Here is a 142,872-nt window from a genome sequence, read left to right as displayed (position 1 = left end):
ATACTGCAGCCAGTCAGTAGGGGGAGCTCTGAATATTTTGGTCTTCTTTTACAACTGTCTATGTTTTAAAGTTCTCTCTTAAACAAGTGCATTTGTTTTATTCTCAAGGTGTAATATTTGATTATTTTACTCATATCTACAACAGACCTTTAGGCAAGAATGTTAGTGCAGTGAAATTAGTCATCAAGAAATCAAAACATTACAACTCAGACATCTCTGGAAACATATTTAACTCTGGAGGTAATTTGTCATAAAGCAAATTTCCAAAGTTTAATTAATTATGTTAGTTGTGTGAGCCCCACTCAAGAAAGTGAGTCTGTATCCTGTATTTAAAGAGCTGACATGGAAGGAAACTGATGTCAGTGGTAACTAGAAGTCATTTTATGCCAGTGTCCTGACTGACGCTATGGTCAAAGATTTAACAGCTTCACCTCAGTGTGTAAATGTTTTTACAAGTTTACTCCCATTGTCTACGAGTTTGCATTCTCACATATGAAAAGGTGTCTGTCCCACTGCCTCTCCCCCACGTCTGTCTCACCCTCACAGCATGAGCCGTCATGTATGACCTCAAATAAACAACCTCTTCAAAGTTGTGCTCTTTTAAAGTATGAATAAATTGCTGTAGGCCTGTAAACTTTAACAGCTGTTTGGTTGCTCATTTGCTCTTTCCTGTGTGGCTCGTGTTTGGAGTGGAAAATGTCCCTGACAGCTCGCCTGTTATGAATCTGCTTGTTCCTGTAAAACATTTTCTCTGTTTCTGAGGTTGTTTTTTTTTTTCCAGTACTGAGAGGTGCAGCTCAGTCTCGACATTATTTTTCATTGAGGGAAACTTGTTAAGACAAACTCCAGTAAAGTGGTTCATTAAAATGTAGTTTATGACTTCTAATTGTTGAAGAAGCTTTGATTTTAAAACACAGATCATTAGAGTTCATTGAAGGATACATGGGGTGAATCTCCCATTCAAAAAATCTGCCGTGTATGCTAACTGGAGAATACAAGAGGACCCAAAGCCATAAACTGATTGTTTTCTTTAATTAACAGTTGTACAAGACTTTTTTTGCAGAGTCTGTTTTTTGTGACCTGTTAACTCTGATTCATACATTTTAAAGCATGGTACCTCCATAATGTTGCCGGTAAACCCCTGAGTAAGCAGGGCTAAGTAAGGTTTTTTCACCTGAGCAAACAGCTGCTGAATATACAGGTTGGTGTTGGATAGTGGCCTTTCATTCCCCAAGTTTAAGAGTAAAAAATAAACAACCCACGGCGGGATTTTAGTGGCACCTGAAATAGTCCAGAGCAGACACCTTTCAACCCTGAATCTGTTCACTGCTAAAAGAAATTTGGCAGATATCAAGATCTAAATTAACTTAAAGCACCAGGTGTGCAAACAAGTCTCAACACCCTCAACATAGACTGTGCCTCATTAAGGATCTTAAATATGGTGTCCTGTCAAACTGTGACACTTTGTTTATCAGATATGTTGACACCAGTGTGTGGTGTGTATACCGCTGAAATAATGCAGTCCCTGTTGGCAGCAGCAGACCATCATTTTCAGTGCAGTAATAAGCGAGTTTACCGTCTGTGAGGCTGCAGCAGATGTGTCCCCTCCGCCCCTTGAGGAGCAGACCAGACGACATACTGTGGGAAAGTTGGAAACTCATTTGACAAACAAAACATGCTGAGTAAAAATAAAGTGAACACAAAGATTCACTATACGTCAAACATGCCAATTTACCTGTACTTTTTACATGAAGAAAACCTCATTTAAGGCTTCAGGGTGGTGCAACGGTTAGCGCTGCAGCCTCACAGCAAGAAGGTCACCAGTTCCATTCCCAGCTTGGCCGGTGAGCCTTTCAGTGTGGAGTTTGCATGTTCTCCCCGTGCACGTGTGGGCTCTCTCCGGGTACTCCGGCTTCCTCCCACAGTCCAAAAACATGCTCATCAGGTTAATTGGTCACTCTAAATTGTCCATTGGTGTGAGTGTGTGAGTGAAAGGTTGTATGTCTATGTGTCAGCCCTGTGATTGACTGGCGACCAGTCCAGGGTGTACCCCGCCTCTCACCCAATGACAGCTGGGATAGGCTCCAGCCACCCGGGTCTCTGAACAGGATAAGCGGTTCAGAAAATTAATGAAAATCTCATTTAAATATTTATCTTTTAATGAAACTGCTTTTATAAGTTTACGTAAAAAAAATGTCTCACAATATAACAAAAGTATTGTACTTACACAGACACACACACACACACTTCTTAAAGTGTGGATAAAACATGCAAATGTTCTACATAAAGTACAGTCATACTTACCTTTGCCTCCAAGGGATGTGTAATGTTTACAGTACATGGCCATCGCTGTGTTTAAAAACACCAGGTTATGGAACAGTAACGCCTCAAATACACCAGATACGTCTGCAGTCTGACTTCATTCCTTTGTGTGTTGACCGCGTGTGTCAAATAATAGCGACTGCGTAGTTAGTCCGGAAAGCTGCATGACTGACAGACAGCTGGAGTCACAAGACACTCCGCGCTTTCCATCCCATGGACAAGTCTCATAATTACGGGCATTTTTGGGTTGCAAACATCTTTACTCAGGGACTGGAAGGTAAAAGTCCAGTTTTATATGGGTAAAATGTTAACACTTGTTTCCTCATGCAGCTCATCCTGAAATAACTTCATTTGGGCAGGCTAATTTTTCTACTTCCTGTTGGTTGAGCTAACTTCCTACTGGCTCAGACTTGATTAAATCAAAAGATTGTTGTATACAGTAAGAATATGTGTAGTTTAAAGTTTTTTAAAGCAGGATTATTTTTCTCTTTACTGAGAGAGTGATGAGAAGACTTACCATCCTTTGATAAACAGAGTGTGAGGAGTTTAGCTAAACTTAGCACAACGCCTGGAAACAGTTAAAGTGAATCTCAGCACAGCTAAAAATACACCATTGTATTTTTGTGTTTGTCTTTGTGCTGCTTCTTAATGAACAAAAAACTCCCTCAGTTCTTGTCTATAGCCCATGATGACAACAGTACTTCAAACTTAGTACAGCTTTCCCATGACTCAGGTTTTCATGCTAACAAATCTAAGCTAACATTTCTGCTGCCTTGCTAACACTTCACAGAGACACAGGAGTGTAACAATTTTTTTTTCCAAGTTTCAGTTAACAAAAATGTGAAACTCTTCACATCACAGTGATTTCATATTCTGTGGATATCAGAATTTCTTGAGTGATACACCAGAGCTCTGACAGGTTTTGGTGCCTTCATTGTGGTTGTGTAGTTTACACCTCTCCTGTCACACTGTGGTCAGAGTGTGTGGTTTGTGTTTATTTATGTATGAGAGAGGAGTGTGTGGGGTGAATTAGAGAATCAGACCCACTCTGAGTCCAGCAGCAGAACCAAGCGGTCCACAGAGAGCAGATTTATTTTTAGCCCACATTCTTCAACTTAACAAAGAAGTCATTCAAGTTAAGAGGGGAACAACAAATCTACCAGAGGTACAGAAGCAGTTATAGCATTCATTTATTTTTATGCTTCTGTCTTGTGTTTGATGGTGTGCTTTGAAAACATTAAAGGTAGTAAATCATCTCTCAAATATTTAGCTGGGATTAGCAGGCGAAGATTTTGCTGAGTACAGCCTCTTCATAAAGTATCAGCTGGAAGAAAAAACAATGATCCTGCTCATTGGGTTTGACCGCTCCACTTCTTCAACAACATTCGAACATTCTTCAGTGGCATTAGAAAATATTTGGAGAGGGAGGGAGAAGGAAAGAAACCCAAGACATTAACACGTGGAGCTAAGAGAGCTAACAGGCACAGGAGGACGACCTGCCAACAGGAGCTGGCTCCCAGGAATGTGCACAAACACACAGCGCCTCTCTGTTACCCTCAGAGCCGGGTATCATCTCTCTGTTTGTCACACATACAATCTGTAGATGGACGTTAGTGGGGTTAGGGCAGACAAGTTTCATCGCAAGCTTTTAGTGCAAATTTAAATTTTTTGCTTGTGTGTAAATAGGAATGGATTCAAATATTATATCAAATGTGACCATGGATTCTGGTGGCCTTTGAGGACAAAAAGCTTCAGTAATGCAAGTATAGTTCTGAATCTGTCAACTTTTAATGATCAGTGATGTAAATAAAGTCTTTTGTGTAAAACATCAACCATAAACACTGTCCTCCTCCTCTTCCTATTGGTGCATTTTGAGCTGCCAATCACTAAATGATCTTTCTATGCATGTGATAACAAACATAATTTTCAACTTAAAAAATTTTACTATTAAAAACTGGGACTGACTGAATGACAGGCATCACTCTGTAGCTGTAAGCAAAGAGGCTCAACTCCACCTGATCCTGTTTTTGTTCCACAGCCAACCGTGCCCTATCTTGAAAGGCAGCGGGTAAGCCGGATGCCAATAGCCGCTTCAGATACATGATAGCGTGATGTCAAAGCTATGGGGGACCAAAACTGCCAAAATCAAAAATAAATAAAAATTAAAAGAAAAAAGAAAAAAATATACATAAGTAAATAAATAAAAGTAAAAAAAAAAAAAAAAAAGATATAAATACAAAATAAATGTGAAAATGGAATTAAATATCAATAAATGAGGAAATAAAAGCGCTCTGCTCTCATATTTATTTATTTTTATATTTAAATGTTCATTGTTTGGCAGACACTGCCATCATGAAATACAGAAGGGAATGTCATTCATATAAGGGGGCAATCCTATGTGTGTCTTGGGTTGAACTGTTTCCCTATTGGTTGATCCACAAGTGAGTGCAGAAATGGACTTGACGGGACTTTCAACAGCCTCAGGAAGAGGAATTCACCTCACAGCTCTCAAAAGCTGCGTCTCCAATACAACTTATCCCCAAATCAAAGTAATATTTCTGAAGTTTTGATAAAGTACAATTGTGCCTTGCTGGTGTTTCCATTATGACGAGAATTGTGCACAACTTGTGTAAAATAAAACATTGTGCAGTGACGGATCTTATGTTTAATTTTTCTTACTTATGTATTTTTTTTTAATTTTTGTTTTTATTTTCACTTTTATTTATTTTTAATTTTGGCATTTTTGGCCCTCCATTATAGCAGCATGACACAGTGTGCCCTGCTAATAAATCTAAACAAGAAGAAAAATGTGACAAAATAAACAAAGAGCAACAATGGGGGACATACAGCAATTTGCCTTCTTTGTGATTTCCACATGGCTCTTTGTTACAAAGTACAATCAGGCTTTGTTTCAGAGAAGGCTGTGTGCTGCCAGGAGAAACACAACAGTGGCTGTAGCGTGGCAAGTGACGATTCTTTTGACCAATTAATGGACTGCAGTGTTGTTGCTCCACCTTCTTGGTCGGTATGTCTGAAACCCATAAGGAAGGGTCCCAAAAAGTAGGATAGCTAGTCTCGGTTATTTGAGGATCTGTCCTGGTATTAGTCAGTGGAAACGCCACAGAATGTGTGCCATACCGAGATGAACAGGACTGAACTGCTTGGTGGTAACAGGGCTTCAGATATTCAGCATTTTCTAAATCCTGTTCTTGTGCAGGGCTCAGCTAATAAATTCATGTTTGTAACCCTCCAACTAAGCATATTAAAGTGTTTGGATTTTAATTCAAACACTTAGCAGGAAAGTCACACCTCTATACCTCGCTGGTCCCTCTCTCCAGGTCATTACCATATTGGGGCCTGGTAGCTGTAACGGCAGTCTGTTGTTGTTCCTGCTCTGTTCACTTCACCTTGACGCCTCAGCAGCTGCTCACTCAGCAGAGGGTCGACAGCACAGACAGCAGATTAGTTTACACAACCCCCACTTCCAATTTTTACCTCCATCAGGTCTGTGTAACTTATTTCATGCATGTCACTCTCATTAGTATAATTTCTTCATCACACGCCACTCAAGTAGAGTTTAAGCCACAGACGATCACAGTTAAAGACTTTTGTGGAGTGATTCTTCACAGCACAGAGTTTGTCTGACACTGCTGCCTCACACCACATGGTATTTCCTGTTGTCCTTGCAGCATGTGTCAGCCTGACCTTTTAAGACTCATGCGTCTCCTGCAACAATGTCATCCAGGTAGATTCTTATGCAGCGTTTATTACATTACTGCAGGGTGTTTAGAGGTGCAAGTCAGAACACTGTGCCACCTTCTGTTGCTGTTATTAAAGCCTGCAAACACTGCTGAGCTCTTGATTCATTGCACAAAACAAAACAGTCAATGGAGTGATTTATGTCGAGGTGTTTTATTGACGATGTTGCTCCAGGAAGTGAAATGGTATTTGAAAATTACAGTTTTAATGGAGCTTTGGCATGTGTAGATTTACAATCACAGCAGTTCAATTGTTGCAAGACCAAATAAAAATCTGAGGTTACACAACAAATGCCTCTGTTGTCAATCAAGCAGGTGAATACGCTGCTCCTTCATGTTGTTGATAATTTTTTTCTTTCTGAGTGATATAGACTCTAATTGTTTCTGGCAAGGTGTCATTCATGATAATGAGTTTGAGTGAGCGGCAGATAAAGACTCTTTTCTTTGCACTCTGCAGCTCTGCAGCAGAGTTTCAAGGCAGAGCTGTGCCCCTGCCTGAACGAAAAAAAAAGAGCATGGAAAGAATTTCCTGAAGTGAAACTCAATCACATTTGCTGCTTAACAGCAGAATATGCACGGGGGGACTCATCAGCAAAGCCTTGTGTTTGAGACACTTGCTAAAGCGGCTTTTAAAATACAGAATAGCAAGTTCAAAAGAATCATGTGAATGTATCACAGTTTTATATTTTATCTAAAAAAAAGTAGTTTTTTCAGTGGCATCATCGATGGCATTTCAAACCTTGAAATATTTGACTTTGTCGGACGAGATTTTTTTATTCTGAATAAAAGTCCAGGTGGAGTGTCAGGACAGAGGTGGCGTTACTGAGGATGGTGTGGCAGAGGAGGTTAAATCCATGGCTTTCCTGTGCCGACTGGTCCCACAGAGTCCAGCTGGTGTTGGGTTTCCATCCAAGCAGCTGGGTTAGGATGTTCTGTGGTCCTCTTCAATCGTCTTTGAAAGCGGATAGTCAAGACGAGTCCCTCCATGAGGCCCTGAGGACCCTGACGCTGCTGCTACATAGAGAAGAAGAGGAGAGACGTCCGTGAGGCTATGGCGTCCAAAAGGATAAGAGGATGGCTGAGAACAGCTGGAAGACTCTTGGCAACAGGTGAACACAGCACCAGTGTGAAGGAGAATATCTGGCAACAGACTCGGAAGGTCTTAAACCGATGTGGGAAGTCAGGATGGCTGAAATGTGTCAGACTCAGACAGTGAGGAAGAATAAAAGTCAGTGGTTTAAAAAGCAAATGTTTTCAGTTCAGGAGGTTTCTCAGACAGGGTGGGGCGGGATGAGAGCGAAGCAGCTCTCCTGCTGGGAGAGGCACAAGGCTGCGTGAAGCTTTTCACGTACCCCCACAGAGGCAGTGGACAACTTTAGGAAAGGCCTTGACAGTGTGTTGACTGGGCCTTTTCGTCAATCTGTCTGATCTAGTGTTTCTTGATCTGGGGAGGCCTCAGAGGTTGAAATGGTTCCCTTGTATTTTGCCTGGCCACACAGATGGTGGAAAATAGCTCTGTAGTTGGTTTTGCTTGGCGAGGCAGCTCTGTTTTATTTGGAGCCCTGCGCCTGAGGATGAGTCGCCCAGTTTGACTGGAGCACGCCCAAAGGCCTTTGGAGATCGCACAGGCACTAAAATCCATATGTGAGAGATATAAACAGCAGCCAGTGTTTATTTACAGCATTTGATTCCTCAGCATGTAAGCCGTACTAGCTAATTGCACTCTGAAAACAAGAAGATGCATCTAAGGAGCACAACTTAGATAAGAACAAGCACATACACTAAACACAAAGTGACAGATTTTACAAGCTGTCTTTCAATTCAACTTTGGTAATATCTTTAGAAAAGTAGCTTTTACAACATCCTCTTATTTTAGAGTTTAACTTACGTTTGCCAGAGACTTCAACAAGACCTGTGTCAGCTTCCAATGTCTGATATTTTTATATTGAGGAAATAGTTTAGACTTTTATCTGAGGACTTTAAAGTGAGGAGTTAAACCACTCTTACATCTGCTCACAGAAAAAACAGCACTTTATCAGCCGTCCATGAAAAAAAAATCAGCAGCACCTAGATTTAAATGTTGCTCATGGTGTGTCACGGCATGTGTTTGGAGTCCAGTGGAATGTGGTCAACACTAGACTGGAGTGCTGGTTTCTTCACTGGTATATGAGTGGTGTGTGATGACTCAAAGGTTATTGTGTTGTCTTATTACAAATGTAGTCTGAGAGCTTGTATCTAAGCTTGATTAAGCTAATATGGTTAATGTTAGCCCAGCAGTTTCACCAAAGAGAGCAATCCCACAATTCATTACAGGAAGTCCAACATGCATGCACGTTAATGCTGATTTAAAAAGCATAGATAAAAAAAAGAGTAATACAAAGTTGATAGCAACAGATTACCTGTTTGGAGTATTTACTTGAGGCGGAAGTTTCTAGCTGAAATTTGAGATTGCTTCCATCTCTTACCGATTGCTCTGACCTGCTATACTGTACCAGCTATACGTTGGGAACACTGAAGTTCACTGCAGCCTGGCTATCTCAAAAATAAGGAAATCCAGACAAACCCAAACTGAAATCGAAAAGTGTGGTTCAAATTCTGAGTCACTGGATTTGAAAAAAAGCATCATAACTTGGTGATAGGGCTGAGCAATTAACTGTATTTGCAATAATGTAGCGATATGACAAAACAGGATTTTTCTCACTGCAAAAACTAGTCAAGTGATCTGATCACATGATTTGCCAGCAAGTGGTGCAAAGAAGGCACGGAAAAAGGCCAATGCCCCGCTTAACCAGTTGCACAATTAGGGTGGGCTGCTACGAATAGATTTAAAAATGCTTCAATCCATCAACATCGTTACTGTTTTTGCCTAACCATTCCCTTGTCAATTCTTTGCATTGCACCGGACCTTACTGGACCTAGTCACCCTAGCTATCTTAGCTCAGCAGACACATAACAGTTTCCCAAGAAACTCTCTCTCACAAGAGATTCCTATTCGATACATTCAACATGTTGTACCTGTCCTAATGTTTAAAAAATGATGTTGAAATAATTGCGCAAGCTTGATGCTGACATATATGGGAATTTGCAGTGGTATGCTAACAGTTAGTATACATAGAAAGAGCTTCTGTTTTGAACCAGAATGTCAGCTTTAAGCACAAACACATCACAACTGTTCTTTGTAAATAATACTGAAAACTCCAAATGTCAAAATAAAGGTAAATGTTTTTCTAACAGGGAGATTAGAGAAAAGCTTTGTGCAGGCTCATAGCCAACTTCATAACTACAGCAAGATTCCAAACAACTCAAAGAAATGCTATTACCACTTCAAGGCACTAGATGGCCTACTTCAGCCAATAGCATACCACAAAACAATACATCTACATGTGACATGCGATTTTTACTTATTTTTATTTATTTACATCCAAAAATTTCAGGATCAAATTACCAATTTCACATTTATTCACTTATAAACTTATTACTAACGTTTGTACTTGTGTTTACACTACACTTGTTTGACAGAATTTTGTTAAGTTGTTTTGGTGAAAGCTTGCAAGAATGCAGGTCAAAGTATTTAGTAGGTTTACAACTATAACTGAAGTAGATAATTAAAATGTCTTTTATACTTATTTCATGCTACATTTGCCTCTTACTTAACATAAGCCTAGCCCATAAGAGAGAAGGATTTATGTAAAATAAAATTGATTTTATCATAATATGGAATAATTTATTGCTTACGTTTGTTGAAAAGAACATGAGGAGAGGACCTTGCAAAACTAAATGCACATTAAATTGCAACCACAATATTGAGGAAAAAATTACAGTGAGAGTATTTTCCCGAATCATTCAGCCCAACTTGGTAATTTGTAAGATTTTGAGTAGCCATCTTTTGGGTGAACATCAAGCTGTCTCAGGACCCTTCATTGGGCTGAGCTAAACACACTACCAGTTTAGCATGGTGGCAATTTGAGCAGCAAGTGTCCACCTGTTACTTTTTCTGGCAAATACCTGGTGAGAATTGGTAACTCTACATTAACTAAACAAACATAGAGGGGTTTGAGATTAGTATTTCAGGGTTAGATTGGTTAGGAGCATTCAATTGTTCATATATTTAAACTACAACTACTCTGACCTCTCTGAGGAAATAATGCCCAAGTCCATCCAACCAAATAGTTGTAATGACAGTTCTTCTGAAAACCAAATCAGACACCAAGACATTTCAGATACTCCATTGCCATGAAGCACCTGGGATCTGAATTAGTTAGATTGTTCAAACATGCATTATTTGGCACTGCTCACGGCTAGAAAGATTAGATTATGGTCTCTTTGCCTTTGAACATCCAGTGTTTAAAGACTCCCTCTTTGCATTCTCAGCCAGTGGTTTTGATGTATAAACATTGGCACATGAAAAGAAGAAGTCAGCAGAATTCTCATCCTCATTGTGACCAGACACCAGAGTGAAAAAATGTACTTTGAAAACAGGAAATATCTACAACACGTCTCTCATTTTTGTCTCTAATTTCCCTGGAAAAAAACAGATCCTTTTCCTTGTATCTGAGAGCAGTGATTATGGTTGTGCACTGTGGATGGCTGAGGTGGTCGAAATAGGAGCCTGGGGGATTTTATGACTGCTGTGAATCCAGGAAAGGCATGTGTGCTTCTGCTTCTCCTCTGCTTGTCAACCAAAGTGTGATAATCAGAGAGGAGAGCGTCAGCCGCAAACCGCACAATGGTTTGCACAAACCTGACCACAGATGTCAGGCTAAAGCATGTATTTGCTCAGAATTATGATGAACTCAAGGCTTAAACAGAGCTTTATGAACCTGAACATCTGCTAATACAGCTCCTTAAAAACTTCCAAAAATAAATAAATTTTGGTTTAAGACTACTGGTAAGTGAACTATTTAATTTGCAGAAGTGTAAAACAGTCCATCATACAGCTTTTATGACTTAAACAAAGGAACTGCTCTTAATGAGTTCAGATTTATCTGATAGGATGCAATGGGGGGCTGCATGGTGGTGCGACCATTAGCGCTGCAGCCTCACAGCAAGAAGGTCACCGGTTCAGATCCCCACCTTGGCTGGTGGGCCTTTCTGTGTGGAGTTTGCATGTTCTCCCTGTGCATGTGTGGGTTCTCTCCAGGTACTCCTACAGTCCAAAAACATGCTCACCAGGTTAATTGGACTCTTGAAATTGTCCATAGGTGTGAGTGAATGGTTGTCTGTCTTTATGTCAGCCCTGCAATTGACTGGTGACCAGTCTAGGGTGTACCCCGCCTCTCGCCCAATGACAGCTGGGATAGGCTCCAGCCAGCCGCGACCCTGAATAGGATAAGCGGTATAGAAAATGGATGGATGGATGGATGGAGGATGCAATGGGATCAGGTTTATCATGTCCTTTTCAGTCATATGAAGGCACTTAGGTGTATATCAAGGACCAGTGTTTGGTCCTTAACTGTTTCAATGATAAGAGATAGAATTTGAAAAATATTAAAATGGCACTGTTACATTCATAAAAACTTACCTCTAAACTAGCTGCAGCTAGAAAAAAGGCTGCATAATGCCATCATTTTTTCAATCTCTTTCCATTTTTGGTTACCTTCCCTACTTACTGTGCAACTGTATTCACCAAGTCTCTCATTTTCAACCCCTCTGGCACAACAACAGCTGGTGATGGCTGGCCACAGTCACAAAATGTCTTACACCTGTAGAAAATTTGAAAAAAAAAAAGAGAAAAAAAAAAGAAAGAAAAAAAAAGAAAGAAAAAAAGAAAAAACAATTTTGACATGCTCCTGTGGTATTTTTTTAATGTGTCCTTTGCTCATAGTTGGTGAAACATTGAGGATATTAGAGCCTGGTTGCTTATTTGAATTAAACAAGGCATGTATTGTATATCAGTCACTCATTCGATAAGGACAGCATCCATTGTTATACCTTGTTTTGAACCACTATAGCGGAGACCGTTTTAGAAAAGCAGACATTTTCTTGCAGAGGCTGGCTGTGCTGACACCCTGAGCTACCGCCACTTCAAAGTCTGGTGTAAGTGGGTCCATTAACCGTTAGCAATTTAAGTGTCACTTTAAACAGCATACAGCTCACTGCTCTCCTTGGACTGTTAAAAAAATGTAAAACTGGAAAAAAATGTTGCATTGAAAGCCTGGTTTCCTGCAGTCCACCCTCATTACCAGAGTAAAGGTCGAAACATGTTGGCAGTGGCCACGCAGTGATTCCAGAGCAGAGCTTTCCATGTGGGCTCTATGTAACATATTGGCTACAATTTCCTCTCTTTTTTTCACCTGTGTTTTGTCAGCTCGTAAATTTGTCATGAATTAATTGACAGGTACAAAACTGTGTCAGTGAAGCTGATTGCTGTTGAAATAACCTTTTCTTGAAGTGCTCGTTTCACGTTTTCTGGCCCCTTCATTTAGAAATGTCCTTCATATAAAAGCCAGATGCTTCTGGCGTTCACAGTGCTGATGCTGTGTGAGGACCTTAGAGGAGGACAAATACTTTCCATACCAGGGACAATCAAAATGAAAAAAGTATCCGGGTCTTGGACAGAGAGAAGATTCAGATCATTGTCAGAGGCTGAACAGCAGGATGAGGGGTACTGTCCTAACGCTCAAAAGTCACGCTCTATCAATGCTCTGTCTAGGTATTAAAAAGATACTTAAGTGATATTGAATGAGCTAAACCTGAGTCTGTATGTATTCACACTGACACATTCAACACATTGCTCTAAAATAACGTTTCAATATGTTAATGCCATCGTACTGTCAGTGCCTTACTTTGAAGTTTTCACATAAATGACACATTCAGTTCAACAGGCAAGCGATTATGACTTTCCTTGGACAGGCAAATAAAAAAATGGTCTTGGAAAATTAAATTAGGTTTTCAGAGTTTTAGAGCCATTTTCTTCTGCCAAACTCAACATAATAACTGTAAAACTATTACAACCTGAGAAGTGTTGGTATTGGCTGCCTGTCAGAGCAGGGGCAGTAAAACAGTGCCAGAGCCTGGCTGCCATGTGCTTACATTTAACTTTCATTTCAATGAAAACGACAAGGACCTTTACTATCTGCTCACAATGCAGCAATTATACCACTGAGGCTTGTTCTAATATACTACATGTTAGATTTCTCAAAGTCATTGATGTGTGACTGATGCCCAGAAGTCGCAACAAAAGCCTGACAGTTTGGTCTTATTGCTTTTCCAGCAGCCGGGCCATCGTCTGTATGGCACCACTTGGAACATTTCTGAGTGCCTGGCAGAGTTTGAAAGTACATATTTCCTTGCTTTCTTTTAAGAAAAAATAATATGAATCTACAGACACACTGGGCTGTAAATCACAGACACATTTACGAGGCTGTGGATTGTTAAAGGTAATCCCACTGTGGACACCTCAGCTGGGAGAGAAGCTTTTGCCAGTTTGGATGACAGACATTTCTCAGCTGGATCTCTTCCAGCTCTGGATCACCTGCAGGCAAAGGCCAAAAAAACAACAACTGTAAGCCCCTTTGAGTCTCCGGATGAGGTCGAGGTCAGTCCATCTTGTTTTATTTGCTAGATTTCGCTCATTGAGCTCCTTTACTACCTGTTATGATATATAGAGATCTCTAGCAGCGTGTAAGTAAAACAAATCACACAGAAGGTAGTGGTCTCTGTTGGGGAATTACTTTTCACCTTACTGTTACTGGGGCAAGGATAACTTACCTTCCCCTCAACTGGTGCCTTTCTGAGGGCAGCTGGGAAGTGTGCCAGAGACACTAAAAATACAGAAATGAGAAGAATTTAATCCCTATCACAAACATGCCAAAGCCAGTGAGAGATTAAAGGCTGCTTCCAAAAAATAACATTTCTGAACGGTGGACAATAATTCCATTTATTCCACAAGATATTTTCTTTTTAAATATGAGCCTCTTTCTCAGGTCGGGGATAAAAAAATTGATGCTTTTGTTTTTGCTTTGTATCATTTTACACAGTAGCTGTGTCACTAAGGAATTCCTCTTGCCAGGAATAATTTAAGGTGATATGGGTCAGCATAAAAAGGCTACTGTTTCCCCAGTATTCATACCTCAGAGCAGGAAAAACAGAGTCAGAAGAGTTGATATCTTTTACTATCAGATAAAGTTTAATTACATAGCTGAAAACGGTATGGACAGGAACACTAAGGCAAGATTTGTTTTAATATAGATAAAAATATAACATTAAGACAATGACGCTTAGATTTCATCCAGTGTCTTACTATTAGTGCATGGAAAATTAGTGATGTCCTGAACTATTCAAAAGATAGTGGGAGACAAAAACACTTCACAATTACCTAAAAATGTAATTAAACGCTATACTCTTGCTGGAAATGGCAAATATGTTACAAAGTGGATATTAGATTTACTGGATTATTTTAAGAAAAAAAAATAAAATAAACAAACATCAAGCATCTGTCCCAAATGTTTTTTTCACCAAGGGTGCCACGTCTACATTTGACAAACACTTTATTCCGTGCGCTTTTTCGTTTTATTTCAGTTTACAGACCATTCATAGGTTTTTTGTTTTTATTTATTTATTTATTTATTTTAACAACTAGGGGAGTGTACAGAATTAACCAACATGATAAATTTTCAGGAGCTAGTACACTCCAAAATTCATGACTAGGCACGTGCTAATGTCTTATTTCTCAAAATAAATATCTTACAAGACTCGATATGAACCACTTGTTCCTGACAGATAAAGATTCTGTCAAGGGGACAAAAAAGACGTACTTTTCCCAATTTAAAAAAAAGAAAACAATAGAATAAAATATTCTTTATTGATCCTCCAGGGTTTTTTTTTTTTGTGTGTGTGTGTGTGTGTGTGTGTGTGTGTGTGTGTGTGTGTGTGTGTGTGTGTGTGTGTGTGTGTGTGTGTGTGTGTGTGTGTGTGTGTGTGTGTGTGTGTTACAGCAGCAGCAGTACAACAAAGTGCAAAATAAAATAAGAAAATAGAAATGAGAAGAACCCAAAATGAGAATCTCGTTAAAATTTCTAGATGTACATTTGAACAAATTAGTATAAGAATAAAAAATAAGCAGTGAATTATTTCTCTTTGGGAAATCCTTTTTCACCCTTAACATGCAGTTTAGCTATTTTGGAAAAAAAAAAGTCTTGAAGATATTTGTCTGGACTTAACAAATGAATGTGACAGATATCTTGTCCACTAAGACTTTATTTTTTCCATACTAAAAATAAAACATAAGCACTTAGATATAAGTTTTGCAGTGTATTCAATTATTAAAATTATTATTATTTTATTTATTTAAGTTTTAAAATTTTTATCACTGTTATTCAAAGCTCTGTTAAGACTTTCGAAATAACTTCTGAAAACATGATACATATCTTTATTTGGGGGATTTTAGCCAAAAGTTCTGGAAAAAAGAAAATTATACAACTTTGCCCATAATGTGAGACATGTTTCTATTTGTCTGCAAAGGGTCTAATGGTTGCTTATTACAGGCTCCTAGAACCTTCACTTTTGTAAATCATTGGATGGATTTGAATCTTAAATAGGTTGATTTCATAGACTGTATAAAACGGTTGATTTTCAATAAGAGGATATTAACAACTGCAAAAAAATTAAATCTATCATGCTGAAGTGCAGCAATAGTGCTTGAAACACAATGAAAGTATGGTGGGATTTGAGGTTAGGATCAAAGTTTGCTGGTCCAGTATATTCTCTGAATGACAACATCTCCCTCTGCTGTCCACCAGCTGTAGGCCTTTTTCCCAAACCTCTCCTCTGTATTTACTAATTCACTTCACCCTGACAGCTTGACTCATGATGGACATTAAAACTGATGCCCAACTTTAGTGTGGTAAGCGCCTAAAAGTTATTAAATATCTCTGTTGTTGCGGTAATGCTCTTTTCCGGTGCTATCACTAGATGGCGTGAATGCATCACTGCAGAACAGGTGACAGACTCTGTTGCTATGGTGATGACGCTGGTGACAAAAACCGAAGCGCGTCTCTGTCAACCGTTACTTCAACATTTTATCATATTCCAGGGGGGAAAAAAACACACATGTGACGTATGTTAAATTTTCAAATAAGTTTGTCATTCAGACCGCCATTGTAAACTGAAATTAGGAGATAAAAGTGATCAAATGCCTTTAGGGTGGATATGATTTCCTCTGCCTTCCCACAATGCATCGCTTTATTTTGTCTAGTAGCTCAGGGAGATGATCGGAAACTGACACAGCCACCCTCCCCTCTCACCCGACCAAGGCGAGCCCCCTGACAGCATCACCGACATGCCCCGCAAGGCTGAACGCACTTAGCCGGTGAGGCTGGTTTACCCAACGACGAAATACAACCTTTCACAAGATATTCGACGGACGTTTATTATTACCCAGAAGGTAAGCCCTCTGTCAGATAATGTGCTGCTGCTGCTAGCCTCGTTAGCTCTACAGCTAGGTTAGCACAATCAGAGCCTCATGCGTATTTTCACTGTATGGAGAGACGGTTAGGCTGAATGACATGTAACCTTTTAATTACATTTGTTTCTGAATATAGCGTATCTTTCACTCTTAATGCTGCGTTCATTCAAGCACACTGACTTAATTGTCATTCATTAAATAGTGACTTTCAGTCGGCCGTTGTATTGTCAGATATATACATAACTGCTATTTAAAGGGAAGGAGGCAGATTATATGTCCATTTTCTTTACTTAACCTAGGATTTAATTAAAACAAAGACTAATCGAGAGATTTAGCACAAGCCGTATTTACCAGAACACCTCTCCAGTGCCAGAAACAATGCTTTTGTTTACAGTTGGTATATTTCTGTAGGTGTGAAGCAGGCTTTTATTTCTGTGTGGGATTGTGTATGGGGTTTGGTTTGACGTATTCTCCATTCAACAGAAAATAGCACGTAGCTAGCATGTTTGCGGTTTCTGAAACTGGACAGCTCCTCCCTGGAGTACATAACATTAGCTGCAAGGACAGCCTTTGTGATGACCGGACGTAATACAGTGATGGCATCCAACAGCACATCAGGTCGTAAAACAGGCGAAGAGAGAAGTACAACTCGCCAGTCCCGGGTTGGCGACAGCTAATGTTGTGATTGATAATGATAGCCAGGTCTGGTGCTAGATGATAACGTTGTTTGAAGCTTGACTTTAGCGTTTTTGTCAGGTGATGATCCTCTGGCAGTCAGGAGCAGCGGCGGTTTAATGTTAACTGGGGGTTTGGGGTGCTGTCCGCAATGCAGGTGCTGAAATAGAAAGAATCGTGGATAAGTACTAAGCGTTCATTCACAAACGTAGTGTTTGTCTTAATCAAACAGTACATGGGATTCGTAAAGGTTGCACGAGTTTACCTATGATAAATTAAAAAAAAAAAACACAAAAAAAAGATATATGAATATATGATAATCTCTTTGCTGAATTCCATTATAACTATTGTTGCAGAGGAAGCTGTTTAAGTTTTATCAAACATAAACATATGTGGAGACAAAATACTTTGTCTGGTTTCTTTATGCCACAATACTAGTATACCGCTTAAAGGATGAAGAAAACAAAAGGTCACTTTTTAAAACTGAACATGAATAATGGGGATGTGTATTCAAAGGAACAGCTTCCTCACAGCCAAGGCTTGTGGCTAAGGATGGAAGCTACTAGCTAATGTTTCATGCTGCTGCAGTTCATTGATTATTTATGTTCTCTGTATGAGGAAATGCTGGTTTGTTTATCTGGAGAAGAAAGTCCACATATGAGTCTCTTACAAAAAAAAAAAAAAGTCAGTTTTTTTTTAAACAGACGCAGTTATTTGCATTTACCCCCTACTGTGTCACTGAACAAAGAAAGGTAAACTTTGCTTCTCTAGGATACAATGAAGGCCTTCACGCCTTTGTACCACTGTCGCCTTCATGCCATGGCATGAGCCATGTATTGAAGTTGGCTGAGGTCATGTCTTTGTAAATGGAAAGCTATTCCAGGTTGGGATGAGAGATATGCTTGGAGTGCAGGGTTTCCCGGAAGGACTCCACATTACTCATCAATAATAGATTACCTCCTCAGCCTTTATGACACACTGCTAGCTCCACTTGTGATATCAAGTCTTTGTTTTGGTTTCCTTCTCCTGTCTTTTCCTGAGCTAGCGATGACAAAAACTCTTATAGACAACTACTGAGGCGGTGGAGTGTGTCCTGCGAGGTGTCACAGGATGTATTATTAATGTAAGTGAGCTGATGATGTAAGAGCGAGAGGCTGAGGGATGTTTTATTGAAGCACACTTATGTATGCAGGGAGAGGCTTTCTCTGCACTCAGGAGGGCTGTTGCAGGGATCAATGTGCTCTCAACTCTCAGCACAGCACAGTTGTCTGGCAGAGGGTGGAGATGTTGGAGCTGAGTGATTGTTTCTCTGCCTCTGGCTCTGAAGACAAGGACATCAGGGAGGGGGGAGGAAGGGAGGAGGAGGTGGGGCAAGGCACAAGTGAACCAAGGAAGAGCCATGCATGGCCTCCATGCCACACCCAGTGTTGCTGCGAGAGTACAAATATTTGATTTTTATTTATTTATTTATTTTTTTTTATGCTTAATTTCTTTTTGAAATCAGACATGGTGCATTCAAACCACCTGACTAACCAAATTAAGCTCACCATTCAGCTATAGGTGTTTTTGTCATTGAGAGTCTCTTTTTTCAGTTGTTCTTTGACATTCTGGAAAAAAAACAATAATAAAAACACAACACAAAAATTGTATTAATTGTAGGTAGGATAAAGTTTCAATTAAGATGTTGAGCTTTGATTTTGACGATAGTATGAACACTGGAAAGATATTCTCAGATGAGGGAGAGGTGTCTTTTTTTAAAATTCTGTACCAAGTGAAGAGCTGATGAGCTGCAGTGTCTCAGACAAACTACATATTTTAAGATTTACTTCCCTCTCAGTATCGCGTGTTTTATTTTATTTCCTCTGTCCTGAAGGAGTGGTAGGAGAGTATTTCCATTGTTTTTCTTTATAAAATTACATCCTCCAGTCTAGATGAGATTAGTGTGTATTAGGTTAGTGTTACCTTCATCTGATGTCTGACTTTTTAAGGCGTACACTCCTCAATCTCAGGCTCTCAATCGATCGCTTCATTTCAGAGATTGGTCGCTTATTACAGCAAGCAAAGTGGAGTGTGCCTATTTATGGAGCGCCTTGCCTTTCCCTGCTACAGTCACATCACAGCATTGACCTGGCCTTATTAATGATGATCGCCTGCCCACCGACTGTGTGAATTCATAGCTGTGGATCCTCTTTGTCCTCTGTCAACATATACTAGAGATGTCACAAAAAATATTGATACAGCAAGTTATCACAAGACTTAAACCTCCAAAACAATAGCAATATTCTTCAATATTTTTGAAAAAAAAAAAAAAAAATAGTTCCATCAGAAGTAAAATATATTTTCCACACCTCCACTGTGATAGATGGTGCCAAAGAGCTACTCCGCTCTATGTTGTCCTTAGATTGTGTAATGAATATCATCTCAAAGCACATTTAAAAATATTTAATTTCTGAACTTTATAACATGGATTTTTGTTGTACTGAGCAAGTCAGTATGCTGTAGAAATCAATGTTTTCTCTCTATTTTGGGTCATTTGATTTGAAATCATTTCCAGTTTCATTTTTCTCAGCACAGTAGCCTGATAAAATCATATTCATAGAAACTTTTTATGCAATCTAAGATTTTTCATGAGAAACACTGGTTACACCAATCTACATTTATCAGTTATACCAACCAGACCTCATCTTCAATCCAATAATTTCTTTGAAACATTAAATGTCACACGTCTGATTTCACTTTATACAATTGCACTTTATGTTTTCAAGTTAAGTGTTTGTGAGTAACGCTGCATTTGACTTTCAGTATTTCAAAAACATCTAAATAGTTAACTGTGTAGAATATTGCAATATATCTAAATATTGTGTTATCGTGATATATTGTGATACTGTGGTATCATAATACATTCCATATTGTGATATGTATCGTGAGGCTCTTTCCAATAGTGGTGCAAGTTTCACAAGTTTTTTGGTACGTCTCTATTTCAAACATTTTTTTTGGTATAACTATTTCATGCATCATGATTCTGCACTATCTAATGAGTTGGATTGTCTCAGCTATAGTTGGCAGACAAAGCAAAACCTGATGTTTTCTTTGTTCTTTTCTCCTTCCCTCTTTTTCCCCTCATCTTTTCTGTGTCTGAAGGTTGCAAAGGCTGGTGCGGGTCTGTGAACATAATCAGCCATGGCATCTGCAAATGTTACACTGGAAAACCAGCTGCACAGCGCACAAAAAAATCTGCTCTTCCTCCAGCAAGACCATGCCAACACGCTGAAGGGGCTCCACGCAGAGATCCGCAGGTTACAACAGCAATGCACAGGTGAGCATGAGCAGCCCTTTCTCTTCTCTTAAACAGCAAGAAACAGCACGTCGAGGAAACAAATGTCCAATGAGAACACGCAGCCTTCTTGTTAGGGCTGGGCGATTATGGTAAAAATAAGAATCCAGATTATTTTAAGTGATATTGAAATCACAATTAATATACACAATTATTCATTTATTCAAAAGCTTCATTACTGATTTAAGTACAACTTAAAAGAACCAGCAAGTGGCACATACAGTATTATTGATACACATAAGTCACACACACTCGCTGTGGCTGCACATGGAACACAGAAGAGCTTTGAAGCACAGGAACTTGCATACATCTACACTGTGTGGCATATTAATTGTTTTTCTTCGATTATATTGTTTTTATGATTGTCAAATGGCAAAATTGAAATCACAATTAAAATCTGATCTATTGTCCAGCCCTACTTCTTGTAAACAACATAAAACACAAAATGCTTGAATCACCAATAATGATCCCATCACTACTTTTGAAGTCATACCAAGGTTTAAATTGTTCCTCGGGCTTTAAATGAAAAACGTTGCTGTGGTGCCAACGTTTAACGATTTAGAGGGTCAAGATAAGTTCTTGAAAATTCACCAAAGCATCACTAGATACACCCACGTCAATAGCTGCGTGGGGCAGTACTCATATGTATGCTTTGATATGGTGACCCAGCAAAACAGGACAGCAACACTTGAGCCCTGATTTCACATAGCCTTGACTAACCTATCACTGAAGCTGACGTGGAACTCTCTCTAATCCTGTTAAATGTATGCGCTGCCATATGGTAAGCACTGACATTCACCTCTGCTGGTTGGTCCATGCGAGGATCATGCTGTTTAACAGCTGCACTGTTGCAACATCATGTGATGAGGACATGTAATAAACCCTCTTCTTCTTCTTTTTTTTTCTTTTTACAGACCTGACTTATGAGCTCACTGTGAGAAGCTCTGATCCCTCAGGTGAGCCGCCTTGGTACTGTGCAGCACACACACAAACATGTCTGTTTTGACACTGATGTCTAACGTATGGAGTCATATGATAGCATCAGCAATGATAATGAAAAAATTTGTCTCATCATTTTCTGTGGTGGTTTTGTTAGAGAAAGAGAGATGTCTGCAGTTTCATGGAGAAGCAGTGATCTACAACCTGAGTTAAAGTAAAACATCAACTGTTAGATTGATTGAGGATGTATGTAGAGAGTTTTATATCTCCCACCTGCTTTGATGGTGATATACATTGTGGTAAAACCTCAGTTAAAGTGCACAGAGCAGCAGAAAAGTCAAACTTTCCCAAAGTTAAGGCTGTAAATCTGTGGACAGCTCTGAGAGCGGAGGGCTCTTTCTGTCTCCTGGTAACACACATTCCCACCCTGGAAGAATTGCATTGTGGGACTCCCTGCTGTTCATTAGAGATCCCACGGCTCATGGTCAGTTCCCCCTCCCCCAACGTTACCATGGCCGTGATATGGAGCCACAACAGTGGTCTGATTCAGACCCACCTCTGCTGTCTTTGTACTGGCTTCACGTACAGCTCAGTACAGTCAGAGAGGCCTCTGGCAGCCTGCTTACAGTCTAATGGACTTACAGGCTGTGGATGTTCACACGAATGTGTGTTAGTGAAAGGGTTGCAGCTCACCAGGATCGCGTTATGCTAGGCTTTGTGTGGCCCAGATCTGACCAGTGCTGTTAGGACCTCCAGTTAGAAGCTCTATCATGTTAGTGTGGGACATCTCAGAGATTGGAGTGCAGGAAATCAGATTATCTGTGACAGCGCTAATGCACAGCCTGCATCCTGCTTAGGGCAGCCGGGCTCAGCTGCTCCAACTGGGTTGAAAATTCACCAGATGAAATGAAAACAACTGTCATCTGTCTAAGCAGCCCCTCCCCAACGTACTGACAGACACTTAGTCAGGGAAATGTTTAATAGCTAACATAAATGTTTACACCTTTTTTGCAAAACTGTGAAATACTATATATTGTTAGTACAGTAGACCAGTGTTGTATAAATCTGTGTTGTTTTTGCAACATACATAAACAGGGCGGTGTACGCTGTAACAGGGCGTGGCTGGGCAGGTGGTGTCAGTAGTGATGAAGGTCAGAGCAGGGCTGTGCTCTCTGTCTAACTGAGCTGTAATGTGAAACTGGAGCTCTCCGTCTCCTGTAGATGAGTCTCCATAGGATCAAACTGTCTCTGTCAGCTGGCAGACTCTCCATATTCAGTGTCTGCACTTAATGTACTAATGACTGGTCTGGTCTGAGGTTGTGTGTGTGTCCCAGAGCGTGTATTTCTTGTGTTCACTTGAGTTTTAACAAGTTGTATGTTGTGCATGCAGACAGCGGCGAGGTCCGATGCAAAGAGCTGCAAAGGAGGTGTGAGGAGCTGGAGGCCCAGCTGAAGAAGAAGGAGGAGGAGAACACAGAGCTGCTTAGAGACCTCGAGCAGAAGAACGCCATGATCTCTGTTCTGGAGAACACCATCAAGGAGAGGGAGAAGAAGTATTTGGAGGAGCTCAAGATGAAAAGCCACAAACTGGCCGTGTTGTCTGGGGAGCTGGAGCAGCGAGCGAGCACCATTGCGTACCTGACCTCCCAGCTGCACGCCACTAAGAAAAAGCTGTTGGCTGGCAGCTCCTCCGAGGCCAGCCCTAATGTCAGTCCAGTGACATCATACAAGCCCACTCCTCCCCCTGCAAAGGACAGGCAGCCTGAAACCCCTCGACGTCGCATGAAGAAGAGTCTCTCTCAGCCTCTTCACCCAGAGTTAACAGAGGTGTACCGGCTCGGCCCAGATGGTCGGCGGCTTGTTCTGCGGGAGACAGTGGAAGCCATGCCTGACCCCACACCTTTCCTGCAGGCTGGGAGAGACTCTCCTGAACCACAAGTCGTGCGAGAACGCCCCGCTGTTATCCCCCCTATTGCCTCTGAGCGCCCTCCTGTAGCTTCTCTGGGTGCTGCGGCCAGCCCCCGTCACAGCCCTGCTCGGGACCGCCAGTACAGGGCTCATGTGGGCGTGGCACACCGTATCTCACACGGCACCCCTCCTCTGGCTCCACCGCAGGCCGAGCTGGAGACGCTGGCAGTGGACCAGGTCAGTGAGGAGAAGGTGGTGCGGAAGCGCTCAGGGGCTGACAGGACAGTTTAGCGCTGCAATGCTAACATGCACATAAACGCACACACATCTACTGTAAACACACAACACTGCAAGAGCAGGACGGAGCCTGATCCACTGTGTAGCCTGCTTTGTACGCAACACTGCAATATGAAAAAAACTAAAGTATCATCTGTTTATGGTATCCCATTAAGACTTGTTTTTCTTAACATACTTAAAAGGGACAAGTACAAAGCATGCCAAATGTTTCTTATCCACCACCTAATGAGATCTTGTATTATACACATCTCGACTCTTTGCTTAGTCCCTCACATCACTCTGTCTCATGTGGTGCAAATTACAAACCCTCAGCCAAATATCTGCATCAGTGCCTGCTCCACCCGTTCAAACACAAGCTGTGTAGTGTAGTCATGGCTGATAGTTACCATTTATTACTCTCTCTCCCCTCCATCTTCAACAATAATCTGGACATATCAACAAACTATATAACAAGATATCTGCAGCTGTGTAAGGTAGAACTGATATTGTTAAACTCATACTCTCCATGTCTCATATCATATTGTCATATCAGTATAATAACCGTAGGCTACCGTTACTGTCGGTCTGAGCTGCAAAATGTGCAATTAAATTTGCTGGTGAAAGGTGAAAGAGTTGTAACTTCACCTTTTTATGACTGGCTAATGCAGCAGTGGTGCACATGTATAAATGCAGTATAAACGATGGTGAGCAAGATGAAAGCTTGTATGTGAGTGTGTGTGTGTCTGTGAGAGTGAGTACAGGGTGTGTGTGTTGAAGAGCGAGACACTGAAGGCCTATGAGATCATTTCGTTTTGGCTTAAAAGGATGTGTTGATGTTATTTGTGATACAAGGGCATTTTTAAAAAAGACTGCTGTCATAGGATTTTGTGATATCACTAACTGTACTTTATAAAGGCTGCACATTTGTAAGGAATTCTTTTTTAATTTATTGTTTAACAGAGTACACAACAGCACCTCAGATATTGACAGTAGCCACCAACAACATGACTGTAGTTATAATCACTTAATAACCTGCTTTTCACAGTTATACCACTTGTCCTTGAAGTATGTGTAAATCAATTCAATAAAGCAATGCTTTTTGGTTTGGGTGCTTGTTTTATTTTTGTTTGGACCTATGGGTTATAAAATGGATTATAATCAGCTAATGGGACATAATCCTGTGGAGCTACTGTACACATTTATATTTCACTCGACAAACTGTAGCATTGCAGTTGGTTTGATAGCTGGGATTGTTTTAGATCCAATCATGTGATTCCCATCATGTTCAGCTTTAATGAAAACCCAAGTGTCTACTTGAGTCCTATAACTGATGGTGTAATTAGCTTTTTATATGAGGGCATAACAAGGTCAGTGACATTATACATGAAAGTGTAATCCTGTGAGCACTGAGAGGGCCACTGGATGAGCTCAGGGTCAAGTGTTCTCTGAAAGTGTATTTCACAGCTCAGTATGAAGGAGAGAGGAGGTGGACTGCATGCACCAGTAACCATTCAGTGCGATGATAACTAAATATAGGTGTCTCACTGTGACATCTTCATATCAAACTGGCTCAATTGAGGCTGCTCCGACAAACAGTAAACAGCTGGCCACTAGATGTCCTCACTGAGTCACAGTAAAACCTGATTAATGGAAGTTAAAGGGGAAACAGGACATACCACCGGTATCCATGCCAACAGAACAATAAAGCGCTTTACTGAAGAGTCACATTTAAACACTTCTCCTGCGAGCCCACTAGAACCTGGAACAGGTTTAATAAACTGGTTGTATCCAAGCTCAGATTAAGGCAACATAAAAACATACATTGACTACAATGAAACAACTTTGGGGAAATATGTGTTAAATACCCTATGCAGATCTTGCAGTAAGAGTTGTTTCTCGATCCCTGTGGCAGATTTGGCAAATTCAAACACATCAATTCTTCTTTACATCAGAAAGCACAGTTTGAATAGAATACATAGCTATTGGACATGTAATTCATTTGAAGATACTTTGCCTCAACCTCTGTATTTCTCCTGCATATATCTCACTTAAAGTTTACAGTCTATCCTCTATGCTGTATCTGCTTTATGTATTCATATTTTTCACATAATTCCCCTTGCAACACTATTTACTTGTAGAGTGCATCAGTTAAAGTTTTGGTTCAACTCACAGTGACCCCTGGTGGAAACACCTGAATAAAACATGTAACAGAACAGCTTTAGTAGTGAAGTTATTTTGGAGAAAAAAAAATCCCTTCTATACATATGGTAGAAATACTTAAACAGTTCATCCTGAACAGAAAGGCTACAAAACATTAGCTTCTATCAACCACTGGTTACTTACACATCAGGAAATGTCTGGATTTTAGCTTTGTAAGTACCAGAAATTCATTATTCTTTGAGCATTAAGAGACATTCACCGGGTTTAGGTGGCATGTCAGGATTCAAAGCAATGTTTGAGGTACGTTGATATTTCTGGAATAACCAAGGAATAAAATACAAAGTTGGTTTAAGATAAAAAGTTGGAAACAGACTCTTAAGAAAGACAAAAAACTGGAGATATGACACATACAAACCACTAAAGATGATTGTTTGATTAAAATAAATTTTATTTTGAGAAACACATTTGGTTAAACCCACTTAAAATAGACTTTTACGTCTTCACACATACAGTATGTTGCTCTAAACTAAATATGTAGTTCTGCTAAGATCTTTGATCAATTCATTTATTCATTTGGCATAATTATCTTAAACTTTTGTTTTTATAATTCAAAAGGCCACACTATACAGGACATTAAACAACATGAACACTGAAACCACAAATACACTTTTCTCCCCCGCTGTCAATACCACAAACAAACACACATAAGATCCTGGTTTACCATCGAGCATGTTCTTAAATCGTCAGATCTTCTAAATATAGTCCCATCAGCTCTTTATGGCAACGAGATCTGAAGGTTTTCAAACTGATTAACAAATAAAAAATCCCAGAGGATTCATAGGCAGGCCTCCACAGTAAAGATATATGTTTTTTTTCATATTATGAAGGAAAGTGCTTCTTGTTTATCCTGACACTGATACCAAAATAATATCGCAGTCTTAGGTTTCTGTTTAGTGCTTTATTATTAGTTTCTGTGAGATCTGACTCACAGAAACTTATTCGGAGAGTTTGATATGTTGATACAGGGCTTGAAACTTGCCGTTCTTTGCTTGTGCTTTCACTGTGCCGGCTCGAGTCTCCTGGCAGGTGATGCAATTTTTCTGGGTTCAAAGCCTAGAAAGAGAGGTGACTGTGTTACTCTGTAATAGTCATATAACAGTTTGATAGAGACAAAGGAAAACCTGAGAGTGCAAACCTGAATCAGAAAGTGTTAACCGATTCAACTCATCTTCCAGCTGCTTATCAATGATATCCAGGGGTGTGAAAGGAACAGCAGGCAGAGAGCTCAGCAGGTCTTTACCTGTGAGCCCTGCCTCCCCTGAGGGCAGCTTCTTTGTTGGAACTTCAGGAAAATCACAGATGGAATCTGTCTTTGACTCATCCAACAAAGATTTCAGTTCATCCTCCAACTCATCCATGTCTTCATCTACCAAAGACAGAACAGATTAAGATCTAATCAGCATTTGCGTGCGTGACATATTTAAAAGTGGCACTAATAGTTTGTACATACCTGCACCGCTCACGTTTGAAATGGTTTGATTCACCTCATCTTGAGTGTCACACAACTGGTGAAATTAAAGAGAAGGTGAATTAAGATGCCAAAGATTAGGAACCAGTTAAAACACCATCATAGAAAAGTTCAAATAAGTGAGTACTAAGCTGATACCTCTTGTATTTGATCTACAAGGTTTTCAGCACGTTCCACTGTCACATCCTTGAGAGAGAGTCTCAGTGCGGCCACTCCAGTCTGATACGCCTGCATAACCTGCAATACATCATCAGTACATACATTTAAAATACACTAAATAACTGTGTTAAAGGAAGTGGCTTGGATGGGGTGTTTGTGTTTATACCATTTTATCAGTCTGTGATTGAGCTATTCTGTCCAGGATTCCTCTGATGGACTCCAGCTGGGCGAACAACTTGTCAGCTCTCTTTTCTACCCTCTTACGGCCTCTAAGACACCTCAGAGCCTGCCGTACAAACAGTGAATATTACCATCAAACACAGTGCTAAACCTCTCAAGGAATGTGTTTTTGTGGTAAAACATTCAAAGTACCTGGGATTTCTTTCCTTCGCGAAGCAGGAGACGTGCTTCCTCTTTACACCTGCACTTAGAAAACACAAAAGCTTCACCACTGATGGTAAATGGACTTCACTCATTAAGCTACTTTCTAGACTTACAACCACTCAGAGTACTGTACACAAATTCATCCAATGACAAACACAAATTCATACATTAAAGCTGAGAGTAGCATGCAAGACACAATCCGCATTTATCCAAATCTAACTCAATTAACCAGAGGCACACACAGACTGGAGACTATTTATACATCACAAAACTACAGTAGTTATTTTCTATCTATGTTTTGAGGTTATAATTGAATTTCTGTACTTGTCAGCCTCGAGGCCCATCTTCTCCACCCGCTCCCCCAGCAGCTTCTCACTGCGCTGCAGCTGGTAGATGCCGATATCAACATCACTGACCGGGGAAACACGATCCTGACTGGTCTGGCAGAACTTCACAATCTGAAATGAAGTTACAAAAACATAAAACATCAAGTGGGTCTTCCTTATCTGTTACTTCAGCAATACACCTACAGCGACAATTAATGACCATAGTGTGAGGTGGTCTTAGCCACTATACCTTCTCGCCTTCGTGCAATGAAACTGTTACTTGTTTGTCCCTCTGGAGCTGCAGGAGAGCCATGCACAGGGTGCTTTCATCAGCACACACTTTAGAGGACAGAGTGCAGAGCTCTTGAAAGGACACGATGGGGCTGCTTGCAAATTCACTGCTCCTGTACGCCCTGAGTAACTCTGCAGCTTTCTCCTAGTAAATGAGAAACAGCACATTTAAAGCTCCTGTGAGAGACTTTCTTTTGCACAGCTTTTAGCGCATCATGAGGTCAATGTGGTGCCTCTAGTGCAGTGGTTTTCAAAGTGTGAGCTGCACCTGGCCTGAGGGTGCCAAAAAGCTCCAGAGGAGGCGCATGAAGAGGCATGAACAGTGATGCTAACTTAGCGACTTTGTTGTTATATTTTGTGACTTTTCAGGAACCTCTAGCAACCAAAGTAACGAGCAGTTGGTGCTGCCGTGGGCCCCTCCCCTATCCAAATCACACACAGTCTTCCTCACTTCCCTTTGCATCAGTCTCTCCCAGCTGCAGTCAGAGCAGGTGAATGCATGCAAATAAATAGCACATGTGTGTGTCTCTTTTGGGTCACTTTTGCCGGTCCAAAGCCTGAATAAAAGAGAAAGGTTGACATTTGGACAAAAAAGACAAAAATAATAATAATAATAATAATGAAAAACAGAAGAAAGGTTATTTGTAGTTATAAACACATTTATGGTGATTTCACATGCTTTCTGTCTTTGTTTTCCCACGTACTGAGTTGAAGGAGGCTAGTATGACATGTTGGTGCTGTAGTGAGAGCTAAGAAGAGACAACATCAGCCTGTCCTATTCATCGTTTTGGGGAATGTAATGGAGCTAAGAAGGATTTCACCTGCTGTTGATGGACAAGAATAAGAAGAGAGGACTGAACAGACCATTAAAGAAGGCCAGCTCTGTCCTAGTTAATTTCAGGTTTGTATGTGTTCTGAGTTTAGGATTTACATGTTTTTTTTTAAGGAAAAACAGCCCTCTGATGTTTAAATAGGGCATCAGTCTATTTTTTTTTATCTCAGCCGATTTAAACCGTCACTGGTTTGTATCGTTTTTTTAACTGTCTTTTGATGCATTGTTACATCCCTGATATGTGTATCTGTTCATATATATTTATTTGTTAAGCATAACTTAAAGGTAAAAAGTAGGGATGTAGCCCTCCATGTAAATCTTAGACTCAGAACACATGCAAACTTGAGATTATTTATTTGAAGAGATTTGGTTTATTTGTATTATACATGTTGTTATTTTCATGCGAGATTTGTTTTGAAAGTCCTTATTTTAATTTATTTTTGTTGTTTAAGATAAGATATTATTTCACTTGCACTTTAAAGAAAAGGACAGACTTTGTTTTGTACAGTTTAACCTACCTCAGAGAATTAGAAAGGGGATTCTCTTTATGTTTTAAAAAATATGAGTAGTATGTATATGTAAATGTAGTTTTTATACATTTAAATATATTAACATGTTTGTGTGTGTGTGTGTGTGTGTGTGTGTGTGCGTGCGTGTGTGTGTGTGTGTGTGTATGTGTGTGTGTGTGTGTGCGCGTTTTAAATTTTGCATTTACTGCATGGTTTGTGTTTTGCAGCTGCAGAAATAATTAAAAGGATCTTTTTCAGTCATATTTTGTCTGCAAGCTCATTCTGTTGAAAAAAATTGTGACATGTTCTTACTGTATTTTTTTTACTTTATACTTTCATATTTGGTGCTGTTACAAGGTTCATTTCCCTGTTGTGGGACGAATAAAGGTGTCTACTGTACCTTACCTTATTCCTCTCTCCTACGGCATCCATGACAATTACATGCAAATGTTTTATTATGCCATTGTTTTCTTTGCTGGTTCAAGTGCTGTCATCTCATCTTATTTTTACATTTGAAATATGTGTAGTCATTATAATAAATGCGCAAATAGGAACTGAACTTAATTCATCTAATTTCAACTAAAATGTTGGAAACCATGAGAGAACTGAGTGTTCAAAATAAATGGTCAAAGGAGAGGAGGTTTCTGTGACTTCACATTCTCTAAAGGGAGGTTTACTGTCCTACACTTTGAAAACCACTGCTCTAGTGTCTTAAATGATCTTTTTTTTGTACGTGCTATGGGTGCGTGATGTGATGAAACATCTGATCCTTTATTAGTTAATCACACACACACACACACACACACACACACACACACACACACACACACACACACACACACACACACACACACACACACAAACACAGTAAATATTTGCTGTGGACCTTGTTATCAAAGGCTGTTTGTGTTCCCCAATCACAATAGTGGTTACTAGGTTTAAAGACTACTTTTGTCAGCCTTGTTTGCTTTTGTAAGTCATTAAGTGGCATTAATCAATTTCAGTCTAATAAAACTACAATAATCTCATTACAGGAGCTTTACTATCTTACAACCTAAACTTTAACATGTTAGGTATCTGGTTTCAATTTCAAAGAGAGTGAAAGTAAAACTAAGCTTAGCCTTTCTATTCAGGTTCACATCTTTTTAATATATCAGTTACCATGCACCACAGTGTTGTACATCTCTTGTAATGAAAACTAAGGGGTAAAAATCTTTGTATTTAAAAAAAGAAACATTTACATGTTTAGAATTGTAAAGCAGAGAGTTAAAATTGCCATGTCTACATTTCATTGCAGTCTCTTTGACCGAAATGGTGATACTTTGGATTTTACAAACCTTTACTAATTCAATGATGACATATGATTCATCCAAAGGCACCCGGCTGCCTCCCAGAAACGCTGAGAAGGTCCATTTCAAAGGCTTCACCAGCAGCAGGCCGACACCCCAGGACAGCCAGCCACAGTCCACGTTAGCAGCAAACTCTGACTCCCTCTGGATCTTCCCACATCTGGCACAAGATGAAAACAGAAGATGTAACCACACTGACAACAGCAGACAGCAGAGACAGATGAACAACAGCTCTTACCCTGCCATAGACTGGATGACTGTCCTCAAGCCCAGCGGGGACTTCTCTTTCCTCCTGAAGATCTTGTTCAGCTCCTGAAGGCTGACACACACGGAGCCTCGGTCCCTGCAGCACTTTATGATCAGAGCAGTCCAGAAGCCCATCTTACTGTCCCAGTCTGTGGTGTTGACTTCTCGGTTCTCCTTGAAGTCGGAGAACATGAAATTCATCCGCTCGTCGTCGTCCCATTCAGGTGTGAGAGACATTTCCGTGGAGTTGGTAACAACTACTCAAAAGTTCAAACGAAAGCTTCACCAGCTTTACCAACTCCTGTCTGTTAGGTTGGTTCTCCTCTAGGTTCAAACAAGCTAACGTTAGCTCGGTTAGAGCAAAGTTATCGTTAGCTCAGCCACCTATAACTGTCCCCTGCCTCACTTTAACCCAAAACAAAATCAACCCTTCCCGTAAAGTAGCATTTAAGCTGAGTTATCACCTGCCAACGGAGAAATCAGAGGAGTGGCCCACATATCTGCCAGCCGCTAAAGCGAAACCTCACTTTACCATGATTCTGCTAACACGAGCTATCGTCTCAGATATCAACAACAACACGTAGTCGCGCGATTTGTATCCCAGAACACTCCGAAAAGGCGGCGATAGCTTTCTGAAGCAGCAACTGCCTCCACCCCGACTGCGCGCTCAGGCTGGAAACACAAAGCAAGCGTACCCGGAACAATACCCTGTTGTCTGCTCAAGAACATCAAGAAAGCGTCGATTTTTTGCATTAATGCGCAAGAAAATGCACAATTCCTTTACAGGACTCACACATGAAGAAGCCTAGTATGAGTTCTTGCTTATGAGACTACATATATCCACCGAAAAAATAAAAAGATAAACCATGTGGTAGCTTCCTGACAGTGGAGCCAAAATCTTCAGAGTTCGCTGTACATGAGAACAAACTGTAAGTATGAGATACTTTGTTGAATTAATTATATATGTCCATTGGGCACAGATTGTCATTGCTTTTTCTACATCTCAAACATCACTGAACACCAAAAAATCCTCTCCTGTTGTAAATATTAAGAAGAAAATGTGTTATTTCAGAACAGATACAATGCAGTCACATTTTTATTTATGCATTTCAGTTAGTTTTAGAGGTTAAAGTGGTTCAGTGACAAATAATTTGCATCACAGAAATACAAAAAAAAAAAAAAAAAAAAACCCAGGACTTTTTAGGGGGCATATATTCAATTTAATCATCTCCCCTTCCCATCAGACTTTCCTTGTGCAAATATATACAGTAATAAGCAGATACATTTTGTGACCTCATTTAATTAGGAACACAAGACAGGATTAGAACTTACTGTAACCTTACATTCTCCAATCTTGAACAAGGCAAAAAATAATCCTCTCATTTAAGTAATGCCTCCAAAATAGGGTAACAGAAACAATTCTCAAATTATGCTGCAGCCAACAAATCTCTCATTTACCTCATGTCCTTTAGTTTTAAAGTTAATTGTCTGTCTATTTTTGTTAGGTAAACAAAAAGGTAAATGCACATGTACATTATTTTTGCATCAGTAAAGTACATTTTATAATATAAAACTTTAATAATTGACGAATATAAACTCCAAAGTCGTGTAGTTAGGTAAAATTTAAGTATTACAAAATCAGATTCTGGGTCTTGAATAAATTAACTAAAAAACAAACAAACAACTTCCTTAATTTTCTCTGGTCTCACATCAGCTTCTATCCCATGATTTTACTGTAGATTACAGATTTATCAATGAAACCCAATACAGAATTAAATATATTAAGGTTATAAAGATTAGCATAGCCAAGAATTTAAAGTATTGCAGTGATAAATATTGTAATATTGCTTGGTTCACACAGTTCTATCATATTTAGCATGACATGCAATATTCTACTCAAATAGATTAAAATGTGCAAATTACAAACCTCCGTATTATTAGTCAGTTAGGTCCAATATCCTGTCCCATCCAGTGAATAATTCAGTAGACATGCACATCATTTTTTTTCATTAATAGAGCTCAATATACAATATAATGCTTTCAAAAATATTGGCCTAGATACATGTTCTGCAGAACAGAAGCAGTGATGCGGCAGTGACAAGACACTTGTGTTGGCATTTTGCTTAAGTTGTGTATCATCACATCATTTCATTCAAATGTTACAGGATAGTGCATAAAAATAGATTAATCAGTTAATTAGTTGCCTTTCTTCAAACAGTGGTGACACAGCAGCTCCCTGTTACATGGCTTTACATTTGACAGTCTTCATTTATTTGGCACATGTTGAAATAAACTCAGAAACACCTTCTTCTCTGGATGTAACATGTCTACTTGGCACTGAGATCCACCACCAGGTGCTGGTAGGCCAGGGTGTTTCCTTTGAAGCTGGCAGCCAGCAGGATGTCCTTGTTGTCGACAGATACCAGGCTGAACGCCCGTGGGGCTCTCATGTTGAGCTCCTGGAAGGGCTGAAAGCGCTGAGTGAGGTCATCCCACAGGTAAACTCTGGAGAAGGAGAAATCACTGCCTAGGATGAGGTACTGCCGCAGTCCCACTGTGAAAGGATGCACCGCCATTGATCCTCGAGAGGGAAGAGTCTGGATCTCCACAAAACGCTGCCCCTCCCAGCGGAGGATCTTTGAGTCCCCGATGAAGCGGGTGAGGCAAAGGTAGAGAACTTTCCTCACCCAGAAATGCTTCACCATCTGCACGTCTGCCAGCTCTGTAATCTGGGAAAAGAAAGCAAACTGCCTCTGGTTTCGGTTCCACTGGTAAACCACAGGTGGCTGAGAGGCACTGGAGAGGATCAGATGAGGCTTTCCCCCAACATCCAGAAACTCCACATGGGTGTCACGGTGCCAGGGATGGAGGGACTGGTGGGAGTAGAAGCCATTGCTGTTCCAGCGATAAATGCTGGTGGAGCCTGCCTTGGAGCTGTCGGCTACCACAAAGTACCACTCTCCATCTATCTGAAAGGTGTCCACGAAGTTAGGCTTCCTCACACGGGTGGTGTCGATGTCTTGGATCTTTACGAAGCGCTGTGGGTCCTCCTCCCACCTGTGATAACACAAAGGGAGTTGTAGTTTTCCAATAAGCTATTTCACATTTAAAGGAAGGGTCATCATTCTGGAGAACATGCCTGTTTCATTTCTTAGAAAATAACTGTTACTAGACGTGCTTATGGCAGCAATGAGTTGATTGACGCAAAGGAAGGGTTTCTGCAGGATTTTATTTAAAATTCAAATTTAAAATTTTGCAAGAATAATCTTGCTAAGTTGTCTCCTACAGGCCTCTATACATGTGTGTTAGTATCTGTGTCTGCCTCAGCCCCCTCCTCTGCCTGGAGGTTGACGTTTTGGTTGTGTCAGGGCATTTCTGGGCAGAGAGTAGGTGTGGTTACTTTAGCCAATCACAGCCCGCCCTGTGTGCAAGTGACTTTGTGTGTTGATAATAGCGAGTGAAAGAAGCTATCCTGAACAGTTACGACAGTGGACGTAGCATGGAGAAAAAAAAACAACCAAAGTGAAACAAAACGCCAAACAAATAAACCTTTTTGTTTAAGGAGAGTGAAGCTTGGCTCGACTTTCACTCGCTTTCGGGCTCTTGGAAAGCAACCCGAGACAAAGAGCGACACTGGTTGTTATGATTCCAATAACCCAGCGATTAGCTTGTGCTAACACACCAAGACCGGTGCACGGCTCTCGAGTCTCTACCATGCAAAATGCGATGTAGGTGGTGCTGTGCTAGTGAGTGTGTTCACTTTGTCACAGTCGGGGCTGCGGGTGTGTGCTGCTGCTGGCCCTGAACCAAAGAGGAGGAGCCCAGTTTGGATGTTGTGTTTACTAAGAATTAATGAAAATTCTCACAGACACTACCTTTAATGTAGTATGTCGCTATAAGGAAGGAGAAAGCTTGAGCGAGGTATTTTTTGGTGGGGAGAAGATAGATTCTGGAAAATTACCGGAAACCAAAAATAATCTGACTAAACAAATTCAAATAAATTCCTGTATGTCGCATGCTTTAGAAATAAGAAGTTAAGTTGGGTAGATGTTGCTCTTGTAGCAAAGTAAAGCTACTTCCTCTCTCATGTTTTCAGTCTGTATGATGAGCGGTGCTCATGATCTGCAGAATCTAGAAACATGAAAAAAGTCAAGATATCTCATAATGTGAGAGAGAAAATTGATAGTCATAAATTGAAACCCTTACTTGTAAATATGGGATCCACCAAACAGCTGAGCTACAACCATGTAAAGACTGTTAGCTATCACCACTGGTTTGCAGTACACAGCAGAGCGAGCTGCAAACAGGGAAGAAGCCGTCAAAATAAATTTTAAAACATATGGGAGAACTATATTGATGAAGTTATCGACAGCAGCTCACAGGTTATGTTATGAAACTTCCTGAAGACCATCTCGACATGATCCCACACATAGAGGGTGCAGAACCCTGAATCAGGCTGAGCGAAGGCCACAAACTGATCCCCACTGAACTCGTAGGACTCCACAGACACAGAGTGGAAAGGGAAGGTCTCATAGACAGCAAAATCTGTGGATGGAAAAAGTTCAAATGCTTACTGTTCACAGAGTTCTGCAGTGATAACACTAAAAGCTAAATGTTCCAGAAGAGAAAAGGTAAAACCTGCACTGATGCAGTTGAAGTCCCGCGGTGCGAGGTCGTGGATTCTGCGTCCCTGGAATTCAAATGGGCTGGCACAGTAGATTGCAGGAACAGAAGTGTTGGTCTTCTCCATCCAGTCCACTAACCATTTGATTTTACAGTCACAGCGGAAAGAGTTTCCCCGCAGGTCCCTGAGGAAGACAGAACATAAATCCATGTCTTGGTAACTGTAAAATAAATCCTCCAAACCTTCTGAGTAGAAAACCACTGACAAATGTGACAGCAGAGCAGGACAGTTTTGTGGAGGAGTATGACACTTTATTGAACCCTTGGGGAACTTAAAGCAGAGTGCTGTTGTGACAGATCGTGGGGTCATAAACCCTGGGATATCAAGATACAACTTGGGCGTTAGCAAATAAACACTTACAAATCTGTGAGGATGTCGAGGTGTTTGAAGAGATCTCTGGGCAGATGCTGCAGGTTGTTGTTTGAAAGAGACCTAAAAAAACAAGAAAAGTCGTTCACTTATTTTCTGCAAACATCTTTTGTGCACAGTAAGTTCTAGTACACACAGCTTCCCCATCTTTTCAGTTGAGCAGAGCACTTACAGGTGAGTCAGGGATTTGAGTCCTCTGAAGGTGTACTTTGACAGAGCCTGGATGTCATTATTCTCCACAAACCTGCAAAAAGAGAACAAACCACTCAGATGTCACACAGTAATGACAACCATGAAATACAACCTGGATTATATAATGTCCCCCTTGTTTTATCAGGGAGGATGTGCTGTCAGTGCTGGATAGGAACATGACTACAAGCAGGAGTTATTTCAGTACCTGCTCAGTGTGCACCTGGCAGGTTACCAAGGAAAAGGTAAGGAAACAAAAGAAGGAAAAGAAGGGACAACGCATGTTGTGAATTACTTAACGTGTGCAACCAATCCTTCAGGGAAACACGTGCCAAGTAAAGTGGCTTAATGGTAAAATCTAATTTCCTGTCTTTGATAATACTGTGCTGAAAATAAGACACTGAGTGCAGCAAGTTTTACACATGTCAGCGTCATTTGATCCTGTCCTGTCTGCATATTCCTCGACTGATAACCGAGGGCATCCATCACGTGCAGACAGTGGAGGTGTCTGAATATGAAAACATGACTCTATTAGCATGCACAGCGGGTAGCGATGGTAGTGGCAGTGATGCAGTGAGGCCCGATGGCTGGGCTGCAGCCAAGAGCCACACAGCGAGCATCACCGAGAGCTGCACACCCCAAGTCATCAGCTAATACTTTCTAAAGGCCATCAATTCACAGAGAGACACATTTAGCTTTATCACACTACAGAGGCAGTATGCTCGCTGTCAGACCAGGATTTATTCTCAGTTTTTCCTCCTGGTGCTCTTTGCCATACTGCAGGGTCCAATCCTTTAATTTTACAGCATCGCCTCCAGTCAGATTTTTCTATCACGTAACATAAAAAAACCTGCTCAGATTTACCTCTTAGGCCTTCTTATCACTAATCACTCACTAAAGCAAACAGAGGCAGGAAATAGAAAGTGCAGAGTAGAAAATCTGCTATAAATTTAGCTTAAAGCCCCTGTGAGGAGCATTTAGCTGGTTATGACACAGTCTGGAATTAATACTGAAGGGTTTATACAAGCTAAAACCATCAGCGTAAAGATTAGCTGTATCCTTGTACTCATCTGTAATGTTTGCCTCTGCTTTCAGAGGCAGGTGTCAGACAAAATCTTAAGCAGCACTTTCCAGAAACGCTCAAGTGTGCAGCACCTTCCGGTCTTGTCTTTAAATGATTGATCAGCTTGGAGAAAGCAGAGTCAGGATTTTATGTTGGTTTTAAAAAACACTTCTTACATGTGTATGGTTTAAAATCAGCAAAAAGGTTTAAAAGGTACCAGTTTGTTTGCCAAAATCTGTCGACCCAGAAGTTCTTCACAGCTTTATGTTGGATACTGCTTCAGATAAACCATAGAAACAGAATGGTTAATGTTACATCCCTTTCTGTAGACTATAAAGTTTAAAAGTGATCAAAGAGACCTGCTAAATTAAAGCTTGTGTGAAGAACTCTGGATCAATTTGGTGTTAAAATGTTAAAAAAAAAAAGTTTTTCTCTCATCTGTTACTTATTCCCTTGCAAACAAGCTCTTAAAGTTTTAAAGTAAAGGTGCAGTACGTAGTATTTAGTGACAGAACAGAACCGTTTGGCTTTTGTTGACTTCGAAGGAGCTTTTCACATCTGCACAGAAGTAAGATCGGATGTATATTTGGTTGCATGTCTATCTTATTTAATCTAATTGGATGTAAATTAATAAATTTTAACAAGTTCCTTTTTCCTCTTTACCTTTGATAGTTAAAGCATGTATATTAAATTGCTGTTGGTGTGCGTTAGTCTCCTGAAACCTCCTAAAGGATGTCAGAATCTTTTTACATTTTTTTATATGTACCTAGTTTTCACATTGTTTAGCTTTTTTCCTTCTTTTCAATCATTTTGAAACACTTTAAATTACATTTGCTTTGTACAAAAGGTGCCCTATAAATAAAGCTTGATTAAATGATTGATGGGTTAATTGGTTAATTGATTGACCTATGGAGGTGAGCCTGGGAGTGTTTCAATAACCAGATCAATAGATGTGCCTGAACATTACCATATACACACACAGTACCTGTAGGTCTGTCAGTTGATTCTTGAGGTCATAAAAGAGAGAGCACTGACATTTTCTGTCTGTTTCATAACCAGGAGCTTTAAGCGATATAGAACTGTTTTACACTTTTAGCCCTCATAAGCTTCTGGTCAGACCAGACCAAATAAGGCTGTAAGACTGAACCTCCTCAGATGTAGGGTGCTTTCTACTGGTCAGGATTTTCCATTTATGATGGAGAAATAGAGTGTAAAAGGGATGTCCAACTCTTTGAACTGCGCCGCAAACAAAAAGTGAATAGACTTAAGTGTAATATATGAACAGTAAATGAGAAACAGAGACAAGCACCTCAAGACAACAAATATCAGCAGCTGAAGTTCAGGTGGGACACTTACAGGTACTGCAGGTGAGACAGACCAGCAAAGGCATCATCAGCAATCATGGTGAACGTGTTGGAGTTCAATAACCTGCAAAGAGGAAAAAGCATCAACTTAGACTAGAGAGCTACATTCTAACAGCCCAAACCCATGCACTGCAACAAAAAGAGACTTAGCAAGTGTTGGTGTCTTATTCGACATGATAAATATGTTATTGAATAACAAGAATAAATGTCTCTTTATCTATTAGAAGATTTTATAACTCTTTTTAAATTAGCTTGACTAAATTTTGAATTCAGAGCTCAGTAAAAAATAAAAACACTGATCTCCATGCACACAAACAAACACTCACTTGCACATGAGCACACACTCATTATTGCATCTGAGCAGATAAACGTCTCTTTGTCTGTCAGAGCTGAACTGAAGGGAGTCAGTGATTGGCTATGACACTGATACAGAGACGCTCTACTCTTATTACTGCTATGTCACCACTGCTTTCAATAACCATTCATTTCAAGGAGCTGAGGTCACTGCAAAACAAAAGACGTCTGCAGCATCGGCTGAGAAAACATGAAGTGTTGTGTCTGTATATCTGTGAAGGCCCTTCTGTGAGTCTGTCTTTGAGGGAGGCCTGGGAGTTTGAGAGGTTTGAAACTTGTATAAATATATTCTTGGTGGGGGTACTCACAGGAACTGCAGCAGGTGAAGGTGTGAGAAAGCTCCCTCTGGGATTGTAGTGAAGGCTGCGTTCACCATCGTCCTGTTCAGACAGAAAACAGCGTCAGTTATCAGCAGATGAACTCGTGACGTCATGTGTTTCATGTCTTATTCACAACACCTTGGAGTCATTTTTACTTCTACTGAGGGCCGTCCTCTCTGAAGACGTGGCCGTCCTTGCAGATTAAATATACTACCAGGGGTGGCTACATCTTAAAAAGTAGGACACACAAGTTTCTTCTTCCTTTCTTGTCTTTTATAAAATGAGGGCACCTCGGCCAGCCTGTGCTCTGTTATTCCCTTGACTGTTTGAACTCAAAATTTAATCCAACGTGGGACAGAAAAGAGCCCTCTCTTCATCACATGACCTTCCCAGATATCCCATCCTTTGTGCTCCTTGGATTAAACTGATCTTTTTATCGTCTTTGGGTTTGAATCTTTTAGGGAAGGAGCAGATCTCCTGCAGTGAGATAGTGAATCTATTGTTAGTGTTCCTCCCTGGAGCTGGACAGGATTATACTGCTGTGCTCCCTCACTTAAGTTCAACAAATGTTACAAGTTACAGCACATCATACCTCTTTCCTTCCTGTACTGCTCGCTGTTGCATCTCTCTGAAAATGTTGACTTATTTTGTTAATCAAAGATCAGTCCCAAACCTACCGGTCCTCACTTCTAGGTGATCACAGGACAGACATGGACTCAAGCATCATTACATAATGGAGGGTGACATCAGTGATGTAGCCATCTGTACCAGCCAGCGTACTGCTGGGACCTGCACAGGTTGGGAAAAGATGCAGACAGACACAAACATTGGACTCACAGAGAGATGATTCCAGGGGGGAAGCTCTTGGGGATGGCCTTGGTGTCCACGCAGAAGGCACTGTCTTTGGTGCAGGAGCAGGTTGCAGGGCAGCGAGGGATCTTGGGGGCTCTCCTGGCGTTTGTTTCCCTCGGCAGGCAGAGACACAGACACAGGAGCGACAAGCAAGTCAGGCTCACCCATCTCTGACTGAGGTCCAGCATCCTTCGGCTCCTTAAAGTTACTCCTGTGAAGAAAAGTGGCTTGTTTGGAGGCGATGGTCAGCCTGCCTACAACCACAGCAGCTCTGATAACGCTGAGCACAGAGTTGGAGGAGACAGCATGAGAGAGAAAGGAGGGGAGGGGGAGTGAGGGTAGTCCTGTGTGTCCTCGATGGGTGTGTGTGCTCTGCAGCTTCTATGGGTCCGTGCGATCTCTCTCCGTCTCTCCCTCCCTCTCAGGAGCGGCTGCCAGAGCGCACACTGCAGGAATGACGAGCAGAGCTGCTTTCTCTGCACAAGGACCTGTAGGCTGCGACGCTGACAATGAATTATTGACTAACGCACAAGCAGAAAAGCTTAAAACAAGGGAGGGAGAGAGGGAGGCGGTGAGAGGGGTGAGGAGGTGCAGGAGTAAAGGTTCACGTTGGTGCTGATGGGAGATTAAACAGCCATGTCCTGCAGAGCCTTATCAGGTGTGAATTCATGTCAGGCTGCTGCTGCATGAGAGTGGCTGAGGAGGAATCAGAGAGAGGATGCAGGGAGAAATGTGTGTATGCATGTGTTAGAGGTTGTGTTTGTGTGGGAGGTGTTTTATGTCCTGGCAGTTTCTGGCTGAGACATTCTCCAAGAAACACACTTAAAGAAAAAGAAACCTTTCTTGCTCATTTCCATCAGTGTAGCAAAAGATTCCTCTCTATTTACTATATACTCATAATTTTAACACGTTTACATCCTGTACAGTTTTGTACAGCACCTTTCATGCATACAAACACACCACCCCAGCAAAAAAAACCATACACACAAAAATCTCTACTCTGGCTCCTTTTAAAATCTAGAATAAAAGTCAAAGTCCTTCATCCCACACAAAGCACTTAATGCTTATGCATCATTAAAACTCAAAGGGCTCACTGTGCCCAGTGATCCCTCCAGATCACTGAGCTCCCAGCATGCAAGCCTGCCTCTCAAAGTAATATGGGAGGTCAAACCTTCAGTTATCAGGCTGTTCTCCTTTGGATTAATGCACCAGTCAGGGTCCAGGAGGCATACACTGTCTACTCTAAAGAGTAGACTTAAAACTTTTTGGATCAGGTCTGGACCAGCTCAGACTGCTGGGGGTGAGCGACACACTGAGCTCCTGTTCCCCCCGCTCCACTATCTGTCTGTTACTAAATTAAAAATCATAATGCCGTATCAAAGTTACTGATCGTATATCTCTCTGAAAGTCCCTGAGCTCTTGTCTTGTTGGTGCCTGTGGATTGCACCTGTAGACGGCCTCCTGCTGGGGATTTGTCAGACTCCAGCTGCTACAGCTAATGCAGTCTCACCATCATCATCATCATTACCCAAACACCAGTTTTCAAACCTCATCTGTCTCACTTTCCCCCTGTATCTTCCTCTATCTCTCTTTCTAACCTGAACATGGTTGAAGTGGATGGCTCTCTTACAGGAGTCTAGAAGTATGGTCTTGCCACTTGTAACTTGCCTATTGCTGCAAAGTCCCCTATTAGCAGATTAATATACCAGTTAATGTTTCTTAGAAACATCTAGGGATAACATATTTTATGACTTGGTACTACATGTGAAGTTTATTGATCCTTCACGTTGTTGTTTTTTGTTAACCTGATTACATAACTGACACTTAGTTAGGGATGGGTACCTTTCACATTTGAAATGATACGGTACCGATGCCCGGTACCTGGCAATCGGTACTGGTACTCAACGGTACAAAGTTTTGGTACTTTTTTGTGTTTATGTGGTAAAAAATATCAATTTTTTTAATAATGAAAAATTAAAAAAATTCAATTTAACATATTTATTCTTCAATATATAACCTTGCAATGCTGTGTTCATGTCCAGCATGGAAAATCACCTACTCTTCCACTCCCTCACAATCACAAGGATGCATTTAGGTACCTAAACATGGTACCTTTTGGTTTTACATGAATCGATACACGGTACTTTTGACAGAATTCTGTCGGTACCTACAAAGTACCTAATCCCTACACTTAGTTGATCTTTTATCAGAAATTTGAATTCTTGTTTATCATACTTTTCCTGCTTGTTAGTGCCTGTAACTTTGTACTCCTTTCTGCTGACAGTCTTGGTCTTGAAAAAGTTTCCATTTTTTAATTGTAAATGATATGAAACTTAAATTATGTTCTTTTTTCTCAAAACAACACAAAACTGAAGCACCTTTTAATAAATATCTTTACTTTTGGTTAGTAGAGTCTGTAGTGTGCCATCTTCTTTGGACCCTACAACTCCCATGATGCATCTTGGCAGCATAAAACTGTCCCTGTCTAGTTAACATGAACATCTTTCACACTTTAATTGCCTGTTGAAATGATTCATCATAATGATTAAAATGACCCAACCATCCACTCATACATCTATACGTTAATTGTCTTTCACTGGGTAGGGCTGTAGCCTATCACACCTGGTGGGAGGCAGGGGTTATTAAATTATTATAATTACTATTATTATTATTTTAATTATTTCATTAAATTATTTCATCTACAAACAAAACAGAAATGGATGCACAATTCAGAAAAGAAGAAGCAGTGATTCAGGTCCTTGCCACCAGAGGGCACTCTGAACCATTAAATAAAATATCCATGACTGTTGGCTGAGCATAGAGGGGGTATGACAGGCCACAGCAAAGACCTCGGTGCCAGGCATTACCAGCCTACCCTCACAACGAATCTGTTGTCACAAGCAGAGAGACCCTGAAACCTTCTGTTCACTTTTTATCCCATTGTTCCTCCGGTTGAGCCCAGACAGCTAACAGAGATACAACATATCTCTGTTAATGTCTGAACCAGAGCAGCAACAACAACTATGCAGACAATGTTTATTTTTACTACTGTAAATATTATTGTTCTGTTTTGCAACACACTTTCTTTCTTTCCTTCATTCTTCTCTGCCCCACTCCCATTTTCTCTGATTTACGCCTACTCCAAGCCATGAAATGAAATAAAGAGCATTATCTAGATGGATGAAAGAGGGGGAAAGGCTCAAAATGTCTTCAGGGGCTTCACATGAAATCTGTTGGATGTTTTCTTTGCTCTGGGACCGGTTTGATGTTTATCTCTGAAAGGGTTCAAAGAGTTGCGTCCCTGAATTCTGTGAAGGCTCACTGTACTTTGCAGTAATTTTTCATTTCTTACGTGAATTGGTAACAGGATTATGGGTGGTGTCTCTTTCTGCTTTATCCAGTTAAGCGGTGCCATTTCCTCTTCTGCAGTTTGTTTTGTATGGTTTATTTTCTTTTGTGCTTCACTGCTCTGTGTTTGCGTGCCACTCTGCTTTTTTCTTCAGACTGTATTTGTAAGTTCTGCTCAGCGAGGAGCAGATAATGCCTCAGCTAACTCCTTGCTGAGCTCCACCCAATCCAAACCTCCGGTGGGAACCAGCATAATTGCATGGCATAGAAAACAGAGCATGAAACAGCAGCTGGGAGCCCTAACATGCCCTGTGTGAGGCCGAGGAATCTGAATGCTGCTGGGATTAATCCTCCAAATTCTCTGCATACAAGCACGCAAACTAAATCACAGGTTTCTGTCTAAATACTGTTTTGGGTAATGTGCTTGGTGACAAAAACCAGTAATTATATTAGATAATCCATGATATCACCTTGAGAAATAACTGTTGTGTATTTTCATGGCCTTAGCAACTCTGAAAAGTACAGTTGCTTTGTGTCCTAATTATATCCTTACAGAGAACCTGATGTAAAGCTGGATGTAATGAAAACAAATATTAACTTCATTAATAATACAGTAGAACAGGATGTGCTTGCTGGGTTTGTTGTAGAGGGTCAGAAATTAGATTTCTTTTTCAGTTTTAAACAGCAGAGCTAGGTTAGCTAAGTTAGAGCCACAACAGCATAAATTGCCTGAAAAATGAAACTAAAATTCAATGTAATGTAACTTGAAGTATTAAAGAAATGAATTTATGAAAAGAAAAGTATCACCAAATTGTACCAAGTGCTTTCCCCCCAGTTCAGCAAGAACTAAGCAAGTTGTTTTTTTATATATAGTGTTTAAAGCTAAGCTGAGCCACCTAGCTGCTAACAAATTCAGCACAAGGGGGGGAGTCAGCAAGCATTTTACCAAAATGTTCTACTATTTTTAACTATACTTTCAGTATCACTAAGAACTTGTTCAACATTTTTTGTTTTACTAGGCTGCAATACCAGGTAGTCATCACAACACTGGCAGATAGCAAACCTTGTTAGCAAAGGTTACAAATTAACAAATTTAGCAGTAAGTGCTTTTATAGCTGTATTTTTTACCACAAGGCCAAAATGTGTCCAACTCCTTAATTTTAGCCATGATTTTTGTCCTACCTTCCTCTGGTGGAGAGACATCTACTTCTTTAGCTGATTTTCCCAACAATGAGCTAGCTGATAGCTTGCTAGCTGGTCAGCTCTCAGCCTGTGGTTCAGTACAACACAAGTGAACTGCTTAGCCTTTGTTTTTGTTTTTTTATCAAATAAAAGTTTTTGCTCCTGCTGAGTGAATTTCTTTTATTAATACTAACCTTGTTTATTGCACTTTTCTGAAACTAGGGAATGTTTTTACATGGGTAAAATCAGACAAAGGCAAGATCAAGAAAATAGTACACAGTGCTTAACAAATTCATAAGACCACCACCGCCAAAGGGCAACATCTGGTTGAAAAAAATGAAGCTTATGTGGATGTACATTAAGCCACAGTTTATTGAGAATCCACTAGAGGCTGGACACTGAAAGACCAGAAACCACACACACACCAAGCCCAAAAAAAAAAGAAAGAAAAAAAAAGAAAAAGACTTTAAGGACACTTCAAACCTATCTACAGCCAGGTTTAAAAAAAAGAAAGAAAAAAGACTCAGGTATAAATCACTAATTTCAGTGTCAGCACACTTTTCTTTTTTTTTCTTTTTTTTTTTTTTTTTTTTTGGGGGGGGGGGGGGGGGGGGGGGTATTTTTTTTTTTTCCAGTAAAAATAATAATTTATTTCAAATAAGATTTCACAAACATTTACGGATTTAGACCAGTAAATGTTTTTGTAAAGTGTCTTGCGACAACGTTTGTTATGATTTGGCGCTATACAAGTAATGATTGCTTGATTGATTCCAACTCAGTGGTTTAGAAGTTATTAAGATCACAAGTTTTTACAATCAGAAGTGCAGCTCACTTTACTCACTTGACTAACGCTGTGCACGGTGTAGCTGTTAGTAGAGAGGCCCAAAGCCCACCTCTTGAATCAACATTTCCTCTGTGGCCCTCTGCAGACGATCAGCTTTAAATCTCTGCATCAAGAACAGACAAGGGGTGTAGCCGGGACTATTTTCATATCTTATACAGCCTGCTGTAGATTATGTAGTTGGGTACCAAAGTACTTTTTATGTTTCTGTAATGGTTGATCTATCAGGATGTGCTAGCTCTTTCAGTTAGAATCAAGATTATGTAATCAGTGTCAAAAAATAATTATTGTTATTATCCAGTAGTTTTCAAATGTTTTGTTTTAGAAAGAAGCAGAAAAAATTAAGTGCACTATTATATTTTAAATGACAATTACAGTTATTTTTACTTATATTTCTGAACAGAAAAATGTTCTTCGAAACTCCTCACAAAATTTTAACACCTTCATAATGCTCAGTGGCTTACTTGTTTTTACAACAGGTACTGTAATGAATTTGTTTAGCACTGTACATTAAAAATGAACTAGCACAAAGTTATGGCTGAGAAGAGCATCAGATTATAATTCTCTGAACTCACAAACATTTTTATTGTGTTCTTCTGTTATTATTTGTTACAAACAGATTTGTAAGAAATTAGGAAACACACCTGAACATGTTTCCTTTAGACTGGTCCTTGCTGTATCTACCTTCTGACCCTCAGCCATTTGTTTTCTTTTCATCTCTTTTATTCCATTTCTTCTCAGCTGTCTAATCATTGTAGTATCTTTAAGCCAAATTAAAGATAGCATCTATATTTTTTATCCATTTTATTAAGTTTTTGTTGTTTTCATGGGTGTTTCGGTGGTGAAGTTTTCATCTAATGCACATCCAATTTTGATCTGTTACAGCAGTGAAATAGCTTTTGGGCTCTTGCTCTTCCTGTATGAAGTAAAGCATCAGCACATTCACAGTCGGGTACTATGCTAGTATAGCTTTTACAGCTGTGCTTTTTGAGCTGATGCTGTTTTACATCAACTATTTCAGTAATAAAGGAGAGTTCAGCCAAGTTAGCACTCACTGCGAGAGCTCAACACTTGGCCGTGCTGGGTTTAGCAGAAATTAGTCATTAAACATCTGATAGTGTCAGTTTCCTGTGCCAGACTCTCATCGCCTCATTATGTCCTGTGTGTTTTCTTCAATCACGGCTTTTCAACACTGCATCAGTCAGCCCTGTTCTACCGGGAATACACCATGTTTGGACAAGTCGAGGTATACGTCACAGACAGATTCAACACTGACTTTGTTCACTTTAGTTTCAAACCCACATCCTATTCTGATTACGGGCCAGAGAGCCTGAAAAGCCCTCTCTGTCCGTCTGTCTGTTTCCATTTCTGGTTGGTTTTCACGGTTAAGCCTGCTGGCTGCACAGGAAGCAGGGAAAACAAAATAGGAAGAAAGAAGAAATTTGCTTCACCTCAGTTCTTTTCAGGGGAAAAACCCAGCTGCTTCAGGCAACGTGCTTCATACAGGAGCCACAAAGGTGCAGAGACTTCAGACAGACATGTATGCACACGTTAAGGTGTGGATCAGTGCTGTAGGAGGCATGGATGTAACATGTCTGCGCCTGGTCTGCAGTTCTTCACACAGAGTGATGAAGAGAGGTTGAGGAGGGCACGAATGAACAGGCGATTCTGAGGCATTAAATCATTTTCTTAATCCTCATGTGTCTGCACGGGGCCATGTGAGATAGATGTTAGTGATTCTGTTGGCTGACGTCAGATGTCCTCGGTGTGATAGGAGCAAATAATGCATTCACACACGACCAAGAAATTCAATACAGTAAGTGTTTGCAACAAGGCGCTCTGCTGGATGTGAATCCGTCATGTTTGATGAGTCAGCCGTTAAAAAGCAATCGAAAGGTCACAAACATGCCAATAAAATTCTCAATTAATTCTTATGAGACAATAAAGGTTAAAAGTATGGACAAGTCTATTAACTGCAATGAAACCTGGGAGATAAAACACTGGCTGTAGGATACCTTTAAGATTTTATACTAAAGTGAGCCAAGAAAACAGCTCAGTGACTGGAAGGTATGTCAGCCAATCTCATCCCAGCCTCAATTCAATTAAAGAGAGTACAAAGACATATGGCTGAGGGGAGCATGATATGATTAGAGTCCTGTGCAGAATGACGCTGCTGCTTTGATTCATACCCTCTCTTGTCTGGTCTCTCACAGGGACAGGCTTGAGTCACCGAGGGCTCCCTGAGGTGGGTCGCAGTTTCTGAAAAGGCCTCCTGAACCAATCTTATACAGGGATCATAGAACGTATTAGAGATGGACGATATGACAACTCCTCAAAAAGTGAGGCCAAAACACTTCAGGGGCATTTACATAACAACAGTTATAGGATTAAATGCAAAAAGTATTGCTGCAATTCAGTTTAAACAGAAGCAGCGTTTTAGTCGACCTATAACAGAGACTTTTGAAATCAGCCTCCAGAGTGTAATTTTTCTGAACCACTGCAGCCACTGTTGCCATTTTTTTTTTTCCCGTTGCTAGGCGCTGCCCAAGTAGCTGCCTGTTGCAGCAGCTCTCTCGTCTTTGTCCGTTTCTCGTAATTTTTTTCGTGTCTTTTTCGTAATCTTTGTATTTGGAGTGGATCAACACTTTGTATGGTTCATTGCTGGTCACAGACAACAAACTTTTTGTGACTTCAGTGATATTTTTTACTACGTTTTTCCTGTGTTTGTCTGGAGATCGTACATGTAACCATGGCTGCATTGTTTACATGCGAAATTAGCTGTTGGCAGCCTGTAGCATGTCAATGCTAACTAGTGTAGGGCTTGATGATTTCCCTCGAGCTGAGGACGACGTGCTGGTTCTCGGGTGTGAGCTGGGAGGTGACGACAGGGACCTTTCCTTCCATCCATCGTTGCTGGGAACGTGGGATCTAGCTCCGGGGGATGGAGGAGCTAGCCGTGCTAACCCAGCGGCATCGTGCTGTTCACGGACGAGGCTGACGGAGCTGACATTGGACGCCGGCGCCACATGGAGGAGCTTTACCTGCTGTGAGCAGACAGGATCCAGGAGACAGAGACTGAACAGACTTCTGGGGAGGCTCAGTCCTGGACTCTGTGGAGGTGGAGACTGGCTGGGCTGGAGAGTGGTGGATGAGTGGTGGACGGGATGTCGTCATCTAATTTCTTATGGACCTTTTTGCACTTTCTATACACTTTCTTACTTTTGTTTTCTTAAATGCTGCGGTGACTCCTGAATTTCCTCTCGGGGATAAATAAAGTATTTTCTATTCTATTCTATTCTATTCTGTTCTATTCTATTCTATTCTATTCTATTCTATTCTATTCTATTCTATTCTATGTGACAGCAAGTTGGAGTTTTCAGTGGAAATACTGACATTATGCTCTGTTTTGAGCATGCACATACAACACTACAACAGTACTGACAATCGTCACGGACTACCATGTAGTGCTTGTGTTGCTCAATCTGCTGAATCAGCTGACTGTCTTTAAACAATATGTGCGTCTGTTGCTCCACATCTGCACTCAGCATTGACCTATACACCAGATGATCATCCCAACTCCACTTTGGTTGAGCTCTACCAAAAGCCACTTCAAGACAAAACAGATAAAGCCCCAACTACAGGCCTGGCATGCTTACTACAGCGTTTCCGGTCCCTCAGCATATAAACCCAGATTTTTTGCACTGCGTGTTTTTAGCGTCTTGGGGTGAAATGGTGTCTTTTAGAGGGGGTCATGAAGCATGCCCGCCGTGTGTACATTGATTTCAGAGTTTGACTCATATAATTGGATGGGATATGAGTCAAATTTTAAAATCAAAATATGGATCAAAAACATTTTTTTCCCACACAGACTGTAACAAAATAAGGAAATAATCTCAGAGGGGTTTTCTGCCGATCAGCGTTCTGACGTTCTGAGACTCATGGAATCAAAAAATTGTACAAACCAAAGGCCACACTGCTATCTTAGTTTTCAATCAGAACAATGCAGAGGAGCAACTGTGTCCTAACCCCTTCCCCACACATCCTTAGGCTGAGCTGCTATAAAAGACAGGTGATACGCCTCCTGGGACAGGGATGTGTCGAAGGAATGCATGTGCAGGTATCCCGCTGCCTGTGGGGACTGTGGAGAAAGGCCCAGCACACCAGTTGATCCTGTTTGATAAAGGCCCTGACAGGCCCAGATTATATGTCTCAGCCTGGAGGAGGTGTCTGTGCTCATTCCTGCGCTGAAGAAAGTCGATCTGGTGGGAAAGAGGCGGGGCCGTGCCTGCAGGCGTCAGGTTTTGTGTGGACGCCAACACACACCTTGTCAGGCACACACCTCTCTACCACCACCTTCCCCCTCCTGCTAGCTAGACACCAAACAAACACCCTCACCCATCTCATTTACCTGACCACACCCGGGCCTCTAGACGCCATAAATACTCTCTCCACGAATCAGGACACATGTATGTTTAGCTGCCAGACAATGAGCTGAACATTTTGCCTTGAATGACTTATTTTCAGTCATGTCTGTGACATTTTTCAGACTTTAATTGGTAAGACTTAACATGACTGACCACAAATTATAGTTTTATTTCAGACACACCGGTAAAAATACTTACTGGGTTCCTCTCTGTGGTTAGAAGGAGAACGTGGAGGGAATAAATAGGTTGGAAAAGTATTATTTTAGAAGTTTGAGCTTTGAAAGTAAATAAAAGAGAAATCACCAAGAACATAGTAGCAGCTCTTGTTCTTTTTATGTAAATTATAACAAAAATTTACCAGTGAGAACTTGTTTATGTTTATATTTTTGGATTGATTATATTTTTTTCTGCTTGTTCCTTTCTTGGTGACTATTTAGACAAAGTTGTGATTGTCTGTTGCTTCAAGACAGAATAAAAATAACTTTTACCAACTTTCCTAAAGTTACAAAGTAATGGGGGTGAAACCAAGAGTGTGTCCCGAGGGGATGACATAGCCCCCACTTTAAAGGTCCCATATTATGCTCCCTTTCTGCGGTTTAATATGGATCATTAATGTCTTCATGAAATTGTAGTAACATGTTTTGGTCCAAAAAGCCAATAAATCCAGCACAGCAGCATTGTTTCCAGGCTCTCATAGCCCCTCTGTTCAGAACGCTCTGATTTAGTGGGCGTGACCTTCATATGTAAATGAGCCACCGCTGATACCGCCGTGCTCTTCAGCGTCACTGAGAGCGGCCCCACGAGCTCCGAGTGCACAATGTTTAGAAAACAACAAAGCTTGTTTACTGTTACATTGCAGGCTAAAAAAAACAAGCTAACCGCAGCTAAAGTTAGCATTCTAAAGCTAACACAGAAACAGGGGGGACACTGAGAAAAAGCTCTTACATCTGCTCCACAGCACACAGCATTTAAAATACTCACATTTCCAGGGTCTGAGGTTTGTTGGTGGATGGTTGGTAATGCGTCTGGATTCAGGACCAGTCTATTCGCCAGCCCTCTGTTGTACTGTCCAAAGTTGGAAAAGCAGTCGGCTGTGAAGTGACTAGCACACACATGCACAGTTTTACTGAGTGTAGCTGGCACATTTCTCTCATAAATGAACTCTAGCCACTTAGTCTTGTCTTCTTCTGAGATGGGAAGCTTGAGCATGGAACTATGTAGCTGTTTACAGCCAAAAACAAAGCAGTGATGGCTCTTCAACTTTAGCATTCTCCTCCCTGCTGCTGGAGAGAGGAGTGGGTGTGAAGAGGGTTTGGGGGTATCTGCTCCGGTGGACCAATCAGGTCAGACTTGCTCCTGATTGGTCCAAAAAGGGAATCGCTGACGTAGGCAAATCCCCAGCTTGTTTTAGGACAGCATTTTGCATTCACAAGCACTACTAAGTACAGGTTTTGTCATTAAATATCACATTTTGTGGGCTGGAAGGAAAGCCAAAGACCCTCAAATTTCACTAAAAGACTCAATAAAGTGATTTTTGCACAATATGGGACCTTTAAACTGACACTGTTAGGCATAGTTAAATTGGTAATAGTGGTATACAGGGTGTCAATAAAGTCTCCTTTCAGTTAAAAAAAATATCACACAGATTTGTTCTTTGTACTCAGTAGTACTCAAAGCTTTAACCGCACTGCATTTGTGTGTTTCATTTCCCGTTTGATGAAAGAGCTACTGTTAAATGAACCCCCCAAAAATGGCAACTCGTCAAGAAAAGACACAATGTGTGTCATGATTTATTGAAACAAAATCAGAAACACTACTCTGTAAACTACGGAACAAAGCAGAGATCCACTGCCACATCTGTCAATTTGTGCATGGCACAAGAAATTTATGGTAACATGGACAGTGTTGGATAGAGGGAGGAGTAGATGACTGAGAACATCTGAGGAAAACATCTATCATGGAAGACAAGCCTTTCAGTGTCCCACTACAAAATTTGCTTTGCATCTACTCTGCGTTTTGTAACAGTTTCCACATATTCATCTGTTAATTTGCTCTTGTCATACAGTTTCAAATGAGAGGCTTTTTGGACACCCTGTAATCCTTGGACAGAACATGTTCTTCTGCAGCTCTCTGGTGTTTCTGTGATCCCCAGAAAAGACAGAAAAGGGCAGTGACTAAAAAACACAGTGAGTGACAAGCTGTGCCCCACACTCACCCTTTCTCTCATGTCTGTCCCACAGAGCAGCCAGGGCACTGGGGACCTGTCACACAGACAGCCATCTCACTAACAGGGGCCCGGACCCTCCATGGAAACAGACACTTCAACAACCAGAGAGCACATCAGCTGCCATTTCTGTCATTTCCACCGCACAAAGCCAAGAGTACGGTGTTCATAAATAAGCATTAAAAGAATTACATGTTTTGTTTTGCAGTAAACACATCCTTGAGAGTGGACTACACCCTGAACCACAGTATCCACATTCTGAACAGAACAGCTGTTTATCATATGAAGTATTGTTCACAGCCAGCAAACAACAGAAATTAAAATTCCTCGTCTGTTTTGAAATCTGTGGAGCTGCAGAGTTCAGCCTGTCTGCGGTTCACCACACGCATGTAATGCTGAACCATCTGAGGTCTGATTTTTATGTACTTCTCTGTAGAGAACTCTGCCAGGACAGAGACATGTCTCCTTCACCTTGCAGATGGACGCTGGCCAGAATGAGATTCATGACTTCCAGTATTGCTCTGCTGTAGCCCTCCCCTCTGTCCCCGCATGTGCAGTGACAGCCGCTCTCCACTAAACCGTCCTCCCCCCATATCATAAATCATCAGTTCATTTGTGAGAAGACAGGGGTGCACAAAAACAGGCTGATGTCACCACTCTTTGTTCTCTGAAAGCTGAAATAAGCATAAACACACACACACATGCCATCCCCAGTACCATCACCACTGCTGGCGTCATCCTCCCAGGACCCCCCTCTCACCCAACTGAGCCTAAGAAATGATCCCTGATTGACGACGTGTCTCCTGCTCAGGGTGTCAGAGAGTTGAAGGGCAGGGCGTCCGTCAGCATTGACAGGATAAACGCAAGGTGCAGATTGATGTTGGTGAGGCTCAGGGCTTTTCTCCAGACCTGGAGATGATAATCCTACACCGGAATAAATCAAACCATTCCTGGTAAACAAGAACACAGAGCAATTCATCTAACAGGCCACCTAGGAGACACACACGGGTCCCATCTTGTTCGTATTACTGACTCTGGGAAAAGATGTAAAGACTGAGGATGATGGGTTTGAGTCATTTCTATCCTCAAAATGCCAAAATGCATCCATCCTCAAAATTCAGCTGAGACACTAAGATGGAGGCCACACACTGAAACACTTCAATGAGCAACATCAGCATTACTACTACAAAGTTACAATGCTGGATGTTCATACTCAAAGTGGGAATTATCAACCCACTATGCATTGATACGTAGTGAAATCCATGAATCTATCTAAAATCTGCTCAAAGAAGTAGGATCAAGATTACAAGATCTTAGCAAGATTTACTGAAATGATGAGGTCTTTGAATTAGGATGTCTTAACCAGTTCATCACACATAGGAAGGCTGGGCTTCAGACACCAAGGTCTGTCCATTGCTCCAGAGCGCTGGAAAAACTGAGGAAAGGCAGTTTGTGGAGTGGGAGCCTTAAAGGTCCCATATTATGCAAAAATCACTTTATTAAGTCTTTTGGGGAAAGTTTAGGGTCTTCAGCTTTCCTCCCAGCCCACAAAACGTGATATTTAATGACAAAACCTGTACTTAGTAGTGCTTGTGAATGTAAAATCCTGACCTAAAACAAGCTGTTTGGATTTTGGGGATTTACTGACATCAGCGATTCCCTCTTTTGACCAATCAGGAGCAAGTCTGACATTATTGGTCCACCTAGGCAGATATCCCCGAACCCCCCCCCCCACTGGAGAGAGGAGTGTGGCTGTTTTTGGCTGTAAACAGCCAAGCTGCGGTCAGCCTGTTGTCTTAGCCTGTAATGTTTCAGTAAACGAGCTTTGCAGTTTTCTAGACATTGTGCACTCAGAGCTTGGTAGTCATGGTTACATGGTGCCCTCTCAGTGTTGAGGAAGAGCGGGCAGTATCAGTGGTGGCTCATTTACATATGAAGATCACACCCACTAAATCAGAGCGTTCTGAACAGAGGGGCTATGAGAGCCTGGAAACAATGCTGCTGTGCTTGATTTATTGGCTTTTTGGGCCAAAACATGTTATTACCATTTCACGAAGACATCAATGATCCATATTAAACTGCAGAAAAGGAGCAGAATATGGGACCTTTAAGGCGCCATCACACTTGCCATCCAAACCGTGTCGTACTCACACATGATTAACCCCCACAGTGCCAGTGGTCACACTACTAAACTATGAACCAGACTTCAGCAGGTGTCACACACACCCATGGCCTGCCACATTGTGAAGAGTCTGTTAACACGAAGCGCGATCTCATCAGAGTCAGCACAATGAGACACAAACAACACCGCAACAACTTTTTGACTCATGGTTAGTCAGTTTGGCGTGACACAGCCCTAATACCCCGCTGCTGTTTACAATGATTGTCGAGAGGAGCAGTCGTACCGATCATTCGTCATGGATCATATGCCCTGTCTGCAAACGATCCGGACTGAAGTGTACTTCAGCAGGGTACGGTTTGCCAGTGTGACTGCGTCTTTAAAGAGATGGCAGCTTAGGCAGAAATTTGATCTCGGTGTGAGAAATGTTGGGATTTCATCTAACTGTGAAGCCTAGTGGATACCAGAGGTACAGTAAAAAGACTATCGAAAAAAATCTCTTTCATTACTTATTGGAGGTTAAAAACAGAGTTCTACGTCTCATTTAATGATGACTTTTCTTGCGTAGTTCTTTCAGGAATAGTAAGATATGTCAGGAGGAAGAGCCCAGAAGAGATTAGACTCTGAAAGAAAGAAATTTGTCTTTTTTCTGTTACTGTAGCTCCACACAGATTTTCTATTGCGCAGACTCTACTTGCAAGATGGCGGCACCTCAGATGCGGGATTTTGGCTTTAAAACAGTACAGTGGTAAAAGGTGGAGCTATGCTGTCCATTCTATATAGCTACAGTGCATGGTTGTAATTGTCTTTATAGAATTCAGAGAAACATCTGACTAGATATTAAAGCCTTAAAGTGGTGCCTGAATTGCTTGTAAAGATTAATGATCTGTTTATGTAGCTGGTTGAAAGAGTTACTGAGGGCATGTTTCATAAAATTAATGAGCATTTTAAACTGTTCCTTTTTTGTGGGGAGTAGAAAATTATTATATTGTAACACAAGCCTAGGCCCACCTTAACATCAAGACTCTTATTCACAATACATGCCATGATTCATATGTGATTTGTAACATCATATACAGGACAATGACCTGAAAAACAAGTATAATGGAGACTTAATGTCAGGCTGACAGGTATAGAAAAGACAGAAAATGTGATTAAACAGTAACAGTTGTTGACAACAAACACCCTTCAAATAAAGTAAAGAAACACCGAAGTAGCAGCTTCACTGGACACCAGCAGGTGAACTTTGCTCTCTTAAACTCTTGTTGTGCCATCTGTCAGAAGTGATAACACCCTCCACCTAATAGCAGCCCTGCTCCTGGCTCTGCACCATTAGCAGGTTATAAAGCCAGGCCTCTCCAGTCCTTTCATGCCCTCAAATAAAGCTCTTCATCATCACCTCAGCTGTGGCATAGGTGATACTTTTTTATTGCTGCCTGTTTCCAGGAGGGGATGATATTTCTCCAAAAACAAAATGCTCATTTGTTTGTCTAAATCCTGGAAGTGTGTGAATCTGTAGCCCTGTTTTTTTGAGGGCCATGGCATCCCTGAAGCCTGAATCCGATAAACTGCTGGGATGAAGTCACAAGGATTTCCTCTTTATTAACATATAAACTCTTCATCGCTCTAACACACAGAAGGCTAACAGCACTGACCCAAGCTGTAAGAGCCTGCTTTTAAAAAAGGTCGACAACCAGTCGTGCTGTTCGGCTCATTTTAGGCTCTGTTGCGTGGAGACTGCAATCCAGGTGACACATCAGCCAGTGGCAGGAAGCCAGAGTGGGACACGGGCACCAAGGTTGGTGCGGCTGATGGATGGAAGTGTAGCACCAGCACTTGCCAAGCCATTCCCACGACCATAAATCACATGTTTACTGCCAGCGGTGGCTCTTTGCGCTGGCCAACATTTCTTCTGATGTCAGCAGCACATTATCATATCTAATCAGACCCCAGCAACCTGTGTTTAACAAGGGGTGGAGATTGAAGTAGCCGTCGCTCCATCTCTGTAATCATGATTTACATCATCAGCATGAAAATCTGTGTATTTATAGAGCTGTTTATAGAGTAGAGGTCAAACTCTGAAAGCCTCAGCGGTTTGTTTTTCAATAGCATTTTATTTAATGTAATCCTTTTACGATGACATACGTGTTCTGCAACCCTTCATCAGAAGTTATATGGCAGCAAATGTAACTCCTGTTAAAGCATTTACAGTAGAAGATAAAGTTCGTCACATGGAAGGCATGCACAGTGAAAGTGCATGATGTTGACTGAAGGCAGTTACTCTGGATGTTAGCAAGCATGGCGTACAATCCCGAGTATTTACAGTTGAGACCGTCCTTAAAATAAATGAAAAGAAACAAGACAAACTTTCCACACACACACTTCCTTACTCACACACACTCACAGAAACAGTCAGCCACTCAAACACACACACACACGCACAGTCAACATGTCTTTTCAGAAATCCATTTCTTCTGGTTGTGTCATGAAAAGCACTTACAGTTAAAAAATAGAAAAACCCAATATATATTTTTCCATCCATGATTACGCAGGAAATTCAGGGGAAGCGAAAAAAACAAACAAACTGGCCATTTCATCCTCAGCGGTTTTTAAGATACTCTTGTGTAACAACTGCCCCTAAAGACTATATTAAAAATAGATCAAACAAAAGCATCCTTGTACAAAAGAAAATAAATCAATTATGGTAATAAAAATAAGAGTACAATGTAAATATATATTCATATTTATAATTTTCTAACTGTATTTACAAGAGGAGAGTGGAGAATGGAGCACGGTGCTGCGTGTCCACTGGTTATACTTTCTCTGGATTTGGTCTGAAAAGCAGAACATTGTCCGTCACTACTGGTGGAATAACCGCAGAGGGGAGAAAACGACGAAACGGACATAAACCTGACACAATCACAGTCAGTCCTTTTAGATTCTCCTGACTCGAGGAATGCCCAAAGTGGAGAGAGGAGAGGGAGGGGCAAACTGCCACTCCCTGTAATGCAAAGTGCCCCATAAAAACATCGCAACCACCAAGAACCGGGAATCTGCTGCTTTTTTTTTTGTTTTCAGTCCGCATGATCCCCCGAGTCCTCCGGTGTGTCCTCTGAGCTCCTTTCTCACAGAGCACCAGTATTTTTTAGCTTCATCTCTGGGAATGTGGGGAAGAGTTCGACCCCGTGAGGCAGGGAGCAGAGGAAGTGTCAATGTTTGTCTGCATGAAAATGAGGTATCAGCGTTTCTTAATGGCTGCCCCGTTAGAGTGAGGAGGGAACTTTGGCAGGCACGGCTCCTCAGCGCCTGCGTCGTGGGAGAAGACAGAGTCCTCGCCAGAGGAGCAGGTGGAGCTGCGGGTGTCCGGGTAGCTGGGGGAGTATTGGTCCAGAGGCACAGAAAGCTCCAAATACTCCTGTGGGTGAGAATTGGAGGGAAGAAACTTAAGTGCTTTGTGTCTAACTCAGTGCTTTGACATGCAGCTGCAGAAATCGGACTATGAGCTTAATCAGCATGAGATTGGACAGTTGAAATGCATGTAAACAGCGTAGTCAGACTGAGAATAGACTCAGCATAGCTCCATTAACACACATAGAAATTGAAATTTCTATTAGACTATGGTTGGATTCAGCGGGACTCTGAATGTCTTGGGACGCCACAGTGTTTAGCTGGAGGAGGAAATAGATGACCATGAAAAATAGAGAGACTGTGCTTGTGCAGTCTGTAGCTCCAACACACTAACACTGTGGCACATAAATAAAATGTTATGAGCTACAGCTGCATACATCTTGGCCATCGTTAAAGTGTTGCTTCCTCTTCAGGTGAACAGAAATAAGTTTGATACACACGCAGCTTCACTTATCAAAAAAGGACACAGCGCTACCTATCGAAGCGAAGCAGGGTGAGCTCAGCCAGAAGTCTGATTTTCTTTTTTTGCATATATACACCATACTGTATATAGAGTGGACAGCGTAGCTCCGCCATTTATCACTGAACAGTTTTGAAGCCAAAATACCGCTGTCCCAGGCGCAGCCATTGGTAGCAATTGAAGCGCGAGAGCCTGCGCAGTAGTGACTGAGAGGGATTCTGGGAGAATCTGAGTGGAGCTGGGTGACAAAAATAATAATAATTTTTTTTCTTTCGAGAGTCTAATCACTTCTTGACTCTACCTCCCGACATATTTTACTATCCCCCGAAAAAATGCACAAGAACAGCAGCTGTCAATCATCGTTAAACATGACGTAAAGCCTTGTTTTTAACCTCATATAACTAATGAGAACAAAACTTTTCAGAAAAAAGAGGACTTGAATACAAGACAGCCAAATGATATCTTCAAATCACCACAACAATCGGACGTGAGAAACATTTCTACGAGGAGTATTAATTTTTCAAAGTTTGACCACAGCCCATCTGGAATGGCTGGAAAGCCAGATTTTTTAACCTATACTGCAGCCAGCCACCAGGGGGAGCAGTTTTTGTTGAGACCTTACTTCCAGCCTAACAAGCGGACGTCCATTTTTTTTACAGTCTATGGTATACATAGAAAAGACTAGTTCCTTCGCTGTGGCTTTAAGATCGAGCTATGACCTTGGTTGGACCGCTACGTGCATGTAAACGTACTGACTGAAAGATGCATCTGATGTTAAAAAAATAACACTAATGTAGAAGTGCAAAAAACTGTAGTTCCACTGATGTCCACTGGAGATTTGTTTCGAACGCAAATTCACCCCCATTAGGTCCAATGTTAAAGTGTCCGATTTTACTTTAAGCAGGAAAAATGTGAACAGCAGAAAAACCAATATTATCTTAGCATAAAAACTTGAGGGAGTAACATTTTTCCACACCTATTCAAATGATATTAAGCCTTAAAGTTTTGGACATGGTCACTTTGAGTGTCAGGTGGATTCTGCAGGCTGCAGTGCTGTGTCACCAAACCTCCAGTCCAGTGTGAGTCACTAGAGAAGAATCTGAGTTCCCAGTGAGTGAGTCACCTTTAAAGGCATTTCAGCAGGAGCTGTGACTGAACAAGAGGGCATGTGATCGTGAACACACACACTAGGCCTCATTCAAATATTATCTTTAAAAAATTCACTAAACCTTCAACTTGACTGTAGTTGAAGAAATTTTCATTTAAAAGATTTTTATTTAAAAACTGTACAAACATAACGTGCGTGTGTGGTTTACTGGCTGCTCAAGGAGTCAGTGAGGGAAATTCAAGTGTTGATGAACTTATTGTTGATGAATATTTTCTTGTGTTGATATAATGACGGTTTTGCATTTGGTAGCAGTTAGCTGTGCTCGACACAGCTAGCCTGCAGTGTTTAGCATACATATGGTATTTTGTTTTGTCAGTCATTGCATAGGAGTCAGGATTAATGCTGACTTCCTCTTGAGAGATTACACTGAATTGAAGTGACCAGATGACCATTTATGTAAAGTAAGCCTCAGCTATCAGTCAATCTGTTTCATTTCATAAACTCTCAGCTTCTGCAGTCTATTAAATTAACAACTCCAGCTAGCTACAGCCTCCTTACTCTGTGAGGAACACAAGGATAAATGAGCTTAAATCAGCAATCAAATTAGCTGCAGACGTTACTGTTTAGCTCTGATCACTTCCTTTGACACTCACTCCTCTAACACTCCAACCCCTGCTTCAAATACAGTCACTCCTGGCCCAAGTCGGTGCATGATATAGATGCTTCATGAACTACCAAGCCATCCATCCTGTAATTATTTAGTCCAACCTCTTCACAGATACGTTCCTGCTTCCTCCCTGAGTGATGGGGAGAGGACTCACCTGGTTAGATGTCATGGCCAGGGAGCGATCCAAGTCCTCCACCAGCTGTTTGAATGTTGGTCTGTGAGAGGGGACAGCATGCCAGCAGTCTCTCATCATCATGTACCTGCAGGGAGCAAGATTCACAACAGAGCAGTCAAGAAGATGATTCCTGTAAACGCCTGTGAATAAAATCATTTATTAGAAATGACTGAAGTCTTGTGATTCATCCGAGGCTGAAAAATGACATTTACAGAGGACATCTGAGCATGCGGCGCCATTTAGAGCTCATGTAACCTTTGAGCTTTTGAGTGGCTGTCACACAAACAAAGGTGGGGATTATTATGACGTTGCTAAGCGCTGATGTTTCTAATATACAACAGCAGCAGCAGTAACGTAAATATTGATGCCAACTGTTTCAGCCAAGCATGACACACAGTAGAGACTGAGGATCAATGAAGTGCTTCAAACATCATCCTTCACATCAAACTTTTACTGACTTTTACTTTAGAGAAGCTTTCTTCTAATATTTTCCCCTGTAAATCAAAGTTCAAACAGTTTCAGCCTCAACACACACTTTGTCAACGACCCTCATTGAAGATGAAGCAACATCTGGTTCTGATCGCGACCAGAAACTCCTCTAAACAGAAACCACAGACGTTACTTTATTCAGTTAATAAGTCTTTGTGTCACAGTGGGACAAACACGTTGAGTCACTTTGGATTTAATTTGCAGCACTATGAGAATCACATGCTGGAAAATCATCTTTAGAAAGTCATCCCCCTTTTTGACTTCCTCTACACTTTGATCAGAGCAAACGATCGATCTGTCACACAACCTCCAGATAGTTTCATCATGAAGTGACTAAAAGAGAAAATGCTGAGATTTTAAGAGCGAATTGTTTCCTCACAGTTCATGAGTGCATGTTGAGGGCTTGTCCATGCGGTGTCCTTCCTTCAGCAGCTTAAAGAGCTCCTCCACGGGCACGCCGGGATACGGAGAGCCTCCCAGGGTGAAGATCTCCCAGAGCAGCACCCCAAATGACCAGCTGCAGAGAGAGAGAGAGACAGAGACAGACAGAAAGAAGCGTCAAGCTGGTGAATGTCTGACTGTTCTCTTCACTTTACAACCAAACATAATCATAGCGGTAATGATGTGTGATACTCACACATCGCTTTGGTGTGTGTATATCCGGTCAAACAGAGCTTCAGGAGCCATCCACTTGACTGGTAAACGACCCTGTGGAGGAGATATGAATGAGTACTGACGATAAGAAAATACAAAACATCTACTAGTTTATATTTTATGCACTAACAGTTTTCATCAACAGGATGTGGAAATGTAGTGACTGACAAAAATACTCACATTGGTGGTCTTCTTATAGTAATCAATGTGGTGGATATCTCTCGCCAGGCCAAAGTCAGCAATCTTCATCACATTATCCTCTGTTACTAGAACATTACGAGCAGCTAGATCTCTGTGGATGCACTGCAGGAGTAAATCAAAGTTATTAATATTAGGGGTATAATCCAATTTCGTGGCACAAAATTTCGCAAAATACAAAAAAATGAAAACAGTGACATTTCTAAGATGCCCTAAATAAAATAATTTTTAAAAAATATCAAAGGGACAAAATTTTTAGAGTGTGACTGTGGGTTCTCTGCACAAAATATTACTTTTCTGCTAGCCTGGCGCTGATATGTGGGATATACTGTATATTTATGCTGTAATAACCAACAGCAAGGTTTTGCAGAGTTCAGTTTGGATGATGATGCATCAGTCTGGATCAGCGCATGCCCCCACGCTCTCCTTTGAGTGCATGGGGGCACAGGAGGCTGCTGTCATTAGGAGATCATAACAACCATCTTAGCATGACAAACTACAAATAACGTCAATTTCATTTGATCAAAACTACAGCAAGGCAGCATCTAATTGCCTGTTTAAGTGTGTTTGCCCAGCTTCAACATGATGTCTGTACCAGAGTTAGGGGAAACGCTAACCGTCAACCATCCTCCTTCTCATCAGCTTGCGCTTGCGTGAGCTAAAGCTGATGTTAAGCCCATAGACTGTATAAAACATGGGCATAGTGGGCATCCCGACATCATCATCGTCTGTTTCTGACACTGAAAATAAAGCACATCTGCTATAGCAGCCAAATTGGTAGTGGCAGGGGCCAGTGACAGAAGATGTTTTTTTGAACCAGGCGGTAAATAGGTTAATTTCTGCTTTGAAAACTGCTTTTTTTTGCTTGGTGTGTATTTGACTTTGGGTACTTCCGGAGCCAGCCTCAAGCGGACAGTCTAGAAACAGCAGATTTTAGCACTTCCACATTGTCTCATATTCTTACACCAGAGGTTACCACTTGGTATAGCACCAAAAGTTAAGTGCTGGTATTTTTGGTGGGTGGTGGTTATTCATTTGAAAGTGTTCAGTTTAATTCTGAGGGTCTGAACTTGAGATATGACTTTGATTTCAGACTGATCCACTGGGAGCTGTCAGCTGCTTCATTAACACGCTCAGTTTTGGGAAGAGCGCTTGATTTACTCACTGAGCCTGAATGTGGATCAGTGTCATTTTTCATCAGGATCGGACATTAATTTCAAAGGCAAGCGCTGTGCTATTTATTGTGTTGTGAAACAATACATTTATAGTAAATCCTAATATTACTCCTGATACTAAAAATAATGATTCCAACTCTGTCAGTCAGACATAAGAATCAATTATTTGAGGAAAAAATGTTTTTTTAAAAGCAATTATTTTCTGTGATACTGTAGTATTTGGAATTGTGAGCCCTATCATATTTTGTACTGTGTTGTGAGTTTACCTTTTTGGCACACCCCTAGCAAATATGCATTACACATAATAAAAATTAGTTAGTAACAAAAAAATTAATGAAGAAACTAATTTTGTTTTCTGTTACCTTTTTAGAAGCTAAATACTCCATGCCACGGGCCACTTGGTAAGCACAGGACACCAGGTCTTTGATGGACATGTTTTCCACGGGCACTTGGTCTGGGTTGTAGCAGTACTCCATGCCTGGAGGGCGCCGAGCTCGCAGGTACTCTCGCAAGTTTCCTTTGGATGCGTACTCTACTATCACATACAGAGGACCTGGAGGAAAAAGAAGAAATGCAAAATTTTATCCTAGAAAGAGGCAACACCATAACATGAACACATAGATATCAGTTCAGAAAGAGTCACAGAGATTCTTTGTTCAGTGGAAACGAGCCTACAATCCTTGAAAGTGTGGGCCAGAGAAGAACCTGCATTTGTAACACTTCATATCTGTGCTTAGATGAAATCAGTTGTCCTGTTATCTAAGATTCAGTTTGTAAATAACTTGGAGAGGAAAAAGAGCTTTGTGCTTCAGTGTGGGGGCAGCAGAGCGATGTGCACAGCGGGTCATGAAGGGTTACTTTCTTTAGTTTTTGGTCAGGGGTGATTGGACAGAAATGGCAGCAGCTGTGCTCCATTCAAACAGACAGATCGGAAGCTGGTGTCAGAAACGTTTAATCATGCGCTTCCACACTTCTCTCAAAGCAGAGTTCACTGTTCGTCTGAGGAACAACTGTGCGTAAATGTGTGTGTGTGTGTGAGTGTTTGTGTTGGTCCACAGAGGCCATGGACGGTCGGTAGAAGACCCCAGTATGTCTGGTCTTACCATCCTGTGTGCAGGCTCCTAGCAGATTAATGATGTTCTTGTGCTTCCCGATGATCTTCATCATCTCCATCTCTGAAATAAGGTCTGACAGGTCTTTCTCTGTGGCGTCAGCTGGAGAGGAAAGAGAGAAATCTGGGTAATTAGTGGATGTTCTTTGTTAAAAAGGTCCACAGAGGCCTCACGATAATGACTTTAGTTTCCAACTTTGCAGAGTTTGTCTGGCGTTTGTCTAAGAGAATGCTCTCTGGGGTAAGGCACTTAGAGTACTGGACAATAAATGCTACTTTCCCCCCATCCTCACTCCTCGGTGCACTTTAATGAACACTGTTTTATATGGGATGTCAAGGGTTCTCATAAATTTTTACTCTGCTCTCCCTTTTGCACAGTGGCTGGGGTCCAATGGCAGATGTCTCTTAGTATGTCTTCATTACTGCTGTGGTGTTACAAGTTCTCTGGTCCCCGGAGACCAGACTTGAGGCCTCTGTTAAATCTATTACCAAATCCTAAGCAACTTTCTGCTCCACAAATCCCTGACTTACTTTTGGCGGTCTGAAACACACTCTTAGGATTGAGGAAAACCTCAACAACTTACATTTCAACATTTTGACTGCCACCTTAGTCACACGGTTTGGCTTCTCTTTGTCGAGGCCGAGCGCCTCTCCCATCACCACCTGACCGAAGCAGCCTTCACCCAGAGGCTTCCCCAGAATGAGTCTGAAATAAGAGAAAAAAATGTGAGATACTGATGGTTACTGGAACGGAATCTGTTTCATTTGATCGGTCTGATTGAGTTTTGCATTTTATTTCTTGATCAAGTTTCATAAAACGCTTCACAAACCTGCTGCTCTCTTGGCTTCTTTCTCATCAGACTAAACATTTCTTACTCCTAACTTTTCTTTTCGACTGCTAAAGATTTTGGTCATAGTTGTAACCAGGGCATACCTATCTCTAGGAAGCTCCCAGCGCGGATCTTGAGGAAGTTCATACTCAGAAACCCCTGACAGCATCGGGGATCCGCTGGATGAAAGACGTGAGGGACGAACCAGCATCACTCCAGAGTGGATGGAGGAGCTAGAGTCCACAGAAACCTGCAGGAAGAGACACTGACATTACTCCCCTCATCGTGGAACAGACACCAGCAGAAAGAGCATATTCAGTGAAAGATAAAAACGAGAGATAAAAGATGAAAAGGTTTTTGGTTGTTGTGTTTGGTACCTCAGTCATTCCTAGACTTAATACTTACCTGAGGCCCAAGACCTGGAGGTAAAAGCTAAAGTAAACCTGAAATGTCTTTGAATGCATGCTTAGTTTGCACATTTGAAAGAGTTAAACAGTCCAAAAGCTTTGAAAACACATCAATAATTAATAATAGCATAGAGGGAGAAGAGATGAAGAGGTGTAAATATTCCAAACCCCCTATCTACTTTCTGTTACCTGTCTGCGCAGTGGGATGCTTTTGGCCAGTTTGTGGACAGCCAGCTGGCTGTTAAAGTCGCTCTTCTTTGAGGAGTTTCGGATCTTAACGATGATCACGATGGCGATCATGACAGCGATGAAAAAGAAGCCCACGCAGTAGATGACGACCTCCAGGTAGGTGTGGTTGGCTGGGGGATAGTGTGGGACAGCTACATGAAGGGAGGAAGGGGGGAGGCAGGAGCAGGAGCAGGGAGGGTTGGGGTCAAGTGTCATCAATGAAATCGCAGATGGTAAAACATCTAGTAACACCACACAGACACACACACAGCAAGCTGTACACACACGGCAAACACCTGAACTCACACACACACAAACACACAAACAGCTGCCCTGTCTGAAAACCAGAGCCTTTAGCATAGACACACGTGGTTAGTGTCTCTTTACTTTTTAAAAAAGTTTTCACTCTTCATCTCTACGTATAAGAAAAGTGTCAGAGTCTCTGTAATCACTAATTTAAAACATCAACATCATTTGAATTTGGCTCAAAGGATCTGATTTTCATACAGAGTATCAACACTTCACACAATTTCCAGTTATTAATTAATGTAGGTCTTATTTCATGTTAACTAAAAAAAAGTCTAAAAGAAGCAAACAACAAAGCATTTACTACATATAAAGCAGGTCAACTGTTTGACTCGAGCATAAAATTAACCAGTTTTCACTTCTTTTGTGATGTTATCTTTAACAAAACGTGTGTTGGTGCTGGTAAATAATGTTCTTCAACATTTAACGTGTGTTGTGTTAGAGAAAAGAAAAAAAATCATAAAATAGTCAAATTCAGATCTTGTTTTTTTCCTCCCTTGTAGTGAAAACACCAATGTTTATTCATACCAGTACTAGGGATGTAATGGAAACCGTAGTTATGAAAAACAGTCCGGGGCAAACCTTGGCTTGGGATGTGGCTTTCTGCACAGGAGCTACACTCAAAAAATCTCTAATGAATACAAACAGTTTGATTAATTAAAGATGCAGTTATTTTACGCAACTTTATAAACTTGTAACGAAGAGTCTTCTGTTTTTTTTTAACTGCTTTTTTTGTAATGCTACAAAAAAGTGCATGTAGTACAGCTGCTTTTCTCCTGTTCGATTTTTTACACGATTTTTGTGGTGCCGATTTGATTTAAATCTTTAGTTGCTCCAAATTTTATGATTTTAACTTTGCTTTTTCAACACCAGATTATGTGAAAAAGTTGAACAATGATGATGATGATATCTACAAACAGCATCAGTAGCAACATTTTCTGACTCATTTTTAAGGTATTACATCTCAACTTTTTTCAGCTTATAAACAAATACTCAAATGAAAGATTAAAAAAAAAAAAAAAATGAACAAAAACATTAAGATTCAAAATTTTTAAACAAAAAATTCTGATACTGTAACACATCATTTTTTCTTTGACCCATTGTTTTATAAACATGGCAGCAGCATTACTTGTAAAAACTCTAAAAACACTTTCTCATCGGCTGCCTTCTTGATGTGATTTGGTCATGTAAACCACAGGACACCTGCACTCATCATTTAGAAAAAGTAGAGCCTCTGAACAATCGAATTCTAAATTTATCTGAATCACGTCTGTTGGATATCTTCAGATCTCTTTATGTAAAACTCTGCATCCCAAACCAAGGATGTCGTACTGACCGCGGTGCACCGTTACACCCCTAACCAACACCAGCAGCACAAGTGAGCTGCACTTGTGTGAAGAGGCTGACTGACAAGCTGCTTGATAATTGGACAAATGCCCATTCCAAGCTTCAGGAATGAGACACGTCCACCACAGAGAGCCAATTATCAGAGCCAGCCGCTGTGTTCACAGCAGGAAATGACATCAGGGATACATGTCATTTGCAGCGCTTGTCAGAGAAAATCAGCTTTACACCAAATCAAATACAAACACCGGTTAAAGAGCAGAATGGTGGAGGGAGTTCAAAGTGTAATCAGAGCTGCCAAACAACCTGTACAGAAATGAAAAGACCAATCAGTGCGCTGCTTGTTAAATGTCTCTGGCTGGTTCCCCTTTTTGGGCTGAAGATCAGGTTTTAACTTCAGGGTGCAGAATGTCCAGAAGACTTCACCACCTTGGTCTAACGCAGCGTTAAGCTGATCAACAGGCTCTGACTGCACTGGATTTTGGCTCTTTTTATTTTATTACCCTATTATTTGATACCCTTTTTAGGAAATCATGTGATTCTTGGAGTTTGTGCCTTTAATGATTCTGTTTTGACTGCCTTCATTAATGATTTTATGCTCGTTGTGCAACTTGATTCGGCTTCAAACTGGTATTTTGTAGTCTTGTAAGAAAACCCCCTGGTTGTTTGGCATTTTCTGACTTTATTTTAGAGACATCAGAGCATAAACTCTCTCATCTACAGAGTTTAGATGGAGCAGAGTTATGCTGAGCACACAGACAGACAGAAGAGTTTTAGTACACTGTAACTTGCCCTGGCTTCCTCTCACATTTTTTCAACAGAAACAGAGTCAAACAGACCCTTTTCTGGAAAAACTGAATATGGACAGCCTGGCTGGGGTTAGTAAAGAAAAGAAGGGAAACAGGAGAGAGACAGAACCACTGATACCTTCAAAAACGGTCAACCATGCAGAGTGATGAGAGAACCCGATAGAATTGCCCGCCAAGCAGGTATACTCCCCAGCGTCATCAAAAGACACATTTCTCAGTTGGAGGACTTCCATTTCCTTGTCCGTGGTGTTAAGGCCAGCGGTCTAGAAAATAACAAAGGAAGCAGACCCAACAAGAGGCCCAAGAGGGGAAAGGGAACCATGAGTAAAGGATTTGGAAAAAGAAAAAGGGGATGGAGGAGTGTTCTCCTCCGCCATCCAACACCACCAAGAGCCCCCTGCAGAGGACTCAGTCAGAGAGAGCCCCCCAGTTTCTGTTAGTGGAGGAGCTGGTTAGGTTGAGTCTGCGCTGCTGGACCCCAAACTGGTCCAAACCCATCACCACATCAAATACCTCAGTCTCATCTCCACATGCAAGAGATGGGCAACATGGAAAACTCCACAGCTGAACAGGACACACACACACTCTTTCACACACATTCACACCTCGGCAAAGACGTGAGAGTCTGAGAAACAACGGGAAGTCTGACAAAGGTGAGCAGATGAGGACAGCTGGAAAAAAAAACAAAAGGGGGAGAGAGGGAGCCTGTGAGGCGTGTGAGGAGGACTTTGAAGGGCAAAGGAGCGAAAGTAATAGAAGAGGATGGCAAGAGAGGCCCTTATTAGGAGGGCACAGCGCAGGCATGGAGCAGGAATGAGAGCGGGTCCAACATAAACCTGAGACTAAACACTTTCAACTGTTCTGCTGGGAATTTTCCATAGCGTCATTTACAGTCAGGAGCACTGAGGCAGGAGAGAGGGAGGGAGAAAACGGAGGGAGGGAGGAGAGAAACAGCTGAGGTTGTCTCAAGTTATACAGCCCTAGGTTTTTCCAGGAGGTGCTGGAAGCGTCTCCGCTGTGTCGTCCCTGTGCAGCTGAGTTTGGTTACCTGTGGGCTCATATCTGGTGACAATCAGCCAGGCCGACTGATTGGCCTCTCCTATATAATTGGACACTTTACATATATACTCTCCGCTCTCCTCCTCAGTCACATTGTAGAGGGTCAGCACCTGAGCGTCCGAGCTATTGACCCCAGAATGCTGGAAACAAAAACATGGCATGTGCATCACAGGAAAAAACAGCACAAACAGAATCAAACTGAAGAGGGAGGGTTTTGAAGTGTTTAGGATACATTCAGAGTAACAACAGCTTAATAAATCTGATCATTAATGTTTAAAGAATGCACTTTGGACAATTTATCACAGGCAGTAAAGACTCATTTGTCCTACTCCTGGTGATAAAACCAGACTTCAAGTAGATTCATCCTACCTTAAGAACTCGGACATACGGCAACCCATCAGGACCAACTCTGCTCCCGTTGACCTCAATATGCTTCAGCCACTGGATGTGAGGCTGGGGGTCGCTGAACACCTTGCACTCAAACTCCACATCGCTACCCACCACTACGGTGCGATTCGCCGGCAGCCCGGCCTGCAGGATTGGCCTGTGAGGAGAGCGCTCTGCAATACAGCCAAAACACACATGAAAGTTACGGTAAAAGTTTGGTGAGGGGGGGAGCCCAAGGCGTGTATCAGCAATAAACACGTGTATCAGTCTGAGAGTACACCAAGCTGACTGATTTCCAAACATTAGCCAAATAAAACCGTCAGGTAATTAGCTCTGTTACTGGAAGAGTCCAGCGTGGACGGTAAACAAAGCTGCTGCCTGTATGATTTGATCTGTATGATTTCTCAAGTCACAGACTGTAATTGTGCAGAAGAAGAGTTAAGTGGCTGTTTCACCAGATACATGCTACTTGTGCAACCATTAAAAGCTGGCAACAACAGACGGGTAAGAAAGTCAAGTGTCTGAACTGAAGTCGTAACTGTGAAGGGAAATGTTTTTGTGGCTCTGTTTAAAAGACTGATAACTCTCTGGGGGGAAGTTACAGTCGAGGAATCTGGCAGAAAGTCAACTGTCCAGGATTTTCTGGCCAACAAATCTTAGAAGGATGTTGCAAACAAAAAAACTCTCCTCTCAGAGAAGCTACTTGCTGCTCTTCAGGGCCCAGACCTCGGCTGAGGTTCAGCTGCACCCGGGGGACAACAGTGGTGGAGGAGGTGGAGCTGTGATTTATGGACCTGATGGTAAATAAGCAAGACCGAACAGGTCCTAAAGGAGAAATCGCTACTCTCATCCTGATGAATTCATCCCTCAAAGACAAGACTTCAGTTTTTAAATGCCTTACCATGAGACCCTCCTGGTCCTCCCTCTCAGACTCTGAGCTTTCACAATCCGTATTCACAGTTTGTTGGGCGATCAGCTGCACTGGTTTACAGTTTTTATAAAAATGATACTGAAGCCTCGTGAATTTTAACAGATTACTTAACCTGGATCAAAACTTACAGTAAAGGCTCGTATAAATAACACAATTACAGTCGACACTCACCAACTACATCCAGCTGGTACGTGTGGTTGATGCTGCCGTACTGGTTTTCCACCACACAGGTGTAGTTTCCCTTGTCAGAGGGGACCACAGACTCCATGATGATGGTCCACACATGGTCACGAACCTGAAGGTTTGAGGTACAACAAAACAATAATTACTAAAATAGAAGATGAAAGGCAAGAAAAAGAACCACAGGTTAATAATTTCTTTCAGAGCATGGAAGGAGCTATGGGGAGCTGCAGAGCTAACCTGGCCAGAACACTGAAAAACTGGTCGATGGAGGCGTCTAGCTGAACAACTCAGAGTTGTACTGGCTCCCACTGCCAGTCAATCCCTCGCCGTTTACACGACAACGGTTTTAAGGTGAAACGCACAAGTATTGTTGCTTTTGGCCTCATGTTTACAACACAAACTTTTGAAAACAGCCTCCAGAGAGGAATTTTTCTGAAATTCTGCAGACACCGTTGCCGTGTAAACATTAAGCTGACGTCACGCTCCGCTTTCGCAAAAGCGCATACAACAGTACAATAGTACAGTTTTTAAGACCATTGCAGACTACCCTGTTGCTAGTGTTGCTGAATCTGCTGAATCTGCTGAATCTGCTGACTGTCTTTTAAAAAATTGTGAATCCATTGCTTCACTTCTGCACTTAGTATTCGCCAATAACCCAGATGATCGGCTCAACTCTACTTCGGTGGTAATCTACCAACCGCCGCTTCTGGACAAGACAGTTATAGCGCCAACTACAGGCCTGGCATGCTTACTACAGCGTTTTCAGTCCCTCGGCATTTCCGTCACTGCGTTTTAGCGTTTTCAAATGAAATGTTGTTGTATATATGGGGCCTTAATGTCTGGGTTGTGGTGGGCAACAGAATTTATCAGCTTTGAGAAATGTGTGAGCGTTTCTCCCTGAGTGTACCCTTTTCTTTAAAGGTTTACTCCATATGTACCAAAAGATACAACCTGATAAAGCTTCACTTTCTGTCTTTAGATTACTAACCTACAACCTACAAATTCTATACTCCCGAAAGCTCAGCCACAGCCAGGATGTTATCAGTAAAACAGAAATAAAATAAAATGAGTCAGGGAGGGAGCCACAGAGGCATTAATGGCTGTAGTTCTTCCTCCAACAGTTATATCTTGAAAGAGCCCATTTTTCTCCATCTGTTTTTCTTCCACTATAAATTGTTGTAAATCAAATTCTGCTCAATTTAAAGCCAAGCCTAACAAGGTCAATGATGTGTTGATAATAAGATAACTCACTGCTCCCTCTTCCTGTGACACCACCCTGTGTTTCAAACAGCGGATCTTTGTCCCACCACACAAAGGCCAGAGGAAAAATGTGTACATGTTTTATATAAATCTGCCCCAACCTGTCTTATTAGCACCGACTGATGTCTGGTTCTTTTTTCAGAGACATGTTATAGTTTTTCTTCCATAAATCTGCCAAGACCGGCAGTGTGTGATTAAGCAGCAGACCTCTAAGGCAACGGCAACATCAAACATGCATATACAGAGACTGAGCCATACGGTTTCCCTCATTTAGCTCAAAACGTGATGAAGGAGTCCAGCTGCCTGCTGCCAGATGTGTTGTGCTTGGCTTCATATACATGTGGTCAGCATTACCCCCCCCTCTCCTGTACGTCTCCGTGCAGACTGTATGAACAATAGAAGCTGGGCCATAAAAGCAAAAGTGTGGGAGGGATGAGAGACGTCCACAGCCGCTGATGCAGACCTCTGCACCTTGACTTAAAAACACAGCAGCCAGATGGTGAAGTGTGCTGCCTGGCTGTGCAGGGTGGGTGGGTGGGTGGGGGGCTCAGGTGGGGGGGTGGTGAGGGGAGGCAGGCAGCTGAGAGGAAACTCCTAAATGTGTCCCAGCTGGAGGGAGAGATGGGCTGGGGAAGCACGAGACAAGGCTGGACTGGCCTGCACCTTGATGGGAAGAGCAGATGTGGGGGAAGAGGAGGGGAGTCTCCAAATATGCACAGACGATGCACACCTGTGAGACGACTGCCACTGATTACAGATATCCATCCAAAAGCCTGTGTTACAACACAAAGCGCTTAATATACACCGACTTTTTTTTTTTTTTTTTTTTTTAGAGACACCACATCTCACTTTACTTTTTCAGCCCTGGTTTTTTACTTTGATTACTTCTACTGAAGCTGTATTTGTTATTTTCTGACATCTTGCTTTCATAATCAATCACGCCTAACTGCAGAATCTGAGGCGTCAGTTTTTCTGGGTGGTAAACTGCACATCCCATGTACAGATGATCCAGTTCTCAAAGCGGGTGGCCTGGGTTTATTTACACCTTTTGCCACATGTCTTTTCCCACTTTCTCGCCCAGATATTCCTGTTGCTTTCCTCTAAACAGAAGACATAAAAAGCCCAAAAATGAACCTCAGAAACATCATCTTTTTATGATCATAGAGGTGTAGAAAAGCTGATCAGGAATGATACAAGACTGAGGATAAAGGAGAGCAGAATCTTTAATGTTTCAAACAAGGTTATAATAGTTAACTAAAACGGAACTAAAAATGAAAACTGAAATTTAAAATATATTGCAGTTAACTCAAACAAAAAAAAAACTAGAAAAGAAAACAAAAACAATAAGTAAACTAAAACTGTGTATTGAAGCTCATATTGTATTGTTTTTTTTATAATTTATGTTAACCTCATTTTTATGTAATTTATGTCAACATTATTTTAAATAATTGATGCTTAAATTTTTTATACTAGGTAAATATTATTTTCATGCGTTTAAGGCAGCAGCCAACATTTCGGTATCAGCATTGACCAAGCAGTGAGCACTATGTTGGACTTGAAAATAAATAGTATGACAAAATATTTACTCTGACCTTTTTGAATCCTGCACCTGGTTAATAAGGTATGAAAAAACTAAAACTAAACTGAAACTAAACTAAAACTAAGCCTTGTTGCAAAAATCAAAACTAAATAAAAACTAGAATGCCTGCTCTAAAACTAATTAAAACTAAACTGTAATGGAAATAAAATGTCAAAACTAACTAAAACTAATACAATGACAAATCCAAAACTATTATAACCTTGGTTTCAAAATCCATCTTCTCCTGAAATCTATGATTGTTTTTGCTGTTACAGTTAAAATTTAATCCGTCTCACATGCTGGTTGTTATCACTGTCAACTTTTATTGTCCGTCTTTCATAACTTCCTTCTGCCCACAATAATTTGTTGTTGATTAATTATGTTTGCCTTTTAAATGGGACACGATGTCATTTACAGTAAATGGTGATAATCGAAACTGGGTTATAATAGATCCGGTCTACACCTCTGCTTAGTAAATCCAGAGTGCAATAAACTTGTCTTATCAAATGTTATGACCTCACAGTTTATCAGCAGTTATGGTCACATTTAAAACAACCCGCCTAAAAACAGGAAGAGGTTTACAAAGAGTTATCACACACCACGCATCACACACCAGATATGGGAGGTATCAGAGTCGTGTGTGGATATATCATTTCAGAAAAGATGATGCACCGATACCCAGAATGAGGACAGCCAACGTATCCCTATCTGTGCAGAAGGCTAGGATTGCCCACCTGGAGGTTTTTTGTTTTATATTCTTATGGCACAGCGTTCCTTTTTGGGGCTTTAGGTTTCATCTTGCATTGTTTCCCAGGTCAGACATGAAACTTGTCTCGTCTTCTCACTAGCAGGAAGTGTTTCTCACTCCAGGGGAGGGGGTGGTGAGCTAATGTGGGGATGAGATCACTGGCACATCTCCACTCACAGTGAATGAGTTTGTTGTGATTCAATAAGAAATGCTAAAGAGAGTGTCCTGTCACTGAGAGAAGCAGAGGGGAAAAGGAAGTGCAACATTTTACTATCAGGTACCTTGAAGCCTCCGATGCGATGGTCTCTCTTGAACTCCTTGCCGTTCTTGTACCATTTCAGAGTGGGGGTCGGGTTGCCGTTGGCCTGACATCGAAACTTCACGGTCTTACTGGCTGGAACAGCGTGAAGCTTCTTCTCCATTTTTTCTGGATGAGCCCACTGTGGAGCCATAGCTATAGGAAGAATAGAAGAAGAAAAAGAAGAGCAACAAATTAAGGCTTTGATAGAGATGAATACACAGTGATACTGACAAAATGAACTGCAGGCAGATAGACTTTTAAAGCTCTCAACATTACACTTTGCCATTGTTGTTTTTATGCTATGTAAAACAAGTGGAGTCCAGTTGCTAGAAATGTTTTCACCAAGAGGCAACATCCGGTTTATAAAAATGAAGCCTATGCGGAAGTGCTAATAGTTGCTGTTCATCGAGAATCCGCTTGAGGCTGGCTACAGAAAGACCAGAAGTCACATACACACCCAGCCATAAAAACAGACTTTTGCGGCATTAAAAAGTATATTTACAGCTTCAAAAAAAAACTTGGGACTGAATCACTGATTTCACTATTCGCACACACTGTATGGTGAGTGATTTTTTTTCCAACTCGGCAGTTTAAAAGTTACTGGGATGGTTTGATTGTCTAATCAGAGGCACAGCTCAGGTCACGTGACTAACAGGTGCCCTGTAGCTGTTCGCAAGGAAACTCACAGCCAGCGTCATATCAAATTTGCTTCATTTCACCGTTTCAGGAACAGACGAGTGACGTCTCAAAGGCTATGTACATGTTTATACAGTCTATGGTTTTCACTAGCTCAAACTACAGTTATGATATAAAAAAACTAATAAAACACAAATGCCAATGTCTGGAATAAAAGGTCTTGTGTTGCTTGAGTTCAAATGCTGTCTGAATTTCCTGTTTTGGATTATTTCATTGTTTTGGTTTTTATGGTTTGCTTTGGTAGAAAAGCAAAAGTATTCGAAAGAGTATCTCGTTTCAAAAGGTGCTATACTAAAATGGTACTGTCAATCTACTCTACTCAGGTGATGCATCCTTTAAATAGCACATTTCAAGATAAAGTGCATCCCATTTTGAAGATGCCATCGACAGCTCTGTGACCGACAGGCGACCAGTCCAGGGTGTTCTGCAAGCGTCCATCCTTTCCAGCTTACGAGGGCTCCACTGGGAGCAACTTTTGAGGCCTGACCTGTCCTTTGATTCATGGCACATCAATTCAATGCAACAGCCCACTCTTAAGCAGCCAAGTAATCTGCTTTTCAATATCAGTTTTTTAGTTCAAACTTTATTAATGAACTATCTGTACTAGCCATTTTGGAAAGAAAGGCCTCATGAAACTATCTTAACAAGTTACTGTCAAGCTAAATGAAGACAAGTTAGTAGTTAGCCGGCTAACAACCTGCTGCTTAGAGACAGAGGCAGCAGGTTGTTAGCAGCAGTATGTGATGCAATGGTAAGAGCAGGAATAGCTAACAAATATTACCCAGTTTATTTCAAAGTATGGAAGCAGAGTTCTTCACAGGATGCTACCCCTGAGTTGCAACGCAATAAACACCTTTTCATGAATGATACTATAAAGTATTTGAGAGGGGAGCAGAGCAAGGACACAATTCATTGTACAAAACAGATGAAACAGCAGAGAAGAGGCTGTAGGTACCTGGACTCTCTTGTATTAGACTTAGGAAGAAGATAAAAGACCCCAAAACAGACTTACAACATGCTGAAGAAGAACAAAATTTCTTTTTGGGGATGCTTCAGGAGATGTTGCTTTGTTTCCATTAGCAGTAAAATATGCATGAATTATAAATTAGAGCTCAGGTTCTTCAAAGTCCAGATGCCATCTTTGAACATCTTTTTCCTCTAACAATAAAATGAGTCACTCTCATTTAAATATTTTGTTAAAAAGAAAATTCTGTTTTTATAATCATTTCAAACAGTGTCCCACTTTTTTAACCTTGGGGTGTACTTATCCTAATTAATTTCTAGATGATTGTTATCCATATCCACAGGCTCAGCTGAGGCTTTTTTTCACTTTGGAGAGACATTGAAAGGTGCAGTGTCTCTAAAAAGCAAATTGTTTTGTGTTGTGTGAGGAAAAATAAAGCTATGTGTGTCTGAGTGCAGGCTGAATGTGAGCTGAATGTTTGTGGTCAGTGGGCAGCAGTAGCTGGATGATGAAGCCTGAGTGTCTTAATTGCTCGATAGACAAATTGGAAGACATCTAAGGTTAACCACGGCGAGTCACCGCAGGGACATTCCTCATGTAGGAGCTGTCACTGAGGTAGTGAAAAACCCTCTGATTCAGAGTGAAATCATTCACCCAAACGTGACCCGCACACACACAGCAGACCCATAATTGAATCATAAAGCTCTCAAATCACTGAGCGTGACAATTACTCATAACCCTGTGACACTGGGCGAGCGGGTAATGACCATTTGTTGCAGCAGCATTAGTAACGTGAGGAGATCAGCACACTTACGCAGCAGCTTCTGACTGCCCAACAGTTTGGCTTCCTCCGACGAAGATTCTTCATCTTCATCGTCATCCTCACTGGAAGCCTGGGGATCAACTGGGGGGACAGAGGGTTATTGTGAGGTCAGATACAAACAGATCCACATACTGTTTTCTTGATGTTACATTTATTATTCATATAAAAAAGAACAACACCACCAATAATGTGTGCAGATAATACACAACAAACAAACAAACAAACAAACAAGGAGAAATGCAGAGGAAAACCTGTGCCTGTACCTGTGACGTTGAAGAAAACCGTGTGATTGCCGGATGTGGTGCAGCCGTACAGCCCAGAGTCAGTCAGCTCCACAGCCTCGATCTTCAGCTGGCCGTCGTGAATCTGTGTGTGCTCTCCGTCCACGACTGCCACATGGTCTTTGGTCCAGTTGACTGCATGGAGGGAGGCCTTGGCATCGCAGCTCAGCTCCAAACGACTCCCGGGATAGAGCGTGAACAGCTCCGTCTGCGTTTCCACCGAGACTGCCAAGGAAAACAACAGGACGTGGTTCATTTTGAACAGCTCAGTTATTTATGTAATCATAGGCACAATAAGGACTCTGTTAACTGGGGAAAAATAAAATCTTGGGCTTGACTGACGAGTATGATCCCCATCAGAAAGATAAACAACAATGATTTTATAACACAACGGCAAAACGCCTAAGAATAAATGATAAAAGTAAGTAATGGGGGATTTAAGTGTCAAAGAGAGCCAGGAGACACACAACGAGGCTGTCTCTGTTTTCACTACCATCAGTGTTTCCACCATAAAAACAGGGCCCAGCAGAAAAGTCCTTCCTTGATTTCCTCCCTGCAAACAGCCCATCTTACCTCTCCCACAAATTAAATCAGACCCCAAATTAGTCAGGCCCCATCGTCAGGCAGGCAGGGAGCTTCTTTGGAGAGGAAGGTGAAATTCAATTAGAGGATTGAAGAAAGAGGAGGTGTCACAGAGCCAGACACCTGAGCCCCTCTGTTCTAAATGACTACAGAGTCGACAGGGGGGGAGAAGTAACCCAATTACGCTGACACGTTGTCCATCACAATGGTGTTGTGTGTCTGGTTACAAAGGTAAAGATTGTCGCTGGTCAACTTGTTTGACATTCTTTCTTTAGGATCACACAAACGTGCCAAGAAGGCAAACAAGGTATGCACATCAAGTCAACGGACAGTAATGTATGGTACAGTAAATATTCTGAAGCTGATTTAAACTCTGGGAGGTTAAGAGCATCTGGTACAGTAGACTGCTTTGGTTGTAGCTTTGTATCCTGATTTTAAAACCTAAAGATCCCACATTATGTGCATTTGGATCTTTATGTGAAATTTTGAATTACTCTATATAGAAAACTTTAAGAGGAGCTGAGAAAACAATTTGCTGTGTAACCAAGTCAAATCTATTCAATCAGAAAATCCCTTTCCAACTTATTACAGCAGCAAAGAGTTACAATATTAAAACTTTTCCCTGAATGACAAAATTTAAAAATTAACAACAGTGATACCTGTTTTCATTACAGCAGCACAAAAAATACAAACTCCCAACTTCACCTTTACTTTCCCCTAAGGAAAATTTGCTTTGCAGGCTGACAGAAAACACAAAAACAAATAAAACACAATAAATCACATCCAGATACCACACTGAAGAGGGCGAGTACACAAATACCCTGAAGCACAACTGTAGGCAGCACTATCATTACATTGCAGAGGAAACAAATGTATAGTATCTGTCATTTTCCAAAACTCAAATTTAGTTGTGCAGCAGCTTGTGTTAAGAATGATTTTTTCATCCTGTTGGCTTTAGCCTTTGGCTGCCGGTCTTTGGACTTATTATCAATAACTAGGGACCTGCTAGTGCTCACAGTGCTGGTACAGGAAAATATCTGAACTCAAGCTCACCTGAAAATTCTGTAAAAAGTAACTTGAAGCAAAATGAGAATGTTTTCTTCCAAGCGAGGGTGGCCTATCAAGCACTTTCATATCAAATATTAAATCTTAATCATCACTTAAAATCCAGGACAAGTATGAGATAATGGTAACGATATTAAGGGAGTTTACATTTTTTCCCGTAATTTTATATATTTTTTAATCATATATTTTGATTATATTGTATCATATCATATTATACTATATCATATCATATTATATTATATTATATTATATTATATTATATTATATTATATTATATTATATTATATTATATTATATTATATTATATTATAATTTATTTTATGGATTTTTGTGACTGTTTTTTGGTCAGCTCTGTTTATCAATGACTGCAGTTTAAACCGGAGTCAAATTTCTTGTATACTTTGAATCAGAATCAGCTTCATTCGCCGAGTATTTCAGAGGTATGAAGCTCAAAGCCAACAGCGTGTGAGTTGGAGCCTCAGAAAAATACACAGAAAATAAAAAACTGCAAAGGGACCAGATGAGATTGCAGTCTCTGAACTTTTGTAACTGATGTAACTTACTTTACTCCACCAGTATTATCTATGTTTTATCTGTTCCTAATGTTTTCTTTTATGGAGCACCGTGGGCCACAAACTTGTTTGTATGAGAACCTTTATTTAAGTTAAGTTTATTAGTGTGCACTGCTGAATCTCATAATTTGAATATGGTGTAAAGGTAAATGTATCTTCAAAGCTGGAATAAAAACAGTAAGACTTATTAAATACAAATTCAGCACACACAGGGTGAAGCATTTAAGTATTTACTGGATTCAATGCTTGTGATTATTATGATTTGAAACATATCACTCTGTATGTATGCAATCTAAATAACAGGAGATTCACTTTTCAATTGAACTAATATAAAAATCCATAACATTCAAATTTATTGAGATAAATCCGTGAATCTTAATCAGATGCCATCAGAGCAGAAACAACATTGTAAATGCCAAACTGTAAATTTGAACTTTCTGTGATGTGGCTGTAAAAACTGTCTGAGACAGAGAAAGAGACACACACAGACCAGAGGGAAGAGCAGCTGCATACAAACTATCCTGTGTTTATTCCGGCAAGTTTATGTTGAGATGCAGCAGCATTTCTGAATTCTGTAAACACTGCTTTCTCTCCTGCTCATGGCAGCTTCAGCAATATCTTGCTGTTTAATTTTTTTTTTGAACAACCTTTATTCACAAATGTCTGTCAGTAAATTCAGATACAATTTCTGTCAAGATTAAAGGAAGAAGACAACAACAACAAAACTGAATCTTATGGGTTTTGAGCATCTGACCTCTTTTCTTTTCTTGTCTACATGGCTTTTTCCTGTATACAGCCCCTTCAACCAATAACGAAGATATTAACATTACAAAATGAAACCAGAACACTTGTGATAGCAGAAATGATCTATGGCTGACAGATTTTATATTGGTAATCTAACATCTGTCATAAATCAAGTCTGTAATTACAGATACTTCAGTATTTACTCATTGTGCTCCCTGTAGAATCAATTAAATGTAATTAAACGGTCAAACTGCTCCTCATAACCCTGAGTCCACATGATATTTGATTAAGTCTTATTTTGCAGCCAAACGAAAGAGAAAATAGTTTTATTAAAAGGACAAAGGCAAAGTTTCTCACAATCCATCTTAATGGAAAATACTGACTTTATTGATTAAGTATCAGAGCAGCTGTCTAACATTTAGTAACTGGACATCTTGTTTTCATTCAAGCAGCACCCTGTGGTCAACACCTGTGGAAGAAGTGCAGTTTCAATCTTGTCACCAGCACCGTCTCTTCTCAGCAACAAAATCTAATCTAGATGAGCAAATTCCTGCTGGGAGCGATCCCCACCGATGAGATCTGAACCCGGCTCAAAGCACACAGTGTGTTTGTTCACGTACTTCCTCACAACAGGAAGCATATCTGTACGGCTCAACCTCAGCACAACATCAGCAGACCTGACTAATCCCTCCCTCCATCACAACAAAGGCCCCCTAACAATAAAGGGGAAGAGGGAGCACTGAGCATGTGCAGAGGAGCGGGAGCCGGTCGGGGCCTGCAGCGGCAGGTTCTAGTGCCAGTTGCTATGGTGACCCCACTTGGGCCTAGTAAAGGTATTTCCTGGATCACATATGTCTGACAGGCCCTTAATCCCAGCAGGAAAAGGGGCCAGGGGGTAGGATCAACTTTCTCCTCAAAAACAAAACCAAAGGGGGGAAAGCAGAGGAGGCACGCAGAGATGGGCTGCAGATATCAAACCTGCACGCGGCTTTAAACCCGAGGTCTCGCTCTGCGCCGTGTGTGGGGCGACCAAGTGTGTGTTTTTGTCCCTGCCCTCTAAATGGAGATGCCACTGATAAGACTGTGTCAACATCCCAGCTGTTAATCTGGCTGCAGACATCATAAACGGCCCGTAAAAGCTGTTAAATTTGCTCGTTGCTTTATTGTAGGCCACAGTCGGGACCATTTGTGCTTCTGTGACAACCTCCTTTAAACTAAAGTCAGATAAACACAACACGGTCACGTCATCTCGACCACTGTAAAAAAAAAAAAAAAAAGGGCAGAAACAGCAGTACATCTGCCTGAAAATGTAAGGCAGACAAAGAGCAACACATTTGTGTAACTTTAAGTAAACTTTAGCAAAGTCTTGACGCTGAGGTAAGAGCTACACATTTCCTTTGAATCTGACCGTTTCATCTTAATTAATCCTGCTGCTGCTGTGATTGGATTAAAATGGATTAAGGGGCATATTTTCAGAAAGTAACCCATCTGGAACGCTCCTTCGTGTGTTCTTCCAACCACTTGGAAGAATTGATTGACGTAGCTCAAAATCAGCCTAATTACAGAAATCATGAAAGGAATTTTGTGCAGGAGAAAGCACTGAGAGGTGAAACATGGGGGAGAAAGCTCACTAGTCTGTAAAAACCAGGACCAACAGAAAGGAAAAGTTGGCGCCAGACTCGAAACCTTCTCCGGGTACGGGATAGGAAGCAATATGCCGCGTGAATGACTTGTGGGATTTCCTGCTCTCACTGGAGTGATGGTTGAATGCAGTAAAGTCCGCCTGGTCGAGGCTCTGCTGTGGCACAAACAGGGGAAATAGTTGAAGCTCCCTTTAACCACAGCAGAGTGAGGGGAGGGTGACGTAAAGGGGGGATTGATTAGAGACAAAAGACAGGACTAGCAGGACAAATGGGACAATGCCTATTAGCAAGCCCCAAACATCCAGAGAGTGAGTGTCCCTCCTGAAAGCTCTCCAGTGGAGGAGCTTTTCATTCCTAAATGAGCCGCTGACAATCAGCATGGATTAACACTCGGGAGCTACGAGGATTACTGAGCACAGCAAAAGTTGTTCCAGTGTCATTCAAATGAGCTCAGCTACATGTAGCCTCACTTTACAGCTCTAATGGACAAGCAGGAAAAACAGAACCTCCCAGAAGATTTAATGAATCCAGTTTGATAATCTCCAGATTTCACTGATTAATAATTATCAGGATTACGGAGAGAGTTTTGTTATTTCTACGCTAGCCTACAACATCTGTTTAAACGTGTGAATTCAAACATGTTTGATTTTTGTTGCAGCAAGCTTCATTAGAAACAAGTTTTCTTCATCTAAAAACTTATAAAGTTCTGCTGATCCAGAAGTTTTTACTCATTCACCACTCAATCCTTGTCCATTCATGATGATTAGAGAAAATATTTTTGATTATTTTACACTGTTTAATACTTTTAAATCTAGTTTTTCATTCAAACCCACAAAAGTTGGGAGAAACTCTACAGTGAATCCTTAAATTTTTGTTTTAACCACACTCACATTACGACAAAGTTTTTTTTTCAATGTTAATATTTTGAACAGTTAACTCTAATGTTTGCATTGCAGGGAGATTTTTTCTGATGGTATTATTCTTTAACACAAATTCACATTACACTTTTTAGAAAATAGTAAACAATAACAACAACAAATAAACCAATAAAGCACAAGTAAAGGCACAAATCAATGGAGTTAGAGCAGTGCATTTTTTCCTTGCATAGTTCTTAAAAAGTATTATAAACGTTTAGAGCAGATTTTTATTTAGTTTTTTTTTTTTACAAATTGAAAAAAGCAATAACAAATTATCTAGAAATAAATAAATAAAAGACATATAAAAATGTGTTTGTTTATTTTTAGATAAGAAGGTACCTACAGCTGTCTCCCCCAATCTTCTTAAATGTCTTGTGCTTACCTCTGAACAAAAGTTAGTTTCTCAAGGGTAAGGGAATGTGATAGACTTGCAAACTTGGTTTGATGGTAGATCAAGAATTTAGCTATATTTTAATGATACTCTTGTTTTATTAAATATTTTTCTGTTATAAATTCTGGGGAAAGTTTTACAGATGTCTAAGGACCAACTATTTCAAAACGACAAGAAGCACTTCTTAATCTTTGTGCTGATAGAGAAGTAACAATAGTTTAAGTCATGTAGTGCTCACATTTAAACAGTTCTGCGTTGATGGATCCATGTCACTCTGCAATTCTCTGCTTGAAAGTATTGTGGTTTGTATAATATTTTGATTACCTGCTTCCAGTATTGCTTTCTTTTTTTTGCTTTTTCATGGGGAGCAGCTTACAAATTGGTCTTGTGACTTGCCTGATCATGTAAAAAGTTGAATGAAAAACAAAAGTAAATTCAGTGCTTATAATGTTTCTTTGGATTTAACAAACAGCAGTAATTACAAGGAGGAGGAACAAGGAGGAGATGTTAAATTTCTAAATTCAGAGTTTTGTACATTTAAGTAGCACTATGCTTTCAAATGGACCAATCACAAGACATGCAGCTCACGTCATAGGGAGATAAGGTTACATTTAGAAAGATTGATGTTTTTCACGCTTCTTCTTGGTTTCTTTGTGTCTGTTTTTCAAATGGATGATGTGGTTCTCATATGTTCATGTTGCTGCTGGAAGCTCATCTTCTAAAACTGTCACTGAAGCATGTCTAACACACTGCATGTTGCTGATCTTTCTCTGTGACAGTGTCATACTCTAACACTGTAACATTTTCATTCAGAGTTTGTCCGACAGGTGACTTTTTTTATGGCTGATAGAAAAAAAAACTCTTCTGTAAGTCTGCAGATAAATTTACAAGCCTGCCTGCATTAAAATTTATGCTGGCACTATTCACTAGAGTCAATCGATGCTGATGATCAAACAGTACATCCTGGGAAATGCTATTAGAATAAACTGTTATAAATTGTACCATCTGTAGCTCATAACTACTGTTTCACAACATGGCATGTATAGGTTGCTGTCATAAAGCATCTGATCATCAGTTTCCTTGATTTTAAAAAAATTAAAGTTGAATTTTAACTGTAAGATTTCAGGTATTTAAGTATCTGATATTGAATGATTTTCTTCCTGTTTCCTGATAATTCCAAACTTTCACACAAAACAACAAAAAAAGAAGTTGCTCTGTGAAAGACTTACTTTATTTGAGCACTCTGTCGAAACAATTTTTCTAACGTTTATAGCTGTTTATTTTTGGATGTGAATGAATCTGGCAGGTAACAAGTTAATCTGGTGTGAACTTGAAGTTTGGTCCACTTGTTATTCATCAGCAGAGCCCAGCTCCTCTGGGCCTCCTGAAAAGAGTCTTTTCTCAGACTGTGGCAGCTCCACTGAAGGGTCAGAGGCTCGTCTGCTTTGACTGACAGCAGAGCATCGAGTCCAACACTTCCTCTGAGAGCAGCATATAAATAACTTCCTGACATTTTAGCCTCACAACCAAAAAACAAATACATGAACCCTGAAATGTTAAAAACACAGGGAATGATCACACAGAATCAAAAATGAGGGGGACCATGTGACCCTCGAGGACATCCAATCCTGACTCTAAGTCCAGTGAGTATTCTTTTCTTATGTGAACGCTGCACAACAACAGAAAAAGCCTGACAACGAACAAAGCAGCTCGCATAAAACATGACCATTTACATACTATCTAGGGCTGGGCGATATGGGTCAAAAGTCATATCCCGATATATTTAGGCTTAATATCGGTATACGATATATATCCCGATATTTTTTTCTGCAAAGTGAGAGCAAATGTTCAGTCAAAGTCAAAGTCAAATATGACATGTCACAAGTAGTTTTATTGAAGCTGGCTACTTCAGTGAAAAGTGGCAAAATCAAATGAATAAATAATAAACAGGTTTCTTCACCTGGTTCATGAAAAAACGCTCAGTTGTTCAAATAATAAAATGTAAACATAAATACTGTGTAACAACAGGAGTACCTTTTTTGAAATAAAAGCTCTGTAAGGTGCACATTTAAATAAAAATATATCTTAAATAAAAATAGCCTATAAAATAAAATAGGCCAATCTTTTTCTGAAATAAATCTATTCATGAAAAAAGTAAGATAATTTTTTTTTAGTTTGACAACTATAAATTGCTCATTGAAATCAAATTACTGATTTTCTTCTCCTTTCCAACACCTTTACAGATGCAACCAAGGAACATTACAAAAGAACAAAATATGACAGCCCCTAGTAAGAGCAGCATTTATATATCAAGAAATAACAAAATTAAGTGCTCGGTTTAAGCAAAAAATGTAAACATCAGCTTGAGATTTACCTTTTCCTTTTTGTTAACTCATTTTCTTATCTGAACAGTCTCAACCAGTTGCACAAGAAACAGACTATCAACTCAATAAACATTTTCCCCCTGTTTTTCTATTTTGATAAACAGTAGTGCGGTCTTGAGGTAGACATCAGAAGACAGAGAAGCGTGTCCTCCTTCATTTAAAGATTTTGTGCGAGAAACACCAGCCTGTCAACCATATCCGGCTTCAGAGATGCTCTGTGGCAGGTCACGATATTGCCACTGCAGCTGAAAACCCTTTCGGAGGGTGAACTGGTTGCTGGAACCAAGAGATATTTTTTTGCCAGGTGGCTCAGAGCTGGAAAGACAACTTCATGATCCTTCCACCACTTGAGGGGATCAGTGTCACTCTCCACACTTGCTGACTGCAAGTAACTTGACAGTTCATTTTCAATAGCCTCCCTCAGGGTTGATGCTGTGGTGGTAGCTGTGCGCTGCTTGAAGAAGCTTGCCAGTGTCTTCTTAGCTTTTGGTGCAACTGCACCTTCTCCATCTGCAGGCTCAGGCACAGTGAGTAGGTAAGGTGGCTGACAGCTGCTCTGATCAGCCAGTAGCATCTCCACATCCAAGACAGCTCTGTGCTTCAATGCATCAACTTTTTCACTTGGGATGTAGGTGGCCCTGAACCGTGGATCCACAAATGAAGCCATCTCCAACAGGTCAGTAGTGGCTGGGTCAGAATACTTGCTGTTGAGGTACTCAAGAATGCTGGTCTTGATTGATTTGCAAAGCTCGCTGTCACCCTCTTCACATGCCAGGAGACTTTCGTTAAAAAGGTGCAGCACAGGTTTCACATATGATAGAGTGACGTACTCCTCACCTGACAAAGCATCGGTAAATTCCTGGAGAGGTTTCAGTACCTTTTGAACAGCTTCTAGGACCTCCAAGTCCTGCCAGCTAGGGACAAGGTGCCTGGTCTTTTTGTCACCAGACAGGACTTTGGCCAGTGCTGCTTCCTGCTCCAGGACTCTCTCTATCATCTGTTGCCTTGATCCCCAGCGTGTGGCAGATTCAGTTATGAGTTGGTGACTTGGCAGACCCAGCTGAATCTGAACTTCAGCAAGATGTCTCCTTTTCTTCCAGCTGTATGAAAAACAGCTCACAATTCTCTTGCACAGAGAAATGGCCCGGGTGACGCGCTTGTCACTCATGCCATGTCCTATAAGAATAATAAAAAACTATTAATCAAATGGGCTTATGTGAGAAATTTGACTCTGGTTTCACTTTAACACACTCATATAACTAAGTGCTTTCCAAAATCAAGCTTTAGAAATACTCCACATCATAATATATAATTATTTTGTTTCATAGTTTATTTTTTAATCAACACCAGTCCTAATCTTGTTGTTTTTCTTAGTATTTATACTATTTTTTAATGCTACTTCATATTATAACTCCACAAAAACTCCACAATGTTTGGGCCTATGTATTAACATAAGTTTCTAGTCATTTTGCAGTTTGCTCTTTCAATCCAGAGAAAAAAACTTAAGTCTATCATAATAGTTAAATCTGTTACCTTGATGAAATCAACAGGCTAACCAGCATTTTAAAGTCATAATTACCTCACCTTTACCAGCTGTAACATTAAAGTGGTAAACACAACAGTGTAACACTAATTCTTATCCAGTAGTTTTATAAATATGTATTATGAAATCTACCGTTCTGTGTTATGCACTCACCAATGGCCAAGTGTAGTCTGTGCCCGAAGCACTGCATCCTCAGCCACTCGTTCAGCTCGACCGCTTTAACAATATTGCTCCCGTTGTCGGTTGTTATAGCAACCTGATGCTTTTCTCGGAGCTTCCAGCTTGCAATAGCGTCCTGCAGGGCCTCAGCTATATGTTCACCGGTGTGATCCTGGGGAAAATAACTTGTTTGGAGACATGCTGTTTTCAGCTCCCAGTCTTTAATGAAGTGAACTGTGACGCTCATGTACGGCTCACACGTCCTGCTCGACCACATGTCGCTAGTCAATGCAAAATGGGTCACGTTAGCGAGCTGGTCAGCTAGGCTCTGCCTGACTTCAGTGTACATTTGTGGCAGCGCCTCTCGTGCGAAGTAGTTGCGGCTGGGAAGCTCATACCTCGGGTCCATAGTTTTCAGTAGCTTTTTGAATCCGACTTGTTCCACAGTTGCAACAGGGACCATATCTTTAGCGATGTGATAGGACACCGCTTTCGTTATAGCACACCACTTGTCACTTTTCTTTTCATAAGGCACACTGCGGGAAAATGAGGCTTGCAGTGGGCTTTGTTTCAGGGCGGGAGCTTTTTCGGTTTGAGGATGACTTGCGGCTGGGGCCTCTGTAGCGCGCAGCTTCACACACTCTTCGTACTGTAGTTTATGCCACTGTTTTAGGTGGTGAAAAAGATTTGTCGTGCTTCCACCCCTGGCTGCAACTTGTTTATTGCACTCTCTGCATATAATGTGATTTTGTTGCTCGTCTGACACTTTGAAACCGAACCACCTCCAAATTACTGAGCCACTGCTTTTTCTTTTACTGACCAACTCCTCCTTCGCGTATTCTGCAGCCGTTGTTGTTTGCTCCATGTTTGGTGAAGAGTGCCGAAGTGTTTCTGTCCCACCGAAGAGTTTCTGTCCCGCAGCCATTGTTGCTTCCTCCATGCTTACTGAAGAGTGCCGGAGTGTTTCTGCCCCTCCCCCTCCTGTGCATGAAAGAGGAGGGGGCGGGGGCGAGGGTGCGGGTGCAGAGAGCTCTGGGTCTGCAGCGCATCAGAACAGAAATTTGAACTATATCGATATAAATGATATAGTCTAATTTCATATCACATTTAAAAATATATCGATATAATTTTAATATCGATATATCGCCCAGTCCTAATACTATCATTTAGTTTCCCTCACCGAGACAAAAGGAATTCAACCAAATGCTTCTGCTCTGATTGTTTGTGGACAGCTGAAGCCATCCGTCACCCAGCAGGGGAGCGGGGGGAAAGTGAAGCATTCCCAAGCAGGAGTCAGTGGGGGAGCGGAGGGAAAAGGCACGGAGCTGCATAGATAGTACCTGGCCATTTGGTGATTAAGAACAGGGTGGAGTGTAACTGCATCAGACTTCCCCCACCCCCCTGAAAATTTATGGCTCACCTTAGAAGACAAACATTCCCTTCAGAAACCCAATCCTCCAGGATAAGAGAGGGCTGAGAGTAGCATCTTCTTTCCTTTTTTCAAAAACAGGCTAATTTATAGTTTCCCTGGCAGTTAACTCCCCTCTCAGTGACAACAAATACCTTTTCATTACAAAGGAGGAGAGGAGCAGGGACTGGAGGTAGTGGGGCTGCCCTCAGGCTACAGATGGGAGTCATTTACTCCTCCCTGTTCCACTGTCGGCTTGAACACAGCCGCAACAAGTTTATTTTAAGGCTTACAGCCCAACAGAGACCCTCTTGCTTAATTACTCTAATTATAATGCTGTGCTTTATCATATTCTCTTCTGCTCTCCACTTCCGACTGTAGAGTGTAAACATCCAAACCCATCTACCCACAAGTCCAGGCAGCTATTACGCTGCTGGACTCTTTCCAAGACACACATTTTTAAGGATTCGATTTCAGTGCCTCTTTCCCCTTTTCGGAACTTTAGTTGTGCAACAGCCAGGACAGACAGAAAACCTAAAGCCGTACGTTTCCGTTTAAGATGAAAATAGCATAATTGGGGAAAAGTCTCAGAGGGAAAATGATCACCATGTGAACTGGTGTTACTAAAAGTCAGAGTAGCGCTCCATCTGACGCAGTAAAGAGCGTTCAAACATCAGACTGAAAAGGGGGTGGTGGAGGAAACACTGACGCTACAAAGGACAGACTCCACCAAAGCCTGGACTGAGTTAGGGGAACATTCCTGTACAAAGAACAAAGCTTTGATTATCAAGGCGGGAGCCGAGATAAGTCAGACTTAATAAGTTTGGAGGTTCAAACAGCTACTTGATATCTAATAATACAGCAACCAGCAAAAAGCAACTTTCAAATAAAGCACGAGAAGCTTGAAGTTGTGATGCCGTCTTACCTTCATCGTTGCTGGCAGGCCGGCTCTGAGTCCTTAAAACTTGGCAAAATAAAGTCAGAAACAGAAGTAAACTTGGCCTCATCAGCATCCTGCTGAAGGAGCTATAACCGCTGGCTTTTCTGCGACTCGAACTCCATTCAGACCCACGGGGCATCAGCAGCAGGGCATCTGCAGTGCTCGACTGGAAACACCAAAATAAGAGAAGAAAATTACTGCATGACAACATGGGTAACTCTGATTTCAAAGGGCAGTTTAAGGTGGGAAAATGCATTTATTGAAGTTTCAGATGAGGAAGGTAGAAGTAAAAGTAAGCATGCCAAATAAATTCTCTTAAAGGCTTTCTGTGGTTTTTCAAACCTGAAACAAGAAGGAGAAACCATGTACGAGTAGCAAACTGTACTTTTGTTGACAAGGAAGTTCCTTGCTCTTCAAAAGGATAGAAGAGAATATTCTGTTCGTCTACGCGGTTCAAGGTGGGAACTTCAGCTTTCAGGCCTTCTCGTACAAAAACACTGATAAGAAACTGCACAGCTCCAGAAACGCTCTGATAGCTTGGGCAAACAAACACGGAGACATCCTGCTCACATCTGAGGAATTAATTGTTTTTCTTTCAAACTTCAAAGTGTCGACTGAAGTCTGAACTCATAAAGAGTCTCCTGACTCTCAGATATAAAGTTTTTTTTAGAGCAACTTTTTCTGCTTCAATCCAGAAATGGTGGAGAAACCTCTGGGCACAGTGCTGTACCAGTGTGTGACCCTCTTCTGCACATCTGCTCACATCATCACCTCTGCAGCATCTGGCTCCAGAGATTAACACTTGGCCTGGACCCCCATAACCCCCCTTGAGGAATTTGTTTAAGACCAAAAAACTACAGCTGGTTATGTGACACCCTTGTAGAGAGAGACCGCCAAGCCATCATTTCTATGCTGAGAGATCTATCACCTAACAGTTGGTTTTTTGAGCCTAAAATGACCCCCTCCCCTGCAGCCATTTGCTCCCACAATTTGTCAAAAAGGGCTTCAAGAAAATCTGACAGAAACTTTTTTACTTTCTTTAGGTCAGTGACAGCTCTAGAAAGAAAAATCAACAGTCACATCTGGGTCAGAGAAACCCCAGCATGGTTTATGTTTTCACACAAAGTCATGTTCAGATGCAGCTGCGGTTTCATTCAAGAGGTAATGGCTTGTGTGAGTGTGTGTCACAGAAACAGTCATTGTGTTCTCCTAAAAAACCAATTCAATTTCACTTTCCAAGAATGGTCCAGTGTTCCAGCAGCTGAGCTGGGCCAAGGGGGTCCGAGGGGGATAAAGAAGCTTGGTCATCGCCACTCTGTAAGCAGTGAGTCAGTGTTTGGGAGGAATCCAAGAAAGTGCTTCTGCTGCCAGACAGAAGGAGCCGAAGAGAGCGGAGCACAGCGTTCCCTCGACCCTCGTCACAGCAACAACCGTCAATAATTGAAAGAGGAGGAAGTGGCTTCTTTAAGTGTGACACAACACTGTGTCATCAGCTCCCATGGGAGCAGGAGTTAAACACAGTTTGTGTTATACACAAAGCAAACACTCATGTTGTATCAATGAGCTGTTCTGAGAGGAGGCTGACTGACGTGTGAGCGGGCTGATGTTAACCACTCCATGCTCATCATATATATCACAATCAGATCAATAGATGCTACAAACATATGGACAGCTTTTTTTGCTTCATTTATCTGGATTTATAAACTGTTGTGAGTACAGAATACACTTCAGTAAAACAGCTTTAAGAAATAAAAGCACAGAAAAAAAACATACAAGAAGAGTCAGGGCCTGTGTCCACTGACAGTGTTCCTGTTAGCAGCACCCACTAGCTCAATTATGGAGAGCTTCTCACCTGCCCATACTGTTTCTATGAAACAAAAAAAATTGTCTTGAAGCCTTTCCACCTCTATTGGTAGCGACAGCAACATTAGTAAGCTTCATGTTTGCTTTCATTTAAGGACATATTACAAAGAATGAAAACAATAGAAAAGAACTGGTCCTGGCATTGGTGGCAGTTTTTATAGAGTGGAATTCTGCCCTTAATTTAAAAAAAATGCATGTGATTTTTTCTTCTTTGTTAATACTGAAAGCCTGTCCATTCATAATTTTGAGGAATTGTTGAGAAAGAGGTTAAATTATTGAGTGTGACAATATTCTCAAAGTTGGCTTTAGTAAATTAAATAGAAGCTGCCAGCAAAAAAACAGAGTTGTGGACACAGGCCCTTATGATTTCAGTTTTATTGTTTTGTTTTTCTCTTTAAACCTTTAAAAGTCTCTTTTGTTGCTCATACTGGACATAACTCAGCGGCAAAGGAATTGTAACAGATTCATATGGGGAGAGCTGTTATGTAACGGTTTGTGGTCCAGACTGGTTTGAGATTGAAAACTGAAAATATCACAGTGTCATAATATCCTCATCTATAGAGTCAAACCATGATTATCTCTTTAAGAAACAGCTTTGATCAAACATGCTGTACTAACATACAACAGCCATTGGTGGGTGAGGTTAATGGATTATTACTTTTCCTATTTTTGTTTTTCAATGCAACTTAGTTTCATTGCTTTTTTTAACTTAACTAACTGTTCAAGATAACTATCATGACCAAGCTCTGGATATAACACAAACTGTCTATAATACAGTAGGTAAATTTCATGGGTATCTCATGATCACTGTTAACTTACTCTACAATCATTTTTAGAATTAATCGTCAAATATCCAAATATACGACCTCAGGGCTGTTAGCAGCAATTCTTCATACTTTATACTTAAGTTGAGTAGACAATTAATATAAAAGCAGGTAAACGCTGTCATCATCTTGGTATTTAAGTTGTGAAATGACAGCCGCAGTAATCTTGGACTGTTTGAAACTATCTATTAGTAAAGTGTATATGGCAGATTGAGTTCACAGGAATAAATCAAAGCAAGAACGCAGTTATCATGAAAAAACCTCACTATATCTTAACTGTGAGTGCCAAATTAGGAAAAATTAAACAGCCCTCAACTGTTGCCAAAATGCAATTTATATGCAGATACTGATAGATATAATGGCCTCCATACATCAAACTCAGCTAAACCCAAGTCCTGACAGACTATCATCCACTGTTGGCACTATTGTCATACTCGGGCAAAAATTCCATTAAGAAATGTATGAAAACTAATCTAAAAACAAAGCACATGAAGACTGTTTTAAAGTTATTAAAAAGTAAATGCTCCAGAATTAAAAGAAAACCTGAAATTGAAAAGACTGGGACTTTTCTCTTATTGCAAAACTTGACAAGAAGTACTCTTATGTTTACAAGTTCTTAAGACATGGTTACACTTGACTGAAAATCTGGCAGATGAACGGGGTTAAACTAAACAGATTACAACACACAAGACACATTTAGCTTCTCTCATTATACAAAGACAAAGGTTACAGGCCTAACCCATAACATGGCCCGCACCATAATTACTGTTCACTGCCATCCATGCATAAAATTCCTCAGCTCCCAAATTCTGCAGCCCCCCCAGCCCCAGCTCAACTCTGCACTCCCAGCCAGCAACAGGCCGGTCTGCACACGGCTGCAGTTCAGTGGACACAAGAGCATCAGACCATTCCCCCAAGGCTACTGTTTTCACAAAAACACACACTCTGTTTTTTTTTTCTTTTGCAGCCTCACAATGTGGAGCTGGGGTTGGTACCAGTGTGCTGCGGAGGGAGCTCAGGTGTCAAGAGATAACACCAAAACGTAAAGACAAATAATCACACCTCGCCATTTGGTTGGCACAAATGTGACTTTAAGGTTTCTAATTCTGCAGGGCGGCATCAAGAAATAAATTCTAACTCTGCAGACAAAGCTGACAAGGAAATCATTTCATTTCACACCACGTCTCTACAGATTCATCACTTTTTCACTGCCACATGAGCAGCTGAGTAAATTAATAGGCAGCTTGGTTCCTCACTTCCCATTATATGTGTCAGGAAAAGGTTTTTTTTCCCCCTTGTGGTGAACTCCCTGTGGAAACACTGCCTTCCTAAACCATCCATCTTCTCCCTCTTCCTTTATATCATAACATTTAGAGCTTTACATAACATCAGGCTGGCCTCTCCAGACACAGACCTCATGACAGATGTACTTATAATGGCCGTCCTCTGAGAATTTTCAGATGTGGTTTAACCTCAGAGTGTTTCTGAATGTGTAATTTAGGCCATGATTTGGAAGAAAGGAAGAAATGTTGTGGAGTGAACTTTACTTTTTATGTTTGCTAGTTTAGTCTGAGCCTGCATGTGGCATTGAGGCTGCAGGGTTGAAAACACAACTCACACTGAGATAGTAAAGGGGGAAGACACAAACATTTCCAGAGATATTACACACTTTGGAAGACTTGTGCAAAGAGGTATCACAAGAAAACAATAAGACACATCAGTCTCACAGATTCATGAGATCAAACTTCATCTGCACTGTGAACATTTGCTTTCTTCAGCCTTGATGTGTCGAGTCCCTTCTCCAAGTAAATAATCTAATCTGATCACAGGCGCCTGTTGTGTCTCCAGATAGGAAGCAAAGCAGTTTTTAACAGGACTGCAGGCTACACTTGGGCCTTGTGTTTTCAGGTTGTACTCTTTCATTTACAAGCATGGAGGAGACGGGCAGGAAGAAAACTGCCTCAAGAGAGTAAAATAACAACATGAGCACAGCACAATGTGACAAATACACAAAGACACATTTGTACTTGCCTTAAAAACACATGTTTGAGATGTGTTACATTCTTTTTTATGACATAAACGTGCATAAGTGTGATGAAATGAACCCTTTAGTGCGTAAACATTAAAGTGAAGCTGCACCAGAGAGAGGAGAAATAGCAGAGCAGACTCACCTCAGAGTCGGGGGGCTGAGAAACAGCCAGTGTTGTTCAGATAAGAAGACTCCCGAGCTGAGATTGGATGCAGGAAAAAAAGGAAAGCTTCCACAAAAAAAACTGTATATCCAGAGAGGTGAAACCGAGTGGCCAGTTAACAAAGCTCACTAACTCCGAGCTATGCACGCTTTGCCAACAAGTTTGCGCATATTTCAGCCAAACTTGTGCGACAGAGGAAAAGAATGTCCCAGAAGAAAAACCAATAATCAACCGAGCGGGGAAAAACTTCCCACACGGTGTGAACTCTTCTTTCTCGAAACAAACTCGCTAGCTTTGGTTTATTTCCTCCATTAAATTTCTTCAATCTCACCTCGCTAACCTGAGCAGCTCTGGAGGAACACCGCGAGTTCAGCCCGTGCGGTGGTTTGTAGTCCCTTTATCCCAAAACGTCCCGATGAAATGAATGCCCTCACCTCCGAAAACTCAGTCCTAAAGTTGTTTAGCTCTCTCTGACCAAATTTCCACAAACAAAGTGTCGTTAACCGTTTTGTTTCGACCAAAAAGAAGTAGTAAAACAATCCTGGAGAGAGTCTGGACCATTCCTGGCGGAGAAATGCTGTTAAACAACGAGAGTCCGGGCAGCTCCAAACCTCCCCCCTTAAATCTGAGAGTATGCGCATCCTCCGGGCTTTAGCCAAGACCGGCCAAGACCGACCAAGTTACACAGGTCACTTCCGGTGGATAATTTCAAAATAAAAGCGAACGTTTCCAACGCATACAACTACATTAAAGTGGTCGCATATCTTTTCTCAGCTTTAATCGATAAATAAAAACGATATGTTTTACTGTTAACTGATTTATAAGGCTTAACTCATCTGTGTGTCATATTACCTTGTTTTTTTTTCGTAAAACAAAGTCCATTCTAATTACGGTTATTCTGATATATATAATTATTTTCAATTTTACTCTTTGAATTTGATGTATTCTATTTTAATCGATTTTATTGTATTTTATTTCCCACTGTGTTACTATATGCCTGTGATGCTGCAGTAGGCCTAAAACTAATTTCCCCTCTCTGGATCAATAAAGGTTTTTGTTATCTCACTTTATCTTATTCATCTTACATCATTTATCCGTAATAGGAAATCCCCATGCAATCTCAACATCCGTGTTTTATCTGTGTATCACTGTTGTCCAAAGAAGTAAAACCTTGAACACAAAAGGTGTTTTTTTGTTTGTTTGTTTTTTTTCTCCAAGGAGTGAAGTTTTATACATTTTAATGAATGTCCATTGTTAATCATTTACACAAAGAAAGAAAGAAAGAAAGAAAGAAAGAAAGAAAGAAAGAAAGAAAGAAAGAAAGAAAGAAAGAAAAAATATCGAGAAAATAAAAATGCATTACGGTCTTGTCAGATGTTCAGGGAATTATTGCCTTAACTGAAAATAAATAAATAAATAAATAAATGAATGAATAAATAAATAAATAAATAAATAAATAAATAAATAAATAAATAAATAAATAAATAAATAAATAAATAAATAAATAATAAATAAATAAAATAATAATAATAAAACACCAAAATCTTTGTTTTTGTTATGTTTGATGACCTTCAGTTGATTCACGACATGAGTCATTTTTATACAACTAATGAGTAAGAAAATGAGTCATGGCTGGACTCTTAATCTGGAAGCATTTCTATTTTTTACAACATGTTTACCTTTCTTCTTAATGCTTCTTAGTGTCATTTATCTAGATTTTGAGTGTTTTTGCTAAACTTAATCCATTTTCATTTACCCCCGGGAAAGGTTTGGGACTTTTATTTTGAATACAAGATACCCGGAATTCATGACACTGTGCATGCTGTTAGTCTCTATCTTGACGCAGGTCTGCCGGGGCTGGTGGAGACCTGGCTCCCCCTGCCATCCACGGCACCTCTTCCTCCACAGAAATCCCAAATCCCGTCTTTTTCACAATGGGACTGAAAACCTAGACAACACGGGAAGCCTGAAACGGTGATAATCGACAATCACAGTCAACCTTTTTAAAACTTCAGAGTTGATAAGTGTCAACTTTATGAGAGACCCCATCAATAAATGACACCAATATTTTAGAGTTCATCAGGAGACGTTTGGCTCTCCTTGTATGACGGTTTCACTTTGAAGGGGGACTATAAAAAAAGATCAATTTTTTTCACACATAAAAGTGTTCCCTTTTACAGAGGAGTTAAGCTTTCAGTGAGAACTTAACTTTCTAGGGGAAAAATTGTACATGATGGAAGATAAAACTTGACATTACAAACAGGTGGGTGATAATAAAAAACTAATCAAAAGCAGAGGGTAAAATCTAAAGCGATCTCTTGGTAGATAAAACTTCTTTCCATGCATAGTTTCACATAAGTTACATGAATGAAAATTCACTGACTTAAAGTGAGCACTTTCATCATCTTCCCGTTCAGTCCATCCATAAAACAGCTTTCTGCTCTGGCATACAGATCATATGGCTTGGCAGCATTTCAAAGAGCATCAGAATTTTAAATGTTTCTGTCAGCTCAGCACAAATAAGAGTTTGCTCTGATCAAACACATAGTTCATATATGAAGAGGCCATGTGGTCTTTGATTACATGTCACAAGTGATTGACGACTGAAGCTGCAGAGACACGTGAAGCCCAGCTTGGTGGACGGATTAAAGTTAAAGAGGACTAAAAAAAAGACTTGTGTTCCAACATGTGTTTGTCTTTTATCTCCTCTGCAAAGTGAACCCAGTGAGGTGTTGAGGACAGGTTCAAAACGAGGTGACTGTCCTTTCTTTGAGAAGATCAAACTCTGTTTTTAAACAGTTTATGTCTTTACTCACTGCTGCTCTACTAAGAAACCAGTGTCTTATTACTGTTATATTGACTGTGGCACAAGCCACAAACCGAGCTGCTATCAGGGGACGCAGGCGGATATCTGCATGTTGTAACAGCGTGTACAACTGCTTTGACTTCAGATTAGATAAAGGGTGGATTGGCTGTTATTGATCCATTTTTAGTTCAAATCATTTAACCACTAAAACAAATTTGGCAAAGTGAATGAAGAGACAACTGCGGAAAAATATACTTAGTAAAAAAAGACTAAAATTTCACATGAGATCAAACCACAAACTACCTCTGAAGTCAGTGAAAACACTGAAATCTAACAGATGCTGGAATGAATAACTACCTCTGTAAAAGCAGCTTTATTTAATACACACACACATAGTTTGATTTTAAGTCACCATCTAAGTCTTCTTTTGTTATCCTAAGTTTTAAAACTGTTAAAATACCTTTATTCAAAGGCCATCTTACATTTTTAGGCCAGCTGTCAGCATTTGAAGAGCAAAAAGCATAATTTAACACATTTTGTCAAACCTCTTGATGACTCAAGGTTTGGAAATGAAAGGAATGTAGCTGCAAAGAGTAGGAAAGAAGTGAGGGAACTGAACCTCGCTCGCACACCATTCATCTCCTCTTAAAGCTCCAATGAGAAACTCTTAGTTTGACTTTGGTGCTCCTTGTGGACATATCTGTAGGTCTTATCTCTTTGATGACCCTGTCCTGTTCATGCTTAGGTTGTGTGTTCTGACAAAATCATTTCCAACATGCCTCTAAGGGGCCGTTTACACGACAACAGTTTGAGGGTGAAACACAAAAGTATTGTTGGGATTTGGCCTTTCGTTTACACAGAAATTTGCCGACCTAAAATGCTAACATTTGCCTCCAGAGTGGAGTAGCAGTAGGCACTATTACCATGTAAACAGCAACCTGGTGTTTTCAGTGGAAAACCTCATGACACACTCTACTTTGCACATGTCTGGTACAACAATACTGTTGTTACGATTGTAACAAAATGCCATGTTGTGCTTGTGTTACTTAATCTGTTGAATCAGCTGACTCTTTTTCAACAAAATGTGCATCTGTTGCACCACTTCTGCGCTTGGCATTCACCAATACACCAGATGATTGGCCCAACTCTACTTCGGTGGAGATCTACCAAAAGCAGTTTCTGGACAAGACAGTTATAGCGCCTACTACAGGCCTGGCATGCTTACTACAGTGTTTTCAGTCCCTCAGCATTTCTGTGTAAACGCAAACCTTTCCTCTGCATTTCTGTGTTTTGGGGAGAAAAGTTGTTTTGTTAACGGGGCCTAACTGTCTAAAGCATCGCTCATTTTAAGTATTGGCTGTGGAAAAAAGAAAAAAAATTGTTTCTTTCACATCCACCACCACCTATTTAGACATGAAAACTAACCTTATAGAAGTTATAAGTCCTCCATGTGGATTGGATCAGTTTAAGTGGGTCACGAATAAGCATCAATGTTAACAGCACTAAGTCTAAGACACTACTATAGCAATGGCTAGAAAAACACAAACCTAGTCTTGACCCAAATCTGTGTGGCAAAATTGGGCAATTTATAAAGTAACTACCAGTAGCGGGAGGCAATTATTCAGTTTTTCTTGTGTAGCTAGCATTTAAGGAAACTTCCAGCAAATATTTTCTTAACTGTAGTTTGTTTACATATGTTAACCCCATTATTTCTGTCCATTTTGATGCCCTGGGTAGAGTCAGTTCATGTTTCAAATACGAAACATAAAAAAGGAATCTATTATCTGATAGTCCACAATCAATGTATTGGTTTTAAGTTTGCTTGAATACAACAAAATGACAGAGTTGTGTAAAAACTAAAAACTGCTTTGAAGGAAGCAACTTTTACAACATTTTTTAGTTTAAAGAAGGTTGGCTCAATCATTTGTAGATGCCCATGGGCCTCTGTAACACAACATCAAGTAGATTTGTTGGTCAAATTCTAATTTTTGTTCCACAATGGTTTATTTTCTGCACTTGCATGAAAATATCTGTTTAAAGAGACACTGTGGATAAATCATCCTCAGATTACAGCTGACTGGAGCTAGGATGTCACCACAGTGGTCTACATTCCACATTTGCTCTTCATAAAAACTGGTTTTCCTGCAAACATTAAAGACTGCTGATAGAGAGTTTGTCAGTAATACTTAGACTACAAAATAGGATAAACTGAAACCAGAACACTGTCCATGTTCAAAATCAAGGCTGCTGTGGACAGATTTATTGTCATGTAGAATCTGTAAACAGAATAGTCAAACTGGATTCAGAAGTGCTTTGGAGTGATGATAAACTGGCAGAGTATTTTATTTATTTATTTATTTTTAAAGAGAAACATAGTCAACTTTTAACACTCTGTTCTGCTTCCCCATATTTTAAACATGGATACAAAGTAACAACGCTGGATGTTCAGACTAAATGTGCAGATTGCTAAACATTTACATATTGAAATGTTGTAGAAATACTTGAATTTGCCTGTAAATGGATTAAAATAGTCTGTTGTAGAAATTGCAAGAGATCTTCACAAGATCTTCATGAGCCTACATGAATGATGAAGATATAACAGGATCTCCAAACTGGTTCATGACAAGTTGGAGGGGCCTCAATTGCAAAGGTCTTTCCATAGCGCTTCCAATCAGAAGGAAGGGGGTTTGTGGAGCAGGGAGCCTTAAAGAGACAGCGGCTAAAACAAAACATTCCCAATCACAGGCTCAAATAAGGGTTTTCAGCATAAGAATAACAGAGATACTTTTTAAGAAAGATCAGTGAGTTTTGGAGGTGCTGGTGAAACATATGTCTTCTTTGTCTTTAGCCAGTCTTCATGCTAACAGGCTAATAGCTAAGGTTTCATGTTTTAAGTATAAAGTACTACCTGACAACCCTTAGTTTTTACATGAAAATTGGTAAGGAAACAGAAATGCAAACCTCAAACAGTCAGCAGTTTTCTGGCAGACAGAGGACACACTGTCTTTGTGTTGAAATAAGTGGATTGTGGTGAGACTCCCACTTTTTACAGTTCTAGTTTTCCTTTTTTGTTTAATTCAGCTCAACTTGAAATTAACTCACTCCTTCAAAGAGAGTTTCTTACTGCCTATAGCAGATGGAGTGAGTTTGACAACCGCATACATACCAGAGAAAAAGCAGGCATGTTTATAAGGTTAACTAATAGTGAGAGTTAAACATGCATGTGCTGCCATCGGCCACATCTTACGCTTTCAGAGCATCAAAACACGGCGAAGATCTTTGATGCAACAGCAGTGTGGTACCAGACAGTTTATAGACGTTTCTTTCTCTGTTAGTGTGTCTGATAAAGGGTTCCCTTGAGATGTGCTGTAGGCCGTTAATAATAAGCTCCACACAAGACACAAAAGCCTTGGCAGGAGTCCTAACATGTGGTGGTTGTTTTTTCATTTGGATGCTTATTGTTTTCTTCTTATGATAAGAGATGAGTCATATATCTGGAACTCTGGAAATCTCTCCTCTCTGTGTGAACAGTGAAAGCTGAGGGTGGTAAAATGTGTGTGAAACAGATGAGACATAATTAAAAAAAGCAATTGGAGACCAATAAAAGATGGCATTTGATTGTTTATGGTTGCAAAAAGGGATGGTTTATGGTCTTAGTCAGACTTTTATTTCATTGTTTTACTTAAGATTTACCTCAGGAATTTATTTCATCTGAGCTTTTGGACACCTTCTTGATCTTAATGTTGGTGTTGTATTCCAGAAACTATATTTACTGGTGTTTTTGACTCTTTTTCCAGCCTGTTCTTCAATTAAGTGCTTTGGACAGCCTATTGGTGAAGAGATTGCTGTAAACAAAGTTAAGCTCTGCTTTCTTTCTCTACAATGCAAAAAAAAAAATTAAATCCAAGCATGTGTTTGTCTTACTTTTAAGAAAGGATTTGTTGTGGTATTAGACTTAATATGAGCCACACTCACCAGAAAAATATTTTATTGCAAGAAAATAGATGAAAATGAGCCTGAAGTGCCTAAAAACTGCTAATGGGGAATAGAAATAATAAATAAAGAAATAATAAGAACATTTCTTGACTTGTTTGGTGAATGTGGCTCTTATTTAGCTAAATCAGTTTACTAGCACCTGTAGGAGAATGAAAGCAGAAGTTGTATCATGCTAAGCTAACCTGAAACATCTCAGTCATGAATCATTAACCTGTCCCAGAGATATGCACATGCCATGGTCTCTAAAGAAACATATAGACAGACCTACAGATACTGACTGGCTATAAAATGACAGCATCACACTTCTCATTTTCATTAATAATTACACAATGCTATGTGGAGATAGGGCCAAATCTATGTGTGTCAGTTGAACTTTGGCTTAGATGTTGCCCACAAAAGCTCAGCCTGAACACCGCCTGTTTTTAAGAGAAGGTGGGGCATCTCTGATCACTCCTCACTTCCTTTCAGTGTAAGGAAATGTGCCGGACGCTGTTAAAGCCAGGGATACCTTATGCAAAAGCAAACTGAAGGCAGTCTAAGCCACACATCAGCATGAGGACAAACATGAAGTCATGCAATCCTCAGAGTGAACAATATTGGCCTCCCCCAGCCCCCGGGGTTTGCTTTGCATGATGATTTCCCTAGCAGCCTCTTCATCGCCCCAAAGTGCTGTTTTATTGTCCCGGCTTTTTACTGTTTGCATTCCATTGTTACCCAGCAAGTACAAATATCCTCCTTTATACACAAAAAACCTCAGAGCCCAGCCCTCATCCATCAGTCAGCAGCGCCCCTGCTCCGCACAGGGCCCCCCAAGCTCTGTTCACCACCACCCCTTGACCCCCCCACTCTTTGACAGGACGCTGTTGTGGCTTTCCGGGCCTTTATGCTGCCTGTTGTCTGAGGCAGATTGAAGACCCTTTGTGTGCGTCGGCCCCTGTCCTGAGTGGCCGGGAGGAACCTGCTGAGCTGCGAGAGGAGAGACAGGAATGCGCATATGAATGGGCCAGTGTGTGCTGGGCACCTGCTGACAGAGGGACGGTGTGCCTCTGTGAGTCTCAGTTCATCAGCGTAACCATCTTGTTCAATTACACGTGCAACCCGGTGTTACGTTCTCCCGGTCAATCACACTGAAAGGGAGGATTGTCACAGTGCGTTGGTGAATGTATTTCTGTTTGGTGTAACAAGAATCTTAACTAATTTGGTGTCAGCTGCTTTGTTTTAGTTGTGGATAATTTCCATCAAATGGAGCTTTTAGTTCTGCCCTCAGACTCAATCTTCCGTGCTGTGTGAGGACTTTGAAGGATGGGATTTATCAGATCTGATCTCCGAATAGGAAAGGCCTGCAGGGTCTTGTCATTACGGGAAATCCATCCATTATGAGTCAGCTCTGTCAATGATTGAATAGAGGAGACACGATACATAAAATATGAACCCATAAAACTCAGACCCAGTTCTACAACAGTCTATATATGACGGCTTATTATTACAACACCATTTACTGAAAAGGACACAGTGTACAATTTCATGGTTTGCAAGTCAATTATTTACTGTTTGTAAAACACAGCAGTGTGAAGCTGCCATTCAATATGTAGAAACTGATCTTTTTTTTTTTCTTTTCATCAAAATTATGAGCTCACTTTAAATTTAAAGGGTCTGTGAGGAGTTTGAAAGTGATCTTGAAAAAGTCCCCCTTCTAGATATATGCCTGATTGTTGTAAAATGAGACCATCAGTGTATCAGATTACCAATGTGAGTTACTTCAAAATGCTACTTCTCTTAGCATCTGATTTTTTTTATTTTTTATTTTTTATTCTATTTTTATTTTATTTTCTCCCAGTGCATCCTGCTACCTTTGAATTTTCCCTGTACTGCTGCAATACCTGAATTTCCCCTCTGGGGATCAATAAAGGATTATCTTATCTTATCTTATCTTGATTGAGTCGATGTAAATATTTACACCCAACATCCTGATGTGATATCTTTCTATAGAGACAAAAGAAAAAAATGACTTTTCTCCTGCCCAGTTTTATGTAGCTTTCTATGGTGTGAGAGTTTTTCTATTTGTACTTTTCAACTGATGCAAACATGAAAAACAAATCAAAGTTGACTGACATTTAAAGATGATGGTTACCAGAACTGGAGTGGCTAACGTACCGTGACCACATATCAGCATATCTGTTGACCAAAGATTTGTATGTCCTCTGTGGGGGCAACAGCAACACGACCTAATGAAGCATTTACACCCTCACATTGATACACAAAGCTCTTAGCAGACAGTGTGCTTTTCACACATGGGACAGAAATAAAGTGTCCATCTTGTAAAGTTTTGTTTTCGCTTCCCAAATGAATGTTATTCCAAAGTTGCCTCTTCTTGTTGCTGTTTGTGTTCTGACATCCAGGTGAAATAATTGACTTTTAGTATCTACATGCTCAGGAATTTTTAGTGTGATGTAAATTTAAGATTTTGATCTTTACACACAAAAAATAAATAAATGAAAAATAACCCACCATGGTTGGTATGGGATATTCACAACTTCAAAGGTGGGATCTAGTATAACAAAAATGTTTCTAAATGGTTATAAGAAGCAGATAGTTATCTAGGCATTATTTAGAAAAATATTTAATCCTGAGCCATGATAAAAGTGTAAAGGTAGAATTTTTAGGACAAGTTTTTGTGATTATGTTTGTATATTGGATTGAGTCCTCACAATTCATCTCATGTTCATTGAACCCAGTAGCGTAACATCACAGTGATAGGCCCTGGTGCAAACTTTTTTTGTGCACCCATCCCCGCCCTAAATACATGCGCACACAGATGCACGCTTTATTTTCTTCCTTCACAGGCCCCTGACAGCATCTGGGCCCCGGTTAAGCTGCAACACCTTCCATATTTATGCCACTGATTGAACCCTACACTACAAACTTAAACAACTTAACTGCATTTTAATCATTTCTCTTAAGAGTGTCTTATAAGACTTAAAACAAGCCACATTTACCTACAAAGCTCAGAAAAACATCTCATTTTGAAATACTAAGAGACAAAGTATAGCTGACAAACATGCCATGGTAATACGAAAAAATATTTTTAAAGTTATTTTAAACAGAAATTAAGTTTTAATTTCAGAAATGTATTTTATTGTCTTCACACTCCACTGGAAGATTCTGACACTCATTACAAGTAACCCACCTTTCATGTTTGGCTTTTTATACCCTGAAATAATGTGAAAATGATGTTTTTTTTACTAGGATTACAAAAAAAGCTTGCTTAGTTTGGACTTTTTGCAATGTACTCTTAATTTATTCACAGGTAGGGTATAAAAATAAGCACTGACAAGATCTGTTCCTACTAGGGATATGACTGATTAACCATTATCATCACTGTTGCTTTTGCTACTCAGTAGGATTACCTGCTGGTCAGACAAATCATTGTTTACTATTGAATGCAAATATTACAATTCATATGTTGTGTTGAGCTGTGGCACAGCAGTCCTTGAGATGTATCTCTGGTCAGTGTCTAATGCTTTAATGATGTACGACCCAGATGTAAACAAACACAGATGAAAGATAGCATCCTACAGCATGGCCCAGTTTGGCAGTAATTTGACCTAGAACACAAAGTTCTGATAACATAAACATATAACAGCGTTATAAACCTAACCTGTTAGAAAGTGACTAATTTATGTTCGCCTGTATAACGAAAGGGCTGATGATGCTTGCTCAAAGAATTAGTCTCTCCACAACATCTAGAGCTCACATATTGCACTGGGCATCATTTTTGCAGCTAATGTATAGGCAGAGATGATCCAGCCGCTTACCTGGTAAAAACCCAGCAGGAGCCCACATTAGCAGTGCTGTCACAGTTACCTTATAAGAGTAATGTGATTACTGATTACTCCTTTAAAAAATAACTTAGTTACTTTACTGATTACTCAATTTTAAAAGTAAGTTAGATTACAAGTTACTTTTTCAGTTACATTCAGCAGCTGCTGACAACTCCTCCCACCGCCTCATAAAGCTGCATGATTTAGCAAAATTGTGGGAATGCGATTACAGTGAATAATATGAGTCAACATGTTTTCTTTTATGTTTAGAATTTTAAATTATAACTAAAGAATGGTCATAAAGTTTGATTTGGCACATTACACTACTTTTCAGTTAAATTGTAGCATTAAATTAAAATTTTAGACACTTTGTTTTAAACTAGTTTGGTTTTATCAGTTTCACTTTTTGTTTAAGTTGTAGCCTGTTAAACCTGAATTTGTAATACAAATATGCAAAAATAAATGTCATTGCCATGTGGGGCACCCCAGTCTAAAAAATCCAGGCACACCCCTGCTTGTCAGTGCGTATCTTGTTGCAGGTAGCCTACGTTTTGATGCCCTGCTCATAAACAAATGGATTTAAGCGTAACAGAGGATTCAGCTCATGGAATAGAGGGAGTCACAGTGAAAGATGGGACTCAACTTTCTCCAGGTAAAAGTCAAACAATTTCCCAAGCATTTATGGCTGCAGTGCTCTCTCAAATTGATTCATGAATGTTTCAAAGATTGTACGGAAGCTACCCATACAGAGTGTAGAACGAGCCTTAATATTGTTATCTTAAGCTGACACAAACTCAAAACAGTGACTGTAATTCCAGCTAGAAAATGCACATCTTCCTCCTCTCTCAACTGTTGCCTCCCAACTGTTGTATACATTTGTGTCACTGTCCTCATGCTAAAAACATGATGCGTCGCATAAGTTTACTCCCTGAGAAGCAAGAAGAAAGAAAATATATCTTTTCACTAAAGAAAATGAAAAAAAAGTATGACAGTTCCTCTTGTTAGCACCAATAATTCACTTAAAGGTCCCATATTATGCAAAAATCACTTTATTAATTTTCAACAAGTGCAACAATTTTGTTGCACTTAAGCAGAGAAAATCTCTCCAGCAGCAGGGAGGAGAATTCTAAGGTTGAAGAGCCATCACTGCTTTGTTTTTGGCTGTAAACAGACACATGCACAAGCTTCCCATCTTAGAAGACACTCAGTAAAACTGTGCATGTGTGTGCTTGTCACTTCACGGCCAACTGCTTTTCCAACTTTGGACAGTACAACAGAGGGCTAGCGAATAGACTGGTCCTGAATCCAGGCGCATTACCAACCATCTGCCAACAAACCTCGGACCCTGGAAATGTGAGTATTTTAAATGCTGTGTGCTGTGGAGCAGATGTAAGAGCTTTTCCTCAGTGTCCGCCCTGTCTCTGTTTAGCTTCAGGATGCTAACTTTAGCTGTGGTTAGCCTGTTGTTTTAGCCTATAATGTTAGGGTAAATGAGCTTCGCTGTTTTCTAAACATTATGAACTCGGAGCTCGTGGTACCGCTCTCAGTGACGCGGAAGAGCGGTGCGGTATCAGTGGTGGCTCATTTACATATGGAGGCCACGCCCACTAAATCAGAGCGTTCTGAACAGAGGGGCTATGAGAGCCTGGAAACAATGCTGCTGTGCTTGATTTATTGGCTTTTTGGACCAAACCATTTCCATTACCATTTCATGAAGACATCAATGATCCATATTAAACTGCAGAAAAGGAGCAGAATATGGGACCTTAAAAATAACCTGTACGTTTTAGTGTTTGACCCAGTCAATCTGTTATAACAGTGGAGGTGGGCTTTGAGACTTCCAACTGTCAGTCAACTCTGGGAGCTCTACAACTTTTGGCTTGACCATCAGGCAGAAGTTGTGCCGTGCATCTTCCTCTACATTCTGTGGTCTTGACCCTTTGTGAATCTCAGCAGCAGTCTGCACATGCACTGTAATTACTCGGCTTTTAGGTTAAAAGTCAACATGTAGAAGAAAATGTAAAAATGCAAAACACGCTGTAAAAGTTAAACCAGGAGCACTTAGAGAAGATTCCCAAAGTTCTAGAGTACACTAATGAGAGGATACATGATGATCTAATTCCTGCAGCCGTCAGGTACGATGGGACCTGGATATATGAACCCAAAAGCTTCATTAATCGTCCTCTGACTCATATGGTACAGCTTATGGGTTGTTTGTCTGGCTGCGCTTTTGAGAAGATTACATCTCCATAATCAATATAAAGAAGCTTAACCATCCACCAAAGAGAGTGGAAAAAAAGATCTGGGAAAATAAACCTTCCTCTTGAAACATACGGTAATAAGGGTGAAATCACAGCGCGTGCACTGAGAACCATTTCCTGGGTAAACTCTTACATGATTATTATCGCCTGTAGTGAAGTTCTGACATCATCCAGATGTGTTTGATGCATTTTAGTCCAAGTGTGACCTGAGGTTGACTAGATATCCCTTAATGTAAAATGTTAAAAAGACTATTAGAAAAAAAATCATTCAGCTGGACTAAAAAGTTTGAATCACATGTGTCTGGATCACCTGATAAGCCTGACAGTCCGAGTGCTGATTGCTGGGACGAGCTGAGCTGCAGCCTCCAGACTCATGGCTCTTATCACCCGCTGACCTGGAAAGCAGGAGCTCAAGCTCTGCAACATCTCTTCAAGCAGCAGACAACATGCTGCTTTGAAGTGGGAGTGGGCCTAAATTGGATTATGCAGCATCTCTGAGTAGCAGCTCCCTTAGATTTGATTACACACGCCCCCTCATCTTGTCCGACACCAACACTCCTTCTTCCTCTCAGATGCAGATGAGACAACACGGGGCGGTCCTCCAAGCCAGACACTGGTACTCCACTTCGTAATGTGTGCCCATCTGCCAGCCATTTACCTGATTACTTGTGGAGAGCTCAGACCGGTCGGGCTCTGCAGGGCAGCTGGGAGGCCAGAAGGAGGCATTCATTTTGTACAGGTGAGGCCAGGAAAGATAAGGACCGGATGAAAACAACCATCCCTGTATCACTAAGAGACTCCTGCTACGATAAAAAAATCATTATAAGGACTTTTTTTTGTTAGAAGTAATGAACTGGACCATTTTGTAGCCTTGAAGCAACTAATTCTGCAGCCTAAACATATTTCTTAAAGAGGAAACTCTGCACAGAGGACAAACTGTTCTCATCATCCACTTTCAGGCCACAGCGCTGTTTAAAGTAAAGTCTAAGCTCCAACTTCAAATGTGCTGTTCAAGCATGGCACACAGACCACCTTCTATTTCAGAAGAAAACAGCATCCAGTCCTGGTTTAACTCAGGCTCATTATGGTGGAAGTGGGTTCCAGGGCCAGGAAGTTTCATTGCTTTCCAAATAAATCTCACTAAACAGAGCTGTAATCCAAATTCCACGTCTTGTGGAGTCCTCACATTACAGGGAAGCTCCCAAAGCTAAGCCTTAAAATCACACCTCATGCTTCATGAAATCACTGACTGGGAAGTTTTTTTTACTTGAGGAAAACTGTTCAAGAACAAACTTCACTGAAAGAAATTTTTGAAAATGTGTTTCAGCTTTTTTTCCTTACAAGCTCCTCAACACAGAGCAGTTTTCTGATTGTTTCCACATTTGCTCTCAAATGCAAAGCAGCTCATGAAAATCTATCGAAAAAAAAAAGACTGAGGGCCTTTAATATTCCTCCGCTTTTACTGAGTGACACAGAGGGTTTTCATTACCTCACTCACTGCTTGCAAATCTGAGACATCAACTTTGATTGTGCTACAAAGAACCTTGCCGGGGAACAATTAGGAGGTGCTGTGGGCGGCTGTGATCGTCTGAGTGCCAGTCAAAAATACTGATCTGAAGCAGAGTCAGTTTGAAAGAGTTATAACGGGGTTATCTTCACCGAGCAGCGCGGAAGAGCCTGAACGAACCCCTGCTACCACCAACATTCGGCCCTCAAAATGGGTGATCCTCGTTACGGCTCCTCAGCTGTGTGGAGGAAGGAACTTGTCACTGAGCGTAAACAGCTCTCTTGGCTTCGTTCTCCCAGCATAAATACCCCCATCCCACCCCATCAACCCCCCCATCCCTGCTCCAACACCCCATCTCCTTGTGCTGTGTGGCGTCAGCTGCAATGAGCTCCAGATGTGGCCTGGCACCCCTCCAGTCACGGCACTGGATGTGGTTTGAAGGTAGTTTTTGAAACACCACCCACCAGCGGACCCAATGAAAGTTCCTCAGAGTGCAGTGAGAGGTTTCCTGTCGCTGGTTTGTGTTTGTGCGGACTGAAGGAGCGCAGGAGAAGTGCAGTCCAGCTCAGACGAGAGGGTATCTGCCTCATGTATGTGCATGTGTTACTTGTTGAACATGCTTTGAATAAGTAAGTATATTAGACAATTGTTGAGAGTGTTTCCATCTGTTTCTGTAGGCATGGAAATATCAACATCCTTAATTCACCCGCAGGCTTCCATCCTTTGGTCCCTTTCAAACTAAAACAAAAAACTCCCAGTAATGTGCTTTTGATAACTCCAGAAAGGAAGAATCCTCTTGCTTAGAGGGCAAAACTTACCAACTGTGAAACCTTTTAAAAAGTATTGAGGTCAACAGACTTCTGACAAGAATGTGCAAAGGAGAAGCTATCCTCAATTTGGCTTGGTCTCCCAGGTCACATTTGAATAAAAAGAGGTTCTGTGAGTCACTAATAAGCATCCTAAGTTTCCAGAATGGAGAAAAATCAAACAGTTTGAGGTTTTCACTTTGCCAAGAGCTCCTTAAAACCTCAGTATCTGCTCTCATGTGGAAAACTTTTGGTACTTCACATCAGCAGCACTGGGACCAAAGTTTGTGCTAAAATACTCACAAAGAAGCAGATGAAACATTTCGGTAATTAGCAACAAGTCACTGGGAAAATATGTTGACTGAACACAAGTGTTCATAAGACTGTGTCAAATTTTTAAAACTTTTTTTAATGAGTGAAATATGTCAAAGTGACCTAAAACACCATCCACAGTTTGTTGAAGTTGCCGGTGAGTCACTGCACCAATGCGTGAGTGAGCTGATCCAGTGAGATAAACATGACTTTTCTGAGCAGTGATGTCCACTCATGATGTCCCACTATCAGCTCCAACGGCTACTCTGAGTCTTTTCTCTCTTTCTAACACTCACCCTGTTCACTTTTCAGTTTTCAGACAGGGTGCAGGGAGGATCGAATGAGGTCACTGTTTGTGAGCTGCCAGCAAATTCACATGCTCTACTTAGAATGAACGCCTTCACATTTAAAACAACAGCTCCCTCTGCTGGACACTGGATTTTAAAGGCTCTGTGATACCAACTTCACAGAAATTTGACAAACAAATAGCCCAACACAGATGAGGTGCTAGCCTCAGGTTTTCATACAAATTAGCTTGAAAAAGATGGCACAAGTACAATGTAAACAACTGATGGTGCCACAGTGATATCACATGCTGTACATCTCTGCATGCAAGTGAAGAGACTCATTTGTGTGGCCATTTATAGAAAGAGGTGGAGGTTAAAGCACTTACAACTTCACTTGAGTAGAGACACCATGATCCTTTTCTTTACTGTTTTACTTCTTCTAATAACTGTTGTTGACTCTCAAACATTTCAATCGCTCTTCTTTTCATCTAATTTAACTTCAACTGAGCGTAATAGAGATTCAGAGAAGCAGCTCTGGGTTGCCCAACCAGCTAACCTAAACATTACAGTAAAATTGAATACTTTTTGCTGTAACATCACTACAGTTTGGAGCCTGGACTTTTCCCACTTCTGGGAAATCAAATCAGAACCTGTACTTGTCAAGTTTTCTTTTTACGTATTTCTGTGTAAAAAGATCTTGAGATGCTATCACTTGAAAAGTTTCCATCTGCTGTTTTATTTCATAAAGTCTTCATTTTTTGTGTCCGTTTTTATGTTTCAGCATAAACATGATGCTCATTCCTTGTATCCCTACACACTAACACATGCATTGTTGTGTCCAAGCTGTTTCACTCAGTGGCTCTTTGCCCAAGTCCAGAACAAAAGGAGCCAAATGCATTGAATCCAGTTCAGAATGAACGTAACCTCATCCGTTGTGAACTCATTTGTCTGATTTAAGCACCTCTGAATGCTGCAGATGCTGTGTCCCTGATTTCACCTAGGTGGTTTTAAGAGCTCCTGCAGGTCTCCCCGGGGTGCCAGCTGGTAGGGTAGCTGCAGTCTCTTGTTTGCCTGGCTGCAGAGTGCTGGACTATGCTCAAGAAGCAGCTGGCATACCTCCTCGTGACCCCGTTCTGCAGCCTGCTTGAGCATTAAAAACAGAGCACAAGTAAAAGCACATATTTAAGTTTAATAAAGTTATCTTTCAATTGTGTTTGGTTATGTGTTGGAAGGTTATTTTTTTACCTTGTGTAAAGGGGAAGCACCGTCATCATCACAGATCATTGGATCCGCTCTGTGGTGCAGCAGGAGCCTCACCACATCAAGATGACCGCAGTAGGCTGATCGATGGATTGGCGTGGCACCTCCTGGTGTCTGGGGAGATGCACACGCACCATTCTCCAGGAGAAACTTGCATACAGGGTGATGACCACTGCGACTTGCATAGTGCTGAAACAAAACACAATAATAAACAGGAGACACAACAGGAATTACTGCCAACCATAACTCCAGTAAACTCACCAGAGCTGTGTATCCAGCTTTATCTCTCAGGTTTGGGTCTGTGCCTTTCTGGAACAAAGATTTAACCCTCTCCAAATCACCGTCCATGGCAGCAGACCAGATACCTGCAGGGAATAACAACACAGCAGTGCACATGTGGGTCAGATCAAATAAAGCAGCTCTGAATTTAACTGACAACAAAAATCGTCTCTTCAAAAGTGACACGGACATGTAAGTCTAAGCTTCATTTTTAAGTTTTATTTGTTTATTAATTTAACTATTCACATAGAAACAAACCTCGTTCAAAATCCATTTCATCCAGCGTCTGGTAAACACTGGAGGAGGAGACTGGATGGGAGCAACACGAACACTTGTGGCTTTCAGATGCCATTCCTACGTTTGTTTGAGGTCAAGACAGTTACAGATAAAGACTACCAAAAGTTTACAGTTCGGTTTTCTGTATGAATAAACATTTTGCTGTTGGACAGTTCCGTAGTTCTTCTTCTACCCGTTAACAGAAAACTTTTGAAGATTACCGCCACCACCTGGAAAGGCACGAGACCTAAACTCACGAACCAACGAGTATTTCACTGTATGACTGAAATAAATTCACTCAAAATTAATAAAAATTAATAAACATTTTTTTTTCTTCAACAAAATGAAATTAAAAGTTCTCTAAACAGCTACATTTGAGTTGTTTAGCACATATTCTGTTGAATACAGCAAACGTACCTACGTATGAGCCCTAAAACCAATAAGAAACTGCTGTTGGAATGTACCCTTCAGGTGTCCCATGATTTAGTAGGATTTTACAATATTTTTTTTGTTAACCCCGTCACCTGTACGTATATCTTGAATGGAGGGATTGAAGGTGAAACTAAAAGAAAAGTTACCTTCCCCTGTCTTCATGGAATGAATGATTTTAATCTTGCATACGTGATAAAACGATAACAACGGTTTTTTTATGCTTCAAGAAATGTCGAATTGTCATATATAAAATAATTGATAAAATAACTATAAATAAAAGCACGTTTTATGTTGATTGTGTCAAAAATACAGAAATGTACATTAGTTATGAGTTTTATCCGCTTTGGTGGAGTTATCGTCCGTGCAACCTCATAATAGTTTTTTTTCCCGATATCCTACGAATGCATCTTTCGTCTCGTGTTGTTGTCTGATGTTGCTAGCTAGCCATCCCGAATCGACAAAGTGTTGGCTGGCAGACGACAGATTATTGTAGCTACTGTAACAAAATACGTGTAACCAAAGCGCCTGTAGAATGAGAAGAGTTACCTTATTTATTAACGGGACATCTAAAAATGGCAAGGTGGGTAATGGTAGTTTAGGGAGGGAGTCTGGGCCGCAGAATGACTGGCTTTTTCCACTGAACATACGTGATTCATTATAGCTTAATAATGCTACCTTACCCACTGTAGTCATGTATTTTTTGTGTGTATCAACAATCACTCGTGTTAAGGTAGACGGAAATTCTTTTGGTTTCATCTGTACACTTATTCTGCATAGGTTTTTTTTTTTTGCGCACCCATCGAGTTATTAATTTTGTGTTTTGCAGCAGTGACCCATTTTATTTCGGCCTTTAATCCTACTAACCCCCCATGTTTTTAAATCTGTTTTTCTGTAGGTTGTAGCAGTGTATGGGACCTTGTCAGATCTATTATCTGTAGCAAGCAATAAGTTAGGAATCAAAGCCTCCTGTCTCTACAATGGAAAGGGTGGTCTCATAGATGACATTGCCCTCATACGGTAAGCTCACACCCTCCTCCAGTATGTCTCAGGTTTCATTCTAAACACTCATTTGGGGATTTATCTGTGTGTCTTGTGTCTCTGACAGAGATGACGACGTGTTGTATGTGTCAGAAGGTGATCCATTTATTGGTGAGTGCTGTCATGTTACATCTAGTCTTAGTCGAAGTGTGAAAAAAAAATAGTCTCAGAGACTTTTCATCTTCCGCTTTTGTACATCACAGATCCTCAAAATGAAGCCAAGGTTTCATCTGATCAGCATGGAGCTCACACTGATTGGCTGACACTTAATATCGGTGGTCGTTCCTTCACCACCACCAGGTATCAGTGGGTTCAAAGCTTTGAACACATTAGTGTTGAGGCTTTAGCAAAATAATATCTATACCTGAGTGTTTATACATGTTCAAATCCATCGTCCTCTGTCCTTAATGTGTCTGTTTTGTGTTCAGGAGCACCTTAGTCAGCAAAGAGCCAGAGAGTATGCTTGCTCACATGTTTCGAGAGAAAGGTAAATAATGGCTACAGCTGACACGTAAGGTTTTCTTAATCACGTAAGCAGACTTTTACCGGTTTGTTTTCCCACACCTGTGTTTTCTCCAGATGTGTGGGGCAACAAGCGCGATGAGCACGGGGCCTACCTAATCGACCGCAGCCCTGAGTACTTTGAGCCGATTCTCAACTACCTAAGACATGGACAGCTTATTATTAATGAAGGCATAAATATACGAGGTACAACCCCTAACATGCTGTCCACCTAAATCTCTCTGAAAAAAAGTGATTTCAAGTGTAATGACCAGAAGCTGAAATGTGTGAAGTTATCATCATTTTCACCCAGGTGTCCTTGAGGAAGCTCGCTTCTTTGGAATTGAGCAACTTGCTGAGCAGCTGGAAGTAGCAATCAAGGTAATATAAGTTAATAAAGTAGAAAGCCACTTCCTTTTACATAAAGATTGACTGTCTTAATACTAACTCTTTTTACAGAATTCACAGCCACCTGAAGACCACTCTCCCATTTCCCGCAAAGAATTTGTTCGTTTTCTTTTGGCAACACCGACCAAATCAGAGCTCCGCTGTCAGGTACAGCGAAACAGAAATCTGGAAATTTACCCAGCTCTAACATACAAAGAGGATATTAAACTCTGTCTTTTAAACTGTTCCCAGGGTCTTAATTTCAGTGGCGCTGATCTGTCTCGACTTGACTTGCGTTACATCAATTTCAAGATGGCTAATCTGAGCCGCTGCAATCTGACACATGCTAACCTTTGCTGCTCTAACCTGGAGCGGGCTGACCTTTCGGGAGCAAACCTGGATGTGAGTCTGAAAACTCCTCTCACTCTCCCATTATAAATCCCATGAGTCATTGTTGTGTTGTCTTAGATTGTTTGCCCTCCTGCTGGTACACAGTGGTATTTTCTTTTTGTGTTTGGAGACTTAACACCTGCTGCCCCTCAGAAATGTGTGGAGGAAGGAGCCATTCTGTTTTTGAACATGTTTGTTAAAGACACACACCCACTCTTATATCCACCTCATTATAGTAGTAACAGACAGACCTTGTTTTTCTAATCTGCTGACTTTAAATCAACTTTCAGGGAGGTGTTTCTCTGTATGAACTCAAAACAACATTACAGCAATTTCTTTTTCTCCTGTAGGGTGCAAACTTACAGGGGGTGAAGATGCTCTGCTCCAACGCAGAGGGAGCGTCACTTAAAGGATGCAACTTTGAAGACCCATCCGGACTGAAGGCCAACCTCGAAGGTGATCGAGTACAACTTTTAACCAGAGTGGTGCTGGTGTCACATTGATGTCATGTTGTAACCTGATGTTTTTGTGCTCAGGTGCGAACCTGAAAGGAGTCGACATGGAAGGAAGCCAAATGACCGGAATCAACCTGCGTGTGGCCACTCTGAAAAACGCAAAGCTGAAGAATTGTAACCTGCGGGGAGCCACTTTGGCAGGGACAGATCTGGAGGTGAGTTTGAGACGTTGGGAGGGATTATCTCTCCGAACATAGTCATGTTGACTCAGCTGGTAGCGTTACGTATTGAGTTATGTAGCAAGCAAAAAGGGAGAAAAATGTAGATCATAGGTAAAATGTTCTGGTCATCAGACTGTTTGTGGTGCATCCTAGAAGTTTTACTTGAATGGTTTTATCAACCAGCTTGATAACTAATCATCCAGCAGCGCTAAACACTTGTTTTGTTGTTTGTTTTTTATTTGAAGTAAAACACAAGTTCTCTACAAAGCATCTTGATAAGTCTTTCTTTTTTCCTATCACAACAGTAATTTCTACAGGCCTGAATTAACAGGCCTTGTCGAATAGCTCTCTTATTGTCATCAGGCAGGATTATTTTCATTCGTGTACAGGTTAAGCCTATAAACAAAGTTTCATTATTCAGCTCTGCAAAAAGGAGATCGAAGGGTTTCACACTTTTTCAGATTTATTTAGTTTATCTTAGTCTCTCTAAGTGAAGTGTTTCTGTCATCTCTGTTAAACATAGTTCAATAGTTGGTGCTTCTTTTTGTCCAGAATGAGAGAAGTCATTTCTTAGCAGTGAGAAGCCTGAATATAGAGAACACTGCAGGGCAACTTCCAAGTTCTTCAGTCTTTCAGATACTCCCAAGATAAAAAATGCTGGTTCATGTTTAATCTAAGTCCCCAGAACTTTTTTTTTAATAAAATGAAAAACTCCGGTCCAGATATTCTGTAAGCCACAGTAACGACACAACTGTGTGTGTGTGTGGGTTGTTTCTGTTGAGTTACATTTATGACAGTGTGATGAGATTTCAGGAAATATTCTGTGTGATTTGGATTTTGAATATTGTAGTCTGTGCAAAATTTTGGATTGCATCAAACTGTGAAGTGTTAACACTTGTTTTTATTGATTGATTAAAAAAACCCACAGTTATTAACTTTTGAGCAAAAGCAATGCCAGGGACAGCCGCACCACACAACTCAAATCACATCAATTCAGCACGTTTGGAAAGTTCAGTGGCTGATCAGTCAACAGCAAATAAAAATTATCAAGAAGCAATAAAGAAAATAACAAGGGATTTTACTGCACACAAGGAGATGAGTGAAACAAACACTACCAACACGATCAAACGCTGCTATTATTTCTTAAAGTCAGTTGAGAAATAGCTACAAACCATCTTTATAGAGGGAATGCTTTTTTTAGCTGCATGAATGAATTATTTTAAATCAACAAATCTTCTTTCATATAAACCTAGTGTCACCTTGTTTGTATCTTTGGTTGATAGTCGGATAATAAGCTGGATTACGCATCAAAATTTGGAGGTTAAGCAGGATGCAGTCTGACCCTGCAACAATTTTATTTACCAGTTCTAATTTTCTTCTGAAGCAGAAAATACAAAAAAAACAAGCTATACAGAGAAGTCAACTCTCTGTCATCTGCCATCACCTCCTGGCATTTCACACTTAAGTGATAAAAATATCTAAAGGAAATGATCATCAGCTCTGACAGCTCAACAGTGTGATTTTTTTTTCATCTAATAAACATTCGAATTGCATCACACCCTTGTGCTTCAGCTTTTCCATCTCACACGTTAAACAACCTCTGTTAAACCCTTGTAGAACTGTGACCTGTCTGGCTGTGACCTGCAAGAAGCCAACCTGAGAGGGTCCAACGTGAAAGGAGCCATATTCGAAGAGATGCTGACCCCTCTGCACATGTCGCAGAGTGTCAGATAAATCTGCTGCTCCAGTGTGAAACACCTGGCTTCTTCCTGCTCTTTTCCTCCAGTTTATTCCCCTACTTTCAATCTCTCTACCGGTCGGCAGCACAGGTACCTGTATGCACATCCCTGGCATTCCACCTCTGTTATGTTAGCTTTAAATATCTTGCACTAGAATTTCTTCAGGGTTGTCCATGTATGTTGGTAAGGTAGGGTCATGTTTTTAAATGTTCAGCTGCATTTATCACCAAACAAAATAATGTTCCTCTTATATGTGGAGGTGCTTGGATGCTATCCATTGACTCTACACATTTCATGTTTTACATAATTTATGTACTCAGTATGTTACTTGACATGGGAGTTTGAATCAGATAATCTGTGTGCAGTGAAGCTTGGAGCTTCGCTGATGCTGCTGTAGCAGAACCAGATGAGGTCATTCACCAGTAACTGTGTGGTTCTTTGTTCCTGTTTAAGTTGTGTAACTTAATTTTGCTGGATTCAACATATTCTTAAGGAAGCAATGCAAGCCAAAGCCATAACAACAGCAGAGTCTGAAAGGCTCAACATGCTGTCCGTGCAACTTAAAACTATGCGACAGGCTAGTTTTAGACACAGCTTGGGTATGCAATACGTGATTTTCAGCTGTGAGGATTCAAATGTTGTGTTCTTTAAAAGCTTTCCCTTGTTTTGCGTTATGTGAATCTACCTCTTTTTTAATCCGTTGTGAGTGATCACAGTTGCATGCATTTAACCTAATGTTTATGTACAATGACATTCTCTTTCCAAACCAAGTCTGAACATACATTTATGTTGCCGTGCTTTAACAGGAAGCCATTTCATGTGTTGTCAAAGTGGGTCTGCCTGGAAACTTGCTCTGTGTATCGATGTGTATCACTTAATCATGCTTTGAACTTCTTTGCACAAGTGTATGTAAACTTGTAATGTTAAACCTTTTCACCAAAAACAATGTTTGGTGCTTGTACTCTTATGTAAATCAAATCCAGTGTTTCCAAAGCTTCCAAAAGAACTCTTGTTAGATTAGGAAGGTGTCGTCAGCTGTGTTGTTGAGGGTGTCGCCTCAGTCTGTTTGCATGTGTGAAGAGATATACTCGTCTTCTCTCGCTGTAGCTCAAAGCTGCTCTGATGCAATACTATATTCACTCAGTTCTTTAAAGAGAAGGTACCCAGCCTGTGAGAATGAATGATGAAGGCAATCATGTTATATAATCAACAGAAAAGTGATGGTTATTTATTTTAGTAAATCTCACTAAATGCAATATGGGACAATGGCTGGTGTGTGTTTGGGATGGGAAGTTGGTGTGTGTCCCTATTTATGAATATTGCACTCGACCGTGGAAATATGTTTCCATTGAAGACTGTTAAATAAACTGCTATGAAGAAGAAGGCAAAGTCTCTGGATTTTTTAAAATATTTTTTTATTTTTATTTTTTTGTTTCTGAGGTGAAAATTAGACATAAGTAGTAATTACGTTGGCACTGAAGTGCAAAACTGTGACAAATAGAAAAAAAGACAGCGGGACACCAAGGAAATGTTTCAAGAATAACAAAACAGAAGATGCAAGAAGTAAATGAAGATTGCAAAAAGAAAAAGAAAAAAGAAAGAAACGCTAAATGGAGAATGCAATAAAAGAAAACTCAAAAAATATTTTTGCTTTTGTGTTGTGTTCACCCTTTTTTTTTTTTTTTACATTTTCTGTTTTTTACCTGTGCTTTTACATACACCTGCTTTTATACAGACTTGTGTGGACTTTTTGGTGTCAGCTTTGTCTTTTTTTGTTTTTTGTGTGTGTGGGGGGATTGTTTGTTTTTGTGTTCTTTTTTTGTTTTGAGGTTTTTTTTTTCCTTTCTTTTGCTGTTGTTGTTGTTGTTGTTGTTGTTGTTGTGTTTTGCTTAGGTCTATTGAAAGAAATGCCTCCAAAGAGTATCAAAAAATATGAAGATAGCTGAACTTAGCACTTAGTTTGTTGCATAAACTCTCCCTGAGTATGTAGTTGTATTTTTATGTACGAACATAAATCACACACCTGGTGTTATCACTCAAACAGCTCTACAGGTGGCCATCAAAGCGCTCTTTAATCCCACTTTGAGACCCCCCGCAGCAACATGCTGGGTTTACGGGGGAGAAAAGCAGCACAGTCTTATATAAACCGTGGAAAATGTTTTGGATGCAGGATTCACAAAACGGCACGCAAGGACAAGTAGCAGAGGCCAGACTGCTCAGTGCTCAGAAGGTAAGGTAAACACTCTGAGTTTATAATTACAGGAGAGAAGTATTTGTGGTTTGAACAAACTGTTTCACACAGAGGGTCTTTTTTCTCACAGCATGACTACTCCATCACTGGCTCTCTGGCTCCTTCTTGTGGCTGCAGTGATCCCTCCAGGCTGCTGTCAGCACTGGTCGTTTGGACTGAGCCCAGGAGGGAAGCGGGAGCTGGACAACCTCTCAGACACTCTGGATAATGTAAGCATCATAACTGCTCAAACTACTCCAGAGCATTACTCCATCCTCTTTTTCTGTCTTATTCATTGTGATGTTTTCATTTTTGGCAGATAGTTGAGGTGCTTCCACATGTGGATGCTCCCTGCAGTGTTTTGAGATGTGGAGAACAAACCGCACTGGCTAACAGCTGCAGAAGGAGAGGAGCGCTGGTGAGTTCTGATCTTCAGAGATTCAGTGTCAGTTTTTCTGTTTCCTTTTATAGAAAGCATTTCTGCCAATAAACTTTTGTCATGAATAAGATAAAATTCAAAAAATATTCAGATAGTGAGTCATATATACAAATAATAATATTGCAACTTTTTGCATCTTGAAATTTAAACTTTTAATCTCGTAATAATGGCTTAACATCAATATTAAGCTCAGTTTTCACCTTTTTTTGTCACTGGTGGTAATGGTCTACCTGACCTTATTAAAAAAAAAATACTCCCTCGTGTTTGATCAAAGTTTTTATGAATTCTCACAGGTGTAATTTCTTTCAGGGGGATGTCACCAAAAAAGGAAGAGGAAACAGAAAATATAAAATATAATGTTTGTTTGATTCCAGAATAAATGATCAAATAAGCATTTCACTGATGGTGTGATTATTGTACAACCAGAATACTTATCACCTATGCTCAGATTGCTCTGAATGTGTCAGAGTTTTATGAAACAGCATCTGATTTTTTTTCTCTTCTTTTGATGTTTGTTTTTGTCAACCTCCTAATTTAGTATGGATATTATGATTTATGTCCCTGCAGTATCAGACTTCCTCAGGGTATGTGTATCAAAGATGGCAGAATTATACAAGCTTTACTGTTACTATTTGGGAGATATTAATCCGTCTGTTTCAGAACTTACAGACTGATTTTGTGCAACGTTTGTTCAGCTTTAGCACTTTTGAGTATTAAGACAATACAGGGACTTCAAGTGATGATGGTATTGTTATCACTCTTTGTCTTTGCTTCTTCTACCCTTTAAAACCAGGCAGTATCAGCACTCATCAAAACCAGAAGACTACTCTCAGTCATATGACTGAAGCAGAGAAGTGTCAGCACTGAACACTGAGTTCAAACGTTAGTCTACAATATTAATGGCAGCTTGCAGAAATGAACACGTTTCAGCCTGAGACTCTGGGTGGATGCGATAAGCAACTGATGTCAGGTGACAAATCACAGAATAAACATACTTTAATGATACAAAATTATAATTATTCAGTTTATTTAACAGTAGGAAAGGAAATCATTGGTTGAGTTCCCACATTTCTTACTGTACTGAGAAGTTTATGACAAGTTTCTGTGTCGATTGAGTCTGATAATGAAATCTCAACGTCCCTGCTCGGCCCACACTCAGTGACAGAAGAAGAATATGAGAAGATATTTTTCCTCCTAAAAACGTTGGAACAAATGTCTCTTTGTGTTTTAATTTCTGGTTAATTGTTAGCTGATATGATTTTATCCCTTTTGTATATTTTCATGATATGTAAAAAGTCTATGTCTAACAATCTCGTGAACACTATTGATGAGCCCCAATGAAAATATTTATTTTTTGTGCACCCACCCTGCCATAAACACAAGTGCACTTACACACACATGCTAGGACACACACACTAATTTGGACACACACGTGTACAGCCACTCAAGAGAACTGCTGTTGTCACCATGTCGGCTAATGTTACCGGTGGACAATTGGCCCGATAAAGTTTGCTTTATGCAGGAATATTCACATCATCCTCTTCTCTTGTTGAATAGTGCATTTAACCCCCCCGTGCTGTAATATCTGCTGGAGACACTGGTGAATTGCATTTGCTGGAAAAGCATTATCTAAACTTCACAAACAGAAACGCTGACCAAAAAACTTAATCCACTGATTTTGCTGCTGGATACGGCTCTGTGTGTTTGGTTTGGCCTTTTGTGCAAGTATGATACCAGAGAATATCAGTGCATTTTTTAGGTTTAAGGCAAAGAAAACAACTAACTTTTTGGTAGGTGTGCTCTTATATTAGTCTTTTGAGACTTGCCATATGTGCTTACCCATGATCTTCACTACAGGAAATAAAAAAAGTGTTTTTAAGCAGTTTTTTAAATTAAAAACGAGTGGTATAATGTAAGATTAAAGTAGTATAGAGCCAAACAATATAACATTGAATACATAATAAGCTAGCTATGAGGTGAAAAACAGTATTGGATGATAGCTGCAGCTTCTTAAGTATAAACAAGCTAAGTTTAACCACAGGTCAAATTTTACCCGCCAACACTAAAGGCGGCCGCAGCTTTCTGACAAAATACAAGGGTTAAATCATTTTGTCTAGCTATAAGTAGTGCATCAAACAATTTCAAGGTTTTGGACATACAAGGGTGTTTTTTTAATTCAATATCAGGAGAGCTGTGGATACATATTTTGAAAAGATGAACTTTAGTGAAGTCCTCTAACATCAGCACTCAGAGTTTAGAACATGTTGTGATGATTTGTGACATTGTTTTCTTGGGTGACTGGTTTCTGCTTTGGTTTGAGAAACTGAGTTCATATCTCTGCCTTAAATTATAGGAAAATATGGAAATTTAATCATTATAAATAAGTAACTAAATAAAGAGCAAACAGCATCTTAAAAGTAGCAAACATTAGCATCATTTAAAATCATTGTGAACAGAACAGTCCACTGTGATGTCATAATGTGATGAGCCATTCTGCTCTTAATATTTTACTGATAGCAGACACTTTGATCCAAAGTCTCGATAGGGAAACATTGTTCTGCAGAGCAAATTTACAAAACCTTTACTGGACAGATATTTTTTAAATATATGCATTTTTCAGCCCCTGAGATCAGCTTATCGACTAGGAGCAGACATCTGGGAGGAAACAAGGCAAGAATCTGTCAACTGAACATGACAAACTTATGTTGGTAAGCAGTGATTTTATTTTTTGTGTCAATTGATTTATTTCTAAATCTTAGCAATGTTTCCTCTTTAAAGATATATTTCTCCTTTGTCAAAGTCCTTAAGTAGAGTTTGTTTGACTTATTCAATACTTCTTTAAGATTTTTCACACCCTCAGTCTAAACATCTGTTGACTTAAAGCTCAAAAATACATGTAGAGAAAATCAATTAGATTTATTTTGAGCTTCATTTAATTACTTAATTACTGGATTCATGAGCACAAAATGTTTTGGTCCTCAGCTCAGAAAAAGAAATGTGAAAATGAATGAATACTGCTCTACTCTGCAAAGTGCTGATATTCTCTAAATGTCGGTAAGTCTGTCAGAAGTTTGATTACAAAATCTGAGCAATTAAGTGAAAAGTGGTAAAAAATAACTCCATTGAGATAAAATTTCAAGGTTTTAAGACATACAAGGGTGTTTTTTTATTCAATATCAGGAGAGATGTGGAAAGCATAAAATGATTGAAAAGATGAACTTTAGTGAAGTCCTGTAAAACACCACTCAGAGTTTTATGACAATTTGTGATGATTTGTGACATTGTTTTCTTGAGTGACTGGTTTCTGCTTTGGTTTGAGAAACTGAGTTCATATCTCTGCCTTAAATTATAGGAAAATGTGGAAATTTAATCATTATAAATTAGTAACTAAATAAAGAGCAAACAGCATCTTTAAAGTAGCAAACATTAGCATCATTTAAAATCATTGTGAACAGAACAGTCCACTGTGATGTCATAATGTGATGAGCCATTCTGCTCTCAATTTTTCACTCAGAGCAGACAGTTTGTTCCAAAGTCTCAATAGTGAAACATTGTTCTTCAGAGTGAATTTACAAAACCCTTATGGACAGATATCTTTTTTTTATTTTTCAAATATATGCATTTTTCAGCCCCTGAGATCAGCTCATCGACTAGGAGCAGACATCTGGGAGGAAATATGGCAAGAATCTGTCAACAGAGCATGAAAAACTTGTGTTGGTAAGCAGTTGTGTATTTTTTTGTTGTAACTGATTTTGTTCTAAGTCTTAGAAATGTTTCATCTTTAAAGACATATTTCTCCTTTGTAAAATTCCTGAAGTAAAGTCTATTTGACTTATTCAACACTTTTTAATGATTTTTCACACCCTCAGTCCAAACATCTGTTGACTTACAGCTCAAAAACAGATGCAGAGAAAATCATTCTGATATTGTTTTCAAGTTATGTTTAATCAATTCAGTATTGTATTATGAGCATTAAATGTTATTTTTTTTCCTCAGCTCGAAAAAGATAGTGATCTCATAGAAATGTAAAAATGAATCTTGCTCTATTCTGTGCAATACATAATATTATCTAAGTGTTGGCAAGTCTGTCAGAAGTTTGAGTACAAAATCTGATCCTGAGCCATTTGGTAAAAAGGGGTAAAAAATAACTCCAAAAATATTTATGACCATGTTGGGGAAGGGTTTGATAGCTTATGCATTTTGTTTTTGGTCTGAAGATTTTAGTTTTCCACAAGAAAAAACTTCTGTTGTACAGTACTATTGTATAATAATTTAGTGTATAATCTCTAATTGAGTTGTATTGTGATGTATTGTGTTGTGCTGTTTTACATGTTTTATGTGGCCTGTGGTACACTTTTTGAGTGAATGAATTCTTGATCTTAGAAGAAGAAAATTAAACAAGTTGAACTTGGAAAAAGATCAGTAATGCGAACACCTAATGAAGAAACATTTCCACCTGTCCTCATAGGATTTAAAACAGATCTTGGTGGAGAGGAGGACCTGAAGTCAGAATGGAACAAGGGGAAACCCTGCTGAACATTTGGCTAGCTTCAACCTCATAAAGCTAAGTAACTTTTCTTTAGCTCTTTACTGCAGTAAGGCAGTAAGTGCAATAGGGGTTAAAGTGATGGAATTGATAATGATTAAGTATCATTGGCATTACAGTGAAAATGAAATCCTGTGAGGGTAAAAAGCCATAAGGGAGAGAAGGAAGACAGTTAACTTTGGGAGGTTAAGCACAGTTTAAATGTTATGCGTGTGATACATTTATGTTACTTCTGCCTGGGGAGTTGGCATGCACTTCACCCATCTTGCAAGGCTTAATTTATTGGTTGTACTTGAGTGGGTTAATTTCAGGCTTATGTTGTTTTGGAGTGTAAGGTCTCATGTGTTTGAGTGCTCTTTCACTGAAGTTTCAGTCACTATCTTAGATACAATAGGAGAGGCTAGCTCTGTGGGTCGCCCTCTCCATTGAATTGACAAGTGAAACCAACCACTGGGGCAGTATTTCACCAAAAAATAAGCTTTAAGAGAGGGGTTTTTGAAAACTCAGCAGAACTAGCTGAAATGTTCTTTGAAAAACGTTAAGCCAGCTTAGTTGAGTTAATTACAAGCATAAGTTTTTTTTTGGAGCGTCGGATGTCATGTGGTTGAGTGCTCTTTCACTGAAGTTTCAGTCACTCTCTTAGAAATATTGGATAGGTCAGGTTAGTGGATCACACCTTCTAGTGAACTGACAATTGAAACCAGCCACCAAGGCAGGATTTCACTCAAATATGAGCTCAAAGAGAGCAGTTTCTGAAAACTCAGCAGAACTAGCACTGAAATTTAACTAGTTCAAGATCTTCATATATCAGAAATGCAGATTCCTCACGAAGCATCATGTCCACCTGTCCTCATAAATTCAAAACAGATCCTGGGGGAGAGGAGGACCTGAAGTCACAGAAAGGAAGTGAAGGGAAAACCCTGCTGACCGTTCGGCTGGTTTCAACCAGATAAAGCTAAGTATTTTTTTTTAGCTCTTTATTGCAGTAAGGTAGTCAGTGCTTTTGGCATTCAAGTGATAGATTTGATAAGGACTGAAGTTGAGTATCATTGGCATAACAGTAAGTATAAAAGTACTGTGAGGGTAAATAACCATAAGTGAGGGTAGGAGGACACTTAACTTGGGGGTTAAGTAAGGTTTAAATGTAATGGGTGTGATACATTTATGGTACTTCTGGCTGGGAAGGTGGCATGCAAGCCCTCTTCTCCCAAGTTGCAAGTCTAAATTTTTTGTCCTCTTTCATAATATTTTGCGCGATGTCTCACTATGGGATGCGTGCCCCTGCTCGACCCTCAGAAGCATTAATCTCATTACGCCAATCCTGATTGGCTGGTGAAATGTGTCCGTCCGCCATAGGTAGTGTCCCCTACCTTAAATACTTCATGTGGACGGCACCACGTCATTCAAACACCTCTTCTCACTTGGAGCATGTCTCACATCCTGGGCTAGCTAGCTTAACTGTCCATAGACAGATCTTAATTAGCTTCTGTCACCGGATGCTAACTAGCTCTAGTTGTCGGTCACACCAGATTGATATTTGTGCTTCCCTTGCCTGGCTAGCACTTTTTCCTCAATGCCCCACCATGGCTTTCAAGTTCTGAGCTTTAGTACACTCTTTAGCACCAATACTCTCATTTTTACGGTTAGCACACCAGCTAATCCCCTGTTCTAACATTAGCACACCAGCTAACTGCCTCGACTCCCTGCCTGCACACCAGCTTGCGAGGAATGGAGGGCAAAAACCCTCACACCAGAGGACAAGGATACTCTGGGGCTCATCCCTGTCGCTGTGAGAACAAGATTTCGAGCAGGGATCCACACCAGGTCTGCTCGAGCTGCCCAGGGCTGGAACGCGCCCGGCTGGCACGTCCCTGGCTTGTGTCAACACTGTGCAGTGTTCATGATTAAGAGTCTCCGCAGACGGCTAGCCCGCCAGGCTAGCCTGTCTGGAAATGACCCCTATCTCCCTTCCTATGGCGCCACCAACAGAGACGAAGAGGAGAAAGGGGCCGTTGCGGTGTCGGCACCGGAGGCTAGGTCCAGCTGGGGCTCCCAGCTGGACGCTGTAGCGCAGGCTTGGCCGCACGAGCGTCTATACCCATTCCCGCCCCTGATACCCCCCACTCTATCCAGAGTGAGGGAGCACGGCCACGCACTGATTTTGATAGCTCCACACTGGCCTGCGAAGCATTGGCTGGCGGAGATTTATTAGCTGATGTGCGCTCAACCCTGGCAGCTCCAGCTGGGCAGGGACCGGCGATTGCAGGGGAGAGGGGCGATATTCCACCCGCACCCAGAGCGTCTGGCACTGTGGGCCTGGCCCCTGAGTAGCTAAATCTGTCAGCTGTGGGTCTTTCACAGCGGGTTATTTCCACTATACAAAGTGCTCGGGCCCCCTCCACTAGGTCTCTGTACGACTGTAAGTGGAAAGTGTCTGAGGGATGGTGTTACAGAAACAGCCACATCCCTTTTCAGTGTCCTGTGGGGGTGATATTATCATTCCTGCAGGACCTGATTGACAAACATAGAGCTTTCTCCACGGTTAAAGTGTACTTGGCAGAAATCGCTGCCTGTCACGTGGGGTTTGGAAAGCAAACAGCGTGCCAGCACCCGCTGGTTTGCTGCTTTATGAAGGGAGCGCGCAGGCTTCTCCCCGTGTCCAGACCGCTGGTGCCACCATGGGATCTGGCTGTGGTTCTGGAGGGGCTCAAGGGCCCTCCTTTTGAGACACTGGAGGGAGCTAGCCTGAAACATGTGTCTCTCAAGACAGTGTTGTTGCTGGCTCTGGCTTCAGCTAAATGAGTTAGAGACATTAATGCGCTTTCGGTTCATCCCTCATGCGCTCAGCTCTTCCTGGGGGATGTGAGGATGATTTTGAAGCCCAACCCGGCTTTGTGCCTAAGGTGGTGGGCTCATGTTCCCCCATTGACCTTGTGGCTTTTACTGCCTCACCAGGTGGGTAGCGGTCACATGCGTTATGTCCGGTCCGTGCGGTGCGCACTTATATGGGTAGGACGAGGGGTGCCAGGAGGAGCGATCAGCTGTTTGTCTCCTGGGTCAATCCTCACAAGAGAAAACCTGTCACAAAGCAGCGTCTATCCCACTGGATGGTGGAGGCGATTGCTTTGGCTTGTACGTGTCAGGGTTTGCAGCCTCCTGTGGGCCTGCGAGCGCACTCGACTTGGGGCATGGCTACATCCTGGGCCTTATTTAGGGGGGTCTCTGTTCAGGACATTTGTGCTGCAGCGAGTTGGTCCTGGCCTCTCACTTTTATTCGTTTCTATATGCTGGACGTCTCTGCTCACTGTGTGGCACTAGCAGTTTTGCTGTCCTGATTTGAACGGAGTAATTTTCCCTGTAGGTTGGCGGACGCTAGATAAGCTTGTCTGGCAATGCGGGAGCAACCATATCCCATAGTGAGACATCAAGTGAAATATTATGAAAGAAAACATAAGGTTTTTTACATAACCCCGGTTCTCTGAGTGATATCAGTGAGATGTCTCACCAGACAACCCTTCTTGCTTGGACGAGTGAGAAGAGGTGCTTATCTTGAATGATGAGGTGCCGTCCGCATGAAGTATTTAAGGTAGGGGACACTACCTATGGCGGACAGACACGTTTCACCAGCCAATCAGGATTGGCGTAATGAGATTAATGCTTCTGAGGGCTGCAGCAGGGGCGTGCATCCCATAGTTAGACATCTCAATGTGCATACATGCATATGCATACAATATGAGTAGTCACCTGACACGGGTCTAACCTCTTTGTGAACTGACACTTGAAACCAGCCACAAAGGCAGAAATCCAATTATATCTGAGCCTTGAGAGAGCACTTCCTGAAAACTCAGCAGAACAAGCACTGGAATTTAACTAGTTCAAGATCTACATAGATCAGAAATGCAGATGCCTCACAAAGCATCATGTCCACCTGTTCTCATAGGATTCAAAACAGATCCTGGGGGAGAGGAGGACCTGAAGTCACAGAAAGGATCTGAGGGGAAAACCCTGCTGACCTCGGCTGGCTTCAACCAGATAAAGCTAAGTATTTTTTTTTTTTGCTCTTTATTGCAGTAAGGCAGTTAGTGCAATGGGGGTTAAAGTGATGGATTTGATAAGGTCTGAAGTTGAGTATCATTGGCATAACAGTGAGTCTTAAAGTACTGTGAGGGTAAATAACCATAAATGAGGGTAGGAAGACACTTAACTTGTGGGGGTTAGGCATAGTTTAAATCATATGCATGTGATACATTTGAACTGTGCTTCCGCTTGGGAAGGTGGCATGCTAGCCTTCTTCTCCCAAGTTGCAAGTCGTAATTTTTGGTTGTACTTGGGTGAGTTAATTTCAAGCTTAAGTTGTTCTCTTTCAAACCTCCCTCGGTATCTCACTATGGGAAGCACCTTTTGGCGTGACTGATCATGGAAGCTGCAATGACACCACGTCTGTCATCTGACACACCAATCATCTTGAGATGCACGGGCCAGCCCGCCCCCCTAATAAGCACCTCTGCGCTGTACCCGCCATTCTCGCTTCCTTCCACCGTGAAGATCACAGTGCTCCTCAGCTGTCCTGATTGGATTTTTCATTAAACTGCTCTTCCGACACACCATCAAGGTAGTCACCGAGCAGGGATATCCTTATTTGGGATAGCTTACTGGTTTAATTTAATTTAATTGTATCGCTGCTTTCGTCACGAAAGTTGTGTTTATCGCTACTCATGCTAACTGTTAAGGTTTAGGGTGGTGGTTTTTTTACTGACCGTCGAGGTAAGATTATGGCTACCGCCAAGGGTACAACGGCTAGCAGCAAGGCGAAGGACGGCGAGTCCTGTCTTTGCCTGGCCTCTTGCGGTTTCAGCATTTCAGGGAGAGACCCACATCCTCTCTGTATTTCTTGTATGGGAGTCCAGCATGCTCAGGCGTCACTCGTGGACCCCGAATGCTGCCAGCACTGCAGTGCCATGTCGACCAGGATCCTGGAGCGGCGCCTCCAAGTGGCGGCCAGCTCAAAAGCTGGCCTCTCTGACAGCGTGGTAAAGCTGAAGCCGGCCAACGCTAGCGTGAGCTGGGATAACCCTCCAGTGGAGGATTTTCCTCCGGAGAGACTGATAGACAGGCTGCACAGCTTGGGCTTCAGTATAAACCTCTCAAAGAGCTTTTTGTCTCCTACTCAGAGGATTGAGTATTTGGGCCTCGAAATAAACTCTGTTTCATTTCGGGCTTTTCTGTTTCAGGCTCGTGTGGAGAAATTTCGCCAACACCTGGCTTTATTTCAACAGGGAAATTCAGTGTCATTACGAGACTGTCTCCGGCTGTCAGAGCTGATGGCGTCATCGATATCCGTCACTCCTCATGGGCTGTTGAAAATGAGGGATTTTCAGCGTTGGATATCCTCTCTACATCTGGACGCACGACGTCACCTCAGGCGGATGGTGAGGATTTTCCCGGAATGTCTCCTGGCTCTCCGTCACTGGGGAGACCTGGGTATTATCATGACCGGCGTCCCATTGGGAGCGGTGGTGATGAGGAAGACAGTCCCAACCGATGCCTCGTTAACGGGGTGGGGAGCGGTTTTCGAGGGGAGGTCTTTGAACGGGACCTGGCCCCCGACGCTTCATCAGGCTCACATAAATTACTTGGAGCTGTTGGCTGTCTTCCTAGCCCTCAGACATTTTCTGCCTCTCCTGGGGAAGTGTCATGTGTTGGTCAGAGCGGACAACACGACAGCAGTAGCTTACATAAACAGGAAGGGAGGCACGCGCTCCGTAAAATTACACAGACTGGCTCAGAGCCTGTTATTTTGGAGCAGCGAACGCCTGTAATCATTAGGCGTGGCGCACGTACCAGGCGCACTGAACAGCGGGGTGGATTTACTGTCCATAGGGAATCCCCTGTACGGCAAGTGGAGGCTGAACCCCAAAGTGCTCCTCTGGGTGTGGGAGAGATTTGGCTGAGTGTCCGTAGATCTCTTCGCATCGCGGAAAACGCAGTGTCCCCTGTTCTTCTCATTACGAGACCGGGACGCACCGCTGGGTGCGGACGCACTGGCCCACCTGTGGCCAAATGTGCTGCTGTATGCTTTTCCCCTTCTCTGCCTTATCACTCCCACTCTGATTAGAGTAAGGTAGCAGCAGCTTTCATTAATCCTGATAGCCCCTTACTGACCCAGCAGATCGTGGATGGCAGAGCTGATACAGCTCGTCCACGGCCAGCCATGGCCGCTGCCTTTACCCACGGACTTGGTGTCACAAGGGCATGGGCAGATTTTTCATCCGATCCCCGAATGGCTGGCTCTCTGGGCTTGGTACGTGAGAAGGTGTATCTACACGAGTCTGGTCTCCCGACGAGGGTGATTGAGACTATTCAGTGTGCAAGAGCGCCCGCCACGCGATCATTATAAGATAATAAATGGCGCGTGTTTGAAAGGTGGCGTGAGACTAAAGATATCATTCCGTTTCAGTGTTCTGTCCCGGATGTGTTGTGCTTCCTGCAGGACTTATTGGTTGCTAATAAAGCTTTTTCCACCATTAAGGTCTATTTGGCTGCTATTTTAGCTTGTCACTTGGGTTTTGGAGGTGCGCCTGTCGGGCAGCATCCTCTAATAAATAGGTTTATGAAGGGTGCGCGTCGGCTGCGGCCTGCATGTAAACCTCTGGTTCCATCATGGGATTTACCCACAGTTCTGGAGGCGCTCTCTGGATCGCCCTTCGAGCCATTAGAATGTGCTGATTTAAGAGTGCTGTCTCTTAAGACTATCCTACTGCTGGCTTTGACGTCAGCTAGACAGATAAGTGAGTTACAGGCTCTGTCTGTGCACACCTCATGTCTTCAGTTCTCACCAGACTATGGGAAGGTGATGCTGCGTCCTAACCCAGCGTTTGTGCCTAAGGTTAGTGACTCTGCCTACAGCTGCTCCACGCTTGAGCTGCTTGCTTTTCACCCACCACCATTTGCAAATAAGGGTGAGAAGCTGCTCAATTCACTTTGTCCTGTGAGAGCTTTACGCATCTATATGGACAAGACTAAGGGATTGAGGAAGAGCAACCAGCTCTTTGTATCCTGGGCTCTCTCACACAAAGGGAGGGCCCTGACGTGCCAGCGCCTGTCACATTGGGTGGTGGAGGCTATAATCTTGCCATACAAGAGTCGTGGGTTGCAGCCCCTGGAGAGGCTTCAGGCACACTCCACCAGGGGTTTGGCCACCTCATAGACCCTGTTCAAGGGTACATCAGTGAGGGATATTTGTGCTGCTGCCAGCCGGGCATCCCCACACACATTCATTCGATTTTACAGGCTGGATGTGACTGAGACCTCTCTGGCTCACTCAGTCCTGAGTGTGGGTCCATCTTAACTGCATGCTAGCCCTTGGGGAGGGTTTCGGGTGTCGACCCAAAGTGGGTCACGGCTCTGTGGGCTTCAGAGCATTCTAATCCGGGACTGAGATTTATCTCCCATAGTGAGATACCGAGGGAGGTTTGAAAGAGAACGTTAGGTTACTCATGTAACCCTGGTTCTCTGATAACCGAGTGAGGTATCTCACAACACTGCCCTACTTGCATCAGTGGGGTGGAAGAAATACGCTTAAGAATGGCGGTTGCAGCACAGAGGCGCTTATAAGGTGGGTGGGCTGGCCCGTGCATCTCATGATGATTGGTCTGTCAGATGACAGACGTGGTGTCATTGGAGCTTCCATGATCGGTGACAACAGATACGCCTTCCCATAGTGAGATACCTCACTAGGTTATCAGAGAACCTGGGTCACTTGAGTAACCTAACTTTTCTGAAAACTCAGCACAACTAGCACTGGAATTTAACTAGTTAAAGATCTGCATAGATCAGAAATGCAGATGCCTCACGAAGCATCATGTCCACCTGTCCTCATAGGATTCAAAACAGATCCTCAGGAGAGGAGGACCTGAAGTCACAGAAAGGAACTGAGGGAAAACCCTGCTGAGTATTCGGCTGGCTTCAACCAGATAAAGCTAAGTAATTTTTTTTAGCGCTTTATTGCTGTTATGCAGTCAGTGCAATGGGGGTTAAAGTGATGGATTTGAAAAGAATCGAAGTTAAGTATCACTGGCATGACAGTCAGTATAAAAGTACTGTGACAGTAAAAAACCATCAGGAAGGGCAGAAAGACAGTTTACTTGGGGGGTTAGGCACAGTTAAAATGTAATGGGTCCTATACATTTATGGTACTTCTGCCTAGGAAGGTGGCATGCAAGCCCTCTTCTCCCAAGTTGCAAGTTTGAATTTTTGGTTGTACATGGGTGAGTTAACTTCAAGCTTAAGTTTTTTTGGAGTGTCAGGTCTCAAGTGGTTGAGTGCTCTTTCACTGAAATTTCAGTCACTCTCTCAGATACAAGTAGTCAAGAGTAGTCACCTGACACAGGCCAAACCTCTTTGTGAAATGACAATTGAAAAAAGCCACAAAGGCAGGATTTCACTCAAATCTGAGCTCAAAGAGAGCAGTTCCTGAAATATCAACAGAACAAGCACTAAATTTAAATAGTTCAAGATCTACATAGATCAGAAATACGGATGCCTCATGAAGTATCATGTCCACCTGTCCTCATAGGATTCAAAACAGATCCTCAGGAGAGGAAGACCTGAAGTCACAGAAAGGAACTGAGGGAAAACCCTGCTGAGTATTCGGATGGCTTCAACCAGATAGAGCTAAGTATTCTTTTTTAGCTCTTTATTGCTGTTCTGTTTCATTCCTTCCTGACTGCCAGTGGCAGTAAACAAAGTGAATGTGTCTTCTCGCACTCCTTGCAGGTCGAGATCTAATGTAAACAAAGTCACGTGAGTGACATGTAGGCTACTTGGCCACACCTCTAAAAATACCACATGATAGTCTTTTTCTGGTCTCTGTGATCTTCTCGCTGTTAACCTGGTGCATACCGCGGGTTAATTGCTCCATTAGGTCCGTAGTCCGTTTCTTGACTCTGCAGGTCCAGGAAAGGTAAGAATGATTTGTGTTTTTTCTTTGGGTGCCAGATAGCCTGCCCGCGACTTCTCGTCGGAGCGCAAATTATTTGTCCTCCAAGGCGGGGACTATCAAGCAACCCTTCCTTCCCTGCCGGGAGGATTTTAGCTGCACCGGGCTAAACAGCTAGCGGTAGCAGCTAATTTCTCCAATATTACACGACAGGGCGAGAGATACGTCTCTCACCTGGTGTGTTTTGTAAGGTAGTATTATTGTTTGTGGCTGGATCTTTTGATCCCGTGCTGAGGCTCATCGTCACAGCTCCCGCTCAGATTTCCTAGCGTCACCCTTTTTCCGTTTGTGTGATGGCCTGTACTTTGTGTGAAGCTCAACTGCATGTTGAGGATGGCCATGATTTGTGCCCCAAGTGTCTGGGTGTGGGTCATCTGAGGGAGGCTCTCTCAGACCCTTGCATTAACTGCAGCATTTTGCCTCTAGCAGTAAGAGAGGAAAGGTTGCAGCAGGTGGAGAGTCTCCTGTTTGGGGATGATATTCCACTCTCTGGGCACACGCAAAAGAGCGCTGTCTCCCGCAGTAAGCGGGAGACAGCAACAGAAGAGGGGGGGCACAGGAGGATGGTAGCCCCCTAAGTAAAAAGGCAAAAGAGAAGGCTCCTTCTCGCCGTGAAATGGAAGCGCTTAGAGCTGAAATTGACCCGCTCAGAGCACTGGTACAAGCTCCACCATCCCTGCCAGCTCCTCAGCTGAAGGCTTGGGATTCAGGTGAGGATGATGATGACGCCATGTCAACAAGGGCCTCAAACTCCCAGTTTCAGTGTGGACAGGAATCCATGTTCAGCCCCAGGGAGGACCTTTTCTCTGAACAGTTCCAGGGGGGAGAACCAGTAAGTGTGGAGGCCAGGGATGGCTCAGAGACCTCCCAAAGAAGCTCCCTTAGTGCTGAGCCAGGGGAGGGAGCCTACTCTTTGCGAGCAACCTTACGTGCAGCCCTGGCCAAGATTGGACTGGATGACACACCAGCAGCTCAGAGCCTCGTTAGCAACCCGTTCTTTCGGCGGACACCCACTGCCCCACCCGATAGCCAGCTGACCAGGGGTTAGTTGGCGTCAGCCCAGAGCAGATCGCCTTCCCCAAGGCAGGTCTCAGCAGGCACAGGCACATAACCACTGCCCCCCAAACCCCCAAATAACCCTCAGGGCACACGCTGAGGGCTCGGGGCCGGTGGCGGGCAGGTTTTCACAGCAGCACCTGGAATACTGGGCAGCCCACCCAGGACGAGTGGGTTTTGAGAACTATCACTCAGGGTTACAGGTTGCAGTTCCGCCACCGGACCCCTCGACCTTCAGGGGTCGTGGTGACTTAGGTCACAGATCCCGTAAAAGCACAATGTTTGTCACAGGAGATAGCCACCCTCCTGGACAAAAAGGCTATCACCCCAGTTCATCCATTTACACAAGACGATGGGTTTTACTCAACATATTTTCTGGTTCCCAAGGAAGACGGCTCACTTCGGCCTGTCCTAGACCTAAGGAGGCTGAAAAAATATCTGAAGCTCCTTTCGTTCCACATGCTTCGCACGGTCGATGTCTCCCAGGTCATTTCCCCAAGGGAGTGGTTCACCTCAGTAGACTTAAAGGACGCCTACTTTCATGTCCCCATTCACCCAGACCACAGAAAATATCTACGTTTCGCCTTTTGGGGCCAAGCATACCAATTTGTTGTCCTTCTATTTGGTCTGTCGCTGGCCCCCCGCATCTTCACAAGATGTGCAAAGGCAGCCTTAGCGCCACTAAGCCTGGCTGGGATAAAAATTCTCCTCTACCTCGACAACTGGCTCATCTGCGCTCCCACGTCTGGGGAGGCAGAGCGGGCAACATTAAGGGTTCCACCCACATCCAGGCCCTCGCTATGTCAGTGAACTGGGAAAAAAGCTCACTCACTCCAGCTCAACAGACCTCTTTCATCAGCTTGTCCCTGGACTCGGTGTCTATGAAGGCACGCCCAACAATGGAGCGTGTGGAAAGGATCCAGACTTTGCTGAGGTTGTTCAGCCTTGGGGCACGTCTCACTGCCAACATGTGGCTCAGGCTGCTGGGGATGCTGACGGCTGCCTCAGCCATCACACCTCTGGGGCTGCTGCATCTGCGTCCCCTGCAGAGATGGTACAACAGCCTCCACCTGGACCCACGACTGCACAGGTGGGTCAAGATCAAGGTCACCAGAGGGTGTCTCACGCATCTGCACTGGTGGCAGGAGAGCACTTTTCTTCTTCACGGGGTTCCTCTTGGCTTGGTTCCTACAAGGCGGGAGGTTGTAACAACAGATGTCTCACCCCATGGCTGGGGGGCAGTATGGCAGACGAGAACAGTCCAGGGGGTCTAGGGCCCTCGTGGAAAGGGCAACACATCAATATATTGGAACTCCGCACTGTCTACTTGGTGCTCAAGCACTTCTTCCCCTCTCTCAGGGGCAAGCATGTGCTTGTCCGAATAGACAGTACTTCGGCTGTGTTTCATGTGAATCATCAGGGGGGAACCAGGTCACTGGGGTCTCTGAGAGAGGCCCAGAGGCTGTTGAAGTGGGCCCATTCTCGACTTGCATCCCCAAGGGCAATTCATGTCCCAGGCAGATTCAATTCAGTGGCAGATTACCTCTCACGCAAGACCCTGCCCCCGGGGGAGTGGAGGTTGCACCTTCAGGTGGTAAAGCTGATCTGGGACCAGTACGGAGAGGCACAGGTGAACCTGTTTGCTTCGGAGAGCACAACACATTGCCCCCTTTGGTTCTCTTGGGCAGAAACCAGTGCTCCACTGGGAATGGACGCCCTCGCCAATGCTTGGCTGAGGGGGCTTCTGTATGCATTTCCGCCCATCCCCTTGATAATGCCAATTCTCCACAGGGTGAAGTTGTTTGGCCACAGGGTCCTCCTGGTAACACCCAGATGGCCATCAAGGATTTGGTTTCCCATACTCCTCAGTATGTTAGAGGGAGTCCCCTGGCAGCTCCGAGTGAGGTCCGACCTCCTGTCACAGATGGATGGCAGGGTGTGGCATCCATCCCTGGGCTTACTTCAGCTATGGGTGTGGCCACTGAGGGGGAGCGGCCACTTTTAGTTGACCTTGAACCTTCAATTCGGGAGACTCTGCATAATGCAAGGGCTCCTTCAACAAGGTTAGTATACAGGAACTGTTGGTCTGCATTTTCTTCTTGGTGCAGAGACAGAGGGTTGGATCCTGTATCATGCTCCATACAAGATGTTCTTCGCTACTTGCAGCATTGTTTTGAGGCTAGCCGCGCAGCTTCAACTTTGAAAGTTTATGTGGCAGCAATATCTTTACATCATTGCCCTGCTGATGGTAGACCAGTAGGATCACATTATTTGGTGTCACAGTTTCTCCATGGTGCTCGGAGGATGCACCCCCTTAGAATTAAACTTACAGCTATGTGGGACCTTCCTCTAGTCCTGCGGGCTTTGAGCCAGGCACCCTTTGAGTCTATGGCAGGGGCAGCCCTGAAGAATTTGTCATTTAAGGCCCCGTTTACACGGAGACTCCCGCAACGATTCTTCCTTTGCGTTTTCAAAAGCCACCCGCGTTTACATGAGGACGGCGTGAAAACGATCTGCGTTCATACGACTCCAGGAGGAGAAGTCTCCTCTTCTGTTCTTTCTTTTTCTGCCGTTTTGTTGTGTGAGACGGTCGGCAATCCAACCATAACGCGCATTACTGCCAACTACTGGCTCAACTGGAAATGTGGCTGAGCGCGGAGCCTTCACCTGAAACTGCGAGTGCGCATGCGGTGACGTCAGCGTTTCACCCTGAGACGCTCCGCTCTGTGTTTACACGAAGCTGGATGGAGGAGCGGATTCAGATCTTTCCACTCTGGGGAGCGTTTTCAAAAGTTTGCGTTTTCACTGAAAACGCAACGTGGTCTCGTCTAAACGGAAGGCCAAAACGCAACGAAATGTTTGCGGAATCGACCGTTTTCGGCGTCGTGTAAACGGGGCCTAAGACAGCCTTTCTTTTGACAATTACAAGCACCAAGCGTGTAGGCAAGCTCCACCCCCTCTCCATTTCTCCCACATGCCTTCAGTGGAAGGCAGACTACTCAGGTGTGACACTATTGCTAAATGTTTCTTTTTTGCCAAAAGTCTTGGCCCACAATTATATTAATCAAGCTTTAGAATTAGAGGCCTACTGTCCTCCTCCATTTAGATCAGAGCTGGAGAAGGTGGCCAATTTATTGTGTCCCATCAGGGCACTGCGCTTGTACATTGAGGCTACACAGAGCTTCAGTCTCTTAGAGCAGCTGTTTGTCTGCTTCAGTGGACAAAATAAGGGGCGTGCGTTGTCTAAGCAGCGGCTATCCCACTGGGTTGTTGGACCATTAAGGAGGCTTATGAGGCTTCAGGTTTGTCTGCTCCTTCAGATGTTATCTGCCACTCCACCAGGGACGTGGCTATATCTTGGGTGGCGATGGGGGTCGGGGGGGGGGTCTCTTTCAGAGATCTGTAAAGCGGCATCCTGAAGGCCCCTTGTACATTTTCGAGGTTCTATCGCCTTAATGTGGCTTCAGAGTCCACACTGGCATCAGCCATACTTCCATTGGCATCTACATCTAGTCAGTAGGTGGGTCTGGTTCCTCGTGACATTGCTGGCATAATTCATCCACTTTGTTTACTGACACTGGCAGTCAGAGGAAGGAATGAAACAGAACGGAAGTTACAGGGGTAACTATGGTTCTGTGAATTCCTGGATGACTGGCAGTCATTGTGGTCACTTGGAGCTTTTCATTGCAAGAAGATTCTGAGAGACTGGAAGTGGGTTACCATGTGGTATTTGGTATTTATAGAGGTGTGGTCAGGTAGCCTACATGTCACTCACGTAACTTTGTTTACATTAGATCTCGACCTGCACAGAGTGCGAGAAATCACATTCACTTTGTTTACTGCCACTGGCAGTCATCCAGGAATTCACAGAACCATACCATTTTTTTAGCTCTTTATTGCTGTTATGCAGTCAGTTCAATGGGGGTTAAATTAATGGATTTGAAAGGAATTGAAGCTAAGTATCATTGGCATAACAGTAAGTGGGGGGGGGGGGGGGGGGGGGGGGGTAGGCACAGTTTAGATGAAATGCATGTTATACATTTATGGTATTTGTCTGGGAAGATGGCATGCAGGCCCTCTTCTCCTGAGTTGCAAGTTTAATTTTTTGGTTGTACTTGGGTGAGTTAACTTCAAGCTTAAGATTTTTTGGAATGTGAGGTCTCATGTGGTTGAGTGCTTTTTCACTGAAGCTTCAGTCACTCTCTCAGATGCAATAGGATAGGTGAGCTCAGTGGGTCACACCTTCTTGTGAATTGACAATTGAAACCAGCCACAAAGGCAGGATTCCAATAAAATCTGAGCCTTGAGAGAGCACTTCATGAAAACTCAGCAGAACTAGCACTGGAATTTAAAAAGTTAAAGATGGAAATATATGAGAAATGCAGATGCCTCATCAAGCATCATGTCCACCTGTCCTCATAGAATTCAAAACAGATCCTGGGGGAGAGGAGGACCTGAAGTCACAGAAAGGATCTGAGGGGATAACCCTGCTGACCATTCAGCTGGCTTCAACCAGATAAAGCTAAGTATTTTATTAGCCGTTTATTACAGTTAGGCAGTTAGTGCAATGGGGGTTAAAGTGATGGATTTGTTAAGGATTGAAGTTGAGTATCATTGGCATAACAGTAAGTATAAAAGTACTGTGTGAGTAAAAAAACACAAGTTAGGGTAGGAAGACAGTTAACTTGGGGGGTTAGGCACAGGTTAAATGTAATGGGTGTGTTACATTTATGGTATTTGTCTGGGAAGGTGGCATGCAAGCCCTCTTTCCCAAGTTGCAAGTTTAAATTTTTGGTTGTACTTGGGTGAGTTAACTTCAAGCTTGAGTTTTTTTGGAGTGTCAGGTCTCATGTGGTTGAGTGCACTTTCACTGAAATTTCAGTCACTCTCTCAGATACAATATGAGTAGTCACCTGACACGGGTCTAACCTCTTTGTGAATTGACAATTGAAACTAGCCACAAAGAAAGGATTTCACTCAAATATGAGCCCTGAGAGAGCAGTTTTTGAAAAAGCAGCAGAACTAGCACTGGAATTTAACAAGTTCAAGATATTCAGAGATCAGAAATGCAGATTCCTCATGAAGCATCATGTCCACCTGTCCACATAGGATTCAAAACAGATCCTGGGGGAGAGGAGGACCTGAAGTCACAGAAAGGAAGTGACTGGAAAACCCTGCTGACAATTTGGCTGGCTCCAACCAGATAAAGCTAAGTATTTTTTTCAAGCTTTTTATTGCAGTTTGGCAGTCAGTGCAATGGGGGTTAAAGTGATGGATTTGATAAGGATTGAAGTTGAGTATCATTGGCATAACAGTGAGAAAAAAAGTACCTTGAGGGAAAATAACCATAAGTGAGGGTATGAAGACACTTAACTTGTGGGGGTAAGGCACAGTTTAAATGTAATGAGTGTGATACATTTATGGTACTTTTCCCTGGGAAGGTGGCATGCAAGCCCTATTCACCTTAGTTGTAAGTCTAAATTTTTGGTTGTACATGGGTGAGTTATCTTCATGCTTAATTTTTTTTGGAGTGTCCGGTCTCATGTGGTTGAGTGCTCTTTCACTGAAGTTTCAGTCACTCTCTTGGATACAGTAGGATAGGTGAGCTCAGTGGGTCACACCTTGTAAATTGTCAATTGAAACCATCGACAAAGGCAGGATTTCACTCAAATATGAGCTCAATGGGGGAGTAGTTCTAAAACTCAGCAGAACTAGCACTGGAATTAAACTAGTTGAGGATCTACATAGATCAGAAATGCAGATGCCTCATCAAGCATCATTTCCACCTGTCCTCATAGGATTCAAGACACATCCTGAGGGAGAGTAGGACCTGAAGTCACAGAAAGGAAGTAACTGAAAAACACTGCTGCCCATCTGGCTGGCTTCAACAACATAAAGCTACGTATATATATATTTTTAAGCTGTTTATTGCAGTAAGGCAGTCAGTGCAATGGGGGGTTAAGGTGATGGATTTGATAAGGATTGAAGTTGAGTATCATTGACATAACAGTAAGTATAAAAGTACTGTGTGGGTAAAAAAACACAAGTTAGGGTAGGAAGACAGTTAACTTGGGGGGGGTTAGGCACTGTTTAAATGTAATGGGTGTGATACATTTATGGTATTTGTCTGGGAAGGTGGCATGCAAGCCCTCTTCTCCCAAGTTGCAAGTCTAAAATTTGGGTTTTACTTGGGTGAGTTAACTTCAAGCTTTAGTTTTTTTGGAGTGTCAGGTCTCATGTGGTTGAGTGCTCTCACTGAAGTTTCAGTCTCTCTTTCAGATACAGTAGGATAAGTGAGCTCATTTGGACATACCTTCTTGTGAACTGACAATTGAAACCAGCCACAAAGGCAGGATTTCACTCAAATCTGAGCCTTGAGAGAGCAGTTTCTTAAAACTCAGCAGAACTAGCACTGGAATTTAACTAGTTCAAGATCTACATAGATCAGAAAAGGCAGATGCCTCACGATGCATTATGTCCACCTGTCCTCATAGGATTCAAGACAGATCCTGGGGGAGAGGAGGACCTGAAGTCACAGAAAGGAAGTGAAGGGTAAACCCTGCTGACCATTTGGCTGGCTTCAACCACATAAAGCTAAGTAATTTTCTTTTTTGGCTCTTCATTGCAGTAAGGCAGTCAGTGCAATCGAGGGGTAGATGGATATGATAAAGATTTAAGTTGAGTATCATTGGCATAACAGTGAGTATAAAAGCCCTGTGAGGGTAAATAACCATAAGTGAGGGTAGGAAGACGGTTAACTTGGGGGGGTTATGCACAGTTTAAATGTAATGGGTGTGTTACATGTTTGGCACTTCTGCCTGGGGAGTTTGCATGCACGCCACCCAGCTTCACCCAGCTTGCAAGGCTAAATTGTAGGTTGTACTTGATTGAGGCAATTTCAAGCTGAAGTTGTTTTGGAGTGTCAGGTTTCAGGTGGTTGCGTGCTCTTTCATTGGAGTTTCAGTCAGATACGATAGGAGACGTTAGCTGACGCAGGTCACCCCCTTTATTGAACTGACAAGTGAAACCAGCCATTTTACCCAAATTTGAGCTTTAAGAGAGCAGTTCCTGAAAATTCAGCAGAACTAGCACTGAAATTTTCTTTGAAAAAGGTTAACCCAGCTTAGTTTTGTTAATTTTAAGCTTGAGTTTTTTTTGGAATGTCGGGTCTCAGGTCATTAAGTGCTCTTCAATTGGAGTTTTCAATTTCTCTCTCAGACATATCATTAGAGGTCAGCTGACACGGGTCACACTCTCTATCCATTTGACAAGAGAAACCAGGTCCTGGGGCAGGATTTCACTCAAATCTGAGCTTTAAGAGAGCAGTTTCTGAAAACTCAGTAGAACTAGTATAATGCATTGTGTTGTACTATTGTATTATAGTGTATTATTTTGTGTTTCTTTTTTTTTTTCATATTTGTAGTTATACTGATTGTGTTGGGTTGTTTTACTCCTATAATTTTGTATAACATTTACCTTATATATATATATATATATATATATATATATATATATATATATATATATATATATATATATATATATATATATATATATATATATATATATATAATTAATGATGTGTTGCAATGTGTTTTATTTTTTATGTTGTTGTATTCGATTGTATTTTGTTGTTTGATGTGTTTATTGTTTTGTACTAGTTTTTTTGTTTTGTTTTCATTTTTTGTTGTAGTGTATTGTGTTGTGCTGTTTTTACATGTACTACTAGCATGTCTGACTGTGTTGTACTTTGTTGTGTTGTTTTCATTTTTTCAATTTCCTTTACCACGTACCCTTTTTATATAGATATTGGTAAGTTTTTATTAATTAATTAAACAATTTGTTTATTTATTTATTTGATTATTGTTTATGTTTTTATTTTATATTTTTTATTTATTTAATCAGCTTTATATTTTAATAATTGATTTATTTTTGTATTGAATGTCTTATTATGTTTTTTTCGCACCTTTATATTTGTCTTAATCTGAATGATATTTTTCTATTTGTATGTAACAGGACCTTATGTCCTCTTGTTGCAAATTTCAGTGTGTTGTTTTCTGTTTACTTTTCTCTGATCTCATAGGTTTATTTATGACTGGACTGCTTTGTTTTATGAATTTGATTTTTTTCCTGTTTTCTTTTTTGCCCTCTCAACTAATTGTTTTTAATGTTTTTCTGTTTTCATATATAATTTAATAATCAATTATTTGTATTTTCGACTGTACGCTGAATAATTTTGTACTTATTTATCTATGTACATATTAGCATTGTATTGTTTTATATAGAT

General features: G+C 41.3%; 7 protein-coding genes and 1 pseudogene across 11 annotated transcripts; 3 read left to right on the top strand and 5 right to left on the bottom strand.

Moving 5' to 3' along the window:
• Positions 1-16,150: 16,150 nt before the first annotated feature.
• On the top strand, positions 16,151-24,707 carry ccdc92 (coiled-coil domain containing 92). Its single transcript, XM_074669378.1, has 4 exons — positions 16,151-16,464; positions 20,302-20,476; positions 21,409-21,450; positions 22,824-24,707. The coding sequence occupies exons 2-4, from the start codon at positions 20,341-20,343 to the stop codon at positions 23,630-23,632; spliced, it is 987 nt and encodes a 328-aa protein (XP_074525479.1). The 5' UTR covers positions 16,151-16,464; positions 20,302-20,340; the 3' UTR covers positions 23,633-24,707.
• Positions 24,708-26,234: 1,527 nt separating this feature from the next.
• Positions 26,235-31,999, bottom strand: chmp7 (charged multivesicular body protein 7). Of its 2 annotated transcripts, none has more exons than XM_074669305.1 (10): positions 31,394-31,999; positions 31,144-31,315; positions 28,425-28,610; positions 28,173-28,306; positions 27,837-27,885; positions 27,631-27,750; positions 27,444-27,542; positions 27,288-27,342; positions 26,973-27,203; positions 26,235-26,890 (listed from the first exon to the last, which is right to left on the bottom strand). In XM_074669305.1, exons 1-10 carry the CDS (start codon positions 31,636-31,638, stop codon positions 26,835-26,837), a joined length of 1,347 nt encoding a protein of 448 aa, XP_074525406.1. In that variant the 5' UTR covers positions 31,639-31,999; the 3' UTR covers positions 26,235-26,834. The 2 variants fall into 2 exon arrangements, with proteins under 2 accessions (XP_074525406.1, XP_074525407.1); XM_074669306.1 differs by having other exon boundaries at positions 27,078-27,203.
• A 574-nt stretch (positions 32,000-32,573) lies between these two features.
• Positions 32,574-41,269, bottom strand: lgi3 (leucine-rich repeat LGI family, member 3). The gene is made up of 9 exons (XM_074671135.1): positions 40,582-41,269; positions 39,733-39,804; positions 39,063-39,134; positions 36,627-36,698; positions 36,446-36,517; positions 36,040-36,209; positions 35,782-35,946; positions 35,608-35,698; positions 32,574-34,458 (listed from the first exon to the last, which is right to left on the bottom strand). Exons 1-9 carry the CDS (start codon positions 40,782-40,784, stop codon positions 33,729-33,731), a joined length of 1,647 nt encoding a protein of 548 aa, XP_074527236.1. The 5' UTR covers positions 40,785-41,269; the 3' UTR covers positions 32,574-33,728.
• Positions 41,270-56,841: 15,572 nt separating this feature from the next.
• Positions 56,842-95,174, bottom strand: fgfr1a (fibroblast growth factor receptor 1a). Of its 3 annotated transcripts, none has more exons than XM_074669585.1 (18): positions 94,522-95,174; positions 89,649-89,829; positions 77,298-77,540; positions 77,026-77,115; positions 74,532-74,704; positions 70,652-70,775; positions 69,532-69,722; positions 69,152-69,302; positions 65,606-65,796; positions 65,114-65,259; positions 64,764-64,885; positions 64,172-64,282; positions 63,431-63,621; positions 61,876-61,998; positions 61,679-61,749; positions 61,421-61,558; positions 60,532-60,637; positions 56,842-58,149 (listed from the first exon to the last, which is right to left on the bottom strand). In XM_074669585.1, exons 2-18 carry the CDS (start codon positions 89,800-89,802, stop codon positions 57,973-57,975), a joined length of 2,502 nt encoding a protein of 833 aa, XP_074525686.1. In that variant the 5' UTR covers positions 89,803-89,829; positions 94,522-95,174; the 3' UTR covers positions 56,842-57,972. The 3 variants fall into 3 exon arrangements, with proteins under 3 accessions (XP_074525686.1, XP_074525684.1, XP_074525685.1); XM_074669583.1 differs by lacking the exon at positions 69,152-69,302 and adding an exon at positions 68,222-68,366 and having other exon boundaries at positions 56,844-58,149; positions 65,600-65,796; XM_074669584.1 differs by lacking the exon at positions 69,152-69,302 and adding an exon at positions 68,222-68,366 and having other exon boundaries at positions 56,844-58,149.
• Positions 85,634-88,255, bottom strand: LOC141789989 (E3 SUMO-protein ligase ZBED1-like). Its single transcript, XM_074669610.1, has 3 exons — positions 88,136-88,255; positions 87,310-87,979; positions 85,634-86,789 (listed from the first exon to the last, which is right to left on the bottom strand). The coding sequence occupies exons 1-3, from the start codon at positions 88,253-88,255 to the stop codon at positions 85,771-85,773; spliced, it is 1,809 nt and encodes a 602-aa protein (XP_074525711.1). The 3' UTR covers positions 85,634-85,770.
• A 15,018-nt stretch (positions 95,175-110,192) lies between the features above and the next one.
• ankrd39 (ankyrin repeat domain 39) lies at positions 110,193-112,334 on the bottom strand. Of its 2 annotated transcripts, none has more exons than XM_074670699.1 (4): positions 112,136-112,334; positions 111,860-111,963; positions 111,584-111,787; positions 110,193-111,481 (listed from the first exon to the last, which is right to left on the bottom strand). In XM_074670699.1, the coding sequence occupies exons 1-4, from the start codon at positions 112,227-112,229 to the stop codon at positions 111,332-111,334; spliced, it is 552 nt and encodes a 183-aa protein (XP_074526800.1). In that variant the 5' UTR covers positions 112,230-112,334; the 3' UTR covers positions 110,193-111,331. The 2 variants fall into 2 exon arrangements, with proteins under 2 accessions (XP_074526800.1, XP_074526802.1); XM_074670701.1 differs by having other exon boundaries at positions 110,193-111,478.
• Positions 112,335-113,003: 669 nt separating this feature from the next.
• On the top strand, positions 113,004-117,972 carry kctd9a (potassium channel tetramerization domain containing 9a). Its single transcript, XM_074670204.1, has 12 exons — positions 113,004-113,165; positions 113,481-113,602; positions 113,691-113,734; positions 113,827-113,923; positions 114,052-114,110; positions 114,203-114,331; positions 114,438-114,505; positions 114,584-114,679; positions 114,764-114,913; positions 115,252-115,357; positions 115,438-115,571; positions 117,195-117,972. Exons 1-12 carry the CDS (start codon positions 113,118-113,120, stop codon positions 117,309-117,311), a joined length of 1,170 nt encoding a protein of 389 aa, XP_074526305.1. The 5' UTR covers positions 113,004-113,117; the 3' UTR covers positions 117,312-117,972.
• A 12,839-nt stretch (positions 117,973-130,811) lies between these two features.
• On the top strand, positions 130,812-131,879 carry LOC141790074 (uncharacterized; annotated as a pseudogene).
• The last annotated feature ends 10,993 nt before the right edge of the window (positions 131,880-142,872 follow it).

Source organism: Halichoeres trimaculatus, unplaced genomic scaffold (assembly GCF_033239565.1).
Source record: "Halichoeres trimaculatus isolate MK-OKI-2021-1 unplaced genomic scaffold, fHalTri1.1 fHalTri1_scaffold_5, whole genome shotgun sequence".
NCBI lineage: Eukaryota > Metazoa > Chordata > Actinopteri > Labriformes > Labridae > Halichoeres > Halichoeres trimaculatus.
This window is presented reverse-complemented; position numbering and strand designations above follow the sequence as displayed.

Coding starts and splice junctions, on each gene's coding strand:
- ccdc92 (XM_074669378.1), top strand. CDS start 20,341: ATGGCATCTGCAAATGTTACACTGGAAAACCAGCTGCACAGCGCACAA. Junction 20,477..21,408: donor GTTACAACAGCAATGCACAG/GTGAGCATGAGC, acceptor TTCTTTTTACAG/ACCTGACTTATGAGCTCACT. Junction 21,451..22,823: donor GAGAAGCTCTGATCCCTCAG/GTGAGCCGCCTT, acceptor TTGTGCATGCAG/ACAGCGGCGAGGTCCGATGC.
- chmp7 (XM_074669305.1), bottom strand. CDS start 31,638: ATGTCTCTCACACCTGAATGGGACGACGACGAGCGGATGAATTTCATG. Junction 28,611..31,143: donor TCATCATTGAATTAGTAAAG/GTTTGTAAAATC, acceptor CTCATTTACTAG/GAGAAAGCTGCAGAGTTACT. Junction 27,886..28,172: donor ATGGGCCTCGAGGCTGACAA/GTACAGAAATTC, acceptor TTCTAAGTGCAG/GTGTAAAGAGGAAGCACGTC.
- lgi3 (XM_074671135.1), bottom strand. CDS start 40,784: ATGCTGGACCTCAGTCAGAGATGGGTGAGCCTGACTTGCTTGTCGCTC. Junction 39,135..39,732: donor CTTCACCTGCTGCAGTTCCT/GTGAGTACCCCC, acceptor TCCTCTTTGCAG/GTTATTGAACTCCAACACGT. Junction 35,699..35,781: donor GAAGTTTCATAACATAACCT/GTGAGCTGCTGT, acceptor CCCTGTTTGCAG/CTCGCTCTGCTGTGTACTGC.
- LOC141789989 (XM_074669610.1), bottom strand. CDS start 88,255: ATGGAGGAAGCAACAATGGCTGCGGGACAGAAACTCTTCGGTGGGACA. Junction 87,980..88,135: donor AATACGCGAAGGAGGAGTTG/GTCAGTAAAAGA, acceptor CACCTAAAACAG/TGGCATAAACTACAGTACGA. Junction 86,790..87,309: donor CAGACTACACTTGGCCATTG/GTGAGTGCATAA, acceptor TTATTCTTATAG/GACATGGCATGAGTGACAAG.
- fgfr1a (XM_074669585.1), bottom strand. CDS start 89,802: ATGCCCCGTGGGTCTGAATGGAGTTCGAGTCGCAGAAAAGCCAGCGGT. Junction 64,886..65,113: donor TGGGAGCTTCCTAGAGATAG/GTATGCCCTGGT, acceptor CTCTTATTTCAG/ACTCATTCTGGGGAAGCCTC. Junction 61,999..63,430: donor AGTATTTAGCTTCTAAAAAG/GTAACAGAAAAC, acceptor TTACTCCTGCAG/TGCATCCACAGAGATCTAGC.
- ankrd39 (XM_074670699.1), bottom strand. CDS start 112,229: ATGGCATCTGAAAGCCACAAGTGTTCGTGTTGCTCCCATCCAGTCTCC. Junction 111,788..111,859: donor AAGCTGGATACACAGCTCTG/GTGAGTTTACTG, acceptor GTTTTGTTTCAG/CACTATGCAAGTCGCAGTGG. Junction 111,482..111,583: donor GTGCTTCCCCTTTACACAAG/GTAAAAAAATAA, acceptor TTAATGCTCAAG/CAGGCTGCAGAACGGGGTCA.
- kctd9a (XM_074670204.1), top strand. CDS start 113,118: ATGAGAAGAGTTACCTTATTTATTAACGGGACATCTAAAAATGGCAAG. Junction 113,603..113,690: donor GATGACATTGCCCTCATACG/GTAAGCTCACAC, acceptor TGTCTCTGACAG/AGATGACGACGTGTTGTATG. Junction 115,358..115,437: donor ACTGAAGGCCAACCTCGAAG/GTGATCGAGTAC, acceptor TTTTGTGCTCAG/GTGCGAACCTGAAAGGAGTC.